This window comes from Acipenser ruthenus, chromosome 17 (assembly GCF_902713425.1).
Source record: "Acipenser ruthenus chromosome 17, fAciRut3.2 maternal haplotype, whole genome shotgun sequence".
NCBI lineage: Eukaryota > Metazoa > Chordata > Actinopteri > Acipenseriformes > Acipenseridae > Acipenser > Acipenser ruthenus.
In genome coordinates, this window is record NC_081205.1 from 28,187,440 (window position 1) to 28,331,618 (window position 144,179).

The 144,179-nt window shown below is 36.1% G+C and overlaps 3 protein-coding genes and 1 long non-coding RNA gene across 33 annotated transcripts; 3 read left to right on the plus strand and 1 right to left on the minus strand.

Annotated features, from left to right (window-relative positions):
- Positions 1-3,620: 3,620 nt before the first annotated feature.
- Positions 3,621-64,827, plus strand: LOC117423576 (muscleblind-like protein 1). 30 transcript variants are annotated; one of them, XM_034039580.3, is made up of 13 exons: positions 3,621-3,866; positions 16,309-17,240; positions 43,948-44,118; positions 45,709-45,768; positions 48,185-48,385; positions 52,328-52,579; positions 53,269-53,322; positions 54,129-54,279; positions 56,474-56,509; positions 57,247-57,341; positions 57,845-57,868; positions 58,659-58,733; positions 61,804-64,827. In XM_034039580.3, the coding sequence occupies exons 2-12, from the start codon at positions 17,067-17,069 to the stop codon at positions 58,713-58,715; spliced, it is 1,275 nt and encodes a 424-aa protein (XP_033895471.2). In that variant the 5' UTR covers positions 3,621-3,866; positions 16,309-17,066; the 3' UTR covers positions 58,716-58,733; positions 61,804-64,827. The 30 variants fall into 30 exon arrangements, 29 of the variants coding, with proteins under 29 accessions (XP_033895471.2, XP_058846279.1, XP_058846288.1 ...); XR_004547808.3 differs by lacking the exon at positions 3,621-3,866 and adding an exon at positions 7,928-8,150 and having other exon boundaries at positions 57,845-57,910; XM_034039579.3 differs by lacking the exon at positions 3,621-3,866 and adding an exon at positions 7,930-8,150.
- A 24,569-nt stretch (positions 64,828-89,396) lies between these two features.
- On the minus strand, positions 89,397-90,140 carry LOC117423771 (uncharacterized). The gene is made up of 2 exons (XR_004547824.3): positions 90,091-90,140; positions 89,397-89,873 (listed from the first exon to the last, which is right to left on the minus strand). It is a non-coding gene; the product is annotated as an uncharacterized LOC117423771 (long non-coding RNA).
- Positions 90,141-93,966: 3,826 nt separating this feature from the next.
- LOC117423770 (P2Y purinoceptor 1-like) lies at positions 93,967-97,175 on the plus strand. Its single transcript, XM_034039928.3, has 2 exons — positions 93,967-94,417; positions 94,766-97,175. Exon 2 carries the CDS (start codon positions 94,840-94,842, stop codon positions 95,911-95,913), a length of 1,074 nt encoding a protein of 357 aa, XP_033895819.1. The 5' UTR covers positions 93,967-94,417; positions 94,766-94,839; the 3' UTR covers positions 95,914-97,175.
- Positions 97,176-123,564: 26,389 nt separating this feature from the next.
- On the plus strand, positions 123,565-125,647 carry LOC117423751 (ras-related protein Rap-2b). The gene has a single exon (XM_034039881.3). The coding sequence runs from the start codon at positions 123,874-123,876 to the stop codon at positions 124,423-124,425; it is 552 nt and encodes a 183-aa protein (XP_033895772.1). The 5' UTR covers positions 123,565-123,873; the 3' UTR covers positions 124,426-125,647.
- The last annotated feature ends 18,532 nt before the right edge of the window (positions 125,648-144,179 follow it).

A 144,179-nucleotide genomic window follows, 5' to 3' on the forward strand; every position in this document is an offset into this window, starting at 1 on the left:
TACAATTGCATTTATGCTAATTTCAGTACTTTTTTTAATGTCAACACTTCAAATAACAGATTTATCAAACATCTAAAAAATATAAATATATTATCTAGTGCTCATGTCTGTTTTATGCTTAATAGACGTAATGATAAAACATTGATGTTCATAGCTGTACTATAGCCTACTAAGTTGCATAGCCTTAACATACATTAAGATGAAGTCAAAATATTAAAAAAAAAAAAAAATATACTGCAAGAATTCTGTGTACAATAGCCATTATAATTACAGTAACACGTGATTAAACAGAGTTTTGGTATTGCCTAAGCTCCCCCATTTGGATAATAATAACTTTCTAGTTCTAGGGTGGAAATGTTTAGCAAGGTACAGCTCATCTTTTTGCTTCCTCTGTGGCATATGTGCAATTTCTGTTATCGCTCCGCCTGTTGCATGTTGGTATTCTACATTACATGTTTAAAAATATATAGAGGAGATCATTTACCAGAGCACTTGTTTTGCAAACTCTGTTAATTTAAAATGGGGGGGGTCATTTGTAATGTTGCTTAATTTAGCATTGCACGTAGGCTCATTATAAACCATTTGTTCAGAATGTAGTCCTTACCTTAGTCTTTAAGCCATTATTATCCTTTACCTTGGTAGTCTAGACACAGAATTTTGAACGTTGTAATTGCACCTAATCTAGAATAGAGTGTGTTGTTTAAAATAAACATGGAGACATTTTTACTACTGTAATGAAAAGCAAAATTTATTAAAAAGAGATTATATATAGATAGTATCAAAATTGCACCTCTCCACGGTTCGATGCCCCTTTAAAACAGACCCAGGACACAGGAAATTGAGGTTTTTCAGTGTTTACGCACTATTTTTAATAAACCAAATGAACAAAAACAAAATAAACACCTAGCTCTTTCCTGAGCACTAAACTAAAACATAAAACAGGAACCTGAACTATATAACAGGACAGCTAAGCTGTTCACCTGCAAAAACCAAAAGCAAGCAAAAACAAAACACACAGTTTTTATGAAAACAAACCTTCACTCTCTTGGTACACCTGCACACACTCACAAGCAGGCTTTACACACAGCAGCCCTGGGCAGACTGACTGCACCTCTTTTATACCCTGCACCTAGTCCTAATTTACAATTACTACCCAGGTGCAGGGGATAATTAACAATAAAACAGTTAAACAAAACAATTAAACTTAACAAAAATGTGCCTGCGCACATGTTTTATGCAGGGAGGATTTTAACCCCCTCCCTGCTGTGTTACAATATAATCATATATATATATATATATATATATATATATATATATATATATATATATATATATAATTTATAGGCATTGCTTATTTACATCTGAAACTGTGGAATCTGAGAATACTAAAGCTGCATTGGGTCATTAAGTTTTTCACAATAAATTTCACTCCAGAACAACCCATTGAGATTCTACACTCCTTGGTTGTGGGAAAGTTAAGGATCTAAAATTCTAAGTCATGCCAAGCTAAAAAAAAAAAAAAAAAAAAAGTGAACAATAGATCGACCACATAATACTGTTTTCATTTAAAAAAATATTTACACTTTATATGAATTCCCATTACCAATTCTCTAAGTATTGCAAAAAAAAAATCTATGTTGAAAGAGAGACATAACAAACACTTTTGCTAATATTAGTTTTGCTAACACTTACTGTAAATCCACTTAACATGTGTTAAAAATCAACCAGTGGAAGGGTGGAACCCTCACCTTTGTCTGTTGTGCCTCAAACATCATAAAGAATTTTTTTTTTTTTTTTATAGCCACAGTCACAGGATGGAAATAATGATGAAGTCAAAATGGTGACAAGGCCTTCTTACACACTGTATGCACAAATCATGCCCAAGTGAACTAATGGGCACTCAATGCCTAATTAAGATTTGTTAAGATTTTTCATTTTAATAACAATACAATAGAACTGGTATCTGGTTAATTCAGGGATGAGAAACATCCCTGAAAAGCATAATTTTGTCTTTGCAGAATTTGATGGAGCCTACTGTAAATATTGCGTGCATTTTGGTAGGAAAACTGCAGAGCAACTGGACAGGTTCTACACAAGTCCTTTAAAAACCTGGGGTTCAGCAGTTACAAAACTGAAAGAATATCAAGAAAAATCAGAATTCCACAAAGCAGCAATAATACTGTAAAACAGGATTTTTCTTTGCATAAATTAATTTTGCTAATGGCCTTCAAGGTCCATTTTTGCTGCAACAAATGTTTGTGCTTCTTTTTCTTTTAATGAATGGCACATGTATGAATAATATATTTCACAGCACATTCATTTTGCAGATTTTTCATAAACGTGAAATTAGCAAACGTTTCTTGCTCACGAAATGTTCTTGTTTTATAGTAGTTGGCAATGATTTCGTATCTGTGATGCAACAAACTAAAACACTTGTACATCAGGAGTTGGATTCAGCGTATAGAGAAAGAGTGGAAAATAAACAGGCAGAAGCTATTGTTATATTTTAATGATTCCCAAGTATCGCTTATTATAGTTGTACTCTTAGTATGTTACTTACATTTACTAGCAAATGTGTTCCAAACTGCACTGAAAGGAACATTTCCTTAAAGTATGTTATACATTTGTTGAGGTGAGGTGGGGTCATAGGGAACCTTTTGTGTATCAAGAAGCATTTAGTGAACCCGTCAAGTTACAAGGCCAGGCCTGTTAATCACTAATTGATCGATTGTGTTCACTGTTAAATAAGACCAAAATCCTACAAGTTATACTCTACTTTTTTGTGTGTTTTGTGCGACAGGGAGGGGGCAAGTAGATTTTTAAGAAGGACAAGTAGATTTTTCCTTGCATATTGTCAACAAGTTTTTTTTTTTTTGTTTTTTTTTTTTTAATTGTACATGTTATTCCCATGAATTACTGTTTGATTTTCTTTCCTGATGCATTTTACACTTCAAACTAGCGCACGCAATTCCATGCAGGGAAATTCCATTTTTCTTCTTACAGGCTTCTTTCACCTTTCTTACTGTCTGACATTTTAAGGTGTGTATAATTCAAGTGCACTGTTACTACAGGAAGTGACACGGATAGGTAAAGTGACTTTGATCTAACAATTCTCAAACTGCAAGGCCCTTGCACCTGCTCTGTGGTCAGGTAAGTGGTATCCGTGCCAAACAGACAGTGTGCAGATAATAACTGTTTCAGTTTCGCAAGGCTTTATCAGTTACAAGCAGGCAGCGCTGCTTAAGGAAGGAAGCAACAGGGGCACTGACAGAAACCACAATCCAGATTCCAAGAACACTTGTTGGTGCTCTTGTCAGTTTGTACAAGGATTTCGCAGTCCAGATGCAACTGGTCAGATTAGCGTTTAAGGCTGTACTATAATGACATGCAAATAGGGGATACGACATACTGTACACAGTGTAGAAAACAAAGAAAAACTAAAATGCTTGCTATAAATGTGTTGCCACTGGTGGTTCATTGGGTTTCAGACCAGGTTAATCTTTCAACAAGAGTAGAAATAGCACTTGGTGTCACATGTTCACCGTACTAACATGTTTTTCTCTTATAGGGTAAGAGAAAAAAAAGGTGTTACCCTTTGGGGCGAAAAAAAGTATACAGAACTGCAGTCTGTTGTTATAGTAACTGCAGTGAATAACTAATTTGATGTGGTTAGACCTCTAGAGTGAAGAGCTCAATTATTCAGGTCTTTCACAGCTTCCTCTTCAGCCAGGTTATCATCTGTGAAGTAAGAAAAAGGATGTTGTAATTAGCCCAGAATGCATTGCAAGCTCTGGCACCCTGAGCGATTGGTTTACTAAGTTATTTAAGCAGCCTCTAAGGATAATCAGCATATCAATTGCAAGCAGGTAAGACATTCACTTGTTTATTGATGTACAATATTGAATTAACCTACAGACAAATAGGCAATTGTTAACAGTGTATAATACATGTAAATCTTATTCATACAGCTCATTAGATGCTCTGCATTTTTAATTAGGAAACATGCTTTGACTGAAGTCTTTACTGTACTTTATGCCAATTTGACTGAGAGAAGATTATTATTCTCTCAGAATTAAAAAAATAAAATAATTCTGTAAGGCACAGCGATGGTTCATTATTAATGTTTTTTTTTTTTTTAAATTAGCATTTTGTTAAGAAAAGTGAAAATAATTTATGTTCATGTTTGTGTTGGTGTGTGAGCTTTTAGGGGGAGTGCTGGTGCTGGAATTGATTTAATTATTTATTTAGCTGTTTTTTACTAAATTCTGCACTTGTATTTGGTATTTGTATTGTTTTTAATTATTTATGAATGAGTTAAATTCAAATTGGTGTAAAGTAAACTGCTAGAAACAGAACCAAAAGACGGCTGGATTTCTGTTAGTTTGTGGCTACTTTTAAAGAGTTCATATTTTATTTCTTTTCTGAAAGGAAATTAATAAGAAACAATATAAATGACATGACAATTTGGAGTAATAGCATTGAGAATCTAACCCTAAGTGTCTAAAATCAACAGTGGTAAATAGCTGGAGAAATAGCTGAAAACTGACTTCTTTATCTGCAGTTTGAGTTTTATTTTTGTGCTTGTTTTTGCATGCTTTGGTTGAATTTTTTTCTCACAAGCAATACGTATGTAGTATTTAAATGAGGCTTCAGTTGAAATGCAAAGTTTTGTATCTACAAAGATGCATGTTTCACTTGTTGGGCAGTTGTGAGTTCAAATATACATACAGTAGTAATAATTTACTGGGCCTTGGAACATGTCTAAGCCCCGGGAGGAAGGGTTAGAAACTTTACAATTTTTTAAATGTAATGAATACTGAGAATGTAAGGACATGCATACGAATAAGCACATCTAAAGTTCAGATGTCATATTTTTCTATTTATTTATCTATTTAATAATAAGATGTTTTTTTTTGTTTGTTTTTTTTGTCATGCTTAAACTACATCATTATATTTTACAAGCTAGGACAAGCTCTCAGGTTTTTTTTTTACAGGGATATAAGTCAGCCCTATACTTTTTGGTGCATTAAGGGAAATTGAAATGAGGGATTGTTATTGAAAGTATAACAAATGTTTTTTTTTCAGCTTCTTGTCAGTTCAGCTAATTTGGTTATTATTATGTGGTTTAGATGTGCACCTCATCCTGTTTCAGAGTGCAAATTTTCATTATTTTAATGGTGATGTTGAAACCAAATATAGCAACTGAAAGATTAGTTTCCTGACAGACTATATCATATAAGGCAGTTGAGTGCATCGAGCATGCTGTATTAAGAGGACAGTTTAGCATTGGTAATGGGAATTCATTGGTTTTAAAAAGTTAACCACAACAATAAGGATTTGCACACATTGCAGGCATGTAATACATCTGTACATATCATATAAGGACGCCACTGACTAAATAGCATTTTATCATGAAGGGGATTTACTCTCCCCTTTGTAAAACATCTTGAATTGTATCATGTTGTTTTGTGTGATCCCTATTCAGTTATCTTGTGTTTGTTTTTATGAATAAAATACATTTTGATATCCATGAACCTTTCCCAGTGTTGTTACAGAAGTCAGCATTTACTGATTATTTACAGTAAATTACGTTATAGATTGTGTTAAGGCTTGGTAAATAGGACCTGTTATCACATGATAAATGTGGAAATGCACCCAACATGGACACATTATTTGTTGATGATGACTGGCTCTCAAACTCACCTCCATCTCCTGAATCAGGGTGGGCTAAAGCAGTCCCCCTTCAAGTGTGTAATCCCCAGAGAAAGATATCCAATTAATTCAGTTTGCTCATCCTCTCATGAAAGAGTAATATGTTCGTCCAATGAAAACACATGTACCTAATAATGAATAAAAAGACACACTGAACAACAGTTTAACTGGAAAAGACATATGGTACAGAAACCTATTTTATTTTAACAGGGGATTTCCATGTCACCGTTTCAGTTTTGTTCAAGACTTAATGCAATACTTTTTTGGGGTATGGTTATGTCTGTATCACAAGTCTTTTTACATAAATAAGTAACATTCTGTCCCTTGGGCACTATTGATTTTTGGTTTGTGGCCAATTATCATTGTGAATGTTTTGTGATTCCCCCCCCTGCCCACACCTTTAGGACAACATGTAATCTCTTCATCAAGGCAAGTGGCCTCTTGCTGTGTGCGATTGGCTTCTGATAGTTTACTGCATGGGTTTATTGCCATATATGTTGAAATACCATCAAAGGAAGTCATAGTTTTAGATCATAGCTTTGTCAATAGCAATTTTTAACAGCTGTATAGATATAGCAGTTTCCAAACCTGTCGCATTGTCACTTCTGGTGTGTATGGTCATGTCGCTGTGAAAGTATCGTCACCCAATGAAAAATCGCATCATGTCTGGTGTGTGGCAGCCTTTACAGTGAATACTTAAGATTACTGTGTGACTGATTGAATTCATAACAGCTTTGTAATCGTGGAAGTGTGTAAGGAATAGGCTGTCCAGCATTTTAAATGCACTGTCTAGGATTCTTTCATTTAGAGGTTGCATTTCCATTTGTTCATTTTGGTTTCATTGAGATATATATATTTTTTAGAACATCATATTATTCAAAATTGTGTTTAGAATCAGGGCCTTAGCCTTTGAGAACTTTAGAAAGTAAAGGATAGTACACAAGAAGATACTAAAAGCCTGTGCTTGCATAGGAAAGAAATCCAGACTACAGGCCGTTATTGTCTGCATGGTTATTCAGGCATATGCACTGGGAATTGGCGAGGAACTGACAAACTGACCTCTGACATAGACAAATGAGTTTTGACTTTCAAGACGTGAATAAGAAACATGATTTATATTTTTAGCAGCTCTGGTACTTCTGGTTAACTGCTACGCATTTGCTAAAATTTTAGCTCAAAATAAACAAAGGCTTACATGTATAAGGAGCAGCATGTTCAGCCATCATTCTCAACCCAAGAAGGAGTTGCCCTATGTTATAGTGCCCTCCAGCAGGTATTAGGGCAGTATTGGGACAGGTTGTTCCAATACTTGCTGAAAGGCAGGGTATAATACAGCTATAATGCAGGTCCAGCTGTTGAACACCCATTAATATTACATTGCATTCATATTTTGTTTGTTTGCTTTTTTTCGGCAAGCAATTGGACTGGTTTGGGCAATTGCATCACACAAATGTTGTTGACATATAAAGCTGGGCCTGAATTCAATAAATTAAAGCAATATGGTCAATTTGACTGGGAGGTTGTGTCTGTTTGCATTGGATGTGCTTTTAAGTTACAGATTTCAAATAGCAAGCTGTACAGTATCTCACATGTACTGTATACGTTATGACACATACAACTTTTCTAAAACAATCTCAAAAGTTTTCAGTCTCCTTTTTTGGTCACAAAATTGTTCTACTAGGTAGACATCTTAAATTGAAATGGCTTTATTCTGGGCTTCTGGATTATAAATATTTATTAAAGTCCAAACTAAACATTCATACAGGCATCAGTGAGATTTCTCAAACTGCAGGCACAGCTCGGAGAACTCTGCTAAAAGCTAGGTCAAAGCCTATATTGAAAGTCCATGGCAACAGTATTTGTAAATCTAATAGTGTTCCTCTGCAGTTCAGAGAATATTTTACAGTATGCTTTACATATCAGATGGATTAAACCAAAAGCTACTTATGGTGGTGGTGGTGGTAGTGGGAGATTCTGTTTCAGCTGCATCCTCTTTACTCCCTCCGTTGTCCTGCCTAAATATAATCTGTGTTTAAACCAAACCTGACAAAGAATTGTCTGCTATGCATCCAGTTCGAAACCTGGTACATGCAAGACACATTAGGCAGTGTCTCGTAAGTATGTTTCACTTGTGCATAATTGAGAGACCCAGTCTAGTCTACCACATCCAGTGCTTCCTGGTTGGATTTGCTCTTAGGGGAGGGGCAAAAACAGGCAGCAAGCAGAGCAGCCAGCAGAGATAAGAGTCTGCAAAGCTATATTCAACAGCCTTTCCACTGCAGCTGAATGTGTAGAGACTGCCAGAATGCCTTTCTGATAATAGCTTGAACAAGTTCATTTTAATTTCTTTGTCATCCTCAAATAATGATTTCCACAGTGCCTTGGGCACTGTCTCTATGGTTTGGTTTGATCTGAGGAGGGAAAAAAAAATGTGAGAGGTAAGTTGTTTTTTTATTGTTTGTTTTGTAATTCTTGCTGTTGTGGCTTTCTGTTTTGGAGCCCAGGGCCGGCTGTGTGAAAGCTGGAAGGAGGAAGTGAGACTAGGCTGCTCTGGCTTACTGTATCAGGCTGCACGTCTAGGTTACTGTGGTTTACGGTTTCATATCACACACAATCTATAGCTGGAATGAAAACAGAAGGTCACAGCTGCAGATCTTTATAAAGCAGCCTCTTCCTGTCTGTGCTTTGCAGGCAGCACCGAAGTACTGCTAAAAAGCTGTTTTTCAACTGATCAGAAAGAGAAACAGGTGGATACAACAACAGTATCGGCCCAGAATCCTTCCAGAAAAGCAATTATGACACATTTGGATAACAGAGATCAATATTTATAAGGTTTTGCGTTGTTCTAATTGAAGTCCTGCGAAGACAGCTTATTTTGCATATGGTCCAAATGTGCGCTCTGAAAGGTTAACTCTCTGCCTACTGCATATAAATTATGTGTGACATGTTTAGCCGTGTTTCCTTGTATGGCAAGTGCTGTATTTCAGTACAGCATGGTCCTGCCAAGCTTACAGGTCAGAAGACACTCAGCAAATATGCCAATTTGTATTTTTTATTTTTTTTTAAACTTTTTTTCAATGTGTCACTCGCTAACTTTAAGAAAAGTAAGGAAGGGCACTAATCATTAAGGGAAACATGATGTCTGATTTATTTTCTAGAAAAGTTAATTATGTTATTGTTTATATAAAAGTATGTTTAAAATATGGGCGCAGGTTTTTATCCCTTAGAGGACAGGAATCTGGAATAGTTAGCAATACATCATAATAAAGTATTTTGATGAAAGTTTCAGCTGAAGTATATATAATAAGGCAGACAATGCTGTCTCTGAGTTGATTAATGCTATCTTTACACAAAATACCTCAAGGCTCAAGCTACACTTGTAAGTAAGTTTGTGGTATTGAATATTTTAAGAGATACTGGATAAATATATTTTAATAGAACATACATATTTAATTCTTACACCATTTTATCAATACCAGAAAGTAGAAGATTTATTTTCTGAATCTGAAATACGATCACGTTTATTACAACCACACCCACCATCGCAGCTACAGCTCCTGTCTCCCTGGCACAATTACGTAAAAAAATTAAGTTAGTCAGTAATACAGTTATTTTAGACTGGGCCAAAGAAAGTGTTTAAAATCCCCAGCTCTCTAGCAATACATGTCAGGCTCAAGAACAATAGCTGTCTGCCTGCTCCCCAGGTTCCCTTGCCTTTGTTGGAAGAAGGTACAGCTGAGATCACAGTCCAACAGGATGGGCGAATAGATAAAAAGAAAGGTCAGAAATATATACAAGGCCTCAATTTCAAAAAGCGAATTGTACTATGGAGATATACTTCAGTTTTTCTTAATCACTGTTGATGATGTCTTTGTGGCAACTACAATAGATCAGGAAAGTGATTTATGTTTTAATTATAGATGCTTAAATAAAGTGACTAAAGCAGTGTACCTATATATTTGGCTTCTTGGGTGTCAACACAGCATACAATAGTGGTGGCTGTTTATAGACTGTCCCTATTCTGTGGACCAGACAGTGTGTAGATTATTACACAATACAAATTCCAACAGATGCAGTGCTGTACTATCTTCACAAACTAAATGTAAACAGACAAAGAATACTGTAGTGGGGTGTGATGGAACGGCATACTAATATTCACCCCAAACACAAACTGCATTTTTAAAATATAAAAAATGAGATGCGTTTAAAGTTATTGCCAGTTTGTAAATTGTAAAATATGAATATTTGATTATGATTAAAAATGGGTTTGAACACATTTTTATAACTGAATTATATTGAATTACTCTCTTGAAATCCTAGGTAAAACAGCACCACTAGGATAAAGACAAAATTAAGGCTGCAGGATATTTTACTTATTAAATTTAGTTGTTTAATATATGCATTATCATTTAGCATTTTAGAGAATACAGTATGTTTATAATAGTATTTTAAACTCAAGGCTAACATTTTTTAGAACTATCTCGTACACCGGTATGAGGCTTTTAATGTCCATTTAACTGCTGAAATGTATCATCACCGCAGTTATGCTAATTTGAGAAATACATAAATCTGTACACTACAGTTTAGACTGTAAATAAAGGCTGTGCATGTTTATTAAGGGTTCTGTTCATGCAGCAAGCATGTGGTTTATGTAGATGCCCTGCGGCTTCTAAAGTGTCGATGTGTCAAGTTTTCACTTACACTTGTATGTGACAACCTGACAATTGATGCATTGTCTAGAATTTGTGTTGTCTGTTTATTAGATGAATCACTGTTGTACCCTACTGAAACTACGGCCAGCTGTACATCATTAGATGTATTCATACATGATTAATAAGTACTGTGTATTATTATTATTTATTTCTTAGCAGAAGCCCTTATTCAAAGCGACTTATAATTATTACAAGATATCACATTATTTTTACATACAATTACCCATTTATACAGTTGGGTTTTTACTGGAGCAATCTAGGTAAAGTACCTTGCTCAAGGGTACAGCAGCAGTGTCCCCCACCTGGGATTGAACCCACGACCCTCCGGTCAAGAGTCCAGGGCCCTAACCACTACTCCACACTGCTGCCCATTTAATGTTTTATTTTTTACTATTCTATGTTTTATTCTACAATTCTTTCCCCTATTGAAGACATGATTATGTCATGTTGCTAAGGGGAGAAATATAGGAAGTTTTATTCACCTGCGCTAACTGCATGCTTCATACAGGGAGGTTTGTTATTTGAAAATATTTATATAGGCTAACCCTGTAAGCACACATGTTAAAATATAAAGAGACCCTGTCCCCTTGCCGTGCTAGTAAAGTGATGCTTCACAGAGAAAGTAGGCCAAGGTATTAGAGAGCAAGTCTTCTTTGTATAACCATTATATATTTAAAGCTCAGTAAACAGCCAGGACCTTGGTGTTAAATTTAATCGAAGAGGCTAGAATCTCAAATTAACTATGATAAATGTGCATGCAGAATGCTGATAAGGGTAGCCATTCTTTTAAAAAGCTTTATAAGTACTACCGTGTGAGAACCAGATTTTTTTTTTTTAAAGCCACAACAGAACATTTAAAATATTTGGAACCTACAGTGCTCCTCATCTTGGTTTGCAGTCAGATCATCCATTGGATAAAATAACTAGACAGTCTTGTTGTACTGCAGTTAAATTGCGCAGGAATTAATCATTATTCATCATGCCCTTATGTCCTGCTTCAGAAAAGACTCCTCTAAGCTACATTTCTGACGTGAGGTGGTATTAGAAATGACCACTTGGGGTGTGTAACTCATCTGAAACTGTGGCAACTGTCAGTTAATAAATTGAACATTTCTATATTAAATTACAATTTCAGAGAGGCAAAAATTACTCTTTCATCAACAACAACAATAATAAGCTTTAACTGCAGTAAAACCATAGTTGTTTTTGTATGGAAGACCCAGGCTTGGATTAAATTCAAATGATAACACTTTTATATCTGCTTCCTAATGCTGTAGCGGCTCTATAATGTGTTATTCATTTCGGGTCCAATTAGAGGGTACTGTAGTAGTCTAGAAGCTGCCTTTTGGATGAAGGAAGATAAATCTTAGGAGACTCTGCCAGGACTGCCTACAACTCCCTGTTGAGACATCCCCAGTCTGAAGAGTAGGAGGATTCTAGCCTGAAAGGATAATTAGGATGGGAATACAAGTCTTTTACAAGCTAAAAGTGACATAATTTGTTGACATCATTAACATGTAATAAAACACCATGCAAACAAGATTTTATTGCGGCACAGTTTTGCTCTGTCAGTGAAAAGATTGCAGCAGAGTTGAGTAAAACAAAAAATAACTTTATCTATAAAATTAGAAATAATAATAATAACAATAAAACAACTCAAATGTTAAATAAAGTGCCCCTGCCTTTTAATACATTTTTAACAAAGAGGGAAACAACAATTATTTCATTAGAGAACAAAAATGACATCCATGAGATCAGAAACAGGACAAGGAAGCAGCAGTGATCGCTTTGAAGAATGATGTTCTGCATGAAAACGTTAGCTTTAATTACGGAACAAAACTAATAATATACTTGCTACCAATTATACTTTGATTACAGAGGGGTTTTACTTTCTCAGTCGCCCCTTGCAGGCCATTTGAAGTTCTATACAACAGGGATCCTATTGAAAGCATATGATATTTCGGCTTGAGCATAAAGTAACGCTACTGTCTGCTATGGTATAGCCCACACTAACTTCACCTTGAGTGACTTTGCTGCATGAACCTGCATTGGACCATGAGGATGCAACAACATTGATTGCTGAAGTATAATATAGAACCCCTTCCCCATGTCTCAATTGAAGACTGCATAAGGCAGATGTGTGCTTACATACTCTTACCATCTGTCTGCAGCTCACACATCAGTGCCCATGCTTTTCCAGACAATGCTTCTATACAACCATTCCATTCAATTTGCAGATACCAAATACCTGAACATGCTTTCTCACTTTATTGCAGGTGAAAACAGACCCATTGACAGGACTCAGGTTTTTTTTAAGCTTTGAAAGAAAGTATTTATAGTACTAATATAGTAAATTAAATTTACTTATGCCATCTGCATGCTTAGTAATAAAGTTATAACCGCAATCGAATTAGCCAAACATATTATATTGCAAATTTAAACTCATATTTTTGAAAATGGATGACTTCAAAAGGCCTCTAAAGCTAAAAGCAGCCATATAAAAGAAAAAAAAACACAATATCTATGACTTCTAATGTTACTGTAGCAAAAATTGCTTTGGGGAAGAATCTTACCCGAATTTCCAGTTTTTAAACTAAATGCCTTTGACAGTAAGTTTTTCATTCAATTCCATTCTAGCTCTTAGCATTACTGACCTTGCAGTCTAATAATGTGTGCACTGCAGCATTAGGTGCATCACTGTTTCCTGGCTTTCCTGCTGTAGATTTCCTTTGTCTAATGTGATCTATACTAGTGTGTAAGTATACTGTGTACTGTACAGTTACAGTATCATCATTTTACAGTAATTCTCACACACATTTAGGAGAATGCCTTTGTGTTATATACCAGATGAGGGTTCACCATAAACATTGTATTCGGTAGTTTAAGATAATGAATAATTTCAAACTTTTTCTGTCAGTTTACTTCTTTCATTTGTCTAAATCTAAAATGACTCTGGAACACAAAAAGCATAACAGTATACCTGTTGATATCCGAGGGGAAATGGAAGAGAAGTGAAACTGAAATGTAAGAAACAGTAATATGTACCTGTTATTTAACATCTGTGTATAGAATGTAGACTATGGTTTTGGTATTTTTACATTCAGTCGAGAATCTCAAAGTGGTGGAAAGTACCTAGAACAACTGCTTATTGTTGTGTGTTTTTGTGTGTGTGTGTGTTTTTTAACTTTGCTAATCAAGTACTATGATGACATAGCTAGTAAATGCTATAGTATAAAACAAAAGTATGCAGAATCTACAGTAAATGTCTAAATCAAAAACGAAATTAATCTGCAATTATAAATACACTAAAAGTAAGAGTTTGGCGAGGCTATAGTAATGCTAGGCGTAAAGTTTTTAAAAGAGTTTACTAGAAGACTTTCCTTCAGTGTGGCTTATAAGTAGACTGCCTGCGTAAACAGGTTTTATTGGAAAGATTTGCAGATTATCAAATAACACAGTGTCTTTAAATAGATGAAACATAATGCACATAACTATGTGAGTCCATCCATCTCCATAATGAATCTGTTTTAATACAGGGGTGAAAACACGATGCCCTTTTTTAAATATCCAAAAATAGTTATCATGAAAAAAGCATCGTTATATTGTTAAAGCTTATGTTCTAAACTAAATAGTTTTATTATGGTTGTTAAAGTTTCAGACATATCCTCCATCACTTTTTTTTTTTTTTGTATCTCATAAAAACAAAGTCTTTAAAAATGACGTCACTAGTCAGTGTCAACAGGAATACATATATATATATATATATATATATATATATATATATATATATATATATATATATATATACTTTGATTTAAATATCAGTCTTTTATAAGGGCATTCAGCTTTAAATTCTTGAATTCTAATCTACCTGCATTCAATTGTGAAAACAGTTCAGTATGTTAATTGCCATAATGCCTTTGGCTGTTTACAGAGACTTGTCTTAAAGCTAAATAAATGGACATTATGTTATATTCACTTATGACAACAGTCTATTTACTTACCTTGCTGTAGAATTAATTTGTCATGCTCTTTGTGAAACTGTATATTTATTAAAAATGGTTTACAGTGATTCATATAAGATATTTCACAGCCTGGTTTGGATTTTCACAGTTCTATATTTTGTGGATGTTGTTCTTGTTATGTTAGGTGAACATTTACAAAGCAGCTCAGAATTATTTGGCCAACAAGTTACCAACTTTTAAGTCATAAGATGCTGCAGATTCACTGCTAAGAGCTGCGCTATTCAGAGAAAGGTCAAACTTAGCGGACACAAAACCTGCATACAGATGGTTATTCTGTAAGTCTACTTCTTCCTGAATTGTAAATTGTATTGTGGTTATTGTGAACAAAAATGTGTGTTTAGATCTGTATAGAGATATACTAGGTGCTACTTTAATAATTATTTTACAGTAACGCTGTATTACATTTTTTATTATATATAGCTGTCATGAGTTATTTAAAGAAAGTTTACTTTTAATTTCAATGTCTGTTTTTTATGAATTTTGAAATTGAAAAGAAGCCAACAACAGCATAGTTTCATGAACATCAATCTGTGTTTTATAAATCATAAAAACATTATTTTAATAACTCAAGCCTTGGAGTAAAAACTAAAAATGATGTGTTAGTTGCATTATTTTTTTGTTCATGATAGCAAATTACTTTTTTGTGGATTAGACCTAATAACGGGCTTAGGGAAAGAGGATAGATTATGATTTTGTGAGAAAGTGAATCCCTTTGCTTGCTGGTAAAAGCACAGCCAGATGTTGCAATTCAAAAATGCAATGTTGAAATGTAGTTCCTTGGCATAGCCAACTAGGCCAGGCTAGACTCTGCAGACTTAATGACACGTAGATAGAGCTAATTGTAACAGGCCTTCATCTGACGCCACCACCTGCATGTTTTATCAGTCAAGGAAACGGCACTCTCTATTGCACAGCCTTGCTAAAAATCCTGCCTCCTTAATATTTAATGCTGCTGTAATGGAACTGCTTCTTTCCTTGGCTGAGCCCAGATTTTACCAGAAACACTGATAGCACTGTGATTCCTCTGTTTTCCCTGCACGGCTCGACTGCTGAGTTGGAAAAAGGTCAGAATAAAGGGTGCTTTTGTTGATATTGGACCTGGTTGTAATATATTGTCAAAGTGTCTGCTCACTGAGTGTAAGGGTTTTACTGTATACGCTACAGCCGGAGCTGGAGCTGGTGTCTCTGTGGAGAGGCAGGGCCTCGTGTGAGTGAACAGGAAGTAAATAGAATGGGTCAGGAGATTGAATCATTCATAAACATCCCCTTTCCTTTTTTATTCATGGGTGTGAGATGGAACGTAGTCTCTGCAGAACAGGCAGAGCAATCATAAAAGCAAGCCAGCTATAAAGGTTTCTGCAGTTCTGAGGCTTCTGCTCTAATCAACTTACAGGTGTCTTTGCCAGCATAAGATAAGTATTTTTGAAAAGCAACGTGGTTTAATCCTTTTGCAGCATGTTGGGTACATTTTAAACCCACATGCTTATTCTCTCACTAAGAAGTCACATCAGATGGACATTTTCTAAACTTATTGCATAGTAATGAATGTCTGACAGCCGCGACCTTTCATAAGACAACCCACACGATTGGCTTCCAGCCCAGAATATTGCTGCAACACTGTCTGTGATTGGTCACCTTGCTATTGCGCACCCCCCCTCCCTTCCTCTCTCTCTTTTTTATTTTAACAAATCTACGATTGCTGGCTACAATATCTTCTACTGTAAGTATGCGGTTTACACTTGGCTGGTATAGTTTTTGCATGCTGATTCCTGGGACGAGGGGTCGGGGGAGTAGTGTGTCTGTGGGCAAAGGAATGAAATGCTGTTTGGTGAATTTTAATGTATCTCTTTCTTCTACAGGTTGGTACTAAAGAAGTGCCTTTCCTGACGTCTCTGCTGCTTGGAACCGCTTCTAGAGCAGTCACTGCTTTTGCCTTGCTTGCTGCCAGCTAGACTGCAACGACAGCACATCTACTCTCCAGCTCTAGTCCAGCTGCCCCCACCTGTAATTGAGCAAACACATCCTCAGTATCCAGGCATTGCCTTTTCATTGCTGCTTTACTGTACAAACAAAACTTTTTTTTTTTATTGGTTTCTCTCTGAAAGAAAACATAAGACGTTTTACTGCCATTAAATTGACAAGGTGGTCAGGTTTCGATTGTTGCTGTACACTGCTGCACACTCTATGCCAGTCTGATCAATAACAATTGCACTATAAAACCCAGTTGCCAATTCAGCTGTGGGGAGATTACCTTTCAAACAACTCTACTGGAAGCAGTTTGAAAAGCCAGTGTCAGCAAAGAGTCTGCCACATTTTCATGCTTATGTTGGGCTCCAATTTGGGCTCAAATATAGTTCAGGCCAGATTGTTTGATATATCTATTCACTGCTGATATTATTGCTTTAAAATTACTTTTTGTTAAGTAATTCGTTTTTAGGGTTTACAGAGGACACCCAGTATAAGTTTTCTGAAGTGCACCTCCGAAACAAAGAAATATTACAAAAGAAAAATTAAATTTAAGTATTTGTAGGTAACATTTTTATTCAATAAAACATACCACAGGTTGCCTATAGCTTTTTATTTTCGATTTAATTTCAACCACCTATAAATTTCAAACATGGCAGTCAATATGGCACAAATACGGGACACAAAATGGCTCACCCTGGAAGTGTGCAGAGAGTTCCAAAGAGGGACTTGCTCGCGGCCAGACACGGAATGTAAATTTGCACATCCTGCAAAAAGCTGCCAAGTTGAAAATGGAAGAATAATCGCCTGCTTTGACTCTTTAAAAGTAAGTACCATAAATCTAGTATTTCACTGTGATAATACCTCTTGGGCACAACAGCAAGTTTGTAGAATACCAGGTTCTTTTTATTTATGTGTTCATGTATTTATTTATTTTTGAGCCTGTCATATACTGTGTTATTATTTTGAAATTATAGTGGTCTTTCAAATCAAATCTAGACAACCTATTGATGTTTGATCTTGTATATAACTAATGAGAGCTAGTATCTTTAGGGTTAAGGATCTGAACAGATTTTTCTTTTATACAATTATATTCCTACAGTATGTCGTTTTAGAAATATTTAGAGTTTGTTTTAAGTTTCTGTATTTGTAAATAAGGAAAAAAAGCAACCATTTTGATGTGTATGTTTGTTTTTGTTGTGTTTTTCGAGCAACAGGAAATACAATGTATTACCTGCCTAGAATTAAAGTAGCTTGCTATATCAAGAGGTTGTAATACAACATTGTGATAGCCTTTGAGCTTTACTTAGTTATTCCTATCATGGAAAAGGTTAAAAATCCAACATTTAAAAAGATGTTGAGATTGTAAGCACTTTTAGCATACAGACAGAGCCAAGCCCTGATCTGTAATACTTAAGATGGTTCAGACTTGCATTTACTGTGTGTTTGTCATTTATTTTCAGATTTAGCAAATTATTTTCATAAATTAATATGCTAAATGAAATTGCTGCAAAATGACACTGTTTAATATGCACTTGGAACCAGTGCACTCGTGTGATCTATGGCAGATTTGTACCACTGGTTGCTATCCAGTGGGGATTGTTATATAAAGGATATCTTTTTTTTTTTTTGTCTGGCCTGTAGGTTTATTCTTTAGCCAAAGTCCCACTCAGGCGGTAGAAAAATGAAGGAAACAGTTCAGTGTGCATGACCTCATATGTCCGATAAAATTATTACATATTAGATGGAAAGAGAAGCTGTGGTTAGATTTGTATTGTGCCAATGAATACATTCACTTATGCACACAGACCCACACAGCCATTCTGAGATCTATTATGAAAACAATAATGCTGGGTAGCCACACACAAGCACTAGCCAAAATACCAGATGAATAATATAGCTATGCCTATGTAGCAACATATTGACAGACTTATAATAAAAGTGTAACTCAATATCCATGAGTGAAACACCACTTTTAATCCCATCCAGTCATACTGTACGGGTACAATAATGGTTGGAAGTTAGTATTAATAAAATAGAATCCACAAATAGCAATTTAGAGTGAAAATATTGCAGTAAATGTCCAGTGCTAGGAAAATGTTGCTAAAAACGTTCCATGGATAAAAGAGAAGCACAGTTTTCCAGTTGCACAATTTTTCCACACTGTACAGGATATGTAATTAAAAGCAGATCTTAACAAATGGCCTACAGAGAAAGTGCAGGCCTGCTTGAGTTACAATGACTTGACTTCTGAGAAATAAACATATGGCACAAGACTTGGCCCATTCAATAGTTAAACCAATAATGCCACTGGTTTTGAAATACATGAAATGTAATTGACTTTCAAAGATCTGTAACATACAGTATAGACTACTTGCAGTACAACTTTGTTTTGTTTACTACAGGTTTCCTAAACCTTTTGGCCTTCTGTCAGAAATGTCCTACAGTATCCATCTAGAATTTCTAGATGCTTATTGCTGTGAGTGGTCACTCTCATGTCACCATACATAGCTGACAGCTGCCCATATTAAATGCATGCTGCATTCCATAAATGTGTGCTTATGCTAGAGGAAGATGTGTTGTGTCTCCAGTGATGTTTCAATGTTAATAAAACATATTACAAACGGAAGAGACAGTAGTATATATGTTACTACACAGTAATTATTGTGCCTAGAATTTCTAGAATGCACAACCGCTTTTTTAAATGACTGCTAATGAAGTGATAACCCTAAAAGTCATGTAAATTACTCGCCTGCATTTATGATTTAAAACCCTGTTCTAGATTTTGCTGTAATCCCCATGTGGAATGTTTCTGTCACCAATCACAATTTTTGTAACAAGGACTGACATATCTGGGGTTCCAGAGTCAGTGGATTTTCTGTGGTCGCATTTATATAATGGAGAATAAGCAAAAAACAAAATAATAATAATAATAATAATAATAATAATAATAATAATAATAATAATAATAATAATAATAATAATAACAAATGGTCAAAATACCTACTGCATTTGCCAAATCCAATGCAGCAGTTGATTCCACTGAATGAGGGCACAAGCTGTGATTGATTACAATGCACCAGGGCTCCATTTTGCCCCTCTTGTACATGCTGACACTGGGATCAGAAATCCACTGACAGAATGTGAGTTGTCACTGGTATGCAGATACAGCTGTCATTGCTGGGTCCAGGTATGGCATTTGAACATGACTAGTGCTGTTAAGTAAATACCACTGCATGTCTACTGAGTGTTTGAAGACAGAGGCACTAAGTATTGCAAAGCTGAAGCAGCACAGTATATTGAGCTGTCACAAACTTAACCCTTCGTCATCTGCAATGGGAAAAAGCAGTGCTGTAAAACAGCAGCAAGGTCTACACTAGGGCCTAATGTTTCGTTACTTGGGTAAAAAAATCCACAAACTCCCGTATTAAACAGAACTCTTTAATTAAAACTTTCCCTCAAGATTGCCTGAAGCTTACCTTTGACTGCTGGTCAGGTGAGATGCCTTAACTGCTATTCATTTTTGGAAGTAGAAAACCCTGCAATTCAGCGTGACTACAGAGTAAGTCTGTGTTAATTACAAAGTGTGCTATATGAATAATAGAAGCCTATCCATCAGTGTTTTAATGCTTTTTTGGAATAGCACCTGTTTTCAGCCTGGCATATACTGTACTTTCTCCTTTTTGTAGTGCGCTCTGCAGGATCATTAATTTGCTTGCAGTTCATTTTAGCCCACTTGTGTTTATAAAGGCAAGGGGTTGACATGTCTTTGCATATGGGTCATCATCACTATCCTATATTGATTATATACAAAGAAGTGAGGAGAAGTGAGCAGTGCACAGGAAGTATGAGTCAGTGTTTAACCACAGATGAAAGCAGGCCTAACCCTTGTCAGCACAAAGCTAAGAAGGAAAGGACGTTTCCGCAGGATAGTAAATAAATATTGGTCTGAGGGCTCTTGTGATCCTCGTCATTTATCAGGAAGGGCTTGTTAAATCACACCTTATAAAAACACATGGGGCTCTGGCTTCTTAAAGCTTGTTGCTGCACATTTTATTAGCACAAATTTTCTCTGTAAGAAAAAAATAAAAATAAAAATACCCAAACTAATATGAAACAACGTACAGCCCCAAGTTGTTTATTTTTTACTTTAGTAAACTTTAGGGGCTAGAGTTTCAAAGGTATTTACTTTGTAAAAGGTAAAAAAAAACACACCAATTACAATTACAGTCTTTCTGTTTTTTTTTTTTTTTTTGGATGTTAATGACAGTTTGAAGTACTTACTGTCAACCTGAAATACTGTAACTGTATTGCAAGCAAATCACATAGTTCATGAATGGCTGGAATTGGTTGGGTGTAATCCCTCCACAAGATGTGGTACATCTTGTGGAGGGATTAGCTTATACGTTTGTCTACTTGGTTATTTGTCTACTTGGTTATATAAAAGTTTTACCTTTAATCGTTTGATGTGATGGATGAATGTTCACCCCTTTACGCAGTTAATCAGGAACAATTATATATATATATACCCAAGACCGTTTTGAGTGGAGTTATTTTTCTTGGACGGCACTAGCAGTCCTCTGTTGTTTTGAGTGGAGTTATTTTTCCTTGACCTCTTCATAGGTCTGCAGTGTTGAAGAAGTGTCAGGACTGTGTTTCAAGTTAAAGGGCGTAGGCCAGGGCTTCCCAATCCTAGTCCTGGGACCCCCCCTGTGTCTTCTGGTTTTCATTTCAACTGAGCTCTCAGTTACTTAACTATACCTTTAATTGAACTAATTTGCTTAATTTGACTTTTTTTTTTTTTTTAACTTGTTTTCAGCTCTTAAACAGTTGCAGATTTCAAGTTAGCTAGAACATTAAATAACTTGAACTCTGCAACTTTTTAGGACCTGAGAACAATTAAAAACACCTAATTAAGCATATTATTAGTTCAATTTAGGGTCTAGTCAAGTAATTGAGAGCTCAGTTGGAATGAAAACCAGAAGACACATGGGGTCCACAGGACCAGGGTTGGGAAGCCCTGACATAGGCTATGGCTTATAATTGCTCCAGACCCCACTGTCTTTTTAAAACAACCATATGAAATGTAAATAATGTAGACTGCTTATGGTGTCTAATTTTAACAGATGATCATATAACATACGGTCTCATGTTGCTTGGTGTTTCCCTAAAAGCTTTACAAGCGTCACATGGATTATATAGCTGCAGAATACTAGCTAAAGGTTGCCACCGCGGCACATTTGCACCTCTGTCAGCCATTAGACAAGGCTTAATTAGTCAGAGCTGCAATCTGTCAGACAGCTTTGTCTTCATGAAATATTGTTCTTCTCTGTTGACAGTGGCGCAGGGAGTGCACACCGTTAAGGGGGGCACACATTCTGCAGATAGCAATAAAGTAATAAAATAAATTCAAGATTTATCCTTGTCAGCAGCAGAGACAATACAGTAATGTATATATTTTAAGCCTTCACTAAACAGGCTTATACATGTTTTTTTTCTGTATTTGATAGACTTGTACAGTAGCAACTTAGTGTAAAAACACAAAGCCACTGTAAAGTAAACCCTTATTTTAAAAATTGAGTCTCTTGTTATGGATTGCCATTCAAGCAGCACAAACAAGAAGTGGCAGAATCCAAGCCCTGAAATGTAATGGCATGTACTTGTGCATTCCCTAGCTTTGAAGCTCCTAATCGTAAGTGAGGGCTTAACAAATATGTAATTACAGATTAAAAATCAAAAATCTTTGTTTATCTGGTTAGAACCCACATTTAAGACAATATGTATTACAAACACTGTCACTTTCTCACTTTCTCAATTTCTCTCTCTCTCTCTCTCTCTCTCTCTCTCTCTCTCTCTCTCTCGCTTTCTCTATGGAATAACATGTATATGGTCCTCTTCTGGCTGTGAAATTGGATAAAACATTCACACATTCTTTTTTGTAGTATGATTTGAGTATAAATAGTCTTTTGGAGCCTCATTTTAAACTTGTTGTATGATTCACAGGGGTTGACATTTGAAGAAATATTGGCTTCATTAACCTTCAAAAATCCTCAGTTTACAATATATTCATATGAAAATGTACACAATGGTACCAGAACTGACAAACAGGTTAAATAGAATAAAATAAGGCAAGGAGAGACCTGGCCTACAGCTGCTATGATTGCAGCAGAAAGTCTTGTAATCACCTTGAAATAGTTATAGTTAAACATCTATTTGTTGTCTATATAAGGAAATATGCTATTTTAACTGAATTGTCTAAATCTTATTTTTTAAACCTAATCAATAAGCTGTGTCCTCAGGTCTAGGAATTTATTTATTTATTTATTTATTTATTTATTTATTTATTTAATTTATTTATGTCAGCTAGAAACACAGATAAATAATCCATGTTGGTAGCTTTGCAAAAAAACTATTCCAGAAAAAGGTCAATTTAATAAAGTGTATGGGGTTCAGATACAGAACACTTTGACATACTGCCTGAGTGTTGTTCAATAAAAATGACTTATTTTGCTGCCACACTGATTTAATTTCAGAGTTCCATTACTAAAGAACCCTAGTTTTTCCCGTTTAGGTATTTATTTTGTTTAAAACTCCACTTCTTGCCTTTAATTACATGGGGGGGGGGGGGGGGGAGGGGGGGAAGCGTGTCAGGACACAGAGCAATGAATTAAAGAAGCGCCACTTCTGTGCATTATCAGCCATGTCTCTGCATGTCTCCCAAACGTGTTTTTCTATTATTTTTACTTTGCTTGAAATATGTTTTTTTCCCTTGATGTTTTGCCCTCCATCACATGTATAGTATTTGTCCACATTTCAGTGTGTGGTGCAGTATAATAAGCAGCTGCTCTTGAATATCTGATTATTTCCTGGCAGGAATATATGATTCAGTTTAGAGTTTTACATATGTCTAGAAAAAAGCGCTTGTCCAATTGCTCATATATACTCATACCGCACACCCCCATAGGAAGCAGTGAACCAAACTGGAACCAGTCCCCTGCACAACACTTAGCCATATAGATTGCATTTAGCATAAGGTGTTTACTGTATATCAAAATACAAACACAGACAGGAATACATTAATCCTGTTGACAGCTGGCAGATGATCTTGGTATTTACATATTTCTCTGTGACACTACAACAATTGTGTTGACAGGATCAATCTTGATACCATACATCGCGGTGTACTCTAAATGCAGTAAGGGATGTGCTACAGTATGTGCTTTAGAAAACTTTCTGTATTACTCAGCAAATGCTAAAAGTCATTTTTTTTTTACTTGAGTAACAGAATTTCAATTTTTTTTTTGTAGCCAACTGTGAATATGCTGTGATTTTAATGGTAAGGAGAGAGAACAGAATTTAAAAAAAACACCAGTTTCTTTTAAAAACAAAACAAAACGTAATGCACTCTTTTATTTTAATGAAGAGCAGCATTACTTAGCATTAGCAGGACTGTATATGCTTGAACCAGAATAGTAAGAGCACAAGAATGCAATATGATGTACCTTTGAATAAATGCATCATCAGTGTTAATCCATATGAACAGTGATCCCTCTTGTAAACTCCTACAGGTACCTTAGGTCCTACAGTGTTTACAACATGTACTATTATGTAGTATCTACCATTAAACTGGAAAAAAAACCAAAGGAGCCACATGTCATTTTGATGGAACATGCTATATGTTTTTGACCTTATTTATTCGCTCGCTAGAAAGAAAAAAAAAAAACCTGAAATGTGGAGTATAATAAAAACCTGTTTTGGAAAAAGGTTGTGCTGTTCTAGATTAGAGTCTTCTGGGCTTCACTGTGTTCGGGTCATTCAGGGAGTTGTATGGTAGAGATGTGGGCCATATCTCTGCTATATTTGCTGTGACCACTTCCGTTAGACTTCTGGCGAAAGTAAAAATGCAAACAGAGGTCACTCAAGAAGATGGCTTTCAATTACAACCACATTGTGGATTCAAATATAGAATGAAGAGTATGAAACCAAATGTATAAATTGTAGATGATAAATGTTTGTAATTATTTAACTTTTGAGTTATGGATGTGTCACCAAATAAAATGTTTCTTTTACACGACAAACTGTCTCTTTCAAACTGGTCTAATAAACGCATGTTTCTAAAGTGTGCTGTAATGTATCTCTTAACTTGATTTAAAGGTGAGTCTATTCAGAGAATTTCTTTAGACAGTGTTTGTATGTTACGCATTACTTTTTTGTACTCCTAGGGCAGGTAATGAGATATATTAAAATGCCCTGCTTGTCTCTAATTGTGTTATCGATCATTAATACAGATATCTCTAAGATAAAGCTGCAGAATCAGCTAAAACAAAGGTGCAGAATGGTGGTGCTAAAATGCAGGCTATAAACTGTAGAAGGTTATGGACACTAACTGTATTAAACTGTAGGGCAGTAAGCATCTGCCAGTGTTAGGGGAAAAAAGTCAGCAAATGATTCTCTGTTAGCAGCATTAAAAGAGCCTTTTGGAGACTGTCTTTAGGAAAAAAGGAGAGTTCTGTGAAAGGCAGCACTAATGAAAATAGTGCCTCTAAGTGGTTGTGCATAAAGGGATAACTGAGGTAAAGCCAGGAAATACGGACATTGGAAACATTTGGATACATTTTGGATACATTTTAAAGCCAGGCCTCACCTGACCACATTCCCTATTAAAAGGGTGTGTTTTTGGTGTCAAAATTTAACAAAAAAAAGGATGAAATAAGGGAGGGACGACTAGAAATAGGCAAAGAAAAGTATTTGTAACAAATGCTGTAGACATTTGTAATTACAGTGCATTCAAAAAGGGTTAATACTCAGGATTGTTAATCAAAAATTGTCAAAATGTTAAATGTTAGAAGCACAACAGGCTTGTCTGTCTATGAAAACACTGGACTCAATTAGAATGTGGCTACAGCTACTAATATCATGTAATGTCCACAAAAAGAACCAAATCCCATTTAAACATCCCATTTATACAGCTGTGTTAAACTGTGGAAAATATTGATTCCTTTGTAAAGATTGGTTGCTAATGTTCTACAGAAAATCAGTAACGCGCAAGTTCTGGGGGAACCTTTTGTCTATTTTTCACAGCACACGCATCATAATCAGAAATTACATTACATTAGTCTTGCATTTTGCACCATCAAAATTATTTGTGCGACTCAACAAGCTTTTAAAAACAAAGTTGCAGTGTAGTGAGAATCCAAATGATCACCAATCAACCAAAATGCCACATAACTATCTTTAGAAGAATTCACTAATTTGGATGATTTAAATTGCAATTGAACAGACAAATTAATGATGATAATGAATTTGGCTGGAGACCTTGTCCGTGGGTGCTGACGGCTATCCACAGTGTTGGTCGGCTAGCGACAACATGATGACATCATGTAGTCTAGTGCCGCGGATAGGAAGTGGCTCACAAGGCCACCTCCCCCCAAAAGACAAGGCCGCCAAACCATGATTGGAAAAAATTAAATGATGAATGGTTAACGCAACAACTGCAGTGGTGCAATGCCACCTACCCCCAAAAATAGGAAAAGCATGAATGAAAAGTAAGCAGCTGAAACACAGGCCCGCCCCCGGTGCATGAAATGCACTGAGGGAGAACCCGGCCTGCCACGCACCCTGCAAAAACTAAATATGAACCGACGTGTTGATTAGTGGGCGGATTCTCCTTCCGGAAGTACAACCAAGTTTTTCTAGTAATAGAAAAGTGTCTATCATTTTTTAATAAGACAAGTTTAATGAGTGATCTTGGTGAATTAAGAAGAATTAAGGAACATGGCTATGCTGTGTTTTTATAAATGATTAATGTGAATACCAATACCCTAAGATTTATAAACCTGATTATTCACAAACCTCATCTAATACCAACTAGATTTATACTGAGTTAAAGAGCACTGGTATTTAGATCTGCCTCTGTTTCAATCATTAAAATAGACCCAATGTGTAGTACTGCCTCCTGCTTGTAGAGGTATGACATCATCCACAAGTAATCAACAGTGAAAACCCTCAATCGCAGCTAAATTAGCCCTGGCTGATGCAAACCGTGTTTTATGAATGCTTTTCCTTTTGCATCTGCTAAGTGAACTCTGCTATCACCCACTCTGACACAGATCTGTTAAAGTCGTCTGGAACAATTTTTGGGTTAATGCTTTTCTTAGTAATTGTTGTGTATTGGGAACTTGAAGCAAGCTTACTGCTAAACTGTCAGACATGTTTAATAAGTATGTTTCAGGATGTGGATACAGCAGGTTGAAAGTTTTGACTGATATGCACAGTACCTTTTTCAGTTTGAGTTAATTTGGTAAAGAAAAGCAGATAGTTTCTTCTGTAAAGATCAGCGGTGTATTTAAATCTTTCTCATCTGCTATTCAATTCAGTGATGCACTTAGAATGTGCTCTGATTTATTCTAATTACAGCAGACTGAACACATTGTTTTTGGGCAACAGTTCAAGTTCAGGACAGAATATTGTACAGTGCCAAGTTTTATATATTTACAATTGAAACAAAACAAAAAAAAAATCAATCAAATATTATTACACAAAAAAAGCAACTGGGAAATGGCTTAAACTGTCTTATAGTTTCTTTTATTTTATTTTTTAAAATATGAAATACTACTGTAGTTCTATAGAAAGCTAAAATTGGCTATTTTAAGAGCAAATTATACCTTTTCCATTCAACTACCCTTTAGATACTGTGCTGCAATTGCAGGGATATCTTTTTTTTTCTTGCAAAGCAGGGTAATTTCCTGGCTAACTTGTTGAGTCCATTAAGAGGGGAGGATTTTTGACGCTGAAAGTATTCCACATTACCTGCAGCTGGAATACTGTGGTATATAGTACCTCTTTGTCCATGGGCTCTTGCAAGACTGCAAGCTTCACTGATAAATGGATTACATTCTCCTCATGCCTCTGCAGTCTTTAGTGTGAAAGTACCACTGCTTGTGAAAAATGAACATTACACAATGTTTGATAAAGTTTGATTTTTTTTTGCAAAATGTATTATTTCCCAGACCAACACATAACCTTCATCACTAGTGAATTGAATGCCTCTACATCCATTAAGTGTGTATGTGTGTGTGTCTGGGTTAGTTTGCTGTATTTCATCCTCCAAAATGAGTGATGTTTTTTTTTGTTTGCTATGTTAGCAGCAGAAGTCACATAGCAGTGCCTTTTCCTGTTCAGTGGCTTAGATCTTCATCAACAATTTCTCATGATCCCAAGAAAATAAAGTAGTTGGTCCTTGTGATTATATCAGACTGCGTCAACACAGTGTTTACTCAGTTCCATCTTTGTAGTCTTTTACCCCCCTCTTTCGGATGCACGTTAAACTCAAGAAGAATTTTCACAATGCCACAAAGAGATGATTCAAAAGATAAATTCCTGTCTTTTTGATGTGTGTTCTCCTGCCACAGCTTAATCTGAAAGCATAGAAAAATACAACTTTTTACTACAACTGTGTAATGTATCTTAGTGCACAGAAGCCACAGTGAGATATGCCAGATGCAGTACACTGTACTTTTCTCCCAAGCAGCACGTGGCAGGCTACTGAATGGAAATAGTAGTTCACAAGTTAGTTTTCTCTAATGAAAACAGTTTCAAGTCCCCCGTTCGGTAAATGCTTAGCTTTTTGTCAGTGATTTGTAGAAAATGGTAAATCCTGTGGGCCAGTCACGGTCTCCATTACATATAAGGTACCCTTCTAAAGCAAAGGGCACACAGCTGAGTGCCTGAAAGACAGCAGTTTAGCTGCAGTTTAACCCAACATCTACATAAAGTATAAAGTGAAGGCGTACTACAATCATATACATTATGATATGCATTATTTTCCTTATGCACGTTATATTTTACCCTTGCATGTTCCAGATTGTTAATAATTGGTCTAATGTTAGACTTCATATTGCCTTTTACTATGTGCTACAATGAAACAACTAAAAAGGTATAGAAGAAACAAACCGTGAGACTGAAAACACTTGTCCAAATAGCTTCCTTATCACAGAATCATGCATGTGTCACATTTAGGTCACTACTGTATACTCTTAATATAGAGATCTGGGAGTATTATATCAGCATGACATGGTTCCTCTATAATAGGCTTCCTCTCTCTCTCTCTCTCTCTCTCTCTCTCTCTCTCTCTCTCCACTAAAAACAGTGGAAAATGGTGCTTTAGTGTGTTTTTGAAACCTTTTTTGTTTTAGTTTTCAAATGAGTTGTTCAATAATGAGTGTTGAGACTTGTGCAGAGGCATAGGTTGTGCTATAATAGCTAGCCAGTTATGGAACATCCTAGTCAGGGGAGCTCATACAGTATATAGTTGTCAGTCTACCACTGCCTCCACTGCCTTCAGCTTCTAACATTGCATAAAAAGCTTAACTTCATATTTTCAATGTTGTGGAAACTTATTGGGGGGAGAAATCTAACAGCACCCTTCACTTTGACCGAAAATGGATGTCATTTTAGGACTGGGCCTGAATCTGAAACAAAAAATCTGTATGATTTTCCCAATTCTATGTGTCGCGCTAATGATAGATAGAAATGGGCAACACAAGGGAATAACCCCCCCCCTCGCCCCCGCCCCCGCCTATGACTAGGTCATATCCAGCAATGCCAAGGTTCTCAACAGTGATCTGCGAATGTTCCTCAACCCTGACTGAAAGGGCTCATTCGCTCAGGCGAACTCAAGGTAATGCCATCCAGATTCTCACAAAAGTAAATGTTCTCTTTTTGAACAGCATGTACTATACCAAGCTAATGTATAAAATGTATTTTTGTTTGCAGATCCCGCTACCTTAGTGCAGAAAAAGTATCTAATTCCCCACTAAGCCTCATCAAGTAATTTAATCATTCATTGATTTTATTTATTTTGTTCCTCCTATTTTCGATGTTAAATTTACACAAGGGATTTGAACCACTTGACGTGAAATGCACTCTTGCTTCAGCTGGAAATGTTAAATATTGAAAATAGAGAGATGGGGTTTCATACTTAAGATAACAAATATAACATACAAATATGTGTTATCAGTACAAATTAATACTATTGTATATCCAATTAGATTGGTAGCTATTTGTCAGATCATTTATAATTACATGACACATACTAATAAAAATAAATAATAATAATAATAATAATAATAATAATAATAATAATAATAATAATAATAATAATAATAATAATTTTGTAACTATTATGATGGATGCATTTCTGTCAGTTAGCTTCAGGTTTAAATCCATTGGCTTTCTATTATAAAACTGGCTTCACAAGTCATTAAAAGTAAAGTTGGGTTTGTCATAACCTTCCTTTAAAAAGGTAAAGTGGGTGTTATTTCTCATCACCACATTGTTTTCATGATTAAATATGCTGTATAATTAACAACATAAATTATTTTGTTTCAGTTATAAGGAATAACCATCTTTTCCAAAGCCATCTTTACCTGAACACTACTGAAAGTGCCTTTTTCATTCTTATTATTTGTAATAACAGGCTCAGTATAATCTTCAAAAATAATCATATGAGTATAAAATATTTTAAATCATCCAATTAGTTTCACTTCATCTGAACCGTCCTTTTAAGTAGCCCAAATACAGCATATGTTGTAAAATAAAACTGGCATTTATCTCCCCAGAAATGTATTGCTTATTGCAAAATTGTGCAGAAAATGTTGTGACTTTATCAGCTAAGAATTGTTGGTCAGATCATAATAACCACATATTTTTGCCCTTGTTTAATCTATGGTATTTGAAATTATATATGTATGAACCTTGCACAAAAGATGCATTTAATTATATTTTCATCCCTTGATACGTTTATCATTTTGCAATGTTATCTCTTTAATTTAAAGTGCAGGTTGCAATTATTGTTTCAGAGCAAGAACAATGTGTCTGCACTAGAAAACATCTCTGAGAGCCTCTCCAAGCTGTGTCAGACACCGACATCTCCGAGCGACTGCCTCAGCATCACAAGCAGTCATTAGCAGAGCTCTGTTTAACAATATTAGACTGTCAAATGGCAGTCACTCAAACATTTTGAACTGACAGATCCACGCTTGCAAATCCCCTTATTTTTATCCTGCCCGGTCAGCCCATGGTGTTAGGCTGTGGTGACAGAAAAGACATTCATCTGTCATTCATCAGGGCATGTAGGCACGTACTACCAAATGAGAGCCAGGGGTTAAGGGTGGAGCTCTGTGTAAGAGTAATAATTGGGAGAGCAGATGAGGGGATTGATTGTTAAAAAGCCAGCAAGACATACATGGCCACATCTATCATTGTCTCAATTCTTCTTCTTCTGCATTCCCTTCACCCTCTGGGTTAATTGCAGTTATCATACTGTACAGGGTGTGTGTTTTGCTCTTCCATGAATAACTGTCCCTGAATACCATCATTTAAGTTATTGCATTAGTAATGCTCTGTTTGCAGTAAACTGAAAAAAAAAACTATACTTCTAATCTTTCATACAGTGGTCACATTTAGCATACATTATATGTTTTCTAATCTAGTATAACCAGGGGTGAAATTCTGCCAGTACTCACCGGTACTGGGTACTGGGACTTATTTCATCTGCGTTTTATCCAACACGGATGCATTCCATCCACTCACACAGTCCACTAGCACAACGTTTCTCAAATGCGCTTTCATTCAACACAGTTTGTGCTGCTTGCATTATGTTTCCTGCACTTTTTTTTTTGAGAATTTCACCCTTGAGTATAACCTACACCTATGGTTTCTATAACAAATCCTAAGTGAGATTTTAGATTTGTTGAAATCTCCTAAAACAAATTGCGACTGATAGTATACAGTGTAGACTTAGCTGTCTTTTTTCACCCCATGGATCAGGGTTATTATTATTATTATTTATTTCTTAGCAGACGCCCTTATCCAGGGCGACTTACAATTGTTACAAGATATCACATTATACATTATTCAGATATCACATTATTTTTACATACAATTACCCATTTATACAGTTGGGTTTTTACTAAAGCAATCTAGGTAAAGTACCTTGCTCAAGGGTACAACAGCAGTATCCCCCACTGGGGATTGAACCCATGACCCTCCAGTCAAGAGTCCAGAGCCCTAACCACTACTCCACACTGCTGCCCTTTGATAGACTAAGGTAGGGTTGATAGACTAAGGTATCACACATTTACCACAGTATGCACAAAGATAAGTACTGACCAGCATTTTGCATTTTAATAAAATGCAACATAGTTACAAATTGACACAGCAAGAGATATAGTCAGTTCTGAGCTATTTTCTTTAAACCAAGTACAAAATACAATATAAAACAAAATACAATTTTTAAAATACAGTCGGTAAATAGGCACTGGCTTAATCGGCATAATGTCAGCAATTTTTGTTGTAATTAATCTTCATCCTTTCTTATCAGCAGTTACCCAGAGGGCAATCTCTTAATGCTGTTAGCAGAAGTGAATGGCACAATGAGATTATCTCTCCTAATGTGTATTGTGTAGTGTTTCCTCACAGTAAACTGTGGCTGTGTGGCAGGGGATGACAGGGGCAGGGAACATGAATAGAGCCATCTATTAACTTTACTAACAACATTTACAAATGCTATTATAAATACATTGCATAATATTTGTGTGCGGTCACATGCAATCGCAATATCTTCAAAAGTTTACTATGTTTGTTTTTTTGTACCCCCATAACCTCATATTAACTCTACTGAACACTGTGCTTCCTGTTTATCTATAAAGCCCACAAGACTGCTAGTTATGCAGGAAGACATTTAAGGCTAGAAAACACTGGAACTGTTGTGTTATTTATCATGCTTTACAAATTACCAGCCAAATGAACCCAGGTCAAATCTTTCTTGAGAGACTCCACTGTCAGGGAATCTATTACGTTGTTTTTCATAATTGTCCTCCCAAGCCAACCACTGCATACATGCATACTATCTGTATATGTAGAGGTCATTTGGTTGTTTATCAGTAAAATCCATATTCAACTTGACTGTAAACCATTTGAATTTCAAGTACTAGTTGAGCTGCTCATTTTTCCCTGCATTTTAATAACGAAAATGTTTTTCTTGTCATTTTCAGACGGTGATGTTTGAGAGCCTGTTGCTATGCAACCACTGCCTTAACACTAACATTTAAACAAACCTATTTATGAGGAGATATTTCATGTATGATCCAGACAAATAGAAATAGGGATTGGCTTTGCTGCATTCTATGACCTTAGCTGCTGGAAAACTCAAAGGAAATTAAACCTGGCAGAACTCTAAAACAGTTTGTTTTCGATTTGCTTTTGAAGCCGTGGCTGCTCCACTAGAACTGAGGGGCTGAGTTACATTAGAGATTTTTAAATAATGCTTTTTTATTCAAAACCAGAGAGCGAGAGAGAGCGGGAAAGAAAGTGAGAGAAAGAAAAAAGAATAATATAGAATAAAAGAATACATACATGTATATCGAATATAGAGTCTAACTGTTTCTGTTTGGTAAACACATCATTAAACAGAGGCCAGAAGGGCGTAGCTCTTGGAAAAGTGCCTTTGTTCAGAATTGTGAGCACACGCGCTGACTCACAGAGAATGGAATTTCTGCATTTTAAATACAACCAAGTTTCTCGGAAAAAAACAAAAAACAAAACATTGTTGGATCATCATAACCACTGTTATTATGTTTTTATTTTACATACAGAAATGTGCACTTTTCGCTGCTTTACCCTTACTGAATAAATAAATACAATAAGAGAGTACTGTGCTGGCCAGTATAAAGATAATAAATGCAAGTGGCTTTAGTAAACTTGTCTTTTATATGTCCTGTACATGCACTAAGAATGTCACTGACTAGCTGCTGTGGCTAGGTAATGTCTTTAATCTGAAACGTTACAGATGCAGCAAAACCTTTTCTGTTACTGTGAAAGCAACATTTTATTATACATTCAATGACAATGGTTGCAGACAGTGCAGTTTTTACTTTTATAGATTAGTTCAGGGTGTGAAAAACAAATCGGAAGCAAGTCTGAACATGTCTTGAGGTATATTTTAAAGAAATGAGGACAGTGTATGAGACATTTTGAACGTGTATCAAAATGAAATGACAGTTGCAGGAAGTAACACTTTAAGTAACACTTTTATACATTTGACATTTGCCTTTATTTTTGGTGTCCAAATGCTGAGAGCCAGTGCAGTCACATTTTCCTGCCAAAAGCCCACCTTCAAATGGGTGATTTGTGTGGGTTTGAAACTCTGAGTAGTCTTGTGTACACATAGCTGCATCTCCTCCCACTATTTATGGTGTGATATATACAAGGCGTGTACTGTTACATTGCTCCATAGCAGAAGTTCAGAATGTTGACTTTATGGTTTAAATTAACTCATTACACCCTTGTAGGTATGTAAGTATGTAAGTTCTCATCTGCTGTATGTAAGCTGGCTATCATAATATCAATGCGTCAGACTTCTCGTTCCGGTCAAAAGACAGCAACTATTTGGGAATGCCATTATACTGATTTTTTGTGATACAGTACACTTTACAGTTACCTTATTAACAATAAAACAATTAGTTGCAGTTATAAATTATGCGATTGTTCCAGTTCAAATGATGGTGTCAAATATGACTTGAGAATGAATGTCTGCTTTTGTGTGTGTGTGTGTTGGGGAGTATTAGGGAGTTGGGGGTTGACTCAAACAAGGTGTTGTCCAAATACATCAAATCATGAAATTTGCTTTGTTTGCCAAATGATATAACAGAGTCAACTGTTTCAGCATGGTTAGTTTTTATTGTTAGACTGTGGGTGCTGTTCCTAATTAATGGCTGTTTAATAAGATGGAAGATAGAAGGCATGGCAGCTCCTTACTTGTCCTAATATGTTCCAGCCTCCAGGAGGGCACATCTTCCATTCTCTACTCAATTTCAGTAAAGCTGGTATACCAGCTTTTCTTGACCTGCTCATGAAAGTGTTAAAGGCAAAAATACAGAAGGAAGATGGTGAGACAGGGAGTATAAAACCACAATTCATATTGAAAATAAAATAAAAATGAATAACATTTAATAAAGATCTGAAAGGAACATATAATGTAGTTTATATTCTAAGTCTTTACTGCTGTTATGTTATTCATTCTGGATATAAGGACTCTTCTTTCAGGGAGATTTCGGTACAGATCCAGCTTGTCGGCTCCCATGCTGCTTGGCAACAGAGACGCTCAGTAGTTCAATTTGGTTTACCCTGCCAGGAGGGTCTGTGTCCATAGAGGTCTGTGACCTGTTGGCAAACTCTAGTCTTATTTGTTTCCTAACTGCAGTATTACAGAATTTGCTGGGAGACTGAGGTTTCTGAATGACACACCCCTTTTAAATATTCACAAATTAGGCCTACCTGGTAACGTTTTCGGATCAGCCCTGCACTTGCAGCTGGCTTCTCCGAAGGGAATTTTTTTTTTTATTTTAGATGTGCTTCTAAGGAAGAGGCTGAGGGCCAAATTATCTTTATATTTTGTGCTGTTGAAATAAAATCATGTCTAAATCTATTTTCTTTAGCTGGGGGTGTCATTTCTGAACTCCGTTTCAGACGAGCAACCGAATAAACGATAACAAAAAAATCTTGGCAAAAGAATGTTAAATAAGTCAGTACTTAAAAGCACCAATATCTTCCTGCTGGATAATCTCAAAATATTTGTTTTATAGGGAAAGAGGGACAAAACATTTCTGTACTAAGTAACTACAGGGGAGTAAAGTATTTAGAATTAATTATTTACAGGGTGCTTTGGTATGCCTTATCAGTGCATGGTATTGATTACTTTTTTTTGTGTAGATTTTGATCTTGAACAAAAATACATATTACTTTACTGTACCCAGTATTAGAAAGGCCTGTGCCATAGTAAAAATGACAATTCTGCATTGTTTTATTTACAGCCATGTATAATTTAATCTAAATAACGTCACTATTAATTAAAATAGTGATATCTGTCTACCAAGGTAGTGAAAAACATCACAAGAGTCTCTTTACTGTACTATGAAACGCCAAATATGTGAAACAACAGGGCTTTTTAATATTTAAACCATGGAAGTATTTAGACCCATCAATCAAATATACAGTCTCATTAGCTACAATAGCTGTATCTGTGGAGTCACCTAAAGAGGTTTTAAGAGAAGCTAGAAGAAAAGCTCCTTTTTTAACCCAAATATGAATATGTACGCATTCACATATACACTGTACAGTATGTTCTGCTTACAATTCAGCTGAATACTATTCATGGCATTCGATTTTTAATTGCATTGTATATGCATATAAACAAACAACAAGAGGCAAAATATGTTTTACAATATGCTTTGTAGTCACAATCAATCAATCAATTAATCAATCAATCTTTATTTTATATAGCATCTTTCATAATGGACACCATCACAAAGCACTTTACAAGATGCAGTAACAAGAAAATCCGTAATACTTAAAATACAGAGAAATGCATAATACATGATATACAGTAAAAAAAAAAGTCTTAACTGTGTGCCAGTCATCTTGAAGCAACTTGTTCAGCAAAGTTACTGTACATTTCAATAACTTTATAATGTAACATTAATTATTGTAAGGGCTGATTGGCTGGAAATGATTTACTGGTATCAAGCGAAAGGGACCCGCATGCTTAATTAATGTATGAAAATGAGAAGTAAGATGTGTTATCCGTGAAAACATCAAAACCCCAAACCAGTCAAATACTACAAAATCTAGGTATAGATTGTGTTATGTAGATGTAGAGTATGCCCATCCCTATTTATATTTTCTCAGTTGCTTGTGTGGCATGAAGTTTAGATTCTTTCAACCTTGCAATTCATCTCTGCGTACCTGCTATTTTAAACGATCACCTTGTCACTTCTCAGGTAAATGCATTTGTTTTCCATACCTGTATTCGTGCGCCACTAGCTCCAGGCTGCAAACTATATATACTATTCCTGTCAAGATGTTTAGATTTCCACTTGGAAGCAGCCTTATGGGAGGTATATAAGGCAGAGAACCCTGCCTTGGCCATGTTGCTCTCAGCAGAGCTTCCTCATCTACACAGCCACTGTTCAAGGCAGCAGTATGGCTTTCCAGTTCATGTCCCAGTTACTGTGAATACCCACAGGTCTCACAGTGTTACCCTCAACTAAAGACTAATATTCTGAGTTAATTACCCATTACAAGTATTTGCAAGTACAATGTACTAGGTCTACTGAATTCTCTGCTATTTTAAAGCAGTCGTATTCTCATTATTTTGCTTGGTTATGAATGACACGTCAGTTGAACCCTAATATTTTGGATGTTTTGCCATGTCAAGTAAAAGCTCCTGACACACATGGAAAGCACCTGTGAAAGCATTTCTTATATCGCATACCTCAGAAATCATGCAGTATTTCAAATCAGAATCCCTTTTTATGTCTTGCGGCCCTAAGGGGGCTGTTGATAATATTTTTTTTTTTTTTTTTTTTTTTTTTAAGATGCAACAAATTACTTCACATCTGATTCTTTTTTTTTTTTTGTCTTTCATTTCATTTTTTTGTTAGCATGTCTACAGGGGAAGAGGCCTCGTTGAAAAAAAGAAATCACAAAACCAAATCAAGCATAATCTTAAAATCATAATTCCTCTGAATGACATAGTCATCAAAGTTCTTTTTAGTACTTTGGTTGAATAACAATGAATTCAGAATTGACGTTTTTCTGGTTGCATATAAACCCAGCAGCAGACATTGTGCTTTATGGCATTCGGGTCACTGTCTGGGCTTTCCAGACTGCCTTGAAATAGTAACTAGCAGGATTGTGCCGTACTTTGAGTATGCTGACGTGATTTATCATACTGCCGCTGGATCCCTTTTGAAGAGGTTTGATGAGCTTTACCATAACGCTACTAGATTTGTAACTTACTCAGTATGAATTGTCTACTATATTGTCGGTGTTACTATGACTGCTTTAAATAGCAGAGAATTCACTAGACCTAGTTCATTAATTGTACTTGCAAATACTTGTAATGGGCAGTTAACTCTGAATATTAGTCAGAACTGGCAGAAGGCACAAGTTTCGTTGTCCATCCATCAACAGTCCAAAGCACCTTTAACCATTGCTCCATAGTCCAATTTCTATGTTATTGTGCATATTTTAGTCTTGTTCCCCTTTCTTAACAGAGGTATTCTTACTGCAACACGTCCTTTAAGTCCTGATTTCAAGAGTGACCTTCGTGCTGTTGATTTGATGGACAACGACACCTGTGCCTTCTGCCAGTTCTGTTGTCAATTCAACGCTTGTCTTCTTTCTGTTCCTTAAGGATATTATCTTCAAGTATTGCTCATCCTTGTTAGACAGCTTTTTGGGTCTTCCAGTCCTGGGTTTGTCAATTACAGATGATGTTTCTCTGTACTTGTTGATTATGCTTCGGATACCACACCTTGAAAATCGAGTGATGCAAGTTATTTCACTCAATGTTTTTCCTTCTTTATGCAAGTCAAGGTTGTTATAATAGTAGAAAACACTAGTGGAGACTTTGAGTAAATTGTTGATTCTCATAATGCATCAGGTAGAAAAATGCAACATGTCTAAGACTTTTGCACAGCAGCTGGCTCTTTGAGCTAATATATATATATATATATATATATATATAGATAGATAGATAGATAGATAGATAGATAGATAGATAGATAGATATATACACACACATATATATATCATGTTATATTGTCGTTATATCTCCCAGTTGACTGAAATATTGAAACACCCCCAAGTAGCTGTGGTAACTCAACATTTCAACCTGGCTAAATGTATGACATTAAAAATACAATCAGATTGAAATGTGTCTACAAAAAACATAAATAGCTAACTATAGGCAATAGAGAAGATTAGACAGGGCTGGGACTAAGTAATTTAGGAGTTGGGCCTGGTTGCACATTCTTCCAGTTTCCTGAAGTTCCTACGCAGATTAAAATGATGTCATATTTATAACTCGGTGTTTGACTAACATGCTATTGGCCAGGTTACAAAACAGAGTATGCTTTCTTCATCCAGCTAAATGCAGAACGTTTCTGTATTTAAAAGCCAGTTATTAGAGGTACTCCAGTTGCAAATAACTATCTGCAGCAACTAAGGTTTGACTACAGTGTGAATCCAGTGACATATAGAAGATTAAGCTGTTTTGTTTTCACAATTCAGAGACAGGCTTCAGACCACGTAAGAATGATCATGCTGCCTTCCTTTTGCATGTTAATTTGTACGTGGGAAGCATCTTTCCAAAATACATATTATAACTTATATGGTCTGTTCAACAAAACACTCATCCAAATGCATCAATGATAAATCACAGTCACATTTCAGTTACTGTGGGGGTTCCCGAGCGGCTTACCTGGTAAAGCCGCAGGTTTGCATCCTGGCTGTGGTACAGTAAGATGATGGTTTTCACTGGGGTTTGCACAGGAAGTGTCGCATTGGCACCCAATGAGCTCAGTGCCTGTAATGGCGGCATTTGTCCACCAGGGTCTGCTAGCTTGCTGACATCTGATATCGAGCGCCGGGTATAAAGAGGCAATTAACTTGGATCAGTGCACCCCCACTGACATTCAGTTCTCCTGAGCTGTTGTGGGGAATTGCTCAAATTGGGAAAAAAAGCAGAGGTAAAATAATTGGGCACTCTGAATGATAAAAAAAAGAATAATACAATGCCAGCCTCTACTGAGTAAACATGGCAGAGGCCAAAGCATCCAACTGTTTTCTGTATCTCCAAATCAGTACTTAAAAATTATCTTCCTTAAAACTAAATTAATATTTTTTTCACAAAGCTATTCCATAGACCTGTAAATGAGAGAGAGAGAGAGAGAGAGAGAGAGAGAGAGAGAGAGAGAGAGAGAGAGAGAGAGATGAAGTAATGAAGTTTCAGCTGGTTTTATACAATAAAAAAGACCACTGGCTGTTTTGCTTCTTTCCTTCAAATTACTGATGAGTGAATGATTATGGATTTACAGTAGCATAGCAACAGCTCCTACTCTCACGAATTGTAGGCAAAAGGCAGAGCTGTTACGATAAATGCCAGTCAGCCACTCTGTGACCTATCCTTGCCAAGACCAGACAGTTTAAAATATTACAAGCATATTGCGACCCATAATTAACAACACCTGGTTTGGTTGTTTAGTTTGGCCTGGGCTATTTGCCGAAATACTGTTGATATGATACGAGGAGAAAAACATCATGTGATAGCTGTCTGCTCCTTCCTTCTCCTGTTCGTTAAGATATGATAAGTTATGATGCTGCTTTCGTTGGCTTTGTTAAATGCACTCAGCAAGGGTTCCTCACTTTCAAGTGTTTTTTATAGGTTTTTTTTAAGACATTTACATCCCTTTACAAAAGGTTCCCCACTCAAAAAATCTTATTAGGAAATATTGTTAAACCAGTAATACCCAACAGTTTGGATTTACAATTTCTGTTACATGATATCCATTCTAAAATACCATGGGTGGGATCACATTGAAATACAGCTTAGGTCAGTCTGGATAACTGTAACTTAATCATCTTTAAGCTTGGATGGGGTAGCATAAGGTCACTAACATATCATGTTGTTATTTTGCTTGAATCAATGTGTTGTTGTGTATACTGTTATGAACAAGGTTGTTCTGTTTGAAGGGACAACCTGGAGGACATTGTTGTCCAGTGGTTAAAGTCCAGGGTTTGTAACCAGAAGGTCACTGGTTCAAATCCCACCTCTGCCACTGACTGACTCACTGTGTGACCCTGAGCAAGTCACTTGACCTCCTTGTGCTCCATCCTGCGGATGAGATGTTAAATCAATGTTCTATTGTAAGTGACTCTGCATATAATGCACAGTTCACAGCCTACCTCTGTAAAGTGCTTTGTGATGGTGGTCCGCTATGAAAGGTGCCATATAAAGATATTATTATTATTATTAACTGTATGGGATTTCAAAGTGTTTTTTGTTGCAATACCAGCAACCATTCTTCAGTAATAAGTACACTGTTTACTTATCACAGCTCAGATGAAAGAGAAATGTTTCCATGATAAACTGTTGTTGGCACTGTCAAAAAAAGAATGAACAGCAGCATCACAATAATGGGAATCAGACTAATCCTGGTTGTGTGCGGGCAGGCATGAACTTGCTGGAACGTCTGGTTTGATACCGTGTTCACACTCCTTAAATAATACACAACCATCACTGGTAGAAGACACAACTGTGAATGAAATAAAGTGGCAATCACATGGTTTCAAATGTTTTTGATTGTGCATTATGTAGGTAGTGTGGGTAGGGTTTTAGGACCACAAGTTTTGAAACATTACTGTGTGTGTTTTACAAATGCTGCAGATAATGCCCCAGGGTTCAATAGCATTCATTAATAAGGGCTACATTCTGAAAGAAGATAGTTTTAATGTAGCCTTAATGTGGTTTACGGTGTATAAAAATTATACTAACATTGGCTCTTCGGAGCAGAAGATTATTACCAGTTAATTATATTTCAGTTGGTGTAAGTTTCAGTTTCCCATTTCCCATTTCAGAGCGACAGTATAAATAGGATATGATTAGGGAATAGAGCAGCAAGTCTTATAATTCACATCCTTTTATGTATCTTTTTATAGTAGGTTTTCCCTGGGACAGTATTATGAGTCTTAAAACTGGTTCAACAGGAGAAACAGCTTTCATGAGAGAAAGAGCCATTTACCAGCTACACCTACTGTACATCATCAAGAGTGTTTAAGACATTAGCACTCAATTTAAAAGCAGTCCCTTTTGGAAATGATTAGGTTCTATTCAGTACGATTGCACATACAACAAACTGTCTATTTGTACTACGTCCGGAAAGTGCAAACTTTGATGTCTCCTGCAGAGTTTCTAATCTATTTACTGAAAGACTCTGTTTCTACAGCCTTGGTTCCAAGGCCTTGCTCAAGCCATACACATATAAAATGCAAAAAACTATAGTGAATTCATTTTACCTTGTAGATTTTAGTAATAGCACACGTTCTGTTTTTCAAATAGTATGAAATAGATTGCCATTAAGAAGAAGTATAATGATTTTTTAAAATAACAATAATAGACAGTAACTAAATGTGGATGGCATATTTTTTTCTTATTAAATGTTCTTAATATGGAGCATTGTAAGTCACAGGTTATTGTAATAATAATCCAGTTGCCTTGAATATCTGTAAGTTCGTTATTTGCATACTGATACAAGCTCACAAAAGGGCTGCCTGTTTATGTTTAGTAAATGCTAACAACTGTATTTAAAAGAAACAAACATGTGTATTATATCACAGTCATTATTGTGACACCTCGTAATGCATTCATTAGCCAGGTGCAGAACACTCACCAGGCATGTGTTGAAAACTCTTTCCCAAGCAACATGCCATTTTTCACTCACTGTCTGCCAGTGATTTGTGGCATTTTTCACTACGGCCCATTACCTATATCCTCCCTCCATCTGTTATTTATCACTGACATCTGCAACCATCTCGTCATGTTGAAACGTCCTCAAGAAGTTTCTCCACCATTCACCTCTTATTTACAGTCAGACACCAGCTCTACATGAGGAACCAGCTGTACTTAAATAATTAGCCTCCTGCCAAGGAATGAAACAATTTAACATTGTTTTCAGCTCACCAATTGACCCTTTGTTTAGAATAGCATTCGATATGCTGGTTAGCTGCAGAACTGTTTTCTGTGGAAGACATACTTTTTTCGCCTCTGGAGGCATGCGTTTCAATCCAGTTCAGGTGAAATTAGTCTGGTGTTAACGTAGTTCCCTTGTGTTTGGAGTTATTCAGGTCAGGGCTGAGTTGTAAAGAGGACACCCCAGTGGAGTCTCTTGGCTCAGTTCATCCTTTTTTTAATATCTAACTTTGACCTTCATGTTTTCCAGGTGGAAATCTCAAGAGTTTTCTCTGTGTTAAAAAAAAAAAAAAAAAAAAAAAAAAAAACATTTTGAAATATAAGTTTACAACCTTGATTAATATTATTAACCCAAGATAACAACTAAATATCCATTATTATATATTAATTGACCTCTGTTTTACTATCCCTCTGTAAAGTGTCTTAAATATTATTGTTTTAAATGTTTATAATATTGCAAACAGCTAATAGTTGCTTTTAACATTGCATTTGAAAGAATTGTTTTTTTTATATTGCATTTAAATGCCAACAGTAGAACATACTGTACATGACAGATTATGAGAAGCAGTAGGTTATGAAATGATTTACATGGTGTAATGAGATCTAGGCTAATAACCATAAGCTTATATTACTAGCTAAGTTGTATGCTTTGTCACGTGACAGGAGAAATGGAAACTTTCACTGGGAGAAGGTAATTAACAGTTAATAATGACTGTGTCTGGAGGGATGACAACTGGTATAATTAGTTTAAAAAATGAGGACCCTTAAATGTTGTCTCTCTGTTAAAAGAAAAATATATATAGTAAGTAGTATTGGTCCACTATTAAAAAAGAATGATTTTATCCAAACCTTAATAATCATGCTCAACATGGCAGATAACAGTAATACTAATATTTTGGTAGTGTACTGATTTGGTACAGCTTTAGACATGTTCCCTTTGACTAAACACACTTAGAGCTGCAGTGTTTAGGGTATGCCAAGCAAACTAGAATTTCTTTTCTGCCAGGTAATGTGTAGGCATTCAGGCAATAGCCAAGGGGTAGCTGAGAATAGAAAGTCTTTACAATTAACCCCAATCAATACATTTTCAGTGACTGTAGGGACAGATTGATTCAAATAAAATGACTGATCTGCCTCCGGGTTAGACTGCCAGGATAATGACATATGAGGAAAAGGAGAATATTTAAAGAACAAAAATGTAATAACATTTCAAAATTCAGCACCGAGGAAAGACATTAGACTGGTATTATGCTACTGACATCAACGCACCTCTAAGTCCTAAGATATGAAATATTCATCAACACAACAAAATAAAGATACAAATCTGCCATCTGTGACAAATAGAAAGATGCAGAGAAGTGTGAAAAACTAGAAGTGTACTTCACAATGAATGGAGGCAGAGCCACGGTGTTAATGTAGCATGTTTTCTTTCTGTCTTTATTAGACCTGCACACAGAAAAGATCAAAGATAAAAATACGATGAATAAATATTCAATCTTTACGTCTGACATGCAGTTCCCATTCTTGACACCTGGTTATTCATGTGTCCTTGAAAGGGTAATACAGTATATTACCAATTACTAATTGCAGGTGCCGAATAGTAATCTCTTACACTATACAAAACAAATTGTATATACTTTTAAATATGACTTTAATTAATTAATGAATCCAATTACATGTAACTAATGACCTTGCTAATTACAGTACAACACTGATACCTAAATGAAAACAGAAATACCAGTAAAAAAAAAAAAAAAAAAAAGCCTTTTCTGATGGAGGCTGCTAGTGTATTTTGGGTGCTTGAAAAAAACCACGAGGAAGTCAAAGAGCATCAGCTGGTGCCAATACATAGGATCCCACTGGAAATCACTGTGCATATGTTATAAATAAATAGTTTGATTTTATTTGCTTATGATTATTTTTTTTATTTTTTTCCCATCAGGGCCGCTGCTCACGAGAAAACTGCAAATATCTGCATCCTCCTCAACACTTAAAAACACAGCTGGAGATAAATGGACGCAATAACCTAATTCAGCAGAAAAATATGGCTATGCTGGCCCAGCAGATGCAGCTTGCCAACGCCATGATGCCTAGTACTCAGTTACAGCCTATGGTAAGCAAGCTTTAACTCACAAGCCTGTGACCTAGAGATGAACTGTATGATGAGTTTATAACATGTTTTATTGCAGACAGACAGAAGCTGAAACTGGATAGCATAGGTCAGGTATCTGACAGATGCCACCTCTGAAATCAGCACTTAGAATCAGAACTGGTATTGTTTCCCCACATAGTATATTACATTTAACCAAAATGTATTCTTTTACCAAGCTGTGCTGCAGAGATATTAAATTCCAAAGCACCGTCCCCTCTTTTAGGATTAACAAATTAGCACAGTGTTAGTTGCTAATGTAGGTTGATATTTATAAATACAGAAAAGCTTAAAGGCATCTGGTATAAATGTTGGAGCTGCTTAAAAAAAAAAAAAAAAAAAAATCTGATAAAGTAATGCAAATCAGCATTGAATTGCACAAGGAAGTTTATTTGAATAAAGAATAGATAGGACTCATTATTAAATGGCATGTTAAAATAAAGGAAAGGAGCACAAACTAATGCCAAAGCAAATCCTTTTGTAAATACATTTTACAGTGTACCATGTGGAAAAACAATCTGCAATATGTTGCATATAATGTATAGTGTATATTATGCCCCAAACTGTATTTGCCTTTTTTATTAACTCATATAAATTGGACCCATTTTTTATTTGAAAAAGCAAGCTGTCTCATACTGTATGTTTACATGTGGTAATTCTAGTTATACTGGGGCCCGTGGGCCTGATATTTTAGCAGATTGACATTGATTATCAGACTGTTTTAGAGAAACAGTTAATAAGGAAACATTTCTCTTTTTTCTAGTCTGTTACATTGTTTCCTCCTAAGTAAATTATATAGCATAGTTATAAACCCCTATTTTAAATTGACAGGGGTTCTATGGAAAGCTGTGTTGTATTATTCTCTCTTGTAGAGGTAAAAAGTGTGTCGGTAACCCAAAAATGGAAACCGCAACCACTCTCCCATAACTTGGTTTGATCCATGTGTGAGAATAACCTAACCCTTCACTCCTCCTTACCATTGCCTTTCTGCTTTGTTTGGGCACTTTATTCTTTTTTATCAATCACCCTTTTTCTGCAATCATTTCCAGGTCTATTTTTCTTATCACTGATGGCTTGATTTTTGTTTGTGTTATTAGCCCTTGTTATTCAGTCCATTATATTCAAATACGTAAAAAGAATATATATATATATATATATATATATATATATATATATATATATATATATCCCATTATGTGTTACATTGTATGTAGATTTGTATGTAAAGCTCCTGTATTCATATCATGATTTGGAGATGTAAGACTAATATTTAAACATTTGTAGTAAAATGCAGATTGATACCTGAGTGCTGAAAAAAGTGTCTTGTTCTTGGAATAATTGTGATGACATCATGAAAAGTAATTTGGCACAGCTCAGGATAATTCTGCCTGAGTAAAAACAGCATCTCAATTCAGACTTTTACAGCCAACTGGTCTATTTTGAATCAGGTACCAAATGGAGCATCTTAGAGTTTAGGATGAAAAAAATGGAATAATAATTAATTGGAAAGGCATACCAAGGTTTTTCTAAATCTTCCTTTAAAATATCACACAGATAGACCGTTTTCTTATTCACCCTGAATCTTCATACAATTCGTCCCCCCGTTTCTTTCAAGTAAGTAACTCTGTTTTTTAAAAACCTATTTTCAGGATCATTTCTTGTCTTTTTCCTAACCATATTTTCTTCTGCTTCATCTAAACAGTACTGTATACTAACACTGTGTTTCCAAATGCATCCCAGCATTCCCTGAATACAAACAGCTTCTGCCCCCCTGTTGCTCACATGTGAAAAGTCATGGTTCAAACCACAGCAAAGGATATCTGCTAAATGAATACTATATCGTAGTAATACTACCATGGTAATGCTCCTGTAGATGACAGTCACTGCATGGCTGTGCACAGAAGATCTTGTTTTGAGAGTTTGAAGGTGTTGGTGTTATGATCATTTTTCCCAAAAGTTTTGAAGAGTTATACCTCCCTCACAACACATAGTGGTATAGAATATGTAGGTAAAATCAATATGCTTGCAATATGAGGAACTAAATGCTGAGAAATGCCTTTGCACTTTGCAATCTACATTGCACGTGTTCTGTATGGATTTATGCAGCTTTAATTTTGTGGTTGGCACAGTGTGTGGGATTACCAGAAAGTAGTAAAGCAGGCACACAATATCTCAAACATCACTCCCTGCTGCAGATGTCTCATAGTCAAATCACAGCTATCAAATAAGCATACATTTTAGTTTTTGAAAAGGTCTAATGTGCTACCTTTTTGGGAGAACATGAAGCATTTCCTTGGTATTTTTTTTTTCTGCCCAGTGTCACTTAAAAGTTAAAATAACAGTGTTAGACTAGCATTACTTTTGCTACAGCTATCTAACACTGTTGTTATTGTAGCTTTACAGTAGGAATCCAGTCACTAAAACCGAGCACAACACACATTGAGACAACGTATACAATTTAAGGCTATACAATTCAATGCCGAAATCGTAGAAGATTGTTAGACTATGCTGAAAAGAAACTCAGTTTATTATTGTAAAACACTAGCTTGATATAAACCATAAAACATATAACCTCTTATTAAACACAATCCCGTCAAATTTCCTGTTTTATTTTGTTAGCAATGTGGACTTGAAGTGCTGTCCAGATGGTCTTGTCATACAACAAATGCTGACACTCTCTTGGTTACTTCTAGATGTTTTGGAAATGTTGTCCATGTCTATGGTTTTAAAATATGTTGTTTTCAGAGCTGTATTATATATTTTTTTATTAATTTAAATTATATCTTTTAATAAACAACAAATACAACACAACTCTATTTTAAATATTGTATGCATTATTATAGCCCTTGCAACATAATATTCAATATTCAGTATTCCAACTTGGACAAGTCAAGCTTCAAAAAGTTAATAGCTTGATCCAATTTTTGAAAACATGTTACTAGCTTTATACATTATCTTTTTTTAAATTTTATTTTAAGTGGCTTGACTTTGTGTTAGACAACATACAATATATGTATCCTTGATGAATGAAGTGACAATCGATTTTTTTTTTAATGTTTCCAAGTACAAGGGCATTCTTAAAAAAAAAAGGAAAGAAAAAAAAGGAACTCATTATTTTTATGTTGTTTATGAAACAGGATTAAATCTAAAGTCTGAATCTACACAAAGGATAGAAGGGGAGCCTTTAAGAAGCCTGCAATAGATCTCTAAATTGTGTTATTCCCAATACAGAATAAAATCTCAAGTAAGAGGCAACCTAGTTTTGAGTATGGGAGCTTCTTTTAATTCCATGCATGGTCTGTCATTGAAGGTGATCTAATTAGCTTTCTTTAATATCTTATGGCTCTAAGATACTTTAAATTAAAAAGTTATTTGTAATCTTACCAACAGAGGTTGGAATTGGCACTAGCCTAATATCCAGCAGGTACCCCAGTGGCAAACTTACAGCATTTATTTCTTTAAATCTCTCTTCATGAGTTCTAAAGATTTCCCTCTCAAAATAACAGATGTCTCAATAAATAAAGATGTCTTAAAGATAAATACATTTTATAAACTGTGAAATGTTGCTGTATGTATTTGAAAACAAAGCGTTATTTGTGTATGTCTAATTAACAGAGTAAATACGTGTAAATAAATAAATGCATTCTTGTCATTCGGTTATGAATACAAAGTCGTTATGAAGTCAGAAGGACACTTCACCACGCTGCTCTGGACATAACATTCCTTATTAGTTTAAGGGAGGTGTTGTATGCTGCATGCCCCTGTGAAAATGCAGCACCCTCCTGTTTTAATGTAATCTGAAACCTACTCTGTGACAAATCGTCTTAGCATTAAGAAGTTATTATTGAGTTGTTTTTTTACCAAAGCTGCGTAGCAAAGTGTCCCTAACTGACTTACAGTAATAACCACCTTGTACACAACCAAAAAAAACACGCTGCCAGTTATTGCTGTTCAGAACATTATACGTGTTTTACAATTTGCCCCTTTTTACATATTTTTCTTGTTAAACTCTTGATATTTTATTTTGCAGCCAATGTTCTCTGTCTCCCCAAACCTAGCCACCAATGCGGCAGCAGCTTTCAACCCCTACATGGGGCCAGTGTCCCCAGGCTTGCTCCCAGCTGAAATGATGCCTACCGGTCCAATGCTGGTAACAGGGAACCCTGCTGTCCCTGGCCCTGCAGCTGCAGCTGCTGCTGCTCAGAAACTAATGAGGACAGATAGACTGGAGGTAAGCCAGGAACAGGCACTTCCAACATACCCACAATAAACCTTCCTAATTACATTTCCCTTTCATTTTGTGGTTTATCATTCTTATTCATTTCCTGTTTCTTCAATTACCATTATCTTTTATATTATTATTATTATTATTATTATTATTATTATTATTATTATTATTATTATTATTATTATTTGTACTACTTCTTCATATTGTATACTTCTTTCTGTTTTAACTGAAATGTAACGCTCTTTGAGATACTGTGGTATGAAAGGCGCTGTATAAATAAAATATATTGAAATTGAATTTAAATTTAAGGGATCAGAATACCCTCAACTGTAGTTATAACAAGAATGTATTTAAGCTCCCAAAAAAATAATTGAAAGGAAAATATTTTTTGTATTTATGAATGTGTTTATTGACATAATTTATGTTGAAAACACAAGCTTTCAAGATCACACAGGTGAAATCTTCCAACGCATTAAAAAAGATGACTCTATTATTTAAGTAGAACCAACACCCCAGCTGTTGACATGAGTTACAATTTAAGTAAACGCACACGGCCGACTCTCAGCTGTCCTAAAAAAGGCCAACTAAAGACGTGGCTCTGCATCAGCTTAGGTCCGTCGGAAAAACCGTGCAACTCACCCGACTTTAGGACGACTCACGCACAACGTGAGTGCCGCTCGGCTCCTCCCCCATGGAATCTAAAGTGCCGCTCGGCTCCTCCCCCATGGAATCTAAAGTGCCGCTTGACTCCTCCCCCACGGAATCTAAAGTGCCGCTCGACTCTTCCCCCACGGAATCTAAAGTGCCGCTCGGCTCCTCCCCCATGGAATCTAAAGTGCCGCTTGACTCCTCCCCCACGGAATCTAAAGTGCCGCTTGACTCTTCCCCCACGGAATCTAAACAGGATGAAGCTGCAGTGCCGTTGCAGCGTCACAAAAACAGAATAACGACTTGAGACACAAGCGTCTTGAAGATTTGAATTTATTAACTGTTTATATTGGGGAGTATTTGTAAATATCTACATTTTATTATTAAGTTGTCGTCAAAAGTGTACATACCCCAGATATCCCATACACTGGGCTATGTAAACTTTTGACGATAACTTTTTTGCTTTGTTAACAAATACCAAGATACATTTGTGGACGTCAAAGAAACAAAAGTGTAATATTTGAGTATATTGGTGAGAATTATTTTAAAAAAATGCTATCAAATTGCAAGTGACTCTGCATATAATGCACAGTTCACAGCCTACCTCTATTTATTATTACCAACCTGTTATTATTATTATTATTATTATTATTATTATTATTATTATTATTATTATTATTATTATTATTAATAAGTGGAGTAGTGGTTAGGGCACTGGACTCTTGACCGGCGGGTTGTGGGTTCAGTTCCCAGTGGGGGACACTGCTGCTGTACCCTTGAGCAAGGTACTTTACCTAGATTGCTCCAGTAAAAAACCCAACTGTATAAATGGGTAATTGTATGTAAAAAAAAGAATGTAATTGTATGTAAAATAATGTGATATCTTGTAACAATTGTAAGTCGCCCTGGATAAGGGCGTAGGCTAAGAAATAAATAATAATAATTATATGAGCAGTTATGTACAAACCCATATGTATGTATGTATGTATGTATGTATGTATGTCAACCTCATCAAATATTTGATCTTTCTTGTAACTTAAGAACTGGGAATCTATTTGAAGTTAATGATATAGTTAACAAAGTAAACTGTAATTTGATTCTTCAATAAATCTGATCAAAACACTAGTCACGACAATAGACACCAGCACAGTCTCAATTAGATGAAACTTGAAGAAGCTACAGATCATTGATGGGCATGATAAAGCAAAAATTGATAATGAGAAAACTTCAAATGAAAGACTTGGGACTGTGCTAAAATGATCTGTTTGTTCTTTTATGAATGTGCATTATGTTGGTGCCATCATTCTAAAAATTATTACCACATGAGTTATGTTGCAAAATTTACAGTAAAAAACAGAATTCCGATAAGTATTGCCAAAAGAGAGAGAATGTGGCTGAAATGTGAAATCTAAGTATATTGCAAAATTAGAGCATGACTGAATGGTATTTGGCTAGTGCTGTAGAGTTCTGAGTTCTGAACTTTCTCCAGCAGTAGTTTTTAGATCTAATAAATGAAGATTAAAATTAAATGTAGTAACGACACTGTTTGCAGTGTGTGTAGTTTGTGACCTGGCTTTAGAAAGATTTTCAAAAACAATTACTCATAAATGCAGAACCAAAGAACAGGAATGATGTTATAAAAATAAACATGGGTGGGAGACTGCTTTAAACTACGTGTCTCAGCTGCTTGTGACTCACAGCCAGCAGACATTACTGCATTTGTAGTACAAGCTGCCAAAGGAAACAACAAGTGATGCATTAAATAGCTTTTAATTGCGCTTAAAAATTAGGATGGTAACAACTTTTAAGTGGTTTCAATTGTTAGTTAATGGTGATATTACAATAAGGGGCAGGGTTTTGTTGCAGAGATAATGGTAAACAACGTGGACCCAATTTTAATGATTGAACAGTGGCTGGTCTAAATTTCAAAGGCACCTTTGTGTTCCATTAATTCCAAGATGTTAGAAAACTAAACAGTTCATGACAGTCTTTCATGTCTCATTTGCATTTATTTAATGTACTGCAGCAATGGTGTGAGCTGTAAAGAATTCTGGTACAGTACCCTTATAACGTTATGTCTAAATACTGTGGCTACCCAGTTTTGTATTGCCTTTGCAGAGTCTAATATTGTATTTAAATGTTAAAACAAATGAATTGTACAACTCACATTTTGGGCTCTGTTCCACAATTATATTAGTCGTAGCAGCGTTGCCACCAAGTTACAGTAATATATCATTATATGCACTAATTGGGTCTTTGTTATTTTACACAGGTACATTTCAACATAGGTTTTGCTAAGACAGTGAAAGGCAAAGTATGCTTTTGAATAGTTCTGCATTTTGGTGTGTTTTCTTTAACTTTAGTTTTTTGGGACCTAGTGAACTGGGGAAGAAAGTGAATAGCATTTGAAGGATGCATACATTGAATTCCCAAGCTTTTTCTTGACCCAATTTAAAATAAAAAAGCATGTGAATTTCCTGTCTTATTTTGATGTATTTTTTATTTATAACAAATTCCTTAGTTCACCCTTGTACAACTGTGTCCATACTGGTATGAAAAGAGACGTTACGTTTTAAAAGAACACCTGTCAGGATTTCATTGTATGCAGGAATTGGTTTTGTGCAGCTGCTAACAGATTAATGAACATGGTAGACTGTACAGTGGAAAAGACTGGTGATGAATAGATGCATATTCTGTTTATGGTTCCACCTTGATCTACTGTGTTTTCATCATGGCATTTCCATCAAAGGGTTCAAAATTTTTGAAATAACACGATGAGACAAACACAACAAAAACCTTTTGTTTCAAATGAATGATGACTTTTGATTGTAGTTGGCACACAATTGAACAAAATTAGCTCTTCGCTTATAGGTATAACTAATCTATGCAGTTATGTATCTAATCTATAAATTTACCTAATAAAGTGAATGTAGGTTTGGTGTATCAGCAGTATAATTTATATGATACCTGTACATACTGTACAGTTGATTTAAATGTTAAACTTTATTCTTTGTTGCAAACAAAAACACTTCTTGTACTGTATATAGAAACAAATGTATCTTGGTATTTTAACTTAATTTACACATGAACAAATATACTCTATTAAATATGTTTTGGTGGAATGATGCTGAAATGATCCAATATTAGTCTGCTTTAAGCCAATGAGAGAAAATCAGGAGAAGTTACCTTTGCACATTTGGATAACAAAAGAACAGCAAGTGATTTCAGGGCAGACAACATGCGTACTGGTTTTTGGGTGCTGTTATCTTTCTTACTCGACGTTGGTTAATGTTGCAGGTTTGCAGGGAGTACCAACGTGGAAACTGCACAAGAGGTGAAACTGACTGCCGGTTCGCTCATCCCTCTGACAGCACGATGATTGATACCAATGACAACACAGTCACCGTGTGCATGGATTACATTAAAGGGAGATGCTCCAGGGAAAAGTGTAAATATTTTCACCCTCCTGCACACCTGCAGGCCAAGATAAAAGCCGCGCAGCACCAGGTCAATCAGGCTGCAGCTGCACAGGCAGCAGCCAGCGCCATGGTAAGTCAATGAATTGTTGCGCTTGCAAAAAAAAAAAAAAAAAAAAAGTTTTGCCTTTCGTTTGAAATCTGTACTTTTGCTGATGAACACTACATATGTAATATATGTATATATTTATATATGTTAGAAGTAGTCGCCAACGACATTTTTTTTTTTTTTTGCCTTTAAATTCGTTTAGAATTAGGATCATCAGATAATCTGTAATTGCATTACAAGGTTAGGGTTATCTTGTTTGAAGTGGTCTGTTCCTTGTCCCTTGTTCAACTCTTTGTAATGTTGTATTTTCCTTCACACACTGATATATGTAACCTAGTGTGATTCCGTTAGAGAGAGCCCTGATTCCGGATTGCATTGCTTTGATAACTGATAACCCAACAATTCCTGTGCAAAAATACAGATAGCAAGCTGTCTCTCTTTGGTTAGATTACCTTTGTGTGTAATTAACTACATAGACTCTGGTCTTTTAGCCTCACAATAACAACTCAGTAGTGTCTTTATTGTGCATGCTTAGTCTTGTTATCCGTTGTATATTGCATTCCGATGATTTGTTTTTTTTATTTGTTTTTTTTTTCTCACCTACCCAAATATGCACTGCTGCCCCCATGATGCACCTCTGCTTGCTGTTTATGTTAATGCGCTTGAACCCCATTGGCCCATTGCCATCATGTGCTCGCTGCCTGCTAATTAAGACTCAGTCGGCTGTCAAATCACTGAAGCGACCCCTCGAGGCAACCTTTGACCTGGTACTATGACCTTTCACCTTTTAGCTTGGCATGTAGCTTTATTGTAGATACAAGTTTTAACTAAAACAGTGTTCAAATAATTACTAGTAATATTTTTGTTGCAAAGAGTTCATTGACAGTGATAAATTGATTGTGTATTTCCCCCAAAACATATTTAAATGTATTCAAAGTATCCAAACAAATGATTGACAAACTATTGATGAAATAAAGTTAATCACATTCAGTTTATCACCCGAAGATAGTTCTTAGTAAATACTGAGAGGGTTGTTAAAATTGTATTTATAATATTTCTGTATCTTTGTGGTTGGCATGGCTCCAGTTAAAAGTCTTAAGTATTTAAATGTTGAATATTTAAAATCTGCATGTACTGTTCCAAGTTTTGCATGCCTAATTTCTGGGTGGAAAGTCTGGGGTTAATATATTTTATCCTTATGTACTTTTTCTGTATAAATTGTTCTTTAAGATAAAAATTATTAACATTGCTTTTACTGTTGATCTTCCTTGAGCTAGCAGTGCGGCTTTCCTTTTCGAATTTGATTTGTGTTACTGTAGGCTTGAAGCTTTGTATTGTTTAAACATTTTAATCCATTGTAACATGCAGCGCTGACATTTTGTAAATTTGTATATCAGAGCAGTGCTTGCTTTATTATTTTGTTTTATATGTACTGTTGCCTTTCGCTTTTTTTTGTAGTAGTATAGTCTGCCGCTTGCTTGCTGGTTGCTATAGATGGACTCTGCAAATTGATTTTGCAGTCTACTGATTATTCTTTTTTTCACTCTACTCTTTTACACATCCTCATTTGCAGGGAATCCCTCCAGGTGTACTTCCCCCATTACCAAAGAGACCCGCACTTGAAAAAACCAATGGTGCCACCTCAGTCTTTAATACTGGTGTTTTCCAATACCAACAGGCCCTTGCCAACATGCAGTTTCAGCAACAAGCCTTCATCCCTTCAGGTAGGCGCTTCTGCTTTCTGTGCTGAACACCATAGAAAAGCGAAAGCAGAAGTACTTGTGATACCTGCACTTACAAGTTAACAACCCAATAATTTGTGTGTATTTTTTCAGAATTTGTTCTCTTTTTAAAAAATAAATAAAATAAACATACAAACCTGGTTTGTCCTAAAGCAATAGAGAAAAAGGAGACCACTCTCTTAAAAAAAATGGTGGTATGCCTTCAGTCACAATATTCATTTTCAAGAATTAGCGCTGCAAATTGCAGTAGAGGACTGTTCTCCTTTCTTTGTTTTCTTTGCTTAGTGCTTCCTTTAGCTGTAATGAACATATTTACTGTAACATGATTGCTGTAGGATCCTTTTAAAAACAATAACCAATAATTTATGCTTCATTTACCAGTCTATGAGTCATCCTAATAATAGGAGTAAATTACAGACCGTCGTAAAGCATATTAGAGAACGAGGCCCCAGCTGATTCTGTACATCTTACTGATTTTAACTGTGGCTTCCCTGCTAGCAAGCCTTCTCTTCCTGATCCGTGCTCAGAATTGATGTCTGCTTTGTTTTGAATGTATTCTATTATTTATTTGATTTCACTGTGGGTCCTGCAGCATTCACTGTCAGTGTTGACCCCCCAGCTGATGTATCACCGCTGCCTTGAGTTTTATATGCTTCACATTCCTGTCCAGTTTGTGTGTGCTAGTAAAGGTTCTTAGTGAAACTGTATCAATCGTTTTTGGTTGAGGATCTGCAAAATGTTCAAGGGGATGCATTTCTGTATATTTACCTATAAAGAGGAGGTACACAAAGCTGCCATTATGGTATGCCACCTCCACAAGACATTGTGAGGTTATTTTTGACTGCCCGTTAGTTTAAGTCGTTAGATGGAATACATTCATTTTCTATTCAAAATGATTTATGTCTGTTTGAAAATCTTCAAACATGGCCATTACTCTGGAGGCTGCCTTCTCATTACTTCTGGAGATCTTTTGTTTTAAAACTTAAATGTATACATAAGATCAAACTTTGAGACTTAACGAATTTACAGTACAGTCAGAATGGTACTGGGTCAGATACTTCAGTTATAAACATGCTTCCAAGGGATCCTATCATATTCGAACTGGAACGGGTCTTTAATCAGAATTCTCCACATTTAATCTTTTTTGTTGATGTACAATATTGTGATTTAAATAACCAAGGTTTAACAACAACAATAACAAATGATCACACCCTAATGGTTGAGACTAACACTAATGCTAACTATATGTCAACCCAAACCAAATTCTGACACAAATGGTTTCATGTCAGAATTCGGAACCCTTTGTGAAAAGCTGGGTACTCCATTCTTTCACCACCCAAATAGAGTGCAGGAATGCTGTATGTACCGAATTGTGCTGAGTGCAGCAGAAATGACAGGGCACTGGGTTGTTCCTGTGAAAGTCAAATCTGCAGCATCTCATTTGGAAGTATAGCATGCTGTCTATTAAAAAGTCAAATAGACAACCATTTAGTTCAATACCTGTATCTTCATTTTGTGAAAAATTGTCAAATTAAAAAAAAAAGAAAAGAACTTTACAATTTCTAACAATAGATTTACTACATACACACACACACACACGCACACACACACATCTCTCTCTCTAATGGATCTGAAGCTCTCTTTTACAGTATGTGGCTGTTCCCAATTGACACCATTTATCTCGTTTGGGAACAGCCACATTCTCACATGTTTTTGGCAGGGACAGGAATTAACCCCGTCCACGCCAACCACCACCAAAACACAAACACCCAGACTTTATTTACACGCAGAGCTCTTGCCGTGTCACGATATATATATAACCTCCTACACTTTATGAAAATGTACAATTAAACAATTTATTAAGAACGAAGAATCTGATTTGGCCTTCGAACTTTAAATAAAATGCTAGGCTGTAAAGGAAGGTTGTCGTTGATGAGAGAACATGGAGTGATGATTTACCAGCACAGAACAATTAAATTATTCCTTCACAGAAACACTATTTTGTGGTTACCTAGTTCATGAGTTGATTGTGCTTTCAATATAAATGCTGTTCCCATAATAACAGGTTTGCCTTTTTGTTTAAAATGTTTTGTTTTTCTAATTACACTTGTGATGGGTTGTTTTTAATTCTTTTCCCTTTCAAATCCACCTTCCTGTTGCAATGCATGATGGGCAGGCTCAATATTGTGCATGACACCTGCATCAAGTGTTGGTAGGTGCCAGCGTTCTTTCTTAATTACCTTCAACCCTGTGTCTTGCTCGCACACACCATCAAAATCCACTGCTGACTGAGCTCGTTGTTGAATATGCACAGTCATTTCCCCTTCTCTAACATCTGCCAATTAAACATGTATTTGAAATGTAACTGATGTTTGTTTAAAAACAAAACAAAAAAAAAACAAAGAAAAAAAAGATATAATGATATTTGTTTAAACCTTCTTGGTCTTTAGCACTACTTTTAGTGGATTTCGATGGGTTTGTGAGTCCCAGTGCAAGGGTTTGTTTACGTTCATCTTTGTATAATCAGTTTAGATGAAGTTTGATATTATAATGAATAATATTTAATCTGTGTGATTTGGTTTGTATAAGTGCAGTGTTGATTTTAAATTCATTTTGTTGAGTCTCTTATGTTAAAAATGCATGTTAACAAAAACTACTTGAATACAATTATTGATTCTAAATTTTTTTTTACCTAAAAACAACTAATCCGTGTTATTCCCTTGGTGATGATGGTAACTAGCATTTCCCTTTTTTCTCTGTCCCGCATTCCCTTCCTGGAGTGCTCTCCTGCTTTGCCCTCCGATTGCATGCCACTTGCTGGTCATGTTATCTCAATGTGGCACATGGCTTTCTGCTGGGATAACACTACCATGCCCCAATACTTTACCACATGGTGCCACTGTGCCCATATTGCTACACTATTTGCTTATATGATTTTCCCTCTGAAAGTTTCCATGATGCACGGCGCCACACCCTCCTCTGTGTCTGCAGCATCATCGTCTGCCTCAAGTGTTCCCTTCGCTGCAGCAGCCTCAGCCAACCAGGTTTGCTCATTTACAGCTTTGTTTCTCAATATAAACAGCTCTTAAATCGGTGCTTTTTAAAAAAGGGAATTGGTATATCCCTCTTGTTGGCCTACACTGAAATTATTACTTACCAAAACAAATGCCATTTCATTTAAAACCCCCATTCCTAATGGCTGGAACTGTACATCGTGTTTAAAGTGTTTTCTAGATCATAGCACTGCATTTCTGTAGTTAATTGCTGTACATGTAGCAATTGTAGAATGTACAACAATTGAGTTTGATGCCATTTCTTCAGATTAACAGTTAAACTGGTTGATAAACTGAGTGCCTCCACTCATGTCTACAAAACACACAATAGTGAGGTGTGCTGCAATGCTAAAAGAAACTAGTTTAAAAAAACGATAAACATTTTGACTAGAAGACCTTGAAGACATTGATAAAGAATTCTAGCTTGTTGTTTGTGAAGTTCGCTATTGTCCACAATATTAATTTGTGCACTTTTTGTCCTTTTCATGTTTGAGATTCCCCAAGAATACATGCATTTGGTATGTATGATGTAGTTTTTCTTCAGAATATAAATGTGCAAGGTACTATATGTAATGAAGTATGTTTGCAGTATCTGCATACCTAGGGTCCTATTCTCATAGACCCACAATATATAGTTTTCTGAAAATCGTGAGGTACCACCGGTAATCATTGCAAGCAGAATATTACTGTACACTATACAGCAATTATAGTACACCATTACAACACATAGATGGTACTTATTCTTTGTTTGACGTTGAAGGCTGGAATGCATTCTTTACTTTAATAATAATAATAATAATAATAATAATAATAATAATAATAATAATAATAATAATATCCTTTTTGAGCTTAGTAGTGTGTTGGATATAACATTAAATATACATTTGGCTAACAATGGACCAGTGTAGCCTTGACATGGGCCTATTCTTCCAATTGACGTACAGCCTGCCATTCAGGGTGCTCTCTTGTCCATTTTGATCATTTTAAAAAGGGGATAGTGCAAATGATTCCTAAAATTGCACTCTGTGAAGGTCAACAAGAAGGGAAACAGATCAGGGTGCATGGGTCATTGTGTTTGCTTTCCTCATCTTACTATCAGCTTTCAACACTTATTCACTGTTGTTCAGCAAATATTCAACTACTGATTAGTTATTCATTTAGTTGCTGTAAGTTTTAGCTAATACATGTGCATTCATGAATATGGATCCCTCGTTAAACAGTATTTTACAAATATGTTTCTAATTTAAGCTTTTCCAGAATATGTTAATCTTTGGCTTTTTTTTGTTTTGTTTTGTTTTTAATCTACAGATACCCATAATGTCTGCAGACCATCTGACTAGCCACAAGTATGTTACTCAGATGTAGGAGTCTCTTCACAAAACAGTGAGTTTAACAATGTTCACTTTAATTTATCCACCTTCTCTATTTTACATATTACTGGCAATGATTCAGAATCACTAGCATGTCTTCTTGCACTTCAAACAAAGGCTCCTGTGTTGCAAAACCTGAAGGCCTACTCTGAATAGTAGAAGGCTGTGATAATGTTTGATTTTGTACAACCTGTGAGGCATATTAAGGCTGCGTTTATCTTATGAGAAACAATAAGAATGCAGGAGTATGAAACTCGGGAGTATGAACTGGAGCATGACATAATGTTACAGGCGGCTGCAAGCTACTTTTCTTATGAGAATTACCCAGTGCTCAGAATACTGTACCTTCTCAACCCTATAACACATTGTAATACTTTTTGCATCACATTGAGTTTAAAACAAGAGTTCATATAACTTCTAGGATATGTATATATTATGAATTGTAGGACTGGCATAACGCTACTTGGCTTGTAGTTTACACATGATGGGGAATGACCATCTATAAGCTGTGTGTTTGAGACCTGAGCTCATTCATTCAGCACTGTATCGCTCACTAATGACAACACTTACAGTTAACAAACCATGTGATATGTGCTTCAACAGCGCCCTCTATGGGATGTTCTTGTTGTTGTTGTTTTGTCATTGCTTTGCCATGGCTTAGTCTGTGCCAAAATCACTACATTGGCTAAATATGCCACAAGATGGAGTTTATGCCTGTCCTGTATATACAGTTGTCCCACGTTATACCGGCCACCTTTATAACGCCACCCTTGCATACCACCAGCTATTCTCTCTGAACAAATGTCACCAATATAAAAACAGTGCTATTGGTACCCGTTATATCGCCACCCCGCTGTCTGCCACCCGCCAACTTCCCAAGCCAAGCAAACGTAAAAATAAAAATTGTAGTTTCCCTCATTGTAGCGCCAGCGAAACAATCATGGCCGATTAAAACAACTAAGTTATGCAGTTAACCTTTGACTCGCTTTCCTAATTCGTTGTTAACTGAACGTTCATACCAATGTCATCAACACCCCCGATCCCAAAGCAAAACAGAAAGTACAAAATGGCGAGTCGACCCTACATTTAACACCAGAGCAAAAGAAGAAAATCTGCATGTATGCATCTAAAAATAAGAAAGCAAGTCAGCAAGACATTGCAAATGTTTTCTTGCCTGAGGCACATAAAAAGTGTTTGCCTGTACATATTCAACTTTTTTTTTTTAACTGCTTAAAAAAGAACGCTGTTGATCTTAAACTGCTTTGAGCAATAAATAGATGGCATCCCTCAATGGGGGATAGTATTCAGCAGTCTTACAGTCGTGCCACAAACAGCAAAGTTCAAATCACTTTTTTGTTTTTATGGAATTGTTGTTTGGGTGATTTGACACTGAATTAGTGTTTATTTTTTATTTTTTATTTTTTTAGGTATAAACTACTTCTCAAAAGTAACCATGTATGTTTCATACAGATGGGAAAAGATGATAAAAACATCACTAGTAGACCTACTGTTGTGTTAAGAACTAGTACTGTAGTTTTAAAAAAGATTAATGTCTTATTAAAATGGCCTGGAGATACTGTAATTGGATAGCTAAAAAAAATAAAACGTTTGAATGTATTGCAAACATAGAAGGCTGTGTTTGTGATTTTCTTTTTTTTTTGTTGACCCTCACTATAACGCCACCCTCACTTATTGCCCATTCTTGCCCATGGCCCTTACCTGGTGGTATAAAAAGGATTGACTGTATTTTTAAAACAATTTGGGCACTACACCGTTAATCTAATATTACACAACACACAAGAAACATTTGCTTTTACAATTACATTTCCTTAAAACCAATATACTTCAGCATCTGTGAAAGTTGCTTCTTGAGTATGCTTCCACCTTAATAGAATTGAATGGCACTGTAAATGACATACTGAGGTGAAATTTGTAAAATTGTAAAAATTGCTTTCCGTACTGGAAGATTTGAAATGCAGCCCGTTGTTCGTTTGATATGGTACATATACATTTATAACTGGGATTATACTGTCTCCTAGCAGACATTCCAATTGTAAATGCAGTTTGCTCAAATGTGTCTTACCACATGACGTTTACAGTACCCTTCCTCTTTCTAATTAATTTCAATAACACAGCTGTTAGTGAGAGTCCTTGGGAATATGGTTACCATGGCAATATAATGGTCGACTATAAATCCTGTGTAGAGTGGATAGCAATGTGATGCTACAAAATAACCTTATAAGACCTTTAAACAAATATCTCCATTACTGGAGCATTTTAAAGGCTGATAAACAGAAACGTAGTTCACTAAATATAGTATGTATCTACGCTTCTAAACTAATTATGTTGGTTAGTTTAAGTTAAATACATTAGGTAAACTGCAAGTTTAAACACGTTTGGAAAACAGAGCCATTGGCCTTGATAATTGTATTCTTTTTTTTTTTTTAATTAAAATATGCAAGCAGTTTATTATATCTTCATTGCACTGGAAATGTTGTTGTTACACTCATAAGTCACCAATGGCAAGCCCAAGATATTTTGTGGTGATGTTCCTAATATTATTGGGCTCTACGTTAAAGAATGCTATACTGCTGCAATTCATTTGATGTATCATTTTATCTAGTTCTATAGTATTGCAGATACTACACGTTTATTACTTGGTATCTTTAATTAGTTGTGTTAATAAACTACTATAAAATATTGTGCAGTTGCAGTCATTCTGATAATATGGGCAGATATTCATTTTAAAAGCACCTTTTTTTTTTTACTTATTTGTAATATTCAGAACAAATATGACAAACCCTTGATTATCAATAAATTAGTGATACCGGTGCTTGAACAAAAGTTATTGTATTTCTTGCTCTTATTGTATTACTTGTATTGTAACACTTGAAATGTATTTGCTTACGATTGTAAGTCGCCCTGGATAAGGGCGTCTGCTAAGAAATAAATAATAATAATAATAATAATAATAATAATAATAATAATAATAATAATAATAATAATAATAATAATAATACCTGTTGCAGCAGTTATGCTGTTTTAATATAACTTTGAAACATGCTTGTGTTTATTTTTTTCAGATCATACTAAAGATACAAGTGTGCTGGTATACAGATCAAATGTCATCGTTCATGTAAAATTACATCAAAGAAAGACCTCATCCCCTCAGCAGGAGAAGTTGACATAATGCATGCTAACACCACAAGACAGAGGGCAGAAGACCTGGACATACAAATACTGCACACCGACACATATATACTCTGTATGTTTTACTAATCTTAAAGCTGAGGGGGACTGTGTTACTGTCCACTATGCATCACTGTCTGCCTTTTCTACTATCGTTGTATGCATACATTTCAATACACATGCATAAATAATCCATTACTTTAAAGGTCTAGTCCTCACCGAAAAGGAAGACCGTGATGTAGTTATCATGTCTAACATTGGTACGTCTGTAGACCAAGAAATGGTTTTGTTTTTTAATTCTGATATATTTCTTTCATGGTTTACAAATAACAAAAGTGCACCTTGTATTTAAAAAAAAAAATGCCATTATAGATGAGAGTCGATTGTGCATGCAGTGTTCTGTGTGTAAGGGTTATATTTTTAACGGCATAGATTGTAAGAGGAAGCAAAGGAGGTATCTGACAGAGATGAATGTGCTGAGCAAAACTACAACTGTGTATATTATAAAGCACAACGTGGCTTTAAGTACCATGTTATAGGATACACATTAAGTGCCATAGACTGTACATCCAAACTAGAGTATTATTCCTGCAGTGTTATTGTGTTTACCTTATGAACGCCACTTTTTTTTTTGTTACTGCTAGTGCTAACTGTGTAGAGGGCACCATTAAGGTTTCAGTGTCAAAACAGTCTCAGAAATGGTATATTTTCCTTAAGATGTAATTCAACACACCTACTTACAGCTGGCATGACATGAACATTCATACTATAATACTATAATACTATTATACCATAGAACTTGTATATTGCATAACATGCAGTGTTTTTTTCTGAGAAGTATATTGTGCCATTTCTGAGATAATGAAATGCAAAAGGGTTTAGCAGGGTTTTTTTTTTTTAGCCTTTGTCAGAAGTCTTTAGACTATAAATGCTTTGCGGAGAAGGGTTTTGCTTTGAGCTGAATGTTACATTACAGTCACAGTCGATGAAATGGTGACTCTAAACTATGATGAAAGAAGCACTGTCAAAAGAAGCATGATAAACCAAAATCATTGAGTACAGGAGGTGTTTAAATAGTTACAGGGTGGGAAATGTATTTGGGTGAATTTTATATGTGTTTTTATTATTATTATTATTATTATTATTATTATTATTATTATTATTATTATTATTATTATTGTTCTTATACTTTTTTAAGATTAATGGCATATAGCCTTAGAAAAAATGTTTTATTAGTTGTGCTGCCTTTTTTTTTTCATCCAAAGGTTTTTTGTTTTGTTTTTTTGTTAACATTTTGCAGCTTGTGATGATTAGTTGAGCCCTTTTCAGCAAATGCATAGATGACTGAAGTGGGGCCAGATTCCTGATAGTATAGAAACGGAACAGAAGAAGCGAGAATTCTGTTCTAGAATTTTCCGTACTTCCTAGCCTATACAGGAGGAGTGATGTGTTTATTAGTACAAGAATGATGTGTTGATTTTACTGATTGTACTGTAAATCTATAAGCCTTAGATTACATTATGGGTTTGAACCCATCAAAATGTAATTTCAATCATGAGAAGATTATATAGGTCATAAACACAACATGTTATTGTATTTCTTACATATAGAATTGTACTTTCTTTATCATGTTACATTTATATAGTTTTTTCTTCTGTTTTATTAGGTTGATTTTCTATTTCTTTTAAAGGAAATTCAATACTGTTTTAGTTTGTAGATTTTTGTTTCATTAGATTTTTACTGATAACCTTTTTAGAGTACTAATTCTATTAAAATTAGTTATTTGTTTCCTTCATACCATACTCCTACTTTTGAATTTATATGTAGTATTGATTAATTATGTGTATTATTGTAAACTAAAATTATTTTTATTTTACTGTTCGTGAAGTTTAAGAATGTCAGTAATTTTCTTGTCTTGTTTGTATTCTTTGAACAAAGACCTTTTATATGGATATCTTACAATGAGGAAATCATTGCTAAGAAAGAAGTTAAGTTGTTGCTATAGCAACAATCCTGGCAGACAACTGAGTAATATTTTGATGATTTTTTTTTTTTTTTTTTTTTTTGGTTTGTAAGTAGTCATTATTATATAAAAAAATAAATCTAGTTCCTAGATGTTAGAGTAAAATTTATTTTTTACTGTATCCATTTCAAATAGTAAAATATTGTTTGAATATTTTTTTTAAATCCCTGGATGACAGGCCTTGTTTAAAAAAAAAAAAAAAGCTGCATAATCAATAGATCAAGGGATCTTTGTGACTAATTCAAATAAACAAAGTTTACGTAGTAAGATTGAATCACTGATCGTGCAAACTCTTGAAGGTTGATTATGCTACAATTGAAAGTGTTGGAACCTATGGGAAGAAGGTTGAGTTTTTGCACTTCTGTATATAGTCAAAAAAGAAAGAAACATGTATAATAATAAGATCTTATTTTGAATAATAAAAAAATGTCTATAATTACAAGGAATTTTGTTAGGTTATTAAAAAAAAATGACAGGCTGAACAAAATTGCTTGCAAAAGTGGCACAGAGGTAGCACTCCAAACCCCTTTAAGAAAAGGCAAAATTGTTGCTTAGCTTTTTGTGAACAGCTTGTAGTTTGCCAGGAGTTTTTCAGCTGGAAAGATATGCCATCCTCCCAAGATCTTGTACCGATCCAAACACTGCACCGGTCCAGACCTGCCTTACCATCACAGTAAAGAGCAGGTCCCAAAACAAATGGGTTCAAGTCATGAAGCGATATTTTCCTTACATTTGTCAAAATATTTTCATGTTTAAGAAGAAAAAAAAACAGCAGCATATGTTCAAGATATATTCAATAACTCTAATGTACTGAATTTCAGTGGTATATTAAAAAAAAAAAAAATAATCACAGATTTAAAGAGATAACAAGAGATCATAAAACACACCATAGCTGTAGTTGTCACATGAAAACAAAATGAATTCTCTAAAGCCAACTAAGGTCTTGTACACAAACAATGACTTAATTTATGTAAAATTAGTGACATCAGTCCACTAGTTTTTTCGGACAGTCTTATCATTTAACAAAGCTTCATAGTATTGCAGTCCCATGCCTTTGTCTGCTGAAAGGACAGATGCTTGGTTTTACTATTATGTAATTGCAGACTTACTTTTTGCTTGTAGTTGCTGCAAATAATGTACTCTGTCCTAAACTGCTATTTGTTTTATGCTAATTTTATTATTACTGCTATATATTGATTCTTGCTGTTATGAAAACAAATATATAAAAAAATAAAGTGGAATTGCACTAAAAGTGTTGTCAAATTGTCCCCTTTGTTGCTAAGATATGTATATTTGTTGTCAATGAAAGACTTCAGGGAGTAAAACAAGACTCATTGCATTGAGTACTGAAGTAAACAACCAAAATTATGGTCAAGGGAAACAAAAATGCAGGGGGGGGGGGGGGGGGGGACAGAAAGGGAGACATGATATTATAGTTTTTAATCCTTCAGCTATCTTGTTGAGGAAGTTAAAATGTGATTTTGTCCCTTAAAAACAGAAAACCTCTGGGGACCCAGAACTGAAAACAAGCTGACGCAAACACTGCTCACCAATTATACCAGTTCCTTTGTCCTCTGGGAGTCAGTTGTGGTTTCCTTTTAAAGAATCACTCCGGGAGGTATATTTGAATGATCTTTTTAATATACTGTGACAAGGTAAAGCAATCCCATGCTGTAATTCACCTTCCCAGCCACCAGGATCACGTGATGCAGCAGTTCCACCTTTGGGGCGGAAGTCCCGAAAAGGACGGTCACCATCTTTGTTGAGGGCAACAGCACGGAATGTGCTGGAAAGTCCAAGAACTGGGAGGCGATTAAAATGCTGATCATTGATTGGTGTTCTGCTGATTAGGGGGCGTTCCAAAGCACATAAAGGGGGCCGTGTTGTAGCAGTTGAGGCTCGTCCTTGAAACTACACAGAAGTACGGGAGAGGTGCTGATGTATTTTTTGTAAAATAAATGCTAACTGTAATTTTTCGGTAGACTTGAACAAACTGCTGTTGAAGGGAGACAACTCACCAGGAGGCCAGACACCAGACCGTCCAAAAAGGCGAGAACAGCCACCCGAGCCTGGATAATTTTACTTTGTTGTTTATTTGTTTTGTTTGAACTCTCAACCTTTCAGTTAGCGTTTCTCCTTTGTTTGGAAATTTTATTTTTATTTATTGTCCCGTCCTGGATACCATTGTCGGTGGGCAGGAGTCAGTTTTATTTTCTGAAGTACTTAGAAAGACCATAAATGGATCAGCACTAATTAAAAAATGTATAAAGTCTTGACTTTATTTTATTTAACTCAGCTGTTTGTGACACACCCCCTGAAATTTGTAACAATTCTCTGGTTTTGAATTGTCTTTGGTGATGTCATCCTTGACAAATAATAAGAGTTAAAGGCTTGCAGGATTTAAGATCACTGTTTAGGTCATGAAAATAGACCTCTTGTAATTGTTCTTTCTTTATTTATTCATTTGCCTAAATTCTTGAACCCCTGAAGGAAAGTATGAAGATCAGACTGCTCTGCAGTGGCTTTGAAGAATTTAGCTATTCACTGAAATTATATTCAAGCAAATCAGTAAAGACATGCAGCTACAATGGGATTTAATTTGAATTCATACACCATAAATTGTTTACTGAATTGCAATATGAGAACAAGTTAACTCTTCAATTAGGATGCACTGCTTTCATTCAGAGTTCATGATCATAGTCAGCTGGAAAACCCAGTGAAGCTGTTTTAAAATGAAGCTTTCACTTTCTATAACCAGAATCCCTATATAAGAGGCATAACAGAATGGTAGAGAATTCATTATGTGTTGGATCACACCTGTTCAAATTCACTGTGGGGACATCTAGATCCCATATTCCCACACCTCAGCACCAAACTGAATCTACAGCTCTGGTCAAACGTTTTGCAACACCCTGTAGAATTAACAAATAAAGTCGAATGAAACCTGCTGAATAATGTTACAACATATTGAATTACACACCGCTTTGTAGTTTACCAACGTAAAACTGACACAAATTGAAAAATGTGACATTTCAAACATGAAATACTGCACTATACTATGGCTTCTGGTAGACTTTTGCGATATCATGTTGTAGTTTCTTTGGTTACATGATGTTCAATAAAATATCTAAATTATGTTCATAGGGTTTAGATTTTTTAAAGTATGTCTCAATCCTAAAGTTCTAGGTGATGCAAAACTTGTGGCCATCGCTGTGGTAAAGTTAAAGATAAAGGTTCGTTTTAATTCCACTAACTGATGAGCAGATCATCTCTGATGATGCTTTCCTAGGCTCACGACAAGTTATTTTCCCACAAATTACCACTGGATGGCAGTAACTCAATTGGAAATGTCTATCGGACAACAGTTGCTAAGTACAGTGTTTTCTAATACATATCCTTAATGTTCAATTTTATCTTCAGCAGTTCACACACACCTCAACACTTCATATTTCTGTTATATTTATCAAAATATTGACTATAATTGTGTATTTAAAAGCAGCCATTTGCTACAAAACTACTTGAAATGATTTATTGAGGAAAACTGTTCAAGCAATAAAACATTATCAGGTGTCACTTTTTCTGCTCTTACTTTGGTGAGAGCAGAATAAGTCACAAAGAGTATATCACGCCCATTCCATTTTATGTCCCAGAATTCCTTTAAGAATACATTCTAGAACGCACTATAACCTAGCAACCCATCACATCAGCAGGGCCAGCTGGAAGAATGTGAATGATGAAGGAGTTAAGTGGTGCAGTTTAGAGGGATATTTTGCCATAATTGTATACAAATTTAGACTGCCAAATTGGGGGGGGGGGGGGTAGGGGGGGGGGGGGGGGGCTAATATTAAGCACAATAAAGCTTCCTTGGAAACACGTTGGTTAAGGGTGTTTTCAAGATTGCAGATGTTGCTGTTTATAACACATAATGAATGAGTTAAGTGAACTGCAACAAAAGACTTATTTACACAGGCAACAGGCTGATTTGATTAACCTAAAGACCCACCAGCAAAAGCCGAAAGAGCTGAATTTTCTTTACAGCATTTTTACAACTGTAAAATCCTCCAAGTCTGATGCAACCCATGGTGCTGTAAAAAAAAATCGATCTGTGTATTATCAGGGCGTGGTATAGGTTGATCAAACCACTTTTCCGGCAAGGTTTGGTTTGATTTGGACCATGACTTTTGTTAATCATGTCCCAAAACATAGTTATTGTTCTTACTATAGTGTTTAAACACTCAGGCATTAAACCTAAATCACCTTCTTAGTTTGGTAGGTAGGTAAAGAATCTACGCAATCGCAAAAGTCTACCGGAAGCCCTAATAGTAGTACATTATTTCATGTTAGATTTCGAAATGTCACAATTTTTTTTCAGTTTTTCATTAAGTATATGGAAAACTGCAAAGCGGTATATAATTCAATAAGTTAATGTAACATCATTCAGCAGATTTCATGCAACTTTATGAAGCAACATTAGTTCATTCTATGGGGTGATTCAACACTTTTGGCCAGAGCTGTAGAAGCTCCCATTTTTCACTCCTGTACTGATAGCCCCAAGACCTCACACAAAATAAGACTTATGATCCCAATGGTACAATAATGAAAACTGGTGTATACATAGAGTTATAACTAATTTACAGTTTCTGGTTCACATCCAGGGCTTCAGTCGATTGGGATGTGTTTCTCTGAAAGGAGGTTTATTGAACACACCTGCCCCTGTATGGGTGTGATTCATATTCACATCCTGTTTCATGCTCTTTATGACCCTTGTACTGTATGTGCACTCACTCTCAGTACCAATAAATAGTTCAAACTTAACAAAGTATAGCCATTGTGCTCTATAGTTGCACTGTAACTTTGGGGAACGTGTGCTATGCAGTGTATTTGGCAATCAATTCCACTACAGATGGATTCCATAGAGATATGTTCAAACTGTTTTCTTATAAGTCAACAAATGGAAAACTATTATGGGCAGTAGGTTTTACTACATAAATATGACCTTTGTAATACATCACTCTTATATTATTACACATCACTGTTCAAAGATGTCAGAGAATTAGTTGATAATAAACGGCTAAGTAAAATATAACCTGATGGGGCTCCCTCTCGTATAAAAAATACTGCAGTACAAAATGACAGTTTCCTATAGTAATCTGCTGCCAATAGGTGCATAAGCAATAAGCATGTGCAAAATGTCTACAATAACATTTCTACTGCCTGAGCACTAACACTTTGTGGGAAATTAAAAAACACTTCATTTTAAGCACTTCACATTATTTTGGAGCCTCAAGGAGCTGGCATGGTCTCTACAGGGTTGGTAAGTAAATTCTCACATTGACGGCAAAGGAACGAAATGGCTTATTGTTTGTAGAAGTGGGAGTTATGTGGTTTCGTTTTTTAATTTATAAAATCTATCATTTGGCAGTTCATAAGAAAATCCTACAATCTGGAATGTTTCTCTCCAGGGCATTACATGTTTCCATACAGCACTAAACAGCTGTGTGTGGCTTCACTGGAGGGATTCACAGTGTCAGACGGGACATCTCACTATAATGTTTTATCTTGCACAAATGTAAGTGTTTATTTTAGAGCTTTAAAGGCCTAAATATTAGTACAATCAAAGATAAGATTGAGCGGTGGCAAATGTGAGTATACATTTTGTAATAAACTTGTTTGAGAATGTGGTAAGATGACTAGGAGTAATATTAATATTTAATGTGTGTTCAGGGGGGTGACTCACTATTTAAAACCTACACACATTCTGAAAGTAAATGTTGAAATAAAATGCAATCTTTTAAGATGACAATGAACTTTATGTACTCGATTGCAATACCCAGTTCTATATTTCAAGGTCCTCTTCAAACTGGTATTTGTTGCATAAACACTTGTTTCTGTTTTTAATCCTTATTTATTCTTTAAACTCCTGATACAAACCTAAGATTTTAAAAATGTTTTATTATACTTTTGAATTGAACCATAACACATAACACTGTGTATTATTAATATATGCATGGAATGCTTATACAATAGTGCTCAGTTGCTAGCTGTAAATATGCTGGATTTTTTTTTAGAACGGTTTTAAGCAACTTGCATGTGTTTCTTGCGAGCACGCTCATTGAAATACACTGTGAGACGGGCCAACCCAGCACAGCTGTCCTGTGAAGAATTACTTCTATTCAGGAGGAAAATCTCTGCTCTTCTGTTACAGTGCTCCCCTGGTAAGAGAAAGGGAGTCCGCTGATACAGAAATAGAAAGACTATACTGGCATGCTTGTATGCGCCTGTCAAAAGTGTAGTGCTTACTAACACATCGGGAAGCATGTTGTGCAACTATATCGCTTATTCGTTTAAGAATGTTAAGAAAACATATTTTAGTGTAGTAGGGTGTAAATGACTGGGGTGTGTCTAATCATAAAACTGTAGCTGCTAGTGAAAATACTGAGTAATTCAATGGGAGAAGTGAATGTTAGTGGCAGATGTGCACCCAGCTGTCCAATTATACTCCAGCAAGCCCAAAATGAATACCCCTGGTTACTCTGGAAGCCTGCTGATACCAGCATTATAAATGACACTGTGGTTTGAGTTCCTATTGTTGAGTTCCTATTGTTATACAAACTCCAAGTCAGATATCCCGTATTTGCATTGTGATGATTTTTTCATGTGCAGACGCTCGTACATACAGTAGATGGACTTGACCTTGTACTCCTAGAACATAAGAACACAAAGAGATTCAAGAACGAGGGAAGGCCATTCGGCCCACCTATCCTCGCTCGCTTTGGTGGCAGCGTGATCCATTAGCACTCAGGAGAGGAAAAACAAAAAAACCCTGAACCAGGTTAGTAGGGGAAATGAAACCTCTGGGAATCCGTGGCTAGACAGACCGCCCTTCCTCCAGGCGGCTAGCTAGAGGTCTTATTGTGGTTATCCAATAGTAAAGGTCCTGTTGTGGTCACAGAGAGGGTTATACATAGGCTTCCAGAATCTTCCTGGAACCACTTTTTGGTTCCAGATATGAAGAATTGAATTACAGAATAGAAGCTTAAGTGCTATACTTCCGATAATATCTACTTTAAATTATTAACTACGTTTTCAGCTTTTAAAATAATAAGCCAAGGGTTCAAACTTTTACTTTTTTTGCTTTACTCTGTTAAAAAGGTCTTTAGATATACATACTGTCAGCTAATCTTTATCATCAGAGTACATTGCCAGGGACTGTGGCATTTTGTCAAGCCAGCTTTGATAAAGCATACAGAGTAAAGCTAATGAAGTTGTAATGTAATTCAAGTTGGACAGGGCATTATTTAGAGCACACTGTGTCCTCATTTTCTTTATAAACCAGAATCCAAGAAATCCTCGTTAAATGCTTATACTGTGCATTTACTATGATTTACCACACTTCTACTGTAGGTGCTTTACTACCATGCTTTTACCATGCCATATAAATATTATTATTATTATTTATTTCTTAGCCGGCGCCCTTATCCAGGGCAACTTACAATTGTTACAAGATATTACATTATTTTTTTTTTACATACAATTACCCATTTATACAGTTGGATTTTTACTGGAGCAATCTAGGTAAAGTACCTTGCTCAAGGGTACAACAGCAGTGTCCCCAACCGGGGATTGAACCCACAACCCTCCAGTCAAGAGTCCAGAGCCCTAACCACTACTCCACACTGCTGCCCTATGTATACTATGTCTGCTCTATTGTGTTTCTGAATGATAGCTGGGTTTAAGGGTCAGGGCACTTCCTCACACTTTGCATATGAAGAAGATTTGAAACATTATATGATTACGTAACATAAGGAATGTTAAATATATACAACTATCGGAATAAAAGACATGTCCCAAAAGTGGTTTGTGCAAACACTGTGAAGAACAAACAGATTTAAAACTTAATCTGCACTTTTATGTTTATTAAACCCAAATATTATAGACATTCCACATTCATTAAATTAATACCAGAAAAAAAAAAACATTAAAACCAATCGTCCCCATTTAGTTAAATTACAGTAAACAAGCAATATATTTCATCTCAAGACAATTTGTTGAAAAACTGTACTAAGAGTTTTCTGTAGTTATATTCCAGTATTATTGCTACCTTGGTATAAGGTGGCCCTTTAGACTAATGAACCAGTTATAAGATGATATGGTCAGACCTCCCATTTGCTCCTCTTATAGTCACATTATAAAGTGGTACACAAAAACTACAGCACCTGACTACAGCGTTAAAAGGAGGGAACACAGTATTATATCAAATGACAATATTAAGAGCAGTAATTTCATCTTTCAATCTGATTTAATACTAAACAGATATGATCAAGTACAGATTTAAAACTGTTTGTGGGGATCTAAAACACATTATTGATGATAACTTATCCAAATGCACATTAAGAACATTTTGGCATGTACTGTACCATGCTCATTTTATTTATCACCAGCTAGTTTAATTCAACACTCACTGTCTTTAGAAATAATAAGAACCTCTAGTGATACTGGCACAATGTAACCAAGGTTGTTAAGAGATTCGTTCCTCAGTCACATTAAATAAGGGCTGATGTTAAGAAGTAAAGCTAAGACAAATGACCAGTCAATAACAGACACTGGAAAAGACCAAACACTGAAAAAGACCATCATAATAACCTCTGAACAGTTGGCTTCAAAGTCAAATTGAAGTTAAATTTTTAGTACTGGAATACAGATATTGTTTGCACTTGAAAAAAAAAAGCAAAATTACTTAGATCTGTGTACCACATTAACCACACTTAACATGTGTTAAATGATGACATTTTATGTAGTTATTTGTCACTTACTGTCTGTCGTGTATTTCGCCTGTGGCTGCTAATGATGGCTTTAATGATGGCATTAATGATGGCTTGCTGGCTGCTGGAAGAATTAATTTACTGCTTTTTCATTTTCCACATGTTGAAGTAATACTCAAGACATGTTCTTATAAACTGAAGAGAGGAAATACTGCTTGAACTGTGCTTGAGATTTCAAATAAATCCTAAATACTGTGAGTGATGGAAGCCATGATCGATGTAATGCTCAAAGGTATGGCCGTTGTCCGTGAACAAGAATATATAAAATATGAAGGAGGACAATTGCATATGGAAATCCAAACCTGTTGTACTGCAGTTTCAGTAAAAGTTCTGACAGAACAAATCTAAAAACCCTCACTTCAAGACACGCCAGACCCATGAACGGTGTCACCTTCCACTAAACGAGCTTCAGTTGTAACTGGCTGATTTAGTCGACGACATATAAAGAATAGACAGAGTAGGAACGTTGTGCAATCAGAGGATTATTTAAAAGTGTTGCATGAAACTTCATTCAAAAAGCATTACACAGTGGAGCAGAAGCCTTGCAGACACCATTATAAGAATCTGCTTTTGCCAAATTAAAACTGACAACTCTGCTACAACCTGCCGTGACGTCATCAGAATCCCGCAATGGAGACTCATCTGTTATGCTGTGCTGTATATCTAGCCCGCACAGCTGCAGGCAATGTCATTACTGCAACAGCATTCAAAAGGGATTTTTATGATAACATGGCTGGCTTTTCAATACTGTTTCACTCACAGTTCTGACTAGCCTCGGTGTTCTGAATAGTTCCTCCTGTTTACCAATTCATACTGGTTCCTTGTTATCATGCTCAGCATGAATTGTGTCTACCTCAGGAACTTTATCACAATAAATCAGTGGTACTATTTGAAGTGGGCTTGTGGTAGCACATCATTTGAATGAATAACAAATATTTAACAAGCACCCTGTTCTGCCAGAAGGCCTAGATGGAGTACTTCACAAGCAAATGTGTTTTTTTTACTATAGTAAATCATATCTGCTAAATATTAGATGATTATAATGCATATTTCTAATACACAACACTCAACAATGGAAGCAAAAAAAAACAATATAACCTGCTCTGTTCTAATGAGATAGAATTGCCAAACCATGTACCGGTATTGAACTTTAATTACTGAGTAACATCAACATTTTCTTTCAGTAAAAATTGCTAACAGGAGGCAGTAGCGCAATTATAGAGCTTGTACTACATCACTTTTCCATGTTATTCACTTTTGTAACGTGTTAAGAAAGGTATTTATTACCAGTGGTCTTCACAATAGCTGACTGTTTTGTTAAATGGGTTTGCATAGCATACAAAAAAAAGAGTGAGAATTTTATCAAGACATTTGAAACAGTACAGTATTTACAGGCCAAATAGATAACACTGACCAATATTATATGTGGTGTTTGCTGGGGTAAAGTTTTAAGATGATTGGTCACAATAATGAAATTATTAAGCTTTCATCACTTCAAATGGTTGCTATTTGTAGCAATTTGCTGGGCTCAGCCTTCCTTCCTGTTTGGAGGTCTTGTTTATACAGATAACAATGGGCACATTGTGCGGCTCTTTACATTTCCTCCTGACTGTACAAGTTTGCTTGTGTTTGGTTTGGTACGCTAAAGTTTTTTTTTTTTTCTTTATGTTGTAGTGTGACAGAAATACAATGATTCTTGATTGTAAATCTCCCTCCTGACCTGTGAGGGTGCTAAGCAGCGAGAACAGAGTTCCCTGGACGGGCTGGCCTGACAGTTCTTTCCCAGGAAGGGGGCGAGACTCTGTTGCAATAACGCATTGACCCAGAAGGGAAACAACATGGCAGCCGCAGATTGGAGAGGCGGTTGCACTCGTTTACCAAGGGGTCATGTGTGACAGCATAAAAGGTGATGGAGAATCGTAATCTGTTCCTTTGCATTTGGTTTGAATTGCTAGAACCGAGAAGGACTGTGAGAGACCCGTATTACAGAAAGTGTATTGTGAGTGTTGTGTTTTGTTTGTTTGCAATTGTCTTGTCTTGTCTTGTACATTACTAGACAGCTAACACAGTTCCTGAGCTGTCGCCAAGGGCCAGCACTAAACCGGAACAGCACTTCATCATTGTCACAAATATAAACATGTATCACCCACCACGAGCACTACTGCACGCACACAGGACTGGGGACCTGTGGCGGAGTGTCCCGCCCCTATGTATTTATTTATTATTATTTGTATTTGTTTGCGGCGCGGATAAAAGCGCTGCGTCTTTTGTTATTGTTTTTTATATTTATATTTAAAAACCCTGTGAGGATGCATGACTGATCAGCTATTGATTATTTAACTAGCTGACAGTCATGCATCCTTACCAAACGTGTGCAGACTGTGGCCGAGGGGTTAACTAGCTGTTAATTATCTTATTACCCCTTGTAATAAGATAATTAACACATGTAGTCATCATACAATTACAATTACACTTTGGGAATATTTCAAAATTAGCATTTTGGAACGTTTCAACGGCTTAAAGAAAGCATGTTTATACCGGGCATGCAAAAACAACGATGCAATACCATTGAATACGAAAACAATGATTTTAGATTTGCATGTGTGCACCCCCAAGTTGAGATTAGTTAAAGGCCTGTATTAGCAGTTTTGAAGTTTTAAAAGTCAAATCTTTTGGAGATTCAGTTTATCATGTAAAATGCAATCAACTACGGTTACATTATTAACAAGTGGAAAAAGCAAGAGTTAAACCCTCCCTCCTCTTTGTAGACTTACAAACAACAAGGTTGCCAGGTTCTATCTCTCAAATAAATTCAATACTCATGAGAGAAATGCACTTTTGAAAATCCATTAATGCTCCACTTTTATGTAATACTCAGCGATTTCTCTTCACATTAATATCTGGCAACACCATTAGCTGCCTAATGTGCCCCTACTATAGCATTCTCAGAGTACTATGTTACAGTACATGTCACATTACAGGAGGCGTGGTGGTCCAGTGTTTAAAGCAAAAGGCTTGTTACCAGGAAGTTCACGGTTCAAATCCTGGCTTAGCCACTGACTCACTGTGTGTGACCCTGAGCAAGTCACTTAACCTCCTTGTGATCCCTCCCTCAGATGAGATGTAAAACAAACAAGATCCTATTGTAAGTGACTCTGCAGCAGCAGTTGTGATGCATAGTTCACCCACTAGTCTCTGGATAAAAATGTCTGCTAAATGACTAATTCATAATAATAAATGTTGCTGTTTACAAAATCCACATTTCTAAGAGTTTCTTCAAAAAATTGTTGATTTCCTTGTCTTGCGTTTTCAATTTCTCCTTTAAAGTTTCCAAACATTGTACCATAGATTCTTATTTTTATCAAAAAATTGTATTAATGCTTGAGTGAAAAATAAAATGCTTCGGAATGGGAACAACCTGATATTTCTAACCTAAGGCATACAAATAAAATGTTCCTGGTCCATCAGAACAACTAAATGTAAAAATATTCCACACACCCTGAAGCCACGATAAGCAAGTAGAAGCCAGTTTTGCCTGCTAGTTGTGTATAGAAGAATAACTCCCCACAAAGGGAATATACTACAGAGGTTCACTACAACACCTCCAGAAAGCACTTTGCAAAAAAAATCTGTAAAACATTTTGCCAGAAGGCACCTGGAAGGCTTATCGTCAAGGAACAACCATCGGTGTTAAAAATCTGTACTATAAAACACATTCATTCCATATGAATGTTGTTTATTTAAAGGTGTTTAAACTAATTCATTGAAATTCCATCATTCTAAACAAACAGACGTTGTTTTTTTTTTGTTTTTTTTTTACTAGATAACAGTTTACCCATTCTTTCGCATATGAGAGTATTTTTTTTTTTGTTTTAATTTGGGAATAAGAAGCGTCTCAAATTAGTTTCAATTTGAGATGGTCAATTATGTGATAGAAGAGGCAATACCATTCTAAAATTCCCACAAAAATCGTAAAATGGTGTGCGTTATATCTTGGCAATGCCAAGAACCAAAAAATGCTGAACATGCCACTTATTATATTATATGACAATAACGATTTCATTAATTTTATTTATGAAACAATCTTCTGAAACATGCAGGATTGACAGCAACGGAGCCCCCTCCATTGACTTGCTGAGCAGAGATAGTAGAACCAATGGCAATGTGAGCATTTCTACATGCCATGCTGGCTTCTCTATGCCCTTAATGGGCACCTTGTATATTATCTCTGGCCTGATCCTTATTAGAGTCAGACATTTGGGAGGATTTTCTTTTGTGTTTTAAAATAGTGTCTTATTCTGAGAAACCCTTCACATGACAATAATTCACATGACCTGTCTGCCACTGTGTTTAAAGGATATGTCGAATAGGCACGTCCAGTTTAAAACAGATATAATTCATTATAATGCAATCATGCCATTAATCTGATGATAGAGTACCACTGTTCTAATGCACCAGTGTGAAATTATATTCCAGGGGTGGCCAAACTTCCTGACCCTACCAGCCGCATACCAAAATTTTCATATGAGAGCCGCAAGACACATACTGTACAACAGGACATGTGTGCGAGCAAGACATTTTAAATACTAGCATTGTTTTAATTTTTTTTTTTTAAATTTTCTCGAACATGGTAACGGAATCTTGCACTTTGTGCAGAACAGTAGTTGTCTCTTGATGACAGCAAAATACGCAAGAACAAAGGAGAACATTGCAGAGCCTTGCAGGTTCTGGTGTCATGTTTATTGTGTATTAAACTTTAAATGTAACACACTGGTGTTTTTCCATTATTTCTGTTTATACTGCATGTATTAAACATATTCAGTTATTATGAAGCAAAATATGATAACTGTCCAGATTTCACCAAAAACACCACATAAAAAGGCAAGCTCTTTCCTTCAAGATCTGAACAATCGGTTTTCAAAAAAAAAGAAGATTTTTTTTGTGTGACTGCTGTGTGTATTAAATACTTTTGAGATCTTTGTGGATGACAAATGCGCTGTATTTATTTTGAAAGGGATTACAGTACCGGCTCATGACGAGACATAAGCTATGTAAATACAATATTAATTTTAGACCTGCAATATAACATTTAAACATGCGCCAACTCTCCAGTTTGATAAAAGGATTCATACATCTGCAAAAGGACATTTGGCACGAGCAGTATTCCTTGCCATACAAAACTTGCATGATGCATTACATCAGCTTCTTTACTGAACATCGAAAGGAGCATCTGCTGACTGCTGAGGCGTGCTTTTAAAGAGGCTATCTTGTTTCTCCTCAAGTCTGATTCAGGAGGACATTCAGATGAAAATGTGTTGTTGTCGTTTGTTTCATAATGACGTTTGAGGTTGCTTGCCTTGTAGAGACTACAGTGTGTGTAAGCGATTTGTTGCAGATGAGACACCACTGTTTCTCTTCCTCTCCTCTCATTCTGTCTTAAAGCCTCATACTTGTGTTTATCATTCGTGGATGGTTTGCTCAACGCTATTGTCTCCACGAAAGGAACGAGCACTTAATTCAAAATTATGAAATTGACTCCCACATCTGGCTTTCACTCGAGGTGATTGAACTACGCATGTGCCAGCGAGCAGTGTCGAAGGTCATCAAGTGACGAAATGTCCTTGCAGTGAACATGCAGGCTCAAAGAAACTGAAGATAGAGAAGGGAAGAGAAGAAAGAATAATAAACACGAATAAATATAGAGAACACAAATAATAAACTTCTTGTGTTTATTTTTCCTCTCTTTTCTTTCCGTTTTTGTTTATAGTTCTTTTTTCAGTTCATTCGAGCCACAAAGTGTGCGTCACCCAGCATTTCACCGGGAGACGCACTTGAACTGCCAGGGCGCTGCAAGTGGCTCAAGAGCCATGGTTTGGCCACCTCTGCTATATTCTTTAGCTTGGATCAACATAATGAAACAAACCAAACCTTTAACATTTCCTTTTTTTTTTTTTAAGTGTTCTGTGCCTGGGCATGTTTTTATTTTTTCTACCACACAGCAAGCTTTTACTTGGCTCTGTTTCTTTGTGTTTTCCTTCCTTTTTAATAATTGTAATAATTCGTTTTCAAGAAAATGCTAATGCAAAACTACACAAGCCTAAAATAAATGGCCACATACTGCTTCACTTAGATCTTCTTCAAAGAAGACATCACATCTAAACTCAAACTGAAGCAGATGTTGTTTTGATCAATTTGAATAATTTCAAAGCTTTTTTTAACTTAAACCCTGATGTCTCAGTGATAGTGGTTATATACTTGACTCATATACAACTCTACTGAGAATGGGAATTAAGCAAAGTAACTATATTTAGGTTAATGCTATTACATAAAATATCCATTTTAAGGTGTATCCAGACAATAGAAAGGTTTAAATAAGGACACTGGTGTGCTGGATAAGAAAATTCTGGTCATCCTTTCTTAAAATAATAAAAAACAGCAGCTCAATCCAGTTCAATCTTCATTCCAACCATTAGCTAAAATATAAAGAAACATATGCAATAAAAATATCATGTTAATTCAACAAATTATTTATTTAGAAAGGTATAATGTTACTATTGTATAATCGTATATGTACATTGTACATTTGCTGTAAAAACCCGATTGTGACTCATGAAAGTGACTCATGTATTTGTGTGGGAGTATTTTGACAGATAAATAGACTAATAGTATGCAAAAAAAGGCAAGCCAAGTTCAGTGCTATGAATCAATAGGATCACAGTAATGCTGGGAATTTAGGTTCATGTATGAACTTGTGTTTTGATTTTTACTTTCAGATTTTGAGACATATACTGTATTATCAAAATACATATCAAACCATCAAGATTAACATCCAACATGCTACTGGCTTTTACAAGCGTTCAGTACCGTATTATATATATATATATATATATATATATATATATATATATATATATATTCGAGCCATCTATTTCAGAAATCGATTCCAGAATCCTCAATACATCATTCATGTAAACCAGTTTTGAGCTGGAATTGAGTTTTGAATTCCTCTGAAGCCAATTCAGTTTGGCATGTAAACTTAATACATTTCTTTACCAGTTAAAGGCATCAATCACAAAAGCATAACTTCCTAGTGTGTGTAAACACTGTAAAAGTGACTATGGGAAAAAACTGGAAAAAGATTACAAAAAAAGTCAACTACACAATTAAAGTACTGGACTTTCTCTGAGTTGCGTTTGGACACGCCTAAGCATAATCTTAACAAAATTTCAGGAAGACAATAATAATAATAATAATAATAATAATAATAATAATAATAATAATAATAATAATAATAATAATAATAATAATAAATGATGCATTTTGTGGCCTCATAACAGTAGTTGCCTTAATACAAATAGCTTAAAATGGAGACATAAATCATTTCATTTGTGGCTGAAGGGTTGATACGGGACCATTTAAAACGTTTTTTGTTTTTTTTTCTGAATGGATCTCATTCTTTTGTTTGGCAACAAACGCATAATCAGGATATTCATTCAATCAGTCATTTACTAATTCTTCCAATTGTTAATCTTGACTCCTTACAGCCTACTGCACAATGCATGTCAACCATTTCTAGAAAATAGCTGGCCTCATTTCTGCAAAGTCAATGTTAAGCAGAACTGGATGTCAAGGCTGGCTTGGCCTTGCCATGATAAAAGCTTCCCAGTCTGCTCTAAACATAAGGATTACTTTAACAAGTGGAAATGAATTACAGTAGTTGCTCTAAACTCTAAAGGTTTCTTTCTGTGTTTTGACTTTTCTGCACAAAGTTAATGTTCAGTGGTGCTCCATTAGAATGCCTAAAGCCATTGAACTTACTGCTTTCACTTCTCATATCTTAGACGGTTCAACTGTTAAAGCTATAGTTATGAACTATGACTAACCGGTATTTCTGAAACTTCCATGTCATTGTCTAAAAATATAGTGTGGGCGGTTTGCTTAACTATCCTACTTGCATTTTTGATACCTTATCATATCAGCAAAAAATATAAAATCTGCAGCTGGATTTAACCTATTGATTATAGATTGTCCATGTGCTGTATCTAATAAGCCTGCTTTGACTGGAAAATAATCAATAACATGTAAACATAAGGGCTGTCTTTGTTACATACTCTCAGAACAGAACTTCACTAACTAATACTGCGCATGCGAGCTTCAGCATTTTTTAAACACAATTAAAGGTGTAGTCACCAATTACATACAGAACAGTCCACAGTCATCCTACACCTCTCTAAATAAGGACACATTAGAACCAGAACTACCCATCTGCAGTGATTCAGCAACGCAGGAAGACAAAGAGTTCAAAGCCAAAAGACACAGCATGTTCACAAAGCCCCCTAACCTAGACAATCTACACCCAACGTATATTCTGAAGAAGCATAAATTGAACTGACTTGATGTACTTTAAACTGGAAGCAGAGCAGATTGAATTCAAAATGACACAACAGTGTATTATGAACAAATGGACGACATCTGGACGCTATTGCTCTAGCACTGAACAGGTGGTGGCAGACCTCTAATACACTTCACATGCTGAATAAGATACTATAGAGCCTTAAGATACAAGGTTTGATGTTTGCCCTCTATATTGTGCATCTTGTGCCATGTCTTATCAACCATGCAGAATTATGATTTTAATAACTTTTTATTAGTAAATGAAAAAAAGAAAACACTAACCACAAGCTTCGAGGTTCAGTAGATCATTCTAAACCAATGAAAAGCTGTAATCAGTGTCATTTTTTATGGCAAGCCATGTTTATGCTGTTTTTTTCTGTTTGAAATATGAAACTGCAAGCCGTGGCATTTCACATTGGTCACAGTCACACAACCATACATAATAAAAGTCGCTGGACTGTTTGTTCTTTTAACCTTCTGTTTTATAGTCAAGAAGTGCTAGCATTTCTATAAAAGCATTTCTATAAAGCACACAATAGGGCTTGTACCCAAAAGAAGCAGCCTCTCTGTAATTATTTATTTATTTATTTATTTTCAGCGCAGAAGTGTGAAATAAAAACCCAGAGAAACTGATCGCAAAGGTCAAAGAATTCTCACTGACACTGTATGAAGATAATAAGTGTCACACTGTCATTAGCAAAATGTAGATTTTACTGTATAAAAAGGTCTCGTGGCTTAAACACAGAGTTAAACATCAGAGTGCTTCTTCTTGATTACACTAATTCATACATGAAAAACACATTCTCGTAAACCCTAAAAAAACAAGCAATAAGTCAACTGACATTCTATCAAACTACCAGTAATGTACTGTGTTTTCAGGTACAACGTTTATAGCAAGTGAATGCTCAGAATAGGTTGGAAAAGATAGACTTTTCTTCATTTTAATCCTTGCTGTCATTCACTCCTTTAAGATGGAATACAAAAGAGTCCTCATAACAAAAAAAATAAATAAATAAATAAAAAACATGCAGAGCTGCCTTTGTTTTATTCACTGTATCCCTGCTTTCTTCAGATGGCTGATTGCAAATAGTTTCACAGGAAGCATGATTAAGAAAGGACAATAAACGTAATAATGTATCTTATCTATGACAATGAAACATAAAGCAGAGTCTTGCAACAAGAAATGAGATAATTCAACTCCTTAAATAAAACTACTCTTCACATGTGTGAGACTGTACAACCCCTGTCCAACACATCCTGGGCATACAGTAGTTTAGACTGCCTGAGCTAATGCTCAGTAAAGTTACTGGATTAGATATTACATTTTCTGTGAAAATTTGGGAGTGCTCTTGCCCTTCAACCTAAATTAGTGCTGGTGTTGGTAATCTAATTTTTATTTGAACCTCTTATGGGTTGGTTGACCCCATTACAATGAGTTGAATTTGCTTTTGCTACAGCCAAGTGAAGGGCTGTAAATGTGTTCATAGTTATCTGATGATGTGTTGACTCAAGGTATAGGCTCCGGGGGACTGCAATAAAATCTGCATCAGATTGAGGTTATTACTAATTAGTCATTTAGCAGGTGCTTTTATCCAAAGCAATTTACGAAGACTAGGGGATGAACTATGCATCTGAAGGACAGAGCACAAGGAGCATAAGTGACTTGCTCAGGGTCACACACAGTGAGTGGCTAAGTGGAGATTTGAACCGAAAACCTCCTGGTATCAAATCCCTTTCTTTAACCACTGGACCACCAAGACTCTTTATACACTAATCAATTGGCTAGAAATATTAAATGCTGATATTTGAACTACTGAATAATTATTAATAAAAGATCTATCCTACATGAAAAAATAGATATAAAACATAGTTCTACTAAATACAAAAATGAACTTGTCAAAAGCTGAGTCCAATATTAGCATGAAGTAAATAACAGCTGCTCTCATGCAATCAAAATCAGAAAGGAGGCAGTAGTCAGACTGATTGTTGATAGGCCAGAAAATAAGGTGATAAGGTGATCACTATGTTACATTCCTGGCAGAGTTATGTTTACGAAGTGGAAATTTATTTTGCCAACAGTCTTCCTTCACTATGCTCAAAAGCATACAAACAGAGCAAATAAAGCAGTGGCCCTCTGAAAATGGTAGATGCTACTTAGTGGATGGTTCAACATCTCTAATAACATCAATACAATAAAAACACCAAAGAACACTAAGTAGAGATCTTTTTCATGTGCACATGAACCTAAACAACCTATTTGAATTTGACATTGCCTTTAAGTGCCACTTGTCGTGTGAAGAGACAAATCGAGTGAATGGCAGTCGGTTTTTTATCTTTAAAACAGCTTTGCAATACAGCTGTAGGAAATAAGTCAATTCCAAATTCTCTCTAATTTAATCATCCTCTGGAGAGACAGGCTTGAACTTCATGTAAAACAATAGACTAATGTTGAGAGGCTTTTCCCTTTCAGGGTGATATACATTTCACATAACTGAAGAAAGAATTGAACTGACAATATTTCAAATCAGGGGTTAACAGTGTAATGGGTCCTCTTGGGCTGTCAAGAGGTTATAAAATATGATAAATGTAGCCAGCATTTACAAGATAAGGAGATGTCAACCCCTTACTTTGGTCCTTGCAGAATTCTTTTAAACAGGTTACAGTAAATACTAACACCAAAGACCCACATTTCATCTTTGCTTTCATATAGCACTTTAGGGAGAGACGGACAGTTTGACACAGACACTAAAAATGAGCAAAGAACATTGGACACTCTGATCAAGTACTGGGGTATTTTGTATAATACAAACTAGCATAGAAAAAAATCTATACTTTCCTTAAGGGCTGTTGCTATAAATAAATAACACCTTGGTGCTAGTAACAAATTATGTTTTAATGAGATCAGGAGCATCCAATATACCCAGGGTGTGGCTGATGCTTATGTGTGAGCCTTTGTTGAGTCTCAATGTTTACTAGCCAAGTAAAAGGAAGGCTTTTCCCAGCGACATCCTAATTATTAAGAACAAAGTAGCCTACGGACATTTCCTGGCTATAGATGAATGTTTAATGTTTTGAACAGTAACACATGAAGCTGAAACTGATTTCTCTTACCTCAAAAGCCTCTCTTGTATTAACATAAAGCTTTTAAAAAGGAAACAGGACTTCCCCTGGGGTAGCCTTTATGTTTTCACTAAACAAAACACAAGGTTTTATCCTTCAGAACTGCTCTTAATGTTTCTACTACAGCAACTTTACTCTTTATACAATAACAACAGGACATCCACATTTAGTTGAAGATTAAATACTGTAGACAGAATGCCCTGTGTTTGGGCTGATCACCAGAGATGTCTTTCCAACAAAGTGGTTTACCCGTTCTCCATCACCTCGTCAATGTAATCGACTGTACAAAGCCTCAGTGGGGTTAGGACTTCCAAGCACCTTAGTCCACTCCTTCTTTATTTCCATGAGCTATTTTATATTTAACAAATTTTCCATTGCATGTTTCCAGCATATGTGATTTCTAAGCCATTTATGTACCCTGATGATAGTACATATAGCTAGAAGCCTTAAGTCAATATGCAACATGACTATGCAATTCTTTGCCATGCATACAGTAAACCTGGTATAAAACTCAGACTCAGTTTTTGGATTTAAATCTAAAGAAATAATAATGTGATGGGTTTGACAGTGCCATCAAAATCTTTCCTCTGTGTATTATATGGGGGAGTGGGGGGGCTGCTGCTAAACATTCACTATATCTAATGAAGCAGACGGCTCAGTAAACAGTCCATCAAATACAGTACAGTTAAGTTAGCAATGCAGAACAATACTGAACGCTGCCTATCCTTTACACATCTTACTTAAAGATGCAGCCGGTTCAGGCTTATGTTTTGCACGCACTACTTATTGGCCTTCTGTAATTGTGTACACTTAATTCCAATGACCTCGAAGGCATTCCTTAAGCAAAGTTTTCTTTTTCTAGCTACCATTTTAGGTTTCATTATTTAACACTCCTAGGATTAATGCTGTGTATTTACAAGGATTTAACTATGAATTATTTAAAGAAAAAAACATATAGTTTGTATTCATGCAGTCTTTAAATAACATGAGTTTGTGAATACGTTCCATGAATAAGGGAGAACCTTAAAACAAAAGTCAGTGCCTGTGACTATGGCAAGCAATCAACCTGCCAAAAGTTGCAGTTCCTAACTAAAGGGAAATTAAAAATAAATGTGATGTTCATTATGAATTACAATCTGCAATTATTGAAGAAAAAACATGTTTTCTCAATAGAGGATGCAGATCACTGGTTAAGGAAAAGTGTGCTCCTGTGCTTGTCAGAGTTGGTTTGATAAAGCACTGGCCTAGATAGACCGGTTCATAATTTATAATAATGCCTATTGGTCTGTAAAGCAGCATCAATTGTCCTACATAAAGGTGTTACTTTTGGTACAAATGGTCTCCTCATCAGCTGAAAGAAATTGAAGATAACATTCCATCATTAGCCTTGTTTCAATGTAACAGGAGGCAGACACTTATTAGGAAAGGCCTGTTCGAAACACACCAATACATTGTAGTTATGCAAAATCTAAAACTAAAATGGATCTGGGACGTTTTATATTGAGAAACATTATCTTGCAGATATGTCGAGTAGAGGGTAACCAGACAGGTCTAATGCTTCTCCTTTAATAACAGAAGAAAGAAGTGAAACTTCTTCTTTTATGATCAATTTGCATTCAACTCCCAGTGAAACAATTAAACTCTTATAGATTAAAAACAAACAGAAATTGAGTAATACTGTGTTAAACTGCCACGCTGAATCCATGCTATAGCCAGAGCAACAAAAACGCATGCATTTACAATTTCTAACTACATACAATTAAATTGCACTTGTGCTGTGAGCTCTGTGTGCGCTGAAATAAGAATATCATTAAAAATGCATAGCCAACTTAGAGGTCTAATGACCTGCTGACTACTAGATACAGTTATGGCCAAAAGTTTTGCATCACCCTATACAATTAACTGATTAACTGAAGTCGAACGAAACCTGCTGAATAATGTTACATTAACATATTGAATTACATACAGCTTTGTAGTTTTCCATACAGTTAACAAAACTGACAAAAATTGAGAAGTGTGACATCTAACATGAAATACAGTACTCCCATTATGGCTTACTCTGTACAGAACCACTTTGTTTGAATCTTGGCAATAGACCAATATAACCCTGTTACAGTATATCAGTATTTAGAATGCTTCAGTGTTGTTAAGCAATTCAACGTTTTGATTATATATATATGATTAGTAATGAACTAATACATTAATGCAAAATATATTATTGGAACTAAATAAAATATCCCAATATACTGAAAATCCATGTGGTATCAGTTAGGAGTTAGAATAAATACTGATAAAATAAAAGAATTCTGTCTTCATAAACAAAGTTAAAATGACCAGTGAAATAATGACCTGAAATGCAGTGCTGTGATTGGTAAGTCTAGTTTGCAATGCTCCCTTAGATTTATAATTATCCCCACATTAATGAATGTTTCCTGAATGGTTATCTTCTCTTCCACTGATTTACTAGGGGAATTATTTGGTTCACACATCAGTGCTACTACATTTGTGTTGGCCTCTAGTCAAAGCTATACATTCTAGAAGTGGTTTATTACTGATCAAAGTACAAACTGTTGCTTTGCTTTTTTTTGCCACTTCCTGGTAGCTTATTGTTTTATGGTGAATGCAATCATATCATTTGAAAATTCAGTAGAGCATTTGATTTTTTTAATCCCTTTTCCTAAATGCAAATGTATACGATGGACATTTAAAAACAGAAAAATATGAATTGTATAATAATTAAATAATAGTTTAATTAAATAATATTTCTGCATGAAATGTCACCTCGTCTGTTTATGAATGGCAAAAGGATTTCAGCCTTTTTAGGGAAATAAAATTATTGTATATTTTGCCAAGGTTGAGCCTAATTATTATTATTTTTTCTAATTTTTTTTTAAACATCGGGCTACCTCCATTACTTTTTACATGTCAATGGAAACTTTTATATACCAAACCTAAGCAGTGGTTGTTGTAAAGCTATTTGCCCTGAAGGTAAGGTCCCAGCCTAGAAAGTCTCCACTTGGACTCATGGGGCACCTGACCCAGTCCTAACCAATTTACCTTCCTAAACTCATGTGATGGGGAAGGCCAACACAATCCACAGCAATGTGTAAACTCTCAGTGAATGTGTTCTCCTCTGCCACCACTGCAATGATGTTCTCTCTCTATGGGGCCAGTGACTCAGTCAGGTATCAGTCTCTGTCAGACCCCACCTCTCTGAGAGCAGCTTAACAGGGGGAAACACAGGTCATATATTGATAATGTATCTGCAAACCTAAACACAGGCATTGCTCCTGCCTCGAGAATGGAGATTAGTCAACAGAATGTCAGAAATCAAGCAACCATTCTATTGCACTCCAAAGAAATGCGTCTGTATTGTTAAAAAGCTAAGCAAGTGACTCATGTTACATTACTGGGTGTTGAGAGTGCTTTAATGCAAATAAGATATTTGACAAGTTTACCAGATACTGACTTCAATGGACAGTTGAATAAAGTTAAATTTGTAATACAGAGATTAAATATCTTTCCACAGTTCTGGCAAATTAATAATTGCAAGACTAAATGGTGGAAAGCAGAAAACAAATATATCACTATCAAGTCTTAATTGCCACAATAAAACTAATAAAATCTAAACCGTGATTTGATCTAAAGCAGGATGTATCATCTGCACTATAATCCTATGTGACTCAAGCTCTTCAGGTGTTTACAGTCTGAGTACATACAGGGCATGTATTATACGCTGCAATAGCCTTTGAATGTAATGGAGTTTAAAAGACAAATACTTGGACATTTGATCTTTACCAACATGATCTCAGATCAGCATTGTATTATCAAGATGGGTCAGAATGAAGTGGTCTATAGACATGAGGCTTAATGGGATTTAAATGCTGTAACATGTGTACTGTTACTTCAACAGCAACATTACTGGAGGGCAGACTGCAGAGCTAACAGCCAGACAAAGAAGGTGCCAAACTGGAATATATTTGAAAGGACAGACAAGAAATTAATAGAGAAAAACTACTTAGATTCACATCTGATGCTCATCAACCTTCCTGATGCAGGTTCAGACAGTATTACATTATTGACTCACTGTGCACAGCTAATGCTTATTGTATTATGGGCTCACAGTGCAATGTACAGACATTCTGCATAATTTAAACAGAGGCTTGGAGACAAAAAGCCTCCATTTTGCCCCACTAGCCTTTGCATTGTGATGGGAAGCAAATATACTTTCTCTAAGACTAGAAATGCAGTAGCCTCATTTGCTTGTGCATTAAAACATGCTGGCGTTATTGAAAGCCAGGGCTATACTGGAAGAAGCCATATTGATTTGTTGCACTTCTTCAACCTTATGAGAAAGCAGAAAGAAGTTTGTCACAAAAACATCTGCATGTGTATTGCAGTTAGAGATGCTAAAGAGATCCATGCTCTAAAATGCCTCCTCTACATTTGAAAAGTTTAATGAGGTTTGTGCGAAATGTACCATTAATGAATATTCACTTCATTGCATTAGTGTTATTGACATGTGCTTTTAAAGACGTTTGGTTAAAACAAGGGCTAACCATTTCCATTTGCTTGCTGAAGTGGTGCATAACGAAATGAACGTTCAGTAAGATACTCTAAAGGACAACCATTGATTATAATTGATTGTGTTGAGTAGCATTCCATCAGAGGAAGGCCATATACAATGTATGAAAGTTAAGTACTGTAGCTGCTTTGCAGTAAACAGTATTACTGGAAGATTACAAAATGAATTGGATAGTATTCTTGGGATACTCATGTCTGCAGCCATTCTTGTCAGGTCAAGACATGCTTCTGAGTATTGCGCTGTATAAATGGTTACATTTCTTGGATCAAGCCAACAAAATGATGTAACAAATCATTATTGCGCTGTATCAGAAACACCAGACTACATAACATATACAACAGGTTTCCCATCGGGGACTAACACTCAAATCCAAAGATCTTTTTATATTCTTTAAATATATGTCAGGGTCTAATACTGTTAATTCCAGGTACGTATACTTTTTTTTTTTATAATTATCTTTATAACCCTTTGCCCACAGGTTGTTTTGGATTTCAAACTGACCACCCAGACATTCCCAATGTGTACAGGAACCACACAAACAAGTACAAATAATGATTTCTTTATTACATGAAGTGATACAATTGAATACAACTCATTTTATAAGACAATTTGCAAAATCCCCCCTTTCAAACCACCTTACACAATATTTCAAAACCAAACCTATTCTAAAAACACCTAAAACAGTAAAACCTTCCATAAAACACTGTTAGCAGGCTACTTGTGACTTCAGGGGGATATTATTACTACAATTATTCAGCTCCACACACTATAATACCACAACACAGTCCCGAACAATATAAGCAGCAGTTTGGTGAAACGATAGTTCCAGTATATTCACCTGGGTCTCAAAAGGCCTAGAAAACAGGTTTGTAGGTCCTGTACTTAATTCAAGTCGCCAAACACTGTCCCAGTAGAAACACAAACAAGGAAAGGTAAAGTTGAAGGTAACTTGTATTGTAAGGCTTGTATTTAGCTCCCTTCAGACTCGATCCCCCCTCTCCAGCCCCATGACGCAGGATCCTGCAACGGAAGAACAAACAATTACAAATAATAACACATGCTTAACAATAAGTTCCTTAAACACAGCAATACAAAATAAGCAACAATGTTGCTCCCTCTAGGTAATAAACAAAATAAAATGTGGAACATAACAAGTGTAAAAAAAATACTAATATAATAAATACAAAAGCAAAACAAAAAATAATGTGCACAACCCTAACTATTTAGAGATACTTACTCATCAGAAATACATTAAAGCACCAGGAGGTTGCTGTTGGCACATTTCCTAAAGAAAAGAGAAACCATCAAAACCCAGATGTGAAGCATGATTATTCTATTATTTACTTGTGGTGTATTTCTACCCTTGAATTAGGTTTTTATCTTTCCCTGCCAACTGCTTTTAAACAGATGAGAGCAACGACAGCAATTTGAAATATCCAAGCTGAAAACACTTTCGAATGGTAGGCTTTCTATCTATGTCTGAAAATGTGAGGTTGCACTTGAAACAGATTTTAATTGCAGTCTCTCAACATTCTGTTGGGTTGCTAGAAAACAATACTGCTCTGATCATATGTCATCTCTAGGAAAGGGAGTTTAATTGGTACCATGAATTGAATTTGGATGATTTATAATGTCCTGCTTTTTCACTGCTTGCATAGAAAAAACAACAGAGAACCAACAATGTTTGCAAAACCTGTTGTATTAAACGAATTGTCCTGGGAAACACAAATAAAAACAAACTTAATACAAGTTTTTTTTTTCTGATCATAATTTTGAATTAGACAAAGTGAATACATCTTTATGACCTTTCCTGAAAGGTCAATGCTATTCAAGCATTTCTAAGGTCAATAGTTGAATCTGAGCTGTGATTTTGTACCACAGAAGACTTCCAGATTAAGGGGTAGATGTACTGAGATTGCATTTTCGTTACGACAATTCACAAAGTGCACATTTTGTTGTATGTACTAAGAAGAAAAATATTCTAATGATGAGAGCCGCAATATACTAATTTCAATATTATTTGTGTCATCTTAGCGAGATCGCTAGCGAGAGTTGCATGACATTTTTTCAAATAAAATAGTTGCAGTTGAGTTGTGGTTTGCTGCAGCAGAGGGTGCCTGAAGGATAACGTCTATACATGCAAGGATGCAAGAATCAAAATAACATTGTTTTTGTTCAATGTAAACGTCATCTGTACAATGCATTCTGTTCCGTCTTCATTTTACCTATTTTAATACTGTTATATACAGTACATAAAAAATGAAAGGCAGTTTAATCCTATCAGATTCTATAGTGGGGCCCCAACCTTCACCCCCAAAAAGATTTTCATAATCATACAGTGGTCCCTCACTAAACTGGACGTGTTTGTCCAACATAAGGAGGAGTTGGGTTTAAAAACAATACGATAAAATTGCACACACACTAATTTACAGTTCTCGATGTATTTTAAATATAAATCATTGCGTTGAAATAACACTAATGAGTTTTGGGTAGGCTACACATTACATTATGTAAAAATATAACTCTGTACAGTAGGCCTATACAGTATACAGTACAGTAGTAAAATCAAATGAATACCTAGCGTACTTTTTTGTACTTTAGCCTACTGGTAACACAAAATAAACCATGCTGCTAAATTGTGCACATTGGTGTACAATGCGAATAAAAGATTTTAGGGTTTTTTATTTTATTATTATTATTATTATTTTTAACTTGGTCTACTAGCCTAGACAATTAACATACAATAGATCATGGTCCTATACAGATGCTCAGAATGAGCTGGAGGGGTTAGTGGCACATGTGTGCAGTCTTTTGCTCCCAACACGCTTGAAAAACAAGAAATGTCATAGAAATTTGTTTTCAAGGCTTGTAAGTGATGCTAACAGCGTTGCGTTTGTTTAGTACATTTCACCCTACACTTCCGACTGGTTTGCATGTGGTTTGCAACGATTGTGACAGATGCAACACTTTAGTACATCTACCCCTAAGAAGGTAATTGAAGCTATCAGTGCAAGTACATGATACATCCCATTTTGCTGAAACTAAGGACATTTCTGAAAGTCTGAATACTTATGTAACTACTGCATGATGGTTTCTACATTGTATCTTGTAAAATGATAACATTCTATGAACTTTGAATTCATTTTAATTCAACAAGTAGTCTATTGTAATCACCCACAAACACATTAATAAAATGAACAACAATTAAGAAATAAAGGACAATTTCGAGCACCTAGGATTTTTAATGTACAATTTGCTGTTGTCTTTCACTGAGAACTAATACAGCAATGTTAAAGCATGCATTAGATTCATAATTTATAAAAGGGAACATTACAAAAATGTTTTCCTTGCATATCACAGGAGGAACTAAAGAAACTGCACCCAACAGTGTAGTTCCCGTTTTCCAATAAGCACTCAATCTGTTACAGCAGGTCTATATCACTACACTCTGCAGTGTCATTTATAGTGTCATCACATTCAGTAAGATAAAAAAAAAACAAAAAACATTGTATTTCAGAAAGGAGACAGCAATAAAAGATTTAAAATGAACAATTCTTTATTGAACTTGACAAACGATCATGCCCATAATGAAACTAATATAATTTGGCCCATGGCCTTGTCCATTGGAGCTCGATAGCCACCCCTATCTGCTGGCCATAATGTAATGACTTTTGATTGATGATAACTAATGCCAGCGGGCAGGACAAGTGGCCCTCTGAGCCACCTTCCCCCTGGACAAGGCGAGGTGGAGGCAGGAGAGGTGGATGGACTAAACAAAGAAACAACAAGGATGCGTAAGTGAGGGGGCTATTTATGGGAACAGTTTGATTATGAATGTAATTAGTGGGTGCATTCTCCTTTCAGAAACACAACACAGTTTCCAAGGATAATGTTTACCTACAGGGACTTTAAAAAAATATATTATACTACTGGTAACTGATAAAGCGACAGCAAAAAGCACACAGCATTTCAAGGTGAGTCAGAAACATGCTAGTCCTAAACATACAGGAGAGCAGCTGCCATAGAAACTTCAGAACACTGCCAACCCAAGTGATGAACCAAACTATTCCATTGTAAAATCTCACCTAGCCTGTATCTGTATAGCTAACATGTCAGTATACTGCAGTAGACAGTGCATTGTAATCTGTAAAATTACTGTCATTTTGTAATTAGTAGTTCAAAACCCATTCCTGTAGCTGCAGTCTAGTCACTGCAGAATGAATACAAATTAAAATAAAGCACTTCCGGGTATTTTAACAGTAGATTGTATCAAATAATGAGAGAAAAACAATTCTAACGTCTTACTGAGTTTTGAGGAGATGTGTGTAAACCGCTTAACAGGAGAGCATTGGGATTTAGCAATATGAGCTAGCATTGTGGACATCCAGGATGGCATTACAAATAAAAACAGCAAAAAAAAAAAAAAAAAAAAAAAAAAAAGTTATTCCACCCTTAATATATCCAGACATGTCGATAGTTTTTTAAAGAGAAAAAACGAGTTCCATTGGAAGAGAAATGTATTTAATTGTATTATAAGGGTGAGATATAACGAGGTGACATGCATGGCCACATTCCTTTAACATTCTCTGAGAAAAATGGGTCGATGTGATGCAACCATTGAAGCCATCAGTGCCACTTGTTTCTCCCAGGCTGGTGTATAGTAGTTAACATATTCTTGCTGTTACTACGTTTCACACATAGAATTGTAGGTATCTGCTTTCAATCAATTTCTGCCTCTTACAGGACTTTAATTACTCAAGATTACATGTATTTCACACTAATGGCTTTAACTGCTAAAAAAAAAAAAAAAGTCGTAAGACTAGGTTATACATCTCCAACTTCTAATACAGCTCAGTTAGCAAAAAATAGTATTTAAAAGGATCACCTATTTTTTGTGTGTGTGTGTGCATGTGTTTTGTTATAGCCTACTTGTACCGATAGTATTTTACAGTTATTAAGAGCTATAATGAAAATTGCTCTTTAAATAGAAAAGTAAACTATAATGAGGTACTGTAATGCAAACTTATGTTAACTCTTAAACTCCCCGTATATAAATAAAAGTGACCAAATGCATGTTTTGCAGAATACGTGAATTAAAACCTGTTACTTGCCTTTTTAAATTCACCATTCTCTGGCTCACCACACAACACACTACGTAATACAAAACACACTTTCAAATTCCAGGATTGCAGCCAAACATCAAATTACACAAGAGGCGTTTTATGTGCTTTGTTAAAATGCTTTCTCATGTACATTCTTGCACGGTCGTTGTATAATCACCGAGCCACTTGCAGAAGTTTGTTGATTCCAATGGCTGGAGTTAAAGCCACGCCTGTGGCGCATGTGACGCTGCTGCTGCCAAGAGAAGGATGATCGTTGCAATTATTATGACTTTCAAGAGCTTCCTGCAGTTGACTTAGCCTCCCACAAGAAGGTACAACATGAGTGCTCCAAAGATCGGACTTTGGAAAGAAGAACCTGTAAGAAAATTAGACGCTTCATGTATTGTTTTTTTCAATTTTTTGTAACAGATCAAAACGAATGCTCAAAGCTGATAAATTACGGTACGGTATGAAACTTTTTTTTTTAATCTCGCTTGCTGTTTAATGTGGGGTTGTCATTAGTAAATGCATACAGGCTGTGGTTGTGCAATTATAATACCTGCCTACCTGTTCTGATAAGTTACAATAGATATTCTGAAAATACTGAAAAAACAAATTAGCACGCAAACGTATTTAAGCTACAGTATAGACAGGTACAGTTGGCTAACCTTTTTTTTTCGTTCAATTAAAGCTAAAAAGTAGCCTATACCCTATACATTGTATGTGCGTGTGCGCGTGTGTGTGTGTGCGTGTAAGTGTTTGTAGAATATTTACTACACCTTATCTAATTTACCTGTATTACTGTTTCAGATGGGGGAGTGTCCGGGAACGCGATTATAAACATTGTTTAACAGTTCAAATTGAAGAGATTATTTAATGAAAATATGACAGCTGAATTTAATTATACCGTTTTGAATACCACTGCTGTTGTCCCGGGAGTTGATAATTCCAGTATAGGATGTTCATTAACGAAGACGGGCTTCCAGTTTTATTACCTGCCTACGGTGTACATTTTAGTCTTCCTCACTGGATTCATAGGCAACAGCGTGGCCATATGGATGTTCGTCTTTCACATGAAACCGTGGAGCAGCATCTCTGTGTACATGTTCAACCTGGCGTTAGCTGATTTCTTCTATGTGCTGTCTCTGCCCATCTTGATATTTTACTATTTCAACAAAACCGATTGGGTGTTCGGAGAGGTGATGTGCAAGATGCAGAGGTTTCTTTTTCACGTTAATCTCTACGGGAGCATCCTGTTTCTCACTTGCATCAGCGTCCACAGATACACCGGGGTGGTGCATCCTTTAAAATCTTTGGGGAGGCTGAAGAAAAAGAACGCTATTTACACCAGTGCACTTGTGTGGTTCATTGTGGTGGCTGGGATCTCGCCCATATTGTTCTTCTCCCGAACTGGGATCAAGAAAAATGGAATGATGACGTGTTATGACACCACGTCATCAGAATACTTGAGCAGCTACTTCATTTACAGCATGTGTACAACTGTGTTCGGATTCTGCATTCCCTTTATAATTATTCTAGGCTGTTATGGATTAATAGCAAAAGCACTGATTTGCAATGATATGCACAACGCACCTCTCAGGAAAAAGTCAATTCGCCTTGTGATTATTGTTTTGGCGGTTTTTGCTGTCTCCTATCTCCCTTTCCATGTGATGAAGAATTTAAACCTTAGAGCCAGGCTATACTTCCAAAGCCCTGAGATGTGTTACTTTAACAACAAGGTTTATGCTACCTACCAAGTGACTAGGGGTCTTGCCAGCCTGAATAGCTGCGTGGATCCAATTTTATACTTTCTGGCTGGGGATACGTTTCGAAGAAGATTATCCAGAGTTACAAGGAAAGCCTCCAAAAGAAGTGACAATAACCTGCAGTCTAAGAGTGAGGAAACTGCCCTGCATGTGCTATCAGAATACACTGAAAACGGAGACACACAACTTTGAGTGCAATGTGTTTCATTCAAAGATGTCACTTTAGACTTTTCATATAGGATTACTACAGGATTACCCATTTACAGCTGTAGGCCTATTGTAGTTATATCCAGTACAGTGCAGGCTATTGGTATTGCAAGAGAACAATTGTGGGAATCGTGCAAACCATTAGGATTAAAAACTACCTGGAAATTGTAACTATTCCAATTAAATTGCTTTGATTACAGAATATTAATGACTGCAAAGACAGAGAATGGACTGATGCCTCCATAATTTGTATGCTTTCCAATTAATACATCTCTATTGGCTGATTTGACTAGGTGTAAGCTGTGAAAGTTTAATGAAAAGCACTGTAGTGTTTGTATTATTCCTTATTCTGTACAATATTTAATTTGTCCTAGAAAACAATATTAGTACTATACTGACTGGCCACTCACTTTGTATACGATGTTTCCCTAAATCAGCAGTTTTAGTGAAGGGTATATTCACAGTAAGGAAATGAATACTGTGTCACCCCAAACTCCTTGGTATCTGTTTATTACATTCTTCCATAGTTGAACCTTACATGTCACTTTCGCCCAAAGGACTTTTAGCTATTGGGACACAAGTTTGCAGGCCAGGTACTCTCATGATGTCATATGCTGCTGCAAGATGTTATTCGTGTCACCTTCAAACTCTTTTTGAGTACAGGATCAAAAAACTGAAATTAACAAAGGGGATCACTTTTTCCCCCATAAATGATGCTTCTGTTATACTAATAACATTTTACAGGAAACTACTATATAGCTGATATTTCCCAATGGGTTTATAAATAAACTTCTTAAATATGTTTAAGCAATTAAAAAAAAAAAAAACAGATAGGACACTGCACCTTTAGTACATTGCCAGTATGGTTAAAACAGATTTTCCAATTTGCAATGCATATTAATATATCAAGTAAAAGACACATGACTGCAGTATCCCAAGACATCATACACACTGACATGCATTCTAATGTGTGATCAGCCCTATGTGCAGTATGCTCCACAATATCTACATTTCATGGTATATGAAGGGATTGAGTATATATGTGACCATCTTTTTAATATGTTTGGTACGATTGCAGTATATGGTGTTTTATGTAAGATTGAAACATTATATTTTTATTTTTATATATGTTAACAGTTTATTAGAAACAGTAATGTAATTGTTAAATTATTGCATGTAAACAGTGTTAAGTCTATAGATGACAAGTTAACTAGCGTTTAATAAAAAACTAATTACTATTTCTGTGATGTAGGGTTTGCATGCAGTTTATGTTGCACGTGACAAAATACAATTTTGAAATACCTTCTACTAGACAAACAATAGTCTAGCCCAGAACATAATATAAGGTGAATGTTGTTTAAAGGAAAAGACCTGTGTTCAAGGTGTTCATTAAGCAGAGGCACATGTTTTACAAAGTAAAAATCAATTGCCTATACACAGTAATACTGCTGGTTTTAACTGTATGTACATTTGACAGTTTACAATGATCACAGACATTTATTAGGAATAAAAACTATGTTACAGTATAAAGGGCTATTCACACTATGGCGTTCATTCGCTGCGTTTTCTAGGGTAAACAATCAAACCAATGGAATTGAATACTACTTTTCACAATTGAGCGTAATCGATGTGAAAAGAAAAATGCAAAATTCACTGCGAAAGAACCCCAAAACAAAACAGGTTCGATTTTTGGACGAAATAACGCCGCGATCACCACCCAGCCCTGCTAAATTTGGATACAATCTGAAGGCAATAGGGATCGGGTGCAAGCTGCTGCATATTGCTCCGAAGAGGAAGAAAGAGAAGAATGTGGATTTACCCTACAATAGCGAGCAACAGGAAACCCTAGGGCGGTACCAGCATCTCGTGCAAGAGCTGAAATATACTGTATATATTCATATCATCTCAAGTCGTGTACACATTGGTAACAAATAATTCAACGTTATTGGAAAAAAAAAAAGTTTAAACAAAATTAGAAGCACAGACAGGACTACCAAAAGCAATAATTTCGAAGCGTCCTGATGTTTTTTTTTTATTATTATTTTATTTTTTATTATCTTTTATTTTAATAAACAATACAGTAAACGCAGGTAGATGGTACGGTGAATGCAGATGTACGTCAGACAGAACAGACAGTATTTTACATTATTGGGGAAAAATGCACGTATACTAATATGTATGATTGACATAAAACCGTTTTAGACAGTTTAATTTGATGTAAATACAACACCACTTAACATATGCTGGACATAATTAGATACGTGATTTTGTTTTGTGTTTCAGTCTATATTTAATAATGGGCCGCGGTATCTCATGGCATGCACGTTTTAAACATTTAACGAAAACCTGATGTCAAAACTGTGTTTATTTTAACATACCAATAGTGCTTACTTTCTGATTTCCTAATGTTTTCACATAATTTCTGTTTGTATTATTTATCAAGATATTTCTTGTGCTGTTTATCATAAAGAACAAGATATTCTGCACTGCTATAATTAGACGTCCCCCCATCTTGCCTGTGATATTTGACGCGCAAATCTGAATACAGAAATAGCAGCGAAACGTCGGACGTAAAAACACAGCGAATAAACGCTATGGTGTGATTAGGCCTTAACATGCTTAATTGTGTAGTGATTTTGTTAACAGTACGCGTTGCATTTCTGACAGATGAGCAGAAATACAAAAAGTACATAGCATTGCTTTGTAAACAAGTTTGGAATGTTTTGCATGTCTTCAAACAAATTAGTCATCAGCTCCCCCCCCCCCCCCCCCCACCTAAAGTTTTAACTGGCAACATCTATATTAAAATGTAAGAATCCAAAAAGGTGCTTTTATACTTTGATATTAAAAATTGTAAATTGAAACCTGCGTGTGTCAATGAATAGAAGAAACAAAGAAAAAGACAAAAGGAACTTGTAGCAGACTTGTTCCCCTTTTTTTCTTGGAGTTTGCTGGAGATGTGCTTTGTGTGCTAAACAAATGATTGTGCTGATGCTGCTAGTGTTTCAAGGACTGGTGTTACTTTGTCCCTGTTTTGGCAAACTTAACAGGAACCCCCCTTTATAAATAGGAATGGTTTTAAATTAGAGCGGAATTATGAATTGATTCAGATGAATACATTATTTGTTCCTCTTCGTTAACAGATAGCAAAAGCAGTAAACGGCAATACAGAAATACTAAAATGAAAAACTAAAAGTGTGAGATATTACAGTGCCACCCATTTATAAAGCTATAGCTGGGAGCCATAGGTATAAGTCTGTCCTATTTGTGTTCTGCCTTACAACAATTATAAAAGTGCTTCTGAAATGGTATTATGGGGCAGATTGGAGCCAGGAAAATACTGCTTCACAAGTGATTCTGCAGAGGCGTCTTAAAAAGGGGAGCACTATTTAATCTTATAAGATGCTGCAGTAACTTTGTGTTGATTGGCTTGAAGGAGGGCATTTCTTAGCATAGTGGTGTCTCAGTACATGGCTGTATTATTTTTTGAGTAAATTGTGCAGCTTCCTTTGTTTAGGGTGGATACTGGTTATAACAGCTTATTATTATTATTATTATTATTATTATTATTATTATTATTATTATTATTATTATTATTTATTTCTTAGCAGACACCCTTATCCAGGGCGACTTACAATCGTAAGCAAATACATTTCAAGTGTTACAATAAGAGCAAGAAATACAATAACTTTTGTTCAAGCAAAGTACAAGTGAGACAAACCAAAATTCAATAATACAGCAGATAATAGTGATAGTTACATCAGGATATGATTAAATAGTGATAGTTACATCAGGATGTGATTAAATACAAAGTACTACAGGTTAAACACTTGGCAGATTACAGTATTCTGAAGTACAGGATTAAATGCAGTAAAATAGGGGGCAGATAAAAGCAAAATAAAGCACATTTACATGAAGGGTGATAGTGTCCCAGGATACAAACAGAGGAGTTCTACAGGTGCTGTTTGAAGAGGTGAGTCTTAAGGAGGCGCCGGAATGTGGTCAGGGACTGGGCAGTCCTGACATCTGTAGGAAGGTCATTCCACCACTGCGGAGCAAGGGTGGAGAAGGAGCGGGCTCTGGAGGCAGGGGAGCGTAGCGGAGGTAGAGCTAGTCTTCTAGTGCAGGCGGAGCGGAGAGGTCGAGTGGGGGTGTAGGGAGAGATGAGGGTCTGGAGGTAGCTGGGTGCAGTCTGGTCAAGGCATCTGTAGGCTAGTACAAGAGTCTTGAACTGGATGCGAGCGGTGATCGGGAGCCAGTGGAGCGAGCGGAGTAGTGGAGTAGCGTGGGCGAAGCGAGGCAGAGAGAACACCAGGCGGGCAGCAGCTTATAATCAAAAGGTTTCCTGAAGAATGTTCTAATTTTTAGGATAAGCAATGTGCTTTTGTTAACGAAAAAACACGTGCTTCTGTTCACAGAAGTGCAACCATCATGGAAGTTGGGGGTTTTGAGAAGGACACTTTGGCCTCTATAGAGTGGGTAGCTAATTTGCCCAGTCTGTGTAGGGGCAGCAAGCAATTACAGCCCAGTCTACAGTGTACAGATAAAATATATTACCTGCTGTTTGGAAATAAATAAACACGTTTTATATTGCAATTGAATTTTTATTTTTATTTTATTTCAATCATCTTACTGTCATGAGTACTTCAATGTGTACCCTATTTGATTATTTTGCTAATTTATGTAACTCTAGTTGTAAGCAGTGTACAGTGTTTGTTTGTAGTTTACAAAGTTACATTTTTCTCCCTTGGAATTATTAATAAATATAATTCATCATCTTGACAACGCTCAGTAAATACACTTCATGCCAAGCTTTTCACAAAGCTGCATTGACTCAAAAAGCTTTTTTGTGTCCGTCTTCATCACGTTTATTATTGAATAGTGTCATTATCGGTTCATAAAGGGAAAGCATCCATAGAGTTTGTTCTAGAGTAGACAGTCAATTGTTATCACTTGGGTTTGTATCGTGTGCGCCTCATTTACAAAAACATCACAATCTACCGCAGTCTACAATCAATAATGCAACTGGACATTTCCCAAAGGTCAAAGACAGCCTGTATTTATCATGCTTTCGTATAACTGCCGAATTCATATTTACTGATAATATAATTTATTATATAGCCCTTTGTTCTGCGTCCTTCACGTTGGATGCTTTTAGGTATCAGTGCAAGATTGATTACTGCCAGACCGCACACCTCACTGAGGCTGACAGAGTCACACCTGAAATTGGGTTAATCGCGATCTGCTGCTGATGGAAACCAATTGGACTGATTTCAAATCAGATCAAAACATAAGCATAAGTCTGTTTCCACTATTCAACTGTATTCTTACCAGGTGAAATGGTTGTATTGTAAGTTTGATCACATAAAACATTCCCATATCCTAAATGGTAATAGTATAGCAGGCCTTAAAATGCTACTTAATTTACAGTAGTATACTGAACAACTTCTGAATATTAATATGCTGTAGTATTTATCATATGGCTTACTCACTGGTTTTATCAGAAGTAAATCAACAACTGATATAAACTAAAAAATAGTTACTACTTTTTCCCATTTTTGATTTTGCATTTCACCTTGGACAACTGCCACATTGAGTTGATTTAAGTGAAATGTGCCTTGAATAGAAGCCTTTTTTTAAAAATAAAAGGATATGTCCCAAATATAGAAATTAAATCACATATTTTCTGGAATATCACTCAGGACAGTGATATTCCACAAGTAGTAGTCACATGCAGTGTGTATTTCTGGCTCTACTGTAGTAAGACATGGACTACTAACATAATGACAGTAATAACAATATTAAATTATATATATATATATATATATATATATATATATATATATATATATATATATATATACATACATACAGTACTGTGCAAAAGTTTTAGGCAGGTGTGAAAAAATGCTGTAAAGTAAGAATGCTTTCAAAAATAGACATGTTAATAGTTTATATTTATCAATTAACAAAATGCAAAGTGAGTGAACAGAAGAAAAATCTACATCAAATCAATATTTGGTGTGACCACCCTTTGCCTTCAAAATAGCTTCAATTCTTCTAGGTACACTTGCACACAGTTTTTGAAGGAACTCGGCAGGTAGGTTGGCCCAAACATCTTGGAGAACTAACCACAGTTCTGTGGATTTAGGCAGCCTCAGTTGCTTCTCTCTCTTCATGTAATCCCAGACAGACTCGATGATGTTGAGATCAGGGCTCTGTGGGGGCCATACCATCACTTCCAGGACCCCTTGTTCTTCTTTACACTGAAGATAGTTCTTAATGACTTTCGCTGTATGTTTGGGGTCGTTGTCATGCTGCAGAATAAATTTGGGGCCAATCAGATGCCTCCCTGATGGTATTGCATGATGGATAAGTATCTGCCTGTACTCAGCATTGAGGAGACCATTAATTCTGACCAAATCTCCAACTCCATTTGCAGAAATGCAGCCCTAAACTTGCAAGGAACCTCCACCATGCTTCACTGTTGCCTGCAGACACTCATTTGTGTACCACTCTCCAATCTTCGGCGAAAAACTGCCTTCTGCTACAGCCAAATATTTCAAATTTTGACTCATCAGTCCAGAGCACCTGCTGCCATTTTTCTGCACCCCAGTTCCTGTGTTTTCGTGCATAGAATCGCTTGGCCTTGTTTCCAAGTCGGAGGTATGGCTTTTTGGCCACAAGTCTTCCATGAAGGCCACTTCTGACCAGACTTCTCCGGACAGTAGATGGGTGTACCAGGGTCCCACTGTTTTCTGCCAATTCTGCTGATGGCACTGCTGGACATCTTCCGATTGCGAAGGGAAGTAAGCATGATGTGTCTTTCATCTGCTGCAGTAAGTTTCCCTGGCCGACCACTGCGTCTACGGTCCTCAACGTTGCCCATTTTTTTGTGCTTCTTCAAAAGAGCTTGGACAGCACATCTGGAAACCCCTGTCTGCCTTGAAATTTCTGCCTTTGAGAGACCTTGCTGATGCAGTATAAATACCTTGTGTCTTGTTGCTGTGCTCAGTCTTGCCATGGTGTACAACCTTTGACAGTAAACTGTCTTCAGCAACCTCACCTTGTTAGCTGAGTTTGGCTGTTCCTCACCCAGTTTTATTCCTCCTACACAGCTGTTTCTGTTTCAGTTAATGATTGTGTTTCAACCTACATATTGAATTGATGATCATTAGCACCTGTTTGGTATAATTGTTTAATCATACACCTGACTATATGCCTACAAAATCCCTGACTTTGTGGAAGTGTACCTAGAAGAATTGATGCTGTTTTGAAGGCAAAGGGTGGTCACACCAAATATGGATTTGATTTAGATTTTTCTTCTGTTCACTCACTTTGCATTTAGTTAATTGATAAATGTAATCTATTTTTGAAAGCATTCTTACTTTACAGCATTTTTTCACACCTGCCTAAAACTTTTGCACAGTACTGTATGTATGTATATATATATATATATATATATATATATATATATATATATATATATATATATATATATATATATATATATATATATATATAATTTAATATTGTTATTACTGTCATTATGTTAGTAGTCCATGTCTTACTACAGTAGAGCCAGAAATACACACTGCATGTGACTACTACTTGTGGAATATCACTGTCCTGAGTGATATTCCAGAAAATATGTGATTTAATTTCTATATTTGGGACATATCCTTTTATTTTTAAAAAAAGGCTTCTATTCAAGGCACATTTCACTTAAATCAACTCAATCTATCTCTGAAACACACCAGCTTGGAGCAATACCAACTTTACTTAATGTAAAAATAACAAATGCCTTTTAGATTCAATTAACAAATGGTTAAATCTGGATTTACAACCTAATCTGTTGGAATTCCCTTTGTTCCAAAATCATTCATGCTCTTCTACGTAAAAAATAAAATAAATGAAAATGCCAATTCCGGGAAGCATACAATATCATTAATCATCATTACAAAGTCTTAACATATCCAAATCTATTCATGTGATCTCAATCAATAAAATAGGGTCCTTCTTTGTTCAAGTTTGTGGCAATGTGGCCACGCCCTTGTGCGTAGTTTGTGTTATATGTTGTATGTTACGTGTTGCGTGTAAATGTTGGTGTATTGTAGTTGGTACACAGGATATAAATGGGTGTGTGCAGCACGAGGATTTAAATTGTATAATTATATTTAGGCACGGGATTGCACATCACTGCACGTGCATTTAAAGTATAATATGTGAGCACGGGGTTGCATGTAATGAATTCACGTGCTGGGATTCAAGTGAATAATTAATTGGTAATTGAATCCCAGCACAACAGTATATATAGAGACACGTAGCACTCACTCGGGGTTGGGTGTTCGGTGAGTGGAGAACGGGATTGGAGACGGAGTTAAAGTTAAAGATAAAAAGAATAGATAAAATATCTGCTCACTGTGTTTGTCTGTCTAGTCCGTTTTTGTTTGTCTTTTTGTTTTGGCGACATGTGCCGTGTCCTGTGTTTTCGTGTTCTGTTTAAACCTTTTACTTTGTTAATAAACACTGCGTGCTACCATTTGCACTCAGCTTCTCATCATCACCGTCTGTCTGTGTGTTTCTCTTTCTGGTCTGAGTTCCTCCCTGCAGCCAGCCTGTCACAAAGTTGTATATTTTATAAACTTAAATTACAATTGAAATAGAGCCTAATGATAGTTATGCAGGTTGGAATAACTCATACTGTGATCATAATTAAAACATGCCCGATGATGATGATGATGAAGAATAATAATAATAATAATAATAATCAAAATGCTTTGTGAGGTGCCCCTAATTCATGTAAATAGCTTCTTAAGTACAACAACATATGGGCCTAGGGTTAAACTGCTGGCTCACATCTGCTTACATCTTTTTACTCATAGAAGGTAATGTAAATACAGGAAATAGCCCGTCATTTTAAATACTGTCAAACACAATTCCGCTCAGTTTCTGTTCCAAGATTTGAATGTACATTGGCTGATAATACTTATTGAATATATATATTTTTTTTATCCACCTACCCTGCTGGGATACGCCACAGCTGAATTTATGTGGCAATTGACAGCAGTAGGGAATCATCCCGGATTGCATCAACCACTTATTTTTAGGGACAAACATGTATTGATGCAATGTAAAATACAGCTGCAGTACTTATTATACAAATATTTCCATGACCAGTAGGACAGCAAATACAAATACAGGGAACTATAATCATAATAACAAGTTAATCGTGGCAGAGAAATGCTGCTCATAAGTCTGATATACGCTCCAGTGATACAAATGGTTAGATTTAAGGATCCAAGTTTATTGAGGTTTACTGTATTTCAGGACACACACAATAGGACCTTTGAGGCAGCTCCAAGCTCTGTCTGTGTGGTGTGCTGAATTTGAAGTAAGCAGGCAGCCAGTGTTCTTTTAAGAATTATAAACAGATGTGAGTCCCTGTCCGGAGCAATGTCCCGTTAGAAAAGTTGAATTCAGGGTTAAAGCTTGTAGATTTGAATCTACAGGGCTTCAAAGGCATATTTCTCTGAAACGTTTTTTTTATATGTCTGTGTGTTGTCATCTTTGGAGAGTGTAATGATGGATCACTTTTTATTGAACATTTTTTGAAAACAGTACAATTTTAGACTTGACTTCATGGATGTTTGCTTCTAGTGTGACTCTTGTATCTTGGGATCCGTGGAGCATGTCTTCAATGTCATCAATTTATATTTCCAGCAGAGCCTCGAATGCAAAGACCATTTTGACTCCCCTTGCAGTCAAGCTTGGTAGCGTCTTTACTGGATGAGCCACTGGGGGCCAATCTGAATATTTTTATATAAGTTTGTCGCTGTTACTTGTCACTGAACTGTTTTTGATTTCTTAGTGGATGATGATAGATTAAAAATCATCAGTTTATCTGCTGCTTGAACACAGTTGGACATCTGCTGGCTTTCTGACTAAACTGAAAGTAGTACTCGTTTCTAGAGTGCTTTGGATGCATTTTGAACCTGATACCACAGAGTAGCTAGCATGCCTACATTCACAACTAATATTAGCTCATAGTAGCTTCCAGTTAATGAGCTGAAAATAGCAACCAAGGCCATGATTAAGTGTAGTGTATTGTGCCGTCACATTATACGAAGATCTTTAGATGCTGTGCTGTAGAGTTCAATTGAGCCAAAGTGGGCTTGTTTATATTTAGACAGCACATACACCTGGGAGATGCACAAGCCTTTAAAGTTGATCATTAAACTACTTTACTAGGGATAAAGTTTGTGCAAAGTATAATACATGCATACGGTAGGTTAAATGTGTATCTGAAAATATAATGTGTGATGATCAGTTTTAGCTAAGGTGTTGCTGTGTATTTATTTATCAAATGTTATTTTTCAGCAGAGTATATTGTTGTAAACCAGCTGCTGTGGCTGTTTCTTCAACAGCTCGTAAAAAACATAAACCATTTATGATGCCGCCCCCTTGGAAAATCTAACAGTATCTTTCAATTTGACCTGTGACCTGATATGGCTTCCATATGGGGGTCACGTGACTTTGTTGGCTTCATATTTGGTCCATATCTTAGGAAATATTATGTAACATAACATGTACCAAATGATTGGTCTATTTTAACATAAACAATCATATAATGCTTTACAAGTACTAAAACAATGCAGAACAAACAGTAAGGAGTGCAAAAATAGGACATGTTTCCTGATCTGTGTATGGTAAATAAATACAGGTAGCAGCAGATAAATATCCCAAGGCTATAAACATGTAGCAAACATGCAAAAAGTGCTATGCTCTACAGAGGCTGCGAAACTGATCATTTCCATAAGCTTTTGTGTCTTTTAATATGTTAAATGTTGTACACACGCATGTTCTTGCTAATGCAGGAAAGAAAATGAAATACTGTGTTAGTCACATATGCTCTGAAAATATACTGTCTGCACCTTTTACATGTTTGAGTTTGTGTGTGTTTGCTTTTTGACTATTACAGGTTTCTGTATTAGAACTGGGATTGACTTTCGTGCAAGGAGATACTGTAGAAATGTGAGTGAGCCTTATGTCAGGGAGAAAGAAAGCAGCTCCATCACCTCAGTGGATTCCTGTTAATGTCTGTTTTCATGAATAAACCCTTTTGAACCCACTTACTGGAAATCCATTCAAACCATGTTCCAAAACAACATTGAAATCCAGTAAACTTCAGCAGGCTGTTTCAGAAATACTGGCAGTAGCCTTGATCCATTTCATTTCACACGTTCAGGATTTCAAATTGATATAGCAAAAAAAAAAAAAAACATCCAGTATGGTATAATCTTTTATACAGAGAAGCTGTTGCACAAGTATATGCCTACCAGCCATATTGGTTGATTTTCTATGTACTAAGCAGTTTATGTAAAGTATTACTGTGTAAAAAAGAAAACTGTAGAGGGTATTACACACTCAGCAACATCTTGATGAATTACAATAGACTATGGAGTGTTGGTTAGCATTCTGCTGTCACATGGACTAAGCAATGGGAAGGGGGGTAGCATTAGCATGCTAAACGTTCCCTGGTACTTTCAAATCAAACACCAGTGGAATTCAAATTTAAACTCGGGTCTTGAAGTCTTTTCAGGGTTGAATATTCCTCATCCCCTCACCCTTGAGATAAGATGTTGCACAATCTGAAAAGACCAGTGCAGTGGTAATTTGGAGACAACCTGTTTTCTTCAGATTACAGTACTATCTGCAAAGTGGTTCAGACCAAACACAACCTCGTTCTGTTAATTATAAATGTGTGTGTGTGTTTTTTTTTCTTATGACAGGACCAGCCCATAACTGTTTTTCTTTTTCTTTTTTTTACTCTTTAGATTTCTTCAATATAAACATGTTTATTTAGACTGTTAAAAAGGTTAGGGAGCATTTTACAATGCACAAGAATACAGTACATTCTCACCCATTATAAGCAGAGCCTCCAAAGTGATTGTGTAGCTGACAGATTCTGTTCTGCACTTTCACATGCTATAGAGGTCTCAGTGTAGTTCTGAAAGAAATGTGTTATAGCAAATGTGTATTTTTTTTATTATATCTGGTGATACTTGTATTTACATGCCTTATTTTCACTTAGTCTTGCAGTTGGTCATTTCACATGGAGAGTGAAATGGTCCCCATCCTGTCAACGCCTCCTGTCCTATCATTAACCAGCCAACTGCTTTCCTTATTGACATGCTTTGTAGCCAATAAGATGACCCCGGACGGGTGAAGTAATCTAAGATGTGCAACAGTAATAGATAAGGCAAGCAAATCTGGCACAGCACCAGATATCATTTTCAGTTTCTTTTCAAACTGCATGTCAGGCTTATAAGGCAAATGGCAATGCATGAGGTGAGATTTATGGAAGTATTTTGTAGCTACAACCACTTGTAACAAGTGCTAATGTTCAAATAAAACCTTTCCATTTGCTGGAGTGGGGAAAGAAACACAAAGTACTGCTGATTGAAATTCATCCTGGGGCTTAAAAACCATTGATTAAACATACATAACGCTCACCACAGTTTAGGACAAATGGACCAACTAAAAGTGACATTTTGCATATATTTTACATTGATTCTAGAATCAGGATGGATTCCGTGACAAGAATTCAGGTGTGATCATATGTGAACAAGAATGTGATTTCCTGATACCAATCATGTAGCACCACAACAAAGTAATAATCAATTCTACAGTCTAAGAGGATATTGTCAGTCACTTGTGCATCAAAGAAACTTCGGGTTCGTTTGTTAATTACCACTGGTAAGCATGATTTTCAGCTCTAATTGTAAAGGGTTTCCTGGTGATCAGCAGACTTGTTCTCACAAGTTCCTGTCCTCAGCTCTTGTTGCTCATTGTGTTTTTTGTGTCCAGTCTTTGCCAAGCTTCTATTGGCTGTTCTGCTAGAAGACTTTTCATTTAGTTGACTGCCAGTGAATGTTATGGTTGAGCTATGTGACTAGAATGTTTTTCAAACCTTAGCCCCTGTTTAGCCTCTTTGTTATCCGCACAAAGAGTTGTGACTGTTGATTTAAGACCAGATCTGTCGGTTTGTAGACATCCAAAGAAAAAAAAAACAAAACACATGAACAAAATTGGTTTTGTAAAAAAAAGAAGCAGCCGTGTGAGATGTTTACAGAATGCTTTGGGTGTTTGATGTTACTTGTATCTGAAACAAAAACACATTGGAAATGTGAAAAAATGCCAAGTTATCAAAAGTACCCAGCCATTTAAAGTAGAGATATCAAAAACACAAGCCAAGTTTCAAGAAACCATTGGCTTGTGTTTTTCATGCATTTGATCCACTTGCATAGTGCCTGAAAAACACAAGCCAAGTTAGTAGAAACAGTTTACAGTTATGCCTAATTGCTTTGTGCTGGGCAAGGTTGCCCCTGTGATTTCTTGAAACTTGGCTTATGTTTAAATGTATATTATATATTGGGTACATTTACATACACACAGTCCAATCGCTAAAACCCTTGGTCCTGCGCAAACAGCTGGTTGGCGGAACCGAGCACAAATCACAGTACAGCCAACACAGACCTCATCTGCATACAGCTGCACTGTGCATGTGACACCCCAGACAGTGTGCCAGCACTTCCTAGACAGAAAACACACTTCTACTCACAGCAATACACTAACACTAACACTCCTGCGCCCCCCCACCCCCCCACCCCAGCGTCCAATCCCAAACAGTCCCACATTGACCCGCCGTTACACTGCCCCCCACTCAAACGCTTCCCGGCCCAGGAAGCACTGACCTGGTCCTGGTGTGGCAGCCTGTTTGGTTGCCATGGCAGAGGATATAACGGGTCCTGATGGCACATTTGAGGGCAACGCAACGTGACGACCACTTCAGGGGCTGGGCCGCATCACGGGGCTCCAGGGCAGCCACCAATCCCAGACCCCTGTGCCAGTCCTGGACGGCAGTCCCTCCTGGGTCCGGGCTTCCTGGGACCGCTGCCCCCCTCCAAACAGCGGGGCAGAGGCTAGCTAGTACAGCCCCAACAGCAACCTTGGAACCCGGCTGCTGTTTGGCGAGGGCTGGGTGCTGCAGCCATGGCGTGGGCCACTCTCTCTAGGGCGGTGGTGCGGGGCTCTCTCTCTGGGGCTCTGGCGGTGCAGGGCTCTCTCTCTCTGGGGCTCTGGCGGTGCGGGGCTCTCTCTCTCTGGGGCTCTGGCGGTGCGGGTCTCTCTCTCTGGGGCTCTAGCGGTGCAGGGACTCTCTCTCTCTGGGGCTCTGACGATGCTGGGCTCCCTCTCTGGGCCTCTGGCGGCGCAGGGCTTTTTTTTTGGTGCGCTCCGTCTCCATGGAGGTATTGAGCCACAATGCCCTTTAGTTTTAAATTGTAATTCTGTGTTTAGTTATTGTTTTAATTAATGGGCAGTGCAAGCCACTTGCCGTGACTGTGTATTCTAGATCTGCCCTGTTTGTTAAGTATAGTTTACCACCTGTATTTAATAAAACGATGTTCATTGCCTGACATTGTAGTGTGGTCTAGTTTATATTTTCCTTCTGGTGTTCTGCCTGGCTGATCCCACCCTGATCAGAAAGAACGAGTGCCCCTCCCGGGCGCTACATATGTTTAGCAGCAATCTGCTACATAAATTAAAGTGTCATTTAAAAAAAATATATATATAATAATTGATTCAGCATAATGCAATTGACACATCCAAATTCAATCATGAGTTCATATTATTTCATCAGCAGTATACCACAAATACATGCAATAGAAACTATCAACAGTGAAAATACTTCGACATAATGTAATTCACATATCTGACTTCAATCAGATTTCATATTAAGAACACAAATTGACTCTGTCATTGAGACCAATTGGTTCTAATGTTTGGATGGCAAATATCCAGTATGTTTCTCGCCGTAGTAACAAAAGTATCACATTCCCACCTTGAGCTGGTAGAGTTGTTAAGTATATGCAATGTGAACTGTATGCATTGATTGCTAGACAGACCAAACCCGGACATATTTCCCAGTCAGCCTTGGTCTGTCAAAACTGCAGTGTACTGTAATACAGTTTAACACAATTAAGGGTTGGTGATTCCTAGTCCTTACATAAAATATGCCTTTACCGTTAACAGAATACATTATGCTACATTTATTATTTTACTGAACTAATATGAAATCACGGAAACATCATAATTTATAACATATTTGACCTTTTAAACTCGAGCCTAATTTTGCCTTGTTTTGCCTATTTGTATGTTAACCCTTCTAACTCCTGTTCCGTAAGGATTACAAGCACGTAACACACATCAAATGAAAGGCCACAAAATGCTAGCAAAGTTTCTTCACTGAGAAACACAGTTATTGATATATATTATAAAAACTATCCCCCAAACATAAACACATAACAAAATATTGTCATTTATGTTGTTACCCACTGAGAACAAAAGACCTCAAGGAAAATTACACTGCAAAATGAAACTTTTGTTGCTTCTGAGCATAAGTACCAAATTTGGTATGAAACAGACAAACAATAATAAAGTTTTGGCATTGGGAGCCTTGACATATATTTTCGTTTTTTTTTATTGTTTTCCAAACAAAAATAACAATTTATGAAAAAATAACCAGAACTAGGAACAACTGATCCGGGCATATGTGATAGCCTCTGCTTTCTTATGATATATTGGGTGTGTTTCTTTAACACGCAATACAAGCACTGCATATATAAAAGATAGACGAGACAAACTGAATAGACAACAAGTCCTGCAACAAAGCAATTGTCCAGGTGGTTACAATATATATTTTCTTTAATTTGATAATTTCATAATTTGAAAGTAAAAATATATGAAAGCATGCCGACCTTTATGTGCAAAAATCTTCACTAATATACAATTGAACAAGAACTGGTGAATATTTATTTTCGTTTCATACAGTATTAAAGTTTATATGATAGTGAAAAATGAATAAGTAAATATCAGGATAAATACATAAATATCTATGGATTCATTTATGTATTCATTTATTTCAATATTTATATTAATGTATGTATTTATTTATTTTACTTTTACCAAATATATAGGCTATCCTTCAGCATAGCTAATTCTCAGAAATGATGTTCCTTTTTGTCCCGCGGGGACCACAAATAGAGTCACTCTCAGCGACCAGTATAGAGAGAGGAAACCGTACTTCCTTGTGCCAATAGGGACCACAATGAGTGTTACACTCACAGGAAACCAAACATTTTCAGAGCTCAAGATCAAAATCTCAGAATGTGCATGATGAAGATGAATGATGGCTCGAAAAATCTAAAAATATATATATATATTACAAAGTCCGGAGAATTCTCAGCTGGCTAACATCATTTTTCAAAATACTGGCTGTCTGAACTAATGGTGTAGCACTGACAGTTAACACAACACAGTTGTAAACTGAAGGTTCAAATCCCATGCATACCAGACCTTTTTTTTATTTTTAAAAAGTTTTTTTTTGCAGGCAAATGTTCCATTTTAAAACAGAAATAAATCATTCAATATAAATGATATAGACGTCACAATAAGTGCATTCCCTAGTATGTTTCCATGTTGACAAAAGAAGTTAATTGTCATTAAAAGCAGATGTCCTGTAATATACATATGCGTGGTTAAAAGTGCCTGGTGTCTTCAAATTTTAAAAAACAAAACAAAACAAAAATACGTAGAGAGAAAAAGGAGGAGGAGATGGATATTTTTACCGTCCTTTTTCTACTTATTCTCTTACTGCATGACAGGTATTTACTTTTTTTCTACATTTCACGTAAGAGTGTTGGGAACTACAAATTACACGTGGAATTGTTCTTTTGGCTGATTGACTTTTGCTGCGTCAATACCCTGAAAACACGTAAACTATCCGTGCTGTATAGATAGTCAGTAGCAGTTCTCGCGCTTAGCTGTAACTTGGCGCGAGGAACTGCTGTTCCTCTCGATTTCATTAAGAACCATAAGTTAAGTTGAATTATATCCATAATATTTCATATAATATGAATATCCAAAAACAAGACTAGCAATACTCTTATTGAGAGGCACTTTCGTATAGATTTTATACAGATATAAAGCAATCAGGACTCTTCTCATTTCCACCCGCCACAGTATTACAATTCCCTTAAAGGGTGCCTGATTTAAATGAAGTATTGTTTAATTCATGAAAGGCAAGCTCTGTGTCCAGTTTCTTAGGCTGCACCCGGGGTTTCAGATTTCTAATACCGACTACAATTGTAAGATTCATCAGAGTTGGTAAAAAGGGTCTGCATTTCATTTTTATTTAGCACAGAACATTCAATGAGAGAACTGTAGATATAACTGTAGCACACTCATGCTTTTGTTTGAATGTGGTGCTTGACATGACTCCCACACAGCTGGAGGAAGTATGTTGTACGTATTCATTTGAATCTATTACTGCTGGTCGTATTCTGCACAATAACGACTGTGTTGCTGATATCAATGCCGTGACGTTTTAATTAGCATTGGGGTGTTAATAGTTCACTTTCTTAAATCTTCACAAGGATACTACTAGAATCATTTTTTTGCAACATCCAGAATTATATGTAAAAGTAACAAGGAGCAACCTTTTTCTTAAAATGTACATTACATTATTTCTTTCTTCACACCACCTTTGTGATCACTTTCCAATTAAAAAAAAGCAGTTGCCTATCTTAAATCCCAGCAGTGGAAACCAGTATAAATGCCATTTCCAAAAGAAGAAGACTTTCAGAAGGTTGCCACTGTGTAAATATACATCTGCTGTAATTGTATCACTCTTGATTAAAAAGAGAAGCTTATTTTGTTAATGGGTATATTCCATGTGTACTGTGATAAAAGCAAAGTCTTAAAAAGTACTGCAGATTTCACTTGTCTGCACCATAGCCATGCTCGTGGTGTTTTGTTAACATTGATTGGGCCTTTTATTCAGACAGGAGTTTGTCTTTACAAACCAATTATCATGCCAGCCCTCTAATCATCCAGATGTCTGGGCTATTCATTGAGGTTTTGACGTGGCTTTTGCCCTGAAATGTTTATTTTCACTGTTATCACTCCTCCACACAATTTAAACTGATAAAAAACTACTTGAAAATAACAAAGTACTCTTTGGAGGTCTGACCAGTCCATAACCCTGTTTTCCACTCATTGGTTATTACTCTCATGAACTTGGTGCTAACAAGGTTAGGAGTTTATTTTTATGTTTGCTTTTAGGTATCTGAATCCCCTATAATTGGCGCCATAGAAATGACAAGTGTCATTAAACTTCTTGAAAACTCCTAGTAGTCTTACCACATTTAAGGCCACCCCACTTAACAATTAAGGCTACTTTAAGCCCCTGATTTGCTCGTATTTATAGCAATGTAGAGTAGCCCTCAATATGAAGGCCAACCCTGTATTCATTGCTGAAGCCAGCATCAGCAGCCCCAAGTGTATCACGCCTCTGTTAAATGACCTCTCTAATAGAACAAACTAGCAAACCCTTTTCAGACCCTTCTGAAATCCTAGCAGGATGAATTGTACATTTAGATTTATAGGTAACAAAAACTCACTTAAACAGGAAATCAGAACGGTTTGCATGAAATATAAGTTACATTAAGCAAGTATAAAATATAAAGAAATTAAGTTTTAACACAAAAACAAATACAATTTTATTAATTTGTAACAATGCAATAGTAAGGCCACTCATACAGTATTAAGGCCACATTTTTGTTGCTTCCTGGACTTGCCTTAATTGCAAGGTTTCAGAGACACACAATACAAAACAATTGTGGCCGGTCAAGGCCAAATTTTCTCTGAATGCATTACAAACCTTATTGTAGTATTAGCCCCCCCCCCCCCCCCCCCACACACCACAATGTCCTGGCCAAGTTCCCCGAGAAGTTTGACTTTCCCAAGCATGAGTACAAAGACACTTAGAAAATGAACATACATGGTCAGGGCTTGTTTAAATATCTAAATAAATATTAACCGTATGATAAAGAGAATCGCATCAAGCAGCTGCTTGCCAGAGATGCTGAGTGCGCATGCTGTGGAGACAGGACAGTGGTCAGTGTACAGAACTTACAGCTAAAATAAACACGTTGTTAAGGAGTCCCACGACTAACGGAAATAAAATGAAAAGTTCAAATATGGGACCAGCACATTCTGTGGTAGCTCAGCTAGAAGATTCAGATTCAAGACACATTTAAGATACTTTTTAGTGGACTGACAAAAATGTGATAGATATCTCCTAAACAAGGTGGGATTATTGAGGTGGAATGACTTGTGCTATTGTCTTTCTGTGGTATTGTTTTGTATGACCTTTTTTATTATGTCATTCATTTATGTATGTATTTGCTTTTTTACATCAATTAAATGAATGTAAGTATAACTTTTTTAAGTAAATACATGTATATATTTTAAACTAAAAATGCTACCCTTACTACTGCTTAGAGGGTCTATTCAATCTCCCTGAAATGGTATAAATATTTAGTTTTTATATCTAATGTACTGTTAGAAATGTTGACACACAAAGGGACTTAATTTAGTCATCTAAACATTGGTAGTATTTAGATCATCCCACCCACCACAGATCAATTGAACAGACCCCATTGTTTATGCAGTGTATGCAATAAAGCATTTCTTAAATTAAACAATTTGTACAGGATGTTATGACGTGTACCAACCACATGAGGTCGCTAAAACCCTATCATTTCCATTCACATTGCAATTGCTTTGAAAGAGTCAATAGCTATGTCTGTCTTGAAAACCAGCTATGAAGTGCTAGCTATTCTAATTATTATTATTATTATTATTATTATTTATTTCTTAGGAGACGCCCTTATCCAGGGCGACTTACAATTGTTACAAGATATCACATTATTTTTTACATACAATTACCCATTTATACAGTTGGGTTTTTACTGGAGCAATCTAGGTAAAGTACCTTGCTCAAGGGTACAGCAGCAGTGTCCCCTACCAGGGATTGAACCCACAACCCTCCAGTCAAGAGTCCAGAGCCCTAACCACTACTCCACACTGCTGCCCTATAATACTTACAGCTGTCAGTAGTTACCAGCCAGAGAAGAACAACTTGGCATCAGAGCTAACATTAGATTAGAGCTGACTGCAGAGGTCACATGGTTTATAGCTTTCATTGTTTAGGTTGCCTTGTTAGTGCACATTTGAATTTGGCAAAATGTTTCTAATGATTTTTTAGCAATTAAATGCATTTTGGCATGTTTTACTGATTATATGGTGCAATAGATATTGGACCAATTTTAATGATCTAAACAGCTCTATATTAACCCTGCTTGTGTTTCATCTCAGGGGATTTACTAACCACATGATTTCCATTATCTTTTTGTATGGTGTGCTTTTTAACTGCAGTCCAGGCGGGGGACTACATCTTTAAGTAGGTATTATGGTAGTATTAGCATATCAATGAGATTTACTTAGTCATTTGGTTGATGCCCACTGCTGCTTACTTGACTGTATTATTTTAACTATGAGGTGTGAGGTATCTACCTCCCTAATAGTGATGTAACTGACAATAAAGAACATGTAGCCTCATTGAATCATCTTTTTTTTGTTTTTATAATATTTGCAATTTTGCTAATTGCAATTACTCAGATACTGTTTTATATATTGTGACAGGGTAAAAGACTCTGTCCCCCAACTTGGGGGTCCATATAAATACTATTTGTGTGTGAAGTGCTAATTTCTGTTGCGTTTCCCTGTGTCTCTCTCGACAAGCCCTTGGTGTTTAATTGGCTTAACAAGACCCAAGGCCTGGTGCAGAGGACCTGGCATGATAATTTAAGGTTCCATGCTAAAATCACAGGGATTTGGAGAGTTAATAGGTTAATTTGCACAGGCAGCACTAGTTACTTGTTAGTTAGTTAGTTTGTTTGTTCATTCTTTCTTTTTAATTTTGTTGAAAACATGATCCTACCAATAAAATGATATTATTTATTTTTTAAACTGCGGCCGAACCCTATTCTTTTATACACTTCCCCACAAGGCCTAACACAAAGTCACTTCTATTTTGCGTTAAAGTACTTTCACTCGGAGCAGCAAGCCAGGTCTAGTTGCCTGCCATATGCAGCCTAAGCTAGATCAGCCCAAGTGTCTTTATAGAAGTATGGGCCACCTCCATCTAGTGATCTGTTTCCTTTAGTTTTGCTGATCTAGCCTGCCTTACTTATCTATGGCAGGCAACTTGAAATGAAGAGCAGCTCCTGAACTCATAGCCAAAGCACTTTAACAGAGACAAGGCTTTTATTGCTGTGTCATTCTATGGATTTTTAAATTGGAAATGTCTTATTTTACTGCGGCGCTTTTACAAAGAAGCAGGCTTAAACATCAAGGTCAGCCTTGGAGTAAAAGGACATTGGCATAAACACATGCACGCACGCACGCACGCACGCACACACACAGTGCAGTAGCAAGCTGCTTTAGAGTGCCTCTCCTATTATTCATACTGTTCCCTTGAGAACAGAGAAACATGGTATTGAAGGATAATGAATGAAATGATGTCTAATTACTTCGTAATCACATATGCAACAAGTGTGCACATCTGAGCCCTCAGGCTTGAAATGATAAGGCATAACAACGTAACACACAGCAGATATATTGGCCGCATGTCAACAGCTAAATTGTCTTTTAACTGCATGTATATATTAAAAGGTTTTCCATTGTAGTTTTAGCTAAATGTTACATACAAATGATGTATTTAGATTCCAATTCAGTTCTTTAGCTTAGGGTGGTCTGTTTAGAAATGTTGCTTTCCTTATTTTACTATTATCATTGTTCCATGATAATTGTGTCATGATGATCAGTGATCTATTGCTTTTATTTATTAATTTTGTCCTGTCCACTACTGGAAGCGCCTCTCATCCAGTGTATGCAATGACTATTCCTTCATTGTTAACATGCACTCTTTGCATAGAGCAATATGTTACAGTAAACAAATAAGCAGAATTATATAGCACATATTCATATCGAATAAATGGTATGCCAGTGGCATTTTTTTTTATTCCTGTCTATACTTTTGTTCAAATGGGACCTTAGGGCTATGTTTGTATTTTTTAAAGCTTGGGCTTTTGTTTGCTCTTGGCAAAACAAACTTGGCGGTGTTAATACTTGTGTTAAAAGTACACAAAGTAGAGCGCGGCTGCTTGGATTGAAGAGAGAGAGTCATGCAATTGCTGCTGCACTATGTTTCCAGGAGGAGAAAGGCTAGAGTGATCTACCTTCATTTTGTCCGCAGAACCACAGGAGCGCTGCAATGGCCTTTGAGTTCCTCTCCTTTTTAGGAAGAAAATCAGCTATAGATGATTTTGAATAATGTCTGAAACATTTAATCGCTACTTAATTTAAAATAAACCAATACATTAAGCACAAGGGTGTGCTCTTGTCCTCCAGAAGTTTATATTTCCAGCTATATCTTTTGGGCCTGTAGTCAGTTGTTGGCAATGTATTGTAGCGCAGGCTGTAACCTTTTCCTTGGCTGCTAGACGTGCTTGTTTGACTGCTAAAGACAGGAATCCATTTCTAATTGACTGCCGTGTTCCTGGCACGCTAGAGAAGCGCTAGACTGCACTGTCTTTTGATTAGTTCTGTTGTTCTCACCTTTTTATCTGGTCCTCTGTGTAGTGCTAATGAGTTGCTAAGCCCCTGTATCACAGAAAATCCATTTAACAAAACTAATACACTACAGTGCATGACCACCTTCAGCAGAATGGCTAGCAGCATTTTTAATGATACAAAGCGGTCCCTGATGTGAGAAAATCACCCTTGAGCCACCAATGTAGACTGTAGTCTTCAGTGAAATGTTAATGTAACTATTTAGGATTTTTTGAAAATTATTATTTCAAGTTCAAATCCCCCATGAAAGTGTTTTCTACTCAGTGATGGTCTAAAAATAAATCTTCACTGTTTTAGACTACTTTTGATTGTATTTGTACATTTATTTTTATTACTTTGAGCTATTTAGATCCAGAAATATCTGCACAGTAATCTCTTACTAGTGCTGACAGCGCCATCTAGTGTTTATTATATGTGTCATTAAAAAGTGTGTATGTTATAGTGCTGTACAAAGTTTAATATCAATAGCCTCAGAATGATCTTTGGTAATATGAGTGAAATTCTAGCTGAACTCCTGTCGGACATCCTGTTTCTATAAATATACATATAATATAAAATAGAAAGTAATATGTTGGCTTCTAAAAGGATCTTAATGAACAGAATGCAACATAGTTTTATGTGGTTTTAAATTAAATATTATTTTTACCTTGTTTTTTTTGGCATGATGACGCAGTGGTTAGATCTCAATGAACTATAATGTGTTGGTGGTTGTTGATTTCAGAAGATATATTTATTGTCAAATTATTAGGTAGTACTTTTCGTAACTTTTCTAAAAAAAATAAATAAATCAGGGAACTGGTTTAGAAACAGTGGTTTTCACTGTCAGTTACAACATAGCATAATTTCCCCCAACTACTGGCATCTTGCTTTAGTCAAGTTATTTATATCATAAAAGACACAAGGGCTGCAAACACTTAAGCATATGAGATGTTATGCTGTGCAGGAAATCTTCAGTTTTAACCCTTTTATATACTGAGATCACTCAGTTTACTGCAAGGGCTTTCAGTAGTTTAATACTGTTGTCAAAAGTAAGAGCTAATAGCTCTAGACATACATATTATTATACAGAAATCTTTCACAGACCTGTATAAATGCCTGCAGTGTTGAAGTTATTCCAGGTTTGGACTGCAGTCTAACTTTGGATATGTTTTCTGTAAAAATCAGTTTGAGATGTGGCATCTCCAGAAGTCTAAATTGTCATGAGCTGGTATTGAAAGACGAGGTTAAAAGCATGCGAAGGGTTCTGTAAACCTGTACCAAGAGCTGTGCTTGTAAGAAACACTCTGGAACATGCAGCAGTATGAGTTGTAACAACAAGCCCCTGAGAAGGAAAACTGTCCGACCAACTTTAGCTGTTACATTTTTCCTCTTGAATTTGAATTCCCCAGGGTATTTTTTTTTCTTTTACTTTTTGTTGAATTTAGACCTAGACCAGATCACAAGCCTCAAATATTTTAATAATTAAAATCTGGAAGTTTGCTTTAGTTATGAAGAAGGTTCCAATATTAATGAGAATCTTTCGGTGTAAACCCTTGTGCTGAACCAATATCAAGTCATTTGTGTTTTATTGCACAGTAAGTTTACTTTTTGCCAGGGACATGAATGAAACAAAATGAGTCTTACATAATGAATTATAAATTAGAAGAGAAAAGACAAAAAGGGAGAAGTATGTTTTGAAAACCTGAATAGTTCTGGAAGGGTTATAAATATTGAAAGTACATTCTGTTTCAGTTTGCATAATGAATTGTGTTGATGGAAGTCTGCTTGACACTACCAGTTAATATTCTGAAACCTGTCCCAGTTACAAAGAACACATCTGAATATATTATAGAAGGAATGCAAAATATATATTCTGTTGTCAAAATATATATTCAGCAGGTTACACTGTTTATTTTAAATGTGTCAGATAAAGATGGTCCATTGACTAATAATGGAAAATGGTCAACTTCTTTAGAATTTTTTTTCATTTAAAACTTGAAAGTATTATAGTTCTATATGGAAAATTATATTTTAATTCTTGAAAATTATGTCCTAAAAAGATCAAAACTTCTATCAGATATGTTTGACACATAGTGAACATTTAGTTTAAATATCACTGACATTTGTAAAGATAAAGTGCTTTTTGCGTGCCATACTTGTAAAATAATAATAATAATAATAAAAAAGGGCATACAGCAACCAGTACATGACAAATTTTGAATTACTGTCTAATCATTACTGCCTATTACTCTGCTTCACAGGTTCACATCAACTACTCTCTGAGGTGCAGCTGTTGGGGTTTGGAGGGCTGTGGCTCAGCTACATCTGAATCTCACGGCATCAAGACTCTGGCCTGGGATAGGTTGAGTGTAATCTATTATTGAAAATAAGTTGCAGCTTTAAACATTTTCAATGGCAATTGTGTGTGTCTAAAACGTGCTGCTGTTCTCAATGCTACATGGCAGCACTAGAGAAGAGTGCAGAGAGTATTCTCAAGGTAACTCTCCATGCTGTCAATAATAATGAAGAATCTCTGCTCTGCTGGAGTCTGCTGTGATGAAGGGAACATCGTTTTTTGCATGTAACCTGTGTGTTGTAGGCAGTGCAAGCAGATGGGCTTGTGATGTAGATCACTACAGGAAATATTGAAATGTGCAAGATATGACCTACCAACTTCTAAAAATAAAATAGCGCAAAGACAATATTAAGCAAAACAAGTACTATTAGTACTGTAACTAGTCGATTTCTCGAAGACCCCCAAATAGTAATTGGATCAAGAAGATTTTAAGTTAGGCTACTTTGTAACATTGTTATCTACCAGGGCCATTCAGTCACTTCAGTGTTTTAATCTTTACTTAGGGTTTGATTTACTATAAACACATATACCACACCAATATTAACTCAGCAAAAGACTGAACACTGCATACAGAAACAAGGTGTGTAAATGTAATTATGGATACATTAATATTGTAATAATTAATACATTGGTTAATTATTACAATATTAATGTGTGGTCCAGTGGTTAAAGAAAAGGGCTTGTAACCAGGAGGTCCCCGGTTCAAATCCCACCTCAGCCACTGACTCATTGTGTGACCCTGAGCAAGTCACTTAACCTCCTTGTGCTCTGTCTTTCGGGTGAGATGAAATTGTAAGTGACTCTGCAGCTGATGCATAGTTCACACATCCTAGTCTCTGTTAGTCACCTTGGATAAAGGTGTCTGCTAAATAATAATAATAAAAATAATTCTTCTTATTCTTATAGCAGGTGACTGTTTTTTATTGTCACAGCATTGTGTAATATAAGTTACCTTATCATAACCCTGGCACCTGTCTAAGTGACAGATCCAGATGGTTAGCACTAGTTTCTCCTTCTCAGTCAGCTAATGATCTGTTTGCCTCATGCTGAATTCAGTAGACTGGGGTCTAGTAGTAGTAAATGTTATTCATGTAATATGGGAATGGGTTTACCTTCTTCATTTTGAATGTGTCTCAACTTTTAAATCAGTCTGTTCTGAGAACTTTCATCAAGCATTGTTTCTTTATCCTATGTGACTTCATTTTATATTATGAAGACTATATATGAGTGAGAGAGAGAGAGAGAGAGAGAGAGAGAGAGAGAGAGAGAGAGATCATCAAACAAGAAATGTTGCATTCACACCCTTCACATGTGAGCTAGTCATATCTGCTACTTTAACCTAAGCAGCATTATCAGTCTTGAAAATATTAATCTCCTCTTTATCCTTCAATCAAGGTTTGGTATCAATAGACACAAAACCACCTTTAACTGACCCTGTGAGTCATCAAAAACACTGTGTGGATTACCGGTGAATAATACAAATCCAGAAACTGACGTAAGCAACACACCTATATACCATGCACGTCCTATGAGAGCTACTACACTCCCATTACCTTTTAGTACACAAGAACCCGCAGAGTCAACGGAATGTGTTGAGCAGGAAATGAACCTGCCCGCACCTGCAGTATCAGCACTGCTTGTTCTTCCCAGCAGAGCAAATAACAGAGACTGGTTACATGACTCACTTATTTTTATACTGCTATACAGGGTGACTGGTAATGTTCCTCTGTTTATAACATCAATTAAATATAAGCTCTCTGCAGGCTGCAGTAGAGTGGTTTTGTTCGACCACTGTCATGCTGAGCTCCTAGAAAGTCATCATTGATCTTTCTTTAAGTTGTTGTTAAAGATTTTAACTATAGATTTGTAGCTTTTAATATATCCTGTATGGGGGAAAAAAAAAAAAAACACTCTAGTACACAACAGTATTGCCTAAATTCAAATAGTACACCCATATTATCTTTGGAATTAGGGGAACTGTAGTCATTTGACATATGCTGCTATTTTTTTTTAAAGGAAGATTAATGTTTTATGGGTAGTTTGTTGCCTGACTTTTTAATGCCAAGATATAGTTGCTCGAAGTGTGTCTGTAAGTGTGAAATTGCAGCTGCTTTGGTTTGTGAAGATCAAGTCAGCAGTACTGGGCAGTATTTTGTAACTGTGAAGATATTACCATTAAAATCACCTATAGCTATAAAACAACAGTGATTACTAAAGTGTAGGAGGTCAGGGTTAAAAACAAAACAAAAAAACAATTTCCTTTATTTCAAGGAAGTTCAAACCACCCACAAAACCTCTAAGCTTCAAACTGCAAACATGTTACATAAACACCTAAATAGTGAAAGAACTACTTTCAGAACTCAAATATTAAAGTATTTGTTTAAAGTGCTCAGATTATTTGGATTTCATCGCTGCTCTTTCAACATATATAGTAAACTCAAATACATTTAAAAGTAATTCCCAGTAGTCCACGGTAGGCAATCTGTGATTTTAAAGTGTAGCTTCTCAACTGCATTATATTATTATATTCAAAATGTTGTTTAAAATGTACTTTGATGAGTCGGTATGTCAATATCTAAACTATTGTGACCACACTCTCAATCGATTACTGAGTTTCCTAAACATTGGCAACAGATGCGTTACTGCCACTTTAAGAAATCGACACTGAGACATCCTCTTTCTGGTGACGTACGGACGCTGCGCCTGTGTCAGTGGGCAGGAAGAGCGTGTGAGTGCGCATTGATCACGCCTTACTCAGAAGCATTACACAAGGAACAGCAGTTCCCAACATGTCATATTTCTAATGCTGGGGTACAGTCTAAGTCACCTCAGATCCCCTCCGACACGCAGACCCTGCAAGATTGCACCCGAAGCCCTTGGACTGGACCGGACTGAGATTGCTTTCAGAGAAGTGGGACTGTTGTTAGTTTAAAACCCATTGGGGCGACCAGCGGTGGAAAGTGCAGTCGAGAAAAAGGCAATCGAGAGACAGGACTATTTTAGAAGCCATGAGAGAATACAAAGTTGTCGTGCTTGGATCCGGCGGAGTTGGCAAATCAGCATTGACGGTGCAGTTTGTAACGGGGTCTTTTATAGAAAAATACGATCCCACCATAGAAGATTTTTATAGAAAAGAGATCGAAGTGGACTCGTCGCCTTCTGTGCTGGAGATTCTCGACACGGCGGGGACGGAACAGTTCGCCTCCATGAGAGATTTGTATATCAAAAACGGGCAGGGCTTTATTTTGGTATACAGTCTGGTCAACCAACAGAGCTTCCAAGACATCAAACCCATGCGGGACCAGATCATCCGTGTGAAACGGTACGAGCGAGTGCCCATGATCCTGGTGGGCAACAAGGTGGATTTAGAAGGCGAACGAGAGGTTTCTTCTGGAGAAGGAAAAGCCCTCGCAGATGAATGGAATTGCCCCTTTATGGAAACTTCAGCCAAAAATAAAGCCTCGGTAGACGAACTGTTTGCAGAGATTGTCAGACAGATGAACTATGCTTCACAGCCGAATGGGGACGCTCAGTGCTGCTCTTCCTGTGTTATCCTTTAAAACTAGTTGAAAAGTTTGCAAAAGGCGAGCGAGTGACGTAATATTAAAAAAAAAACAAACTAAGATTGGAAACTAACACAACTTTGTTTGAAAACGTTAAAGTGTAATACATTGACTACGTGATCAGTATTCAAATGTGTTCTGTTAACTTGCGCACACACACATTGTACACACTTATCCAAAACCAGTGTTTACATGGCAGAATACTTGAATGTTCTGGGATTGTTTTTAAAGACTCGTAGACACATGCATTTGGAAACATTTTTGTGCCTAGTGCCTAAGGGTGATATTTATTTTGAAATGCATCGACACGTCTGTTTCCCTGGAACTCTTCTGCAGGGATTCATCAACGGTTGTGAATTATTGCATTTATTCATCTCTGGAGGGAAGAGATAACGATACCATTGAGTGGCTAATGAAACAGGACACCGCAGCCCTTATTCAGCAACATGGCGAATGCATCACCTGGGATTTCACCTTTGATTGTAAGAAACCGGCAACATCACTGGACACAGCAACTGAACGTGGCAAAACATGTATCCGGTCTCAACAATTGCACTCTCTAACTGGAACTTATCTAACACTGATGCCGAAACAAGCAAGGAATAGGCAGGATGGTTTCTGTGAAAAACAAAAGTAATATTTTGTACCTGCTGCATAAAATGGGTATTAAAGAAAATCAGTGGGATTTTCAACGTGAGCTGTGAAAAATTATACCATTTTGTATGCTTAAGGAGAAAAAAAACTGCTTCAGTTGACCAGTATCACCACAATAGCATAAACAAGGACTTTTATGTTATGATACAGGGCCGCCAAAAGCCCAGTGTCTTGTGCCTTCCAAATCAGCTGTTCAAGTTAGTGCCAACTGCAAAGTATCCACACAATCGCATTATCTCGCAATCCACAAAGTATTTTAATTTCCCTTTGTTAAGGAATGTGTTTTTTATTTTCAATTTAGCATTTTAAATATAATTTTCTATCCCTGTTAAAGGTTTGGCCTAATTTTAATTGAAATTCACAGGCACTGGGTCCACCTAGATACTGTTTACTAAAACCTTTTTATTTTGTCCCCCTGGTCAGCAAAAGCAAGAAAAAGGATTAACAAAATGTGATGTACCATTGAAATTCTAACCCGATTGTAATTATAATATCAGACCAGCCTTTTAACAGCTGTCTGTCTGTTTTGAAAGACTTTTAATACAAATGGCATTTTTAAAATACACTCTGGTGTTCTGTTTGTTTTTATTTATTTATTTATTTATTTGTTTAAAACTTTACAGGGGGTGTAAGTTTTTATACATACTACATTCATTTGTTTTCAACTTATGCTTTCTACAGTCACAGAAACATCCTACTCTGTAAACTTGAGTGACTTTGTCAAAGATTAAACTGACTTGTAGTGCATTTGGGTTAGTTATTAGAGCAACAAATGCAAGAGGTATATTCAGTATTACTTTCAAAATGAAGATTTCGTTGGTTCATTTTTTTATTTCTGAATTTATACCCACAGACAAAATTGCTCCTGAGTTTTTCATCCAGTCACAAATTGACCTTGTAAGGAAGCTGCTGTTAAATAATTCAGTACAGCACCTGATCAGCTGTTTTCATTTAAAAATGTCCTAAATCCAAACTTGTGGCATTTCTTTTGAGATCAGAAAAGTAGACTTTTGGAGATGGGGATGGGGGTGCTGTAGTTTTGCTTGCCAAGATAACACGATTGTAGGACCAATGTATTGTAAAACTTTTTTTGTTAGAGTTTTTGTTTTGTATGGTGCAAGCCCAAAACCTGTTTAACAACATGGACGTTTTTTACACACAAGTTACTCTGCTTGTAACAAAAAATGGTGAGGTAGAAAGCTAGGCTTGTCCAGAAGTATTTGCATCTTGGATCCCAGTTGGCGTAATCTTCAGATCCAGAATGTTATGAATTAGGTCCCAGGCTAATGGAAGTTGCTATTCCTGTTGCAATGTGTTTGGTTAGCTACAGTAAGCTCAGAGGAAGTGTGTTACCTCACTTTGCAGCCTCTCTATTTTTACAGATGTCCTGTTCATCAGATAGCGCGTCTATTGCATGAAGAGGTTAGTTACACTTGCGTTCCGCTTCAGAGCTACAATACATCTGCTTTAGTTGTTTTTTGTTTTCAAACCAGATTTGCTTGTACAGTTGACAGATCAATATGTCGATCTTTTTTGTGTTTTTTAAAAGCACATTTATCAGTTAATTTAATATGATTTTAAAGTGATCTACAGCTTTTAATCACTATCATCATAATACTAAATGAAAGATATTTAAACAGTGTGTGTAAAAGGGAACTAAGAAACAACGTATTGGAATTGTTTTTTTCATGTTGATTATGGCAGCAGAAATACTATCTGCTGTAAATATTAAACTATTACCAGCACCTATGAACTTCAGTAACTTTTAATTAACAAGTCATTATTTCTACTTTTATTTAGGCTACTTTTACAGTAGATGGTTTATTTAGATTTATAATATGTATTGTTTTTTTTTGTTCTGAAGTAGGAGGTATTATTTGTTTTTATAGCTTTTAAGTATGTACTTTTTAAATGGCTTTCAATTCTTGTAGTTTTTGGAATACTTCATTTCACTGCTTCAGGCATTGCTTGGGTTGTCAAAGCCAGTCTCCCACAATCCCACTCCATTTTACAGTTAAAGATAATGCCTGCGTGTCTGTTTAGTATACTTTCATAGTTTAGTCTTGTGTGCATTCAGCTTTATCAGGAATCCTAATTTGTTTACAGTACATTCCCAAAATGTAGTCTGAGCTGGAGGGTTACATTACAGGCTTCTGTGTGAGCCAAAATTATTTTACACTGTAGATCAGCAAAAGAGCAATTCAAATGGGCATTGTCTTTTTTTCACATGATGTTTTTGTTGTGCTGCCAGCAATACACAGAAAGCATAGATTTAAGGAGGAATTGTGTACTAGACAAAAGACAAGTGTTAGCGTTACTGTAGGTTTGCAGAATTTTATATTGGAGAAAAATGTACCAAACCACATGGCTTCACACAGAAAGTTGAATTTTTCTTTTGAGTTGATGGGTTTTTCCATTCGTTCAAATAAATATAATTACTGTAGCTAAGGTGAAGTACATTTTGCATCAGATTTATAGGGCAGTGGAAATATGCATGCCCTAAAGCCAAAACTTTCTGACCCTAGTTCGTGTTGCTGTATGTGAGACACTGAAGGTAATGTACTGGGGTTTCTTTTGTTGCAGAAAAAAAAATAAAAACAGAATCTTGCCTTGGGCAGCCTATATTAAAATCTAGTCTGTTTCTTGTATTTTTTGCTATCATGGCAAGTACATTTTTTTTAAATCATGTTATATGTCTGATTGAATTAAAAGCATCAACTTCTGGTCAGTAAGTGGGAATCCATTTGAGTGTTTCCAGTGAGAACAGACATGCCACTTTGATGGCAGAAGTGATACGCATTGTTGGTAGCAACGTAGTGTCATTTCAGTGTTATGGATGTTTCTGTTGGTGCCTGTTTATAGCAGTGTTAGAAAGTAATATGGACGTTAAAGGCAAATGCTAAGTGTTGCATCTTCTTTAAAATCGTAGTCTAATGACAAGTAAAGACATGATGTTTTAAAAGCTAACGCAGAAAACGCATGGAGCACAATTAGCTGTTGATGTAACATTGTTCCGTAAAGAATTTTAACATGTGAATTGCTGTGCTGGTCCGCATACAAGACAAACATGTTTTGGGCGATACCTTTAATAGGATCTGCTATATATATTATTGCACACACACACATACAGTTAGCCTTCAAAACCACAAAATTCTCATCTGAAGAGAAAAAACCTTGGAATGAATGTGAAAGATTCTTATATTTAAATGTATAAAGACCTGAATGACAGGAAATATAACATGGCATGACTTTTAAGATGGTTTGTACCTTGAGCAAAGTCTCAAGCCAGTTTCATGATCAGCTTGGCAGCCCTTTCAGGTTGGCTGACATGTCACAACATGCCCTGAATAGAAAACAAAAATGTTACCTTAAGGGTATTTCAGAGGGAAGACCGTTCATTTAACCTAGTAAAAGTAGCAGACCAAATAACAAAATCATTCCTTGCCCTGGGCCTTGACACATTCAAGAGCAGTCAGGCAGTGATCCTCACAACACTTTTTTCTTCCCTGAAAAGTAGTGATCAAAGTAATATCATTTTGGGATATTAAACAGGGTTGAAATAGAAGCCATCAGAGCAGATGAGAAGTGCATAGAATTTCATTAAAACTAAGTATTGGCCTAAATCCTGTATCAGTCCCAGAATGGTGTATACTCCCTTAAGATTGATCAAGTAGAAGATACCTAAATTTAGAAAGACTCAAAATCTGGTCTTCAGTGTTCTGTGCCAAAAAAAAAAAAGATATATATTTTTTTTTCTAAGAATGTATCCGCTGTGCAATGACATCATCCAGCAGATGGTATAAGGTCAAATCAGAGAATTAAAAATAAAATAGCAATCCACTGAAAAGAAAAGTGCAAACATTTTCAATAACGTACATCTTTTGGTTACATATTTATCTTGTTCTTACTGCTAGAAATGTATGTACGTAATTTGTATATATTCGAATATTTCTCACCGAGACAGGTTTAAATGTAGTAAATCCACTCCTTTTGGAGGTATGCCCTTAGCCCTGCTCCCTCGCTCCCATTGGTATTGATCTATGTATATGGATGCTTTCATCTCTAGGTACAGCTGTGATGGGGACACACTGACGCAGTTACGGATATGCCAGCATGCAAAAAAAAAGTGAAGTTACTGTACTGCAGTACTATCTGGAAGCCTATGTTTTGTATGCTGGGGATGTTTACTTGCAGTGATTCTTTAACTCACTGCAAGGTCTTCAGGGTGTTGCTGCCTTTCCAAGTCAAAGCATCAAGCTGAACTAGAACAGGTAACAATGAAAAGTAATTCTCGGGCATCAGGAAGCTTAAAAAAAAAGCTAAATATAGAAATGTGCTATTTTCAGGAGTCAAACTAAATGAAACAACGTCAAGTTTTATATATAATTGATATTTGATTTAAAAAAAATAAAGAAATCTATTATCAAGATGTTTCAGACTACAAGTCCTTCTTCAGCTGGATGGAAAAAATCAGTGTTGTAAACAAGCTATTATAAACAAGTTGTTTTTCAGAAGAAAAGTTCTGGAGGATGATGGGATGATGACTTCAGAACAGAATGTTCATTCCAAGAGTTTCTAAAGTGCCTAATTTTGAAAATGAATTTGCGTTCTTTTTGGTTCCTGGCTGTATTTGTCCCATAGCAGTGATTTTTCCAACAAATTGGGATGTCTTCTGCAGTGTGGTCATTTGTGTTAAAATGTCTGGCAACAGGAGATGTAGAAGTATTAATTCTTATACTTTGTAGATGTTCCATGAAGCATTCAGCTAAACACTGTTTTGTTTTTCTGATGTGCTGTTTGTTACACTTCACACAACCAATGCAGTCTACTATTCCTTTACTGGTGCAAGTAAAAGCCTCATGGATACTTATGCATATCAGTAGGTTTTGAGTAAAGATCTGTTTTAATAGATCCTTGATCAAGTTTAACCAAAGTTAAAGAATTCAATTTCATATTTTGTCCACCTTAAATCCACCGAAATGTTAGGGTAGCTATCATTTGCTAATTTATGAAACTGTACAAGAGATTCTTCTCCATGTGTCCATATTCCAAATATGTCATCCACATATCTTATGTATTTGAATGGTTTCTTGTCTAGTTTACTCAATAACATTTCCTCCCATTTGCCCATATACTTGCTTGCAAAATGCATACCTAATTTTGAGCCTATTACTGTGACATCATTCTGTTTGTAACTTTGATTTCCAAATGTAAAATAACTATCTTGATCATATTTAATATTATCTACTTGATTTTCCAGTGCCTCTACATGCTTCTAAAGTTTCATGCCTGGGAACACAGTACAGGGATTTTACATCCATGCAAAATAAAATGGTATTCTGTGGAAGTTTAACATCTATATTAATCCTTTTCAGAAAAATGTGTTGTATCTTTAACATAGGTAGGTAAGCTTTCAACATGTGGCTGCAGCTGCCTTTCAGCTATTTCTGCAGTAACATATGATGGATTATCAATTGTGCTAACAATCATTTGCATTGGGTGTTTTTCTTTACAAAGCAGCATTCATTCAACACTGAATGTATGTTGTTGATGAACACTTAAACATGAAGTACTTTTTTGAACACTCAACAACACACCTTAACGCATTTAACAAATGTAATATATGCTGCTTTGTAGAATACAGCAGTATATAATGTAAACCACCTACAACTGTGTGATTGTTAAATTTAACCTTGTAATCTAGTGAGCAAGTCATTTTAAATGCCATGATCCCAGAGTTGCTTGGGTCTGTTTTACAACAAACATTTATTTAAGTTGTATTTCTGCCTCACTTGAAATACCTTTTTAGCCTGGCTAATTGCCTGTATACGCACAGTGATGTACTGTCCATTTTACACACGGCATTGTATGAGGGGAGAAAAGGTGGAACTTTGTTTTATTTGCATATCAATATTGAATTGCTTTTGTTGACTGTTTCTTGTAAAACACAGCATGAAGAGGAAGTTCCTTTTTGAATTCCTGGTACTTTATCAGAAATCAGTGGTACAGTTTAGTGAGTTAACCCTTACTGCCTGTCTTGGTCATCTTTGAAGTAGTTAGTAGTGTGTCTTGCAATTCAGATGGCAAGTCATACTGGATACAGTAACCAGTTAACTTTACACCCAGCTATTCAGCACACAAATCAGGTTACTGTGGGGAAAATAGATTCTGTTTTAAATGTAGCAAGCATATAGTTAAGAGCTGTACTGGACATTGCATAAGATCAGTATCCATGTATCTTTCACCTTTTAGAACTTTCTTATCTCAGAGCAAAGTTTATTTTAAGACTAGATGACTCGCTACACAATTTGACAGCTTCTTTGGAAAAAGGTATTACTAACTATTCAGATTGAAATATTACTTTCATAGCATACCTTGGCACTGTGTTGTATACTTCAATGTAAAGCCCCCTTTGACCTTCCTTCAAAATCTTTTATTAGCTGCCGTGCTTTCAGTATGTCTGAGTGGTCATCCTAAATCTATTTAAAGTAACTAATCATTTCTTGGTAGTTATTGATTTTAGTTGCTGTTTCAGCATTCTTTTGAATGCATGATCTTTGTCTCATTGTCCAACGTGACATTTATCTGTAGCACTGCTGGCTAGATAAGAGGAAATGGCTTTCAAAAGTACCCACATGTGACTCTTGGTTGACCAGTGATGACAGTAAGCTGCGGTGTACTGGATTTAATAAGAATGTGCCATTTTGTGTGTGTTTTTTTATATAATATACAAAGGCAGTGTTAGTAATGACCTGACTTGCTGTGGTACGTTATTGTAGACAGTTTCTTTTTTTTTTTTTTTTTTTGCTGACTTAGCAGAACACTGCAGAAAACTGGAAGTTGCAAAATGGGTCTGGGACCATTGTCTCATTGGATGAATGTGAAATAATGAAAAAGACGTACAATGCACTTTCTTTGCGTCAGTTTACTTCTTCATCAAAGCCGTTTCATGTCTTCCATGCAAAATAAATATTGTAATTTCATGAGAAGCGTTAATACTAATCATACTCTACAGAACACATAAGGTGTTTTTTATTTTATAAGTCCAAAAGGGCAAACTGCAATATGGGCTGTGGGACAATGTAGTTCCTCTCAGGACGAAGATTTATTACAACCTTCTGTTGGTGCATGGTAGAGGTTTTATAAGGTTAACACAGGTATATAGCACAGGCAGGCATGTAATCTGTGGTGGAATAAGGTGCAGTACATTACCACAGCTTGGAGTGGAAACTGGTACATTAAAGACTGCTGGAAAATGCAGAAGTTGACTAATGTTCACCAACTTTAAAAAAAAAAAAAATTTACACAAATTTGTTTTGGAAATAGTAAAATAATAATAAAAAACAGTGGGTGTAATAATATAGTATATATTGAGAGAAATTAATGGAATATGTTTATTTTTCAAAAAATTACTGATGGCATTCAATATTGTCCCAGGAGCATTAAAAGCCATTAGCTTCAATAAGGGAGAAGTTATTTTGTTTTTCATTTAAATTAATTGACTTGGGGACTATTGCCTGGCCATTGGTTGAGGATATTGAAACTGCTATGCAATACATTAGGAGTCTTATTTCCATCCCTCAGATGGTAAGTTGGGAACAAACGAAGCACAAGGAAAAGTAAGGAACTAGGTTAATGGAGACATCTCATGCAATAGGTTGGGTCTTTACCTTCTCCCAGTCCTTTCAAAACTCAATTAGGGCTATATAATGAAATAATCCAGAAACATTTTATTGTAACTTTATACCTTAAATAGTCTCATGTCCTTTTGTGGGTCTATTTATAAAGGAAACTGCCCTTTGAGGTCTGCTGTGGCAAATCACAAGTGATGTTTTTCTGCTCCTCTGACCCAGGGCCATTATTTTATTTCCGATATACAGCAGCAGTAGATTACAGTGGTTTTGTACTGTGGTTTACAGTCTTCTAGGAACTCAGATGAGACCACACAATTGATTTCCTCTGGGACCATGGGGGTTCCTGGTTTTCTATTTCCTATTCAGAGGTCAGGAAAAGGGGGACACCCCTTTTTATAACACACACACAAAGGAACGATACCACCATTCAAGTTAAGTCAACAAAATGTTTGCTCCCTGTCAAGAGCTGGTATTGATTTTACTTTCTTTTTAATGCAGTCGTGAAAAAGCCACAAATAAACAGAAACCCACATAGCAAATTGGCAAGTTTTTGTGTGTTTGACATTTGTAAAATGGCCCCCGAGGACATACAGAACAAAATCTCTATTACATTTAAAAGTGGCTTTCAAATATACAAACACCACTTTAGTCCAAGATGCTCCAATTATTAAACCCAAAAGTTGCTTCTTCTGTAGAAGTTGCAGTTCTGTGACTTTAAATGTACACTTTTGTGTTTTGCAATTGTACTTTTTTGTTGCGACTCATTTGCCATAAGCAATCACTCATTTGCAGGCTATGCCGTATAACACAAATAGATTGATTGTTATAATGGCGTCCACATACAATTCTTGCACAGTAAGTGTAAAGCCGGGACTCTGCACACTCTGTCTCTCATTGCAGTACTCTCTGCCTGGTGCTGCATTGAGCTGGTAGAGCAGGAAGGAAGGAAGGGTGGATGTGCTTGAGACTTCCTGTCTTGCTGTGACTCACTGATGCACGTTGCTGCTCTCTCCCTTCACTTGCTGCTATCAGGATGTCAGGAATGTGTCTGCATGCAGTAATTATTGGGGCAGGATCACAGAAGCTGTGTTCCAGAACCTGTGTCACATCTACTGTTCTGCTTTATATAGAACACATTAACTCTTTACTGTTTGGAAAGGCTTGCTTGAAAAATCCTGCAGTGGTGAGACTGCTGTTCTTAATGAGTGCATTGAAATGTGGTACACATTTTAAACGCAGCCTACCAAGTATACAGCAATTATGCAGTCTGTGCTTCATGCTCAATAATTCATAAATGTATAGGCCATGAGGGTCCCTGTCACACAGGTAAACTAGGCAGCAGTAAAGAACTGTGGGTAAACTTTTGACCTTCAAGTTCCACAAGCCATACCCAGACTATCTTCCCACTAAACTGGTTTGTAATAGTTCAACAGTAAGCTAGTGAATGACAAGGTGATGAAATATTCATGTCACCCCTATTGCAGCATTGGACCTCCCCTCGGTGAAACATTTTACTTTGCCATTGAACATTTACAAGATCCCTCTGTGTAGCTTTACTACATGTATTTAGTAAAGCTACATATCATATCATTTTTATAAAAGAAAGTTTTGCATTCCCACCTGCCTTTATCATAGGACAAAATGTGAGCACCAATTCAAAAGGGATTGTATGACGGTGAAATCATCATGCTAGTGTTGGACTCGTATTTCACAGCCAGCATTGTGTGCATTGTGCTGTATTCACATTAGACTGATGTTTGTCTGTGACGACATGCTCCAAATCCAGTTAACTGACTTGTATTCAAATACTATATCTGTGTTAAGCCTGAACACCATATGGGCAAAAAAGAAGGCTTAACACTCCCTTGGTTTTCAAGCCAGACCCCTACAGTATAGAAGGAAGCTGTAACTGTGCTTGTCATGAATTCAATTAGGAATCACAGGGTCTAATAATGCATTGGGTGGATGATGAGGGCTGGGGGGTGAGACTCATGTTCAAGTAATCAGACCTCACACAGGAAATTAGCAGGAAAAGGGGACGACATATAACTTGGCCTCTTTAATAAGACCTTGCCGGGAGAGGCAAGGCTACCCCTGTACACAGCATACACTAAAAACTAATAGTATCATTACAAATCCATTTGTATTGTTTGTGGATGTATGACATTGAATATTATGTTGAACAAACCGTTTTTGTTAAAGTGAACCCATGAGGGTTACAGCGATTATCTCATTCTTAAGATATATATAATAAATAAAACTACTGTAGACTGTAGTTTTATTTAATAAATAAAACTACTGTAGACAGGGTTTAACAAGCATATGTTCAAGTTGTTTTACTACTGCTCTGATATAAACAATACTGTTTGTGTCTTAAAATGACCTTTAAGAGAACCACAGTGGTACAACTCAAATTTATATCATAGCTAATAATGGGGCAGCTAATATTGCTGCACAGTACAAGACAAGATTCCTATTCTGAAAACAGAGCTGTCAGGTAAGAATGGGCCTACCGCTGTGTGATTAGTGCTCCCCAGTGCTCCCGACAGGGAAATCTGTACATTCGAGAGCAGATGGCATTTTGTGTCTTTTAAAAGCTGCAGGAATTTCCTTTTTATACAGTGCGAAGATTCTGTCTATTGTTTTCAGGTCCCAGTGCCTTGGGGACTTTGATGCATTTCCGATGATATTTAACTTGGTACAAGCAACAAAGGTGAATATATATATATATATATATATATATATATATATATATATATATATATATATATATATATATATAATTTGTCCATATTTGAATGCTGTTTAGATATGAATAAAATGCCTTTTTTTGTATCCGTCAGCCTAAATTGCTTGGCTAGGATTTAACACTCACACAGCTGGGTTTGTGCTCCTTATGGTCTGCAGTTGAGGGCCTCAGGAATGATGTTTAGCCTGAAGGTTTGCAAGTCTGTGAATGTTCAAGTGTGCTCTGTTGCTTGAAGTGAAAGGTTAAGAATTTGAATAGTTTAGTTCCAAACAAGACTGGTAATTAATGAAATGTATGTGTCTATAGATACTGTATCTGTATTTGTTAGGCCATTTGTCTGACATGATTTATTTTTTATATAAAGTATAGCACAGTCCAGGCAGCATAACATGTTTGGAGTGCAAAAAAAACAAACAAAAAACAGCTCTACATTTCTCATCTGACACACAAACCGATCTTGTAGCATTTCTTGGAAAATTTCAGACTTGATGCATTCCAGTTTGAAAGAGGAAGCAGTATTTCAAATCCAATCATATGTAAAACATGATTTTGAATTATTTGAATGGACTGAATGTGAAGGTAGGTGGTGACATCTCCTACATGGAAGATTATGAAGTGAATGTACACAAGAAATGCCTCAAAAGGTCACTATCTTAAAATGAGGAGAAAGTTGGAAGGAGAAAGTGCAAAGCCTAAAGCACTATCTATTTGAAAATAAAGAAGCTTTTAATGTGTATAGAAAAACATGTTTACATTGTGCGTTTCTTATATTGATCCACCAAGTTACTGTACTTTAAAACAACAAAACGTTTAGGCCCATTATCAAAGGTCATTAAAAACCAGGGGCATTCATGGGATTTAAATGAAAATGTAGGGCCTGTGTGTTCCTTGGGAAAGCAAGGACAGGGTTTTGATGACTAATGCGTCTTGCTTGTAACAAAGATGTCTTTGTATTGTTCTACTATTTGCTTTATTTTTTTGGTAATTGTTTAACTAGTACTGAGCTACAGTGTATGATTACCAGTCTCAAAGGTAATCCAGAATGATACATGCTGTAACCACAAAACAAGTCCTCCATGTTCTGTACCATAGACAGCCACTGTGTTGTGTTAATGTCTGTGTATTTACGCATATCTGTAACAAAGCTCAAGGGAAATTATTGTTGCAGACAACTGCCCCTCTCTCTACTCATCTACAGTAGCTGTACACAGTACTTCCGTGATGTCAGAAACACAGAGACTGTGGGAACAATGCTTTAATCCTGTGAAATTAGTAATCTGTGACATTCCTACAGGTTTTCAGTTGACAGAAAATGAAGAGCTAACTGATAAAAAAAAAGCCCTGTGTTGCTGAGCCAAACTGAGTAATGCTTAAAGAGGCAGCTTATTGCAGACAGAGTGGTTTGGTATGTGTCTGTGCCTGGGAGCGTTGAAATCACTCGGCCGATTCAATTGTGATTTTATATATAGAGATATAGATATATACTGCATTTGCAGTAAGTGGCCAGATCATTGTTTGATAAAAAGTTAATTCTGAATAGTATTGCACCACCAGACTTTTATATGAAGCTCTGGAGGTGCAAGATGTGCATTGTGCAAGTCTGGAACTCTTGGGCAAACAGAAAAATATCACATGCTGTATTCATAAATGGTCAAAAATGGTTTTCTTCCACTGATCGGCATATAGACGGCACTGTGACATTTAGCCCCTAGGTTTCAGACAGTAGGTACTGTTCACATATATTAACATTTTTGGTACTGTGTAGTTGCCTTATTATTTATTTTTCTAAATATCCCAACAACTTTTCCTTGATATTACTGCAATTCAAAGAAATGACTCTTGATGTTGGCTGTTTGGCTTAAATAATACTGCAAATAGTACTGCATGAAACCAGGCAATGCTTTTAAAGTTATAGTGTTTAATAATGGTCTTTAGAGTTTTAGCCACAGATATTTTAAAGGGTTACTTTGTACAAGGGGAGTTTCAGAAACTTTTCTTGGTAGTTTTACATTTTTAATCATTAAAGGTGTATTTTTGTTAGTTTTAACAGTGTGCCTCGATCAGAGTTACAATTCCATCCTGCAGAAGATTAAGTGTTGAAAAGATACGATAACTGAAGCAAACTGAAACAGAATTACATCACAAAACGACAATGATACGTGCTGATTCTGTAAAAGTTAATGACATACTTTTTACAGCACTTCCCTACAGCTGCATCATTTTTCTACATACTGGTACCATGTTTCAGCTTTTTGATTTCTGCCACTGAACTGAAGAATTTCATACAGTTAATCATAAAAAGTGCTTCCCTTGCATTAAAAAAAAAACATGTACTTGTTAAAAAAAAAAAAGTATTTCCTGAATATTTGAAAGTTCAGGGGAGGCACAGGAACTGCAGTACTGTTGTTTTTGGGGGAGATAATGATTGATATTGCAAAAGAGCAAGTACAGTACGAGAGGTTTGCAGGGCAGTTGTCATGACAACCTGAATAGCCTCCGTACAGTGTTTCCTTTTTTAGTCTGCCTTCACCTCAAACCTTTTTTTTTACTAGAAACACTATGAGAAAACCACTGCAGAGGTTTTAGTGGCTGCTTTCACCCAAGTGAATGCCTTGAATTGGAAAAGGTGTGGGGAAAACAATCCATGGTGCAAGTTAGGTTATACAAGGAACTGTTTGAATTGTATTTTCTTTCTTCTGTGATAAAGTAGGCTTTTCAAGTTTGGTTTACTTCAAAAGTCAGGGGCGTGCCGTGCATTTCTATTGACATTTTAATCCTCTGTAAAATGAGTGTGCTTTTAAGATCCATTCTACCTTCTTTCAAATTATCATTTTTATTTAGTTGAATAAGGCCTTGCAAAATGCATGGTAGGTGTCTTCTCTGACCAATAGGATGTTTTCCCATGCTTAAATATTAGTTAGCATCTTCATGTTATGATGGGACAGACATACTTTTTAAATCTTTACTTAAAGAAATACTAAAAGAAGCAGATACATCCAATGATAAAGCTTTCTCAGTGTCTTCGATATATATACAGCAGTACAGGAATTCATAATCTGTTTCACCTGAGGTTCACTTGGATTGAAGACAAAAAAATACTAAACAAAAAAGAACATTTCTGGTAAGTCTCCTCCTATTTCCTCTGAGTTAGGGTTCTATAGCGGTACATATCTGATCTCACCTCCCGGACTGAAAGCGAAAACCACCTGCTGAACCCTATGAAGTATGTTAAAGGTAAGAATTTATAAGAACACCTTTAGCAGTCAGATTGTGAAATACAAAACACATTTGTGATGAAAGCTTCCCGTTTTATTTCAGACTCACACCCTCTTAAACTGTCATAATATATTAAGTTTGTGGTAGTGATTATGGCCTTGTAGTCCCGTTTTCTTTTTTTGTTTAACAGAAATATACTTTTTGGAAGGGCATTCGTCTTTTTGTTTCAACTGTATTTTAATTTACAGTCCTGAAATATTGCTTCAGATTTAGAAAAATGTGCCTGCCGGAATAACCCTTTTTACATAATTATAATACAGTGACCTAGTACTGTTATTATCAAGGGCAACAATAATTGTTTTTTCTTTTTTTCAGCTTCAAATGCCACTCCAACATTATAAATACAGAAGCTATTGTTTTATGAAAGGGGTTAGGGCATCACTGGAGTCTAACCCGATTAGGCGCTTGAAGTTCAATGCAAGGTTTCAAATGATCAACACTGTTATGATAAAGGATATTTTATTTGAATCTCTTGTGTACTTGTGGTGGTGGGGAGCAATGTAAAGGTGTATTGTGGGAGTTTCGCTTTGAAAAAAGAAAAACAACAGGCTGTTTTATGGCAATATAAAAACGATTCCATCAAACATCCTTTCCTTTTGTGCTTCAGAAAGTGGCAACTATATATATATATTTTAACCTGACGGACCCCTTCATTAATGTTGTGCAAACCAGTTAGGCCTATTACTTCTTAGACTGTGATCAGGATCCTTTTTTGTAAAAACATGAAAAGGTATCTCCATTTTTTAATACGTATATTACATGGAAATATATTAATGTAAAGCTTCTGACTTCTATGTTAACCTGCAAACTGGAATCCTTAATTGAATTAGGAAGTAGATATTTACAGTGCTTAGTAAAATGAAAGGACAAAGCCATGCCTCTTCACTATACTCATTACATTGATTTGTGTTAACAAATGAAGAAAGTCATATTCTTTTGGTTCTCCTTTCTATGGTTCTCCTTTCAATCAATTGTCTGTTTTCCCCTTTTATTAACCCAGCCAAGATCCTCATTATCCAGGTAGACAAGTAATTTAACTAATAAGCAGCTTGTGTAAGTTTCTGCCTTCTGTAATCTCTATTTTAATGTGATTAACACCAGCTTGTGTTAATAGGATATCATAGGACATTACAGGAATTAAATCACACCTTCTTGGTTTGTCAGGTTCTTGGCAGATTGTTAAAGACAGCAGGCTAATATCTTTGTAGTGCCACTAATTTATGCTTTGAGGCTTTTCTTTTTTCTGTATGAAATTAGTTTTATATTAAGTATGTGTTTAGAATGCCATTTCATTGCATAACACTGAACAGGCAACATTACAGGAGAAGAAAAATGGGCAATTGTCTCGAGGGATCTTAACACATTGCACTTTCGTATATTTGCTTTCTTAATTTTAGATGAACTATTTTTTTTTCCTTTAAATAAGAAATTGTCAGCATATTTGATATAGCATGGAGGTGATTGCCATTGATTATGTCAGGATTTTGGTGTACATTTATTGTACCGCTGTATTTTCACAATGCTTTACATACACACAACAAAGAAAATGTCATTCTCCTCGCTGTCATAATGACAAGCTCATATACGAACAGAAGAAAACCTGATCCACAATCAAAGCTATCTTGTTTTTCTTTATAGAACAGGAAATGCATTTTTCTTTCACCACCCTGCACCCAGACAATTGACTGCCTCATACAATAATAATATGTAAAGCAAAAGAAACACCTTTGCTGAAAAATCAACGCAGCAGAGATTTCCCGCCAAAACTTTAATTCTGTTGCAATAGCTATGAATGTAAACAAGTGATTTAAATCAAAATTTGAATGTAGATAGATTATCATCTTGATGTTGATACAAGAATTAAGCAACATCAACTGCTCATATCTCATGAACCACTTGAAAAGCTGACTTTGTACATTCAATTTTTTGACCTGTACCTAGTATGGCTGCCTATTCTTGTCAATTGACTTTTTGGTTTCCGGATGCTAAGGGCCTAACGTATTGAGATATAGGATTCATACTCTGTACACAAATGCGTTAGATGATTCTCAAAGTCAAATGTGGTATTGTACAAGGGAAATGAACCCTTAACCCTGCCAATTTCAGAGACCACCCAAGAAGCAGATTTTCACTTAAGCATTTAACTGTAGCTTTTCGCCCCATTTTACACAGACTCTTGACACTTCATGTATGTATTGTGTGACGATTTCCAATGAACTTGAGTGTCTGAGTGTTGGGTCATGTGACGTGATGAATATTTGTCAACCATGCCTCAGGGTAACCCACATTTGTAAAATGGCCACTAGCCATCAAAGGAATTGGGGGGTGGGGGGGGCAAAAACTCAAAACCAGCATCATGATATTGCTTCGGTTTTACACCAGTAATATCTTCAGCTGCCTCTCGAACCAAACCTGTGAAAAGATGTTAGTTTATTGAATATAATGCATTTTGATATCAGTCTTATAATGACATGCAAAGGACAGCATTATCTTCATTTTAGACCTATGTTTATACCTAAACAATTACTGACTACAAAGCTTTTTAAGAATTACTTGTCTTTTATATTGGGTAGGTTTAATAAAAGATACAAACCTACACATCCTACCTCCCCCACCCCCCCCCCCCCAAAAAACAAACAAACTAAAAAACAAACAAACAAAAAACCGCTGTTATGGAAAGAGGCCTGCAGAGCCTGCATCAGGAAATCTACCACCTCCACACTTCCTGTCAGATCTCAGACAATAGTAAAAGTCACACAACAGTTCACTTTCTTTCTTTTTTTTTTTACTGCATTTTCTGGTTAAAGAGCTCTGTTTGGAGAATGCTATGTGGTGATTTACTCATCAGTTTCACAATCGGTTCTGACAATATTATAAGATTTGGCATTGAAGAAAAGTATCCCTGCTGTTTTTTTATTCTCCAAAATTGGTAAGAATATTTTGACAAAGCAGCGATGCTCAGACGTGATGCAGTTACCATGTGAAGACGCATGTTTAGCTGTCAGTCCAGGAATCAATGTATGAGTCCACTGTGCTGCCAGTGAATACAGGGTGTTGACTATCTAGATCCTCTTGGAATATTTACTGTCCACATTCCTATATTCTCCTCAAGGCCAGTGATAAGAGATCCATAAATTAATTGTATCCTGTATCCTCATCCTGTGTCTTCATCATCTTTAATTTAAGGGTGTTCAGTAGTATATCTCCTGCATTTGTATGTACAGAAAATCATTTGGCTATACTGTTGGTATCTTATGGCAAATAACGTGAATGCACGGGTGTTGAGTTACAACAGCAAAGTAGAAAATTATTCAGATAAGATTTCTAATAACAAAAAATGTAATAATCTTGAGTCAGAGTATGCAATGAAGCTGACTAAGATTAAGAACCTATTGAAATTCATTACATTCCGCTGTGCCATCTCTGAATACAAAGTATTTCCAGAGAAACTGGTGTTGTTAGTAAATGGTTTTTCTGCAGCATCCCTAACCTCATGTATTTTTTCAGTTACATAAACAATTGTATCCTGAGCTATTTTTCCAATTATTTTGTCAGCATTTCAAATGTGGTAACAGGTCTGGTGTAATGCGCATTTACATTAATATCAGGGATAATGGTGCTGTGGTGGGTCAAAAAGCCTGCACTGAATCTCTGCTACCGGTATTTCATATTACACTGGACACACCTTGAATAGTTTTAAAATTTCAATTGTATGTACCAGAAAACCAATTAAAAAAATAATGATAGAATAACAGTACCATCAAAACTGATATTAGCAGGATTAGCAATTCCAGGAAACACGTTATTTCAATTTTATTTAAAGAAGCAATAAGCTGGGCATACTATATATGACGGCAGAACAGCAGCAGTATTATCCCTAGGATAAAAGTGTCTAGAACCAGTGAGCTAATTTAGAAAGCAAAGCCCAGAACAAATATTCTGGAAACAGGTACGTTCCTGTCGTATTTAATATTCATATGCTGAAGAGCTGTCTAGGAAGATGTTTTTTGTTGCATTAATTAAGAAATAATTGTATACAGCTGCAAGAGCTCTCCTGATACCACTATATTTTTTATACATTAAGTCTGGCTTTAATTTGTACAGTAATCTCAGCTTCCTCCCTTCAATGTCTTCTCCGAGCTTCTGGAAACAGGCTCAGAAATGTTAAGGTAATTTGCGGGTCCAGTCTAGGAGCTAAGCCCAATATTACTGCTTACTTAAAGTTATAATAAAAACCTTTAGGGTGAAAGTGATGGGGCTTCCAGCTTCTTGAACGATTTCCCTCTTGGGAGGAGGTAATGAAGGTAGCAAACTGAACCATGTGGTTTCGCTAGCAAGGCTTATTATAGTGTGAACAAAATTGTGCTTTAATAAAGAAAAGAAAAAAGACCAAACTGGATGTTTCTTGATGGGAACTGTGTGTATGTGTGCTTTGTTTTATTATGTTCAACCTTTAGGCAATATATATATATATATACATACAGTATATATATATTAAAGCAAGGCTTGTATTTTTTAAAGGTGTACTTTACAATGCTTCTGAATTATTGAGAGGATCTCATTTTTTTTGATAGTTTTTGCAGAGGGAGTCCTGGTAGGTTGCATATGTCCACATACACACACAGGATTTGCAGCATCATTTTGTACACTTTAAGAAAATCTTATAGCAATTATATGGCTGTCCTTGTGAGCCATGTGCATGTAAAAATAAAGAATATGCAGCACTACCTTCAGTCCTTAAGCAACATGCTCCTTACAGAGGCATCCGACTCCTCAGCAAGGATTACATTTGGGGTCTGCCACATTTTTGTCGTGGAAGTCGTGACATATGTGCACATTAAAATTGCAGTGAGATTTTTTCTGTGATTTCACAGGGATATACTGTAGCTCCATACCTGCTACACAGGTAATATAACCTTTGACCAAATAAAAAATGTGGATTAGTGCTATTGTTATTAAGCAGTTTGCTCTTTGATATAGCACTTATTGTAGCTCTGTTTCACAGCCTTGTTATATTTCTGCTCTTTGATGCTGAAAATAATCCAACTTGCATTTAATAACTGTAGGACTGGGTATTCAGGGTTGACATGAGCCCAAACATTTGTGTTTGTCTTTGTTAAACAAATACTTTGAGTAATGAAATGCACTGATCCACCCCTGGTTCTTTGTCGTTACATTGGAACACAGGGGTACCGTTGTCTCTAGATTAATAAAGGCTATTTTTATTTTAGCCCAGGGCAGAGCCCTATTGTTCTCTTCTCTTGGTACAGTGCATGCACTGTACCACTTGTTGATGATGTGCAGTATCACACAGCCCATTTGTTAGTGAACTTTTAGTTTTCATAAGATTCATGTGCAGGCTGCATTTATATGATGTTTGTCATCTGTTGCTCTGCTAAAATGTCCAACAACGATCTAGTCACGTGAGCAAAACACTG

What these genes read in the sequence shown, in the direction of transcription:
- LOC117423770 (XM_034039928.3), top strand. Translation starts at nt 94,840, where the DNA reads ATGACAGCTGAATTTAATTATACCGTTTTGAATACCACTGCTGTTGTC.
- LOC117423751 (XM_034039881.3), top strand. Translation starts at nt 123,874, where the DNA reads ATGAGAGAATACAAAGTTGTCGTGCTTGGATCCGGCGGAGTTGGCAAA.
- LOC117423576 (XM_034039580.3), top strand. Translation starts at nt 17,067, where the DNA reads ATGGCAGTCAATATGGCACAAATACGGGACACAAAATGGCTCACCCTG. An exon ending in CCTGCTTTGACTCTTTAAAA is followed by an intron (nt 17,241 to 43,947) that starts GTAAGTACCATA and finishes TTTTCCCATCAG; the next exon opens with GGCCGCTGCTCACGAGAAAA. An exon ending in TCGAGGCAACCTTTGACCTG is followed by an intron (nt 53,323 to 54,128) that starts GTACTATGACCT and finishes CCTCATTTGCAG; the next exon opens with GGAATCCCTCCAGGTGTACT.